The sequence below is a fragment of the Procambarus clarkii genome, chromosome 43 (genome assembly GCF_040958095.1).
Source record: "Procambarus clarkii isolate CNS0578487 chromosome 43, FALCON_Pclarkii_2.0, whole genome shotgun sequence".
NCBI lineage: Eukaryota > Metazoa > Arthropoda > Malacostraca > Decapoda > Cambaridae > Procambarus > Procambarus clarkii.
In genome coordinates, this window is record NC_091192.1 from 7,933,156 (window position 1) to 8,069,656 (window position 136,501).

At 40.9% G+C, this 136,501-nt stretch overlaps 1 protein-coding gene and 2 long non-coding RNA genes across 4 annotated transcripts; 2 read left to right on the top strand and 1 right to left on the bottom strand.

The window, feature by feature from the left end:
- Window positions 1–4,798: 4,798 nt before the first annotated feature.
- LOC123755747 (CD209 antigen-like protein E) lies at window positions 4,799–10,902 on the bottom strand. Its single transcript, XM_045738499.2, has 3 exons — window positions 10,682–10,902; window positions 9,702–9,899; window positions 4,799–5,322 (listed from the first exon to the last, which is right to left on the bottom strand). The coding sequence occupies exons 1-3, from the start codon at window positions 10,731–10,733 to the stop codon at window positions 5,075–5,077; spliced, it is 498 nt and encodes a 165-aa protein (XP_045594455.2). The 5' UTR covers window positions 10,734–10,902; the 3' UTR covers window positions 4,799–5,074.
- Window positions 10,903–46,533: 35,631 nt separating this feature from the next.
- Window positions 46,534–55,291, top strand: LOC123756008 (uncharacterized). The gene is made up of 2 exons (XR_011221965.1): window positions 46,534–46,895; window positions 54,026–55,291. It is a non-coding gene; the product is annotated as an uncharacterized lncRNA (long non-coding RNA).
- A 4,759-nt stretch (window positions 55,292–60,050) lies between these two features.
- Window positions 60,051–102,310, top strand: LOC123755752 (uncharacterized). 2 transcript variants are annotated; one of them, XR_011221964.1, is made up of 3 exons: window positions 60,051–60,570; window positions 67,674–67,868; window positions 82,505–85,490. It is a non-coding gene; the product is annotated as an uncharacterized lncRNA (long non-coding RNA). The 2 variants fall into 2 exon arrangements; XR_011221963.1 differs by lacking the exon at window positions 82,505–85,490 and adding an exon at window positions 99,822–102,310 and having other exon boundaries at window positions 60,054–60,570.
- Window positions 102,311–136,501: the final 34,191 nt, after the last annotated feature.

A 136,501-nucleotide genomic window follows, 5' to 3' on the forward strand; every position in this document is an offset into this window, starting at 1 on the left:
TGGAAAAGGCTTACGTCACCACCTGGCGATATCATATTCTGTCCCAACTTCATTCTTTTGGCCTTCGTGGTAATCTCCCTCTCTTTCTACAAAGCTTCCTCTCTCGTCGATCCTTTCGAGTGAGGCTTGATGCCACTCTCTCTGCCTCTTTTCAGCAATACGAGGATGTGCCCCAAGGTAGTGTTCTGAGCACTACTCTTTTCCTGGTTGCCCTCAACGGTCTTCTTTCCTGTCTTCCTTCTGGCGTCTTCTCTGCTCTCTATGTCGCTGATCTTACCATTTGCTGTCGGGGTGATGATTCACCTGTCCTTCAACGGTGGCTTCAACTTGCGATTGATGCTGTGTCGTCTTGGGCCACTGATCATGGCTTCAGGTTCTCTATGTCTACGACTTGTGCTATGACTTTTATTCGGAAGCATGTCGTTCTTCATCCCACGTTATCACTTTATGGCCATTCTCTTGTGTACAAGGATTCTGCTAAGCTTTTGGGGTTAATCTTTGACACTCGTTTGTCTTGGTCGCCCCATATCTCTTACCTCCGAGTTGAATGCTCTAAGGTCCTTACCCACCTTGAGGTTTTGTCCAATACTTCTTGGGGTGTAGATAGGCGCACTCTCCTCGCTTTACATTCCTCACTCGTCCTGTCTTAACTCAATTATGGTTGCCCTGCTTACTCGTCTGCTTCTCTTTCTACTCTTCGCCGTCTTGATGCTTTGCACCATACTGGGTTGCGGCTCAGCTCTGGTGCCTTTCGTTTGACTCCCGCCCTCAGCTTGTATGTTGACACTGGCTTCCGATCTCTCCAGGGCCGCCGTGCTTGCTACTGTCTTTGCTATCTTGCGCGGTCCATGCAACATCCTTCCTCATGCCTCTGTCTTGCTTTAACTTTTACCCCTCCTGTGATTCCTGTTCCACTTCACCCCCTCCCTCTTTCTGTCCGGTACTCTTGCTTACAGGATTCTCTTTTAGTTCGTATTTCTAATATTTCTTCTCGTATTGTTCCTTCCTTGCCCCCATGGAGAGTTCCCCTTCCGATGTTTTGTACATCCTTGACCCGCATCACTAAAGCTTTTACCCCTTCTACGGTTCTGAAACACCTTTTCCTTGAACACTTCTCTTCACACTCCCGCTCTGTTTCCATCTTCACCGATGGGTCTAAGTCTGCGGATGGTGCAGGCTACTAAGTTGGTTTTCTTGACCGCACTTATGTGTGTTGCCTACCTCCGGAGACTAGCATCTTCACAGCAGAACGTTATGCTATTCTCTATACTCTTCGTCTTCTGCTTTCTCATTGTCAATCTTCCTTTGTGGTTGTCGTTGACTCTCGTCGTGGCCTCAGGGCTCTCGGGTCCTTTAATCCGGTCCATCCAGTGGTCGTGGAGATTCAACATTGGCTGTTTCTTCTTATCAGTAAATTTAAGTCAGTTGAGTTTTGCTGGGTTCTCAGCCATATTGGTGTCACTTTAAATGAGCGTGCGGACGCTGCCGCTAGGGAAGCTGTCCGCTCTTGTTCCATCTCCTGTAAAGGTATTCCTTATTCCAACTTTTACCCAGTTATTCATTCCTCCAAACTTACCCGTTGGCAGGATTGTTGGTCTTCTGTTACTGGTAAAAAACTGCGTACTCTTAAGAGTAGTGTGTCCTCATGACCTTCCTTGTACTACCGTAACCGGCGATGGGAAGCGGCTCTGGCGAGGTTGCGTACTGGCCATACACGCTTAACTCACGGTCACTTAATTGAGCACCGCCCTGCTCTTTATTGTCCAAATTGCATTGTCCCTCTTATGGTCGTGCATATTCTTGTTGAATGTCCTGACTTCCAGGACGAGCATGTGTCTTGCTTTCCGACCGTCCCTCACGGTCACTTGTCCCTCGATAGAATTTTTGGTGAATCGGATACTTTTGATTTCGTTCGCCTTACGCATTTGTGTTCTCGTATTGGCATCCTTGGTGATATTTAGCGCCCTCTGATTATTCCGCACCTTTGATGGTGCTACATGGCCTTCCCGGTTTGGTGCCTTCTTCTGATAATTACTTACTTGCCTGAGGGCTCACAAATACTAGTGGCCTCGACGAGGATAGACGGCGGCTTATCTAAGGTCCCTCCATTTGCCCTGATGATCTTTTCTAGCGGTATTTTTAAAACCCTAGCTGGCAGAGTTTAGGATTTTTTTTTACAGCTTCGGCGGGTAGGCGGTTCCATATAATTATTATTTATATTTTAACACCTGTGGGCTCACTGATACTAATAACTTCGACGAGGACAGGAAGCCGGTGACTTGCCCCGAGGTTCCTCTATTGCCCTGATGATCTTTTAAGTTGTTTTTCTAAAGCCCAGCAGAGCTTTTTGGCATTTACGGCTTCGGCAAGTAAGAGATTCCATGGGTTTATAAAACCCTAGGGGGAACTTATTTCACACGGCCCCACCAGAAATACTATTACTGAGATAATAATGATTTTAATTTGTACTTGCAGAGTATTGGAGATATATAGAGTTTCGGAGATGCATGCAGCTTCTCCAATTAGACTATTGAAATGTGCTAAATTAAATCATCCTCTCAATAGTTATTATAAGTTCATTGGGGGGCCCCCACCACAATATCTATTACAATTGTGATAAAAAATATACAGTTTAATAAGGAATATGCACAGATTCCAGATATATATATTTAACTGTTCAGAATAAAACACAACACTATATTAATTTAATATAGCAATACAATTGCGAAGATATAAGATCGTAGGCTCTACCCCACACAAAATGACTAAGGCTACTAATGTGAACAGCATTTTTGCATTTTAAAAAAGTTTAACTATCCCAATATATTGACATTTTACAACGAAGATTGCCATTGTACGGTGCTATTCGTCGACATTAAAACACGTTTATACCCGAAAATATAAATATGATACGCTTGTAACTATAAAAATACCGCATTGCTATTTGTATTAAAGAAAACAAAAACTTTACTGACTGCAGTTTTAAATAACGACTGTTTATCGCAGTTAGCCCTATACATCCAGAATATATGCTCTCATATTGATCGTGTGTCATTATATTTCGTCGGGGTCATGGCTCTCCTTCCGGGCTCTAGCGATGAATTATCCTACACTTCGCAGGCGATGAGTCACAATAACGTGGCTGAAATATATTGACACACTAGAAAATGAAGGGACGATGACGTTTTGGTAACAGAATTATATGCCCTGAAGGAGGCAATAAACTATACAATTGAGAATAATTTACAGGATGTCATCATTCATACCGACTCTAAATCTTCGCTCCAGGCATTGTTATCCAGTCAGCATAGAGATAATATACAACTCCTCACAGAAATTCAACATATAGGAAAAGAAGCCCATAATCGAGGGCTGTCAATCACCCTAAATTGTACCAAGTCACATTGGCATAGATGGTAATGAAAAGGCAGACTCACTAGCAAAAACTGCCACTGCTCTACCTGTTGTACAGGTTCAAATACCTTCAAGTTTCTCACAGATAAAGGAGCAAATCAAGAAGAAAATATTCTCAACTATCAAAAGTCGCCACAGAGCCAAAGTATCGGAAGGAAGATCCACTGCGATATGGTGCGAACAAGCCACTGGTTACTCCTCTTTCAAGCCTGGCAAAAAGATATCCAGAGACATTGCAGTAGCCATACACAAACTCAGACTTGGTTACAAGTGCTGCTGGGAGGTAATGAACCCAATAGTTAAAGAGTGTCACTTCTGTGAAACTGAAGCGGAGGCGCCACTATTGCACTACTTACTGGAATGTGAAGCTACTGAAGCCCTGCGCATCAAACTCAATATTAATCCAACGACAGCAGCTGCATTAGATGCACATTCCACCGCAACTACAATGATTAGAAAAGCTGTTGAGGAATGGGACTCATTAGTGAGCATTCTGCATCTACATCCGCCACCAAGATAATGTTAATAAAACAAGATTAAAACCAGTGCAATAAAACAGAAGCGACAAATAAGCAGGGAAAAAGGAGGAATCCCCTCCTCCATTTTAAACTTAGACCCAAATATCACAGAAATAAGGTTATCGCGTATAACCAAACTCATCTACGGGCTCACCATAGCCCGTGCTACATGGACACCTCGTTCTGAGTAGCTAAATCTGAAACAACAGCAACAACGACGTTTCGGTCCGTCTTGGACCATTCTCAAGTCACAATTGACTTGAGAATGGTCCAGAACGGACCGAAACGTCTTCGTTCCTTCATTTTCTAGTGTGTGGATTGGTCAACATCCTACACTTCATTCTCATTTTTTTTAAATATGCGTGTATTATCCACCCAAACACACTTCCAACATACACACCCATTGAAACACAAATTTCACAATGCCAAACATGTTAGGCAAATCCCCAAATCACAACACCAATCCAACCAGTGCCCTAACCTAACATGACAAAAACTTTGTTCACTTTTTGGAACGCCATGTTGAACAGGATGTGGGGGGGGGGGGGGGATGACACAGCCTAACTGCTGCCAAAACAAATTCTGTGTCACCCTTTAGACTACTCTGCTCCACCACAAAGTTAGTCGCAGTAGACCCGCCATAACTACAATATGAGTCCCAAATCACGTGATTTACTACTAATAATAAATATTTTTATTAGGAAACGGGACAGGAATAGACGGCATTGAATTTTATTCAGGTTAAGTTCCCGATAGTACAAACTTGTTGCTTTGATAGAAGTACATTATACTGTGTAGTGTTCTTGTTCACTTGTGAGTGTTCAAGCGGGGTTGAGCAGGTGAGGCAGGACTGAAGAAATAGTTAATTGCATTGTAGTTAATGTTTATTAATAACCTCAACAATTATTAACTGAAATACTGGTAACACTTGACGCATTTATTATAAACTTTATCTTTTTATTTTTGACGTTTTGTTGTATATATGATTTTTAAAACTGCTCTCTTGATAGAATATAACATATAAGTTATCAAGTTAATAATCCTTGGGTACAAATTCTAGACTTTTTTTTATATATCTAACAGTTAAGATTTTACACTGAAATATATAGAGTTTAATGACTCAGCAGACACAATATCCAAGTCTATTCCAATGCTTGGACGCCCAGCTGGCACAGGAAGGGCCATATATCATAACAGACGTCGTTATATAATCGCGCTCGCAAGACGAATTCATCAACAGAAATCATGAAGACGCAGTTCTCATTATCGCCAGTTGTTGGGTATCCGACTCTCCAGTAATGACCCGTGAGGTCTACGGGGCGTCCATCCACCCACGCCCAGTAGTCCTGGAAGTTTAGTTTAGAGGCGCCCACCCAAAAAGGTGCCAGACCTGAGGGAGAGAAGGTGCCGAGGGAAGAACCGCTGTCATGGAGGCTGGTAGTGTGACAGTGTCTAAGTGTTAAGATTACTTCACTGCACATTTAAAATGTTTATATGAACAGAGCAAAAATTTGTAAAAGATGAAAATTAGACTCCAAATAAATCTTAAATAATTGAAAGAGAAATTTATCGGAGAAGCATAGTATACATTCAGCAATACAACTTTGGAATGGATAAATTAGTTATTACATTCAATCCTTGGATTAAGGGTTAGACACAGTAAGAGAATAAATTGTAGTGTGATAATTACAGAACCATATTTGCAGAAGACCTATTGACCCATATGAGGAAGCTCCTATTTATATCCACCCAAACACATTCATATATGTATGTCTAACGCACGCTTCAAATAGTGATTACTTCCTTACCAAGCAATTTTCTATAAATATCAATAATCGTGTTTCCAAACCAGTATTTACCCAGGTCGTTCCTAAATCTAAACTTATCCAATTTATAGTTTTTTAAGTGGTCAAAAGATTGGCAGATGCAGTTTAATGCTGATAAATGTAAAGTTCTGAGGCTAGGTAATGATGATAGAGTTACAAGATACGAGCTAAATGGTGTTGAGATTGCGAAGTCGGATTGCGAAAGGGATCTGGGAGTTATGATTAGTAAGAATTTAAAACAAAAGGATCAATGTATGAATGTTCGTAATAAGGCAAATAGGACACTGGGATTTATTAATTGAAGCGTTAGTAACAAGACACCTGGTGTGGTTCTTCAGCTATATCTTGCTCTGGTTACGCCCCATTTAGACTATGTAGTTCAGTTTTGGTCGCTGTACTATAGAATGGATATAAATTCACTTGAACGTGTCCAGCGTAGGATGACTAAGTTAATTCCCCAAATTAGAAATCTTACATATGAAGAAAGATTAACAAAGCTTAAATTGCATTCACTGGAAAGGCGAAGAGTTAGGGGTGACATGATAGAGGTTTACAAGTGGATGAATGGACATAACAAAGGGGATAATAATAGGGTATTAAAATTATCAACACAAGACAGAACACGAAACAATGGATATAAATTGGTTAAGTTTAGATTTAGGAAAGACTTGGGTAAATACTGGTTCGGTAACAGGGTTGTTGATTTGTGGAACGAATTTCCGTGTAACAGGGTGGAGGTGGGGTCCCTCGATTGTTTCAAGAGTGGGTTGGACATGTATATGAGTGGGATTGGGTGGTTATAGATAGGAGCTGCCTCGTATGGGCCAATATGCCTTCTGCAGTTACTTTTGTTCTTATACTTTAGTACTGTACACAGTCCAGGACTACACTCTCACCCTCAGTGAGACCGTATCGTACACTCTCAGTGTATATACGGTACACCTGCAAATGGGGTACACTCTCGGGGTACATATCCTTGCTGATTGGTCTTGGCATATCTTGCTGGGCTCCACCGCCCGCTACTAACGGCAGGTCAATACGCCAAAATGCTTTTTGTTTAAAAATAATGTCATTCTAACATATAAAACTAATGGTCGTGAAAGAAAACAAGGAAGATTCAGCCTGCATCTACCGAACTGTATGACAGAAAAACCTGTTCATGTAGGTGTTGTTGAATGTAATTCTTGCAAAAACAGGAACGCGTCGGTAAGTGGGAGTGGTCAGAATAATATAGGGTAGAAGCGTAGTGATCAGAGTGTGTGTCTTATTACCAACGCTTCTACAAATTAGTTCCCAGGAGCATATTTGCCTCATTCCGAACATTAATGCATTCATTTTTTGCCTTTAGATCCCTACTAATCACGACTTCAAATCTTTATTTCAATATTGATCCGCTGAGTAATATAGGGCCTTTCTAACCACTCCTCGGGATCTAAAACTACTGGAGGAGGATGTTGCCCTTCTAAATCAGGTTAGGTTAGTTTGGTTATATCTATAACTCTGCTTATTTTCTGGTTCACCTTGGCTAGGCCCATGGGCGGGGGCCCGCTCTAACTAGATGGTCTCCCAACGATTTATCTCTTTTCCATGCGATCATAGGTGGATCCTTAGGAAATTCTGGCCACGAGGGGTGTTCCTAGTAGGTTCCTTAACCAAGACCAGACTAACGACATCTTCTCCTTGAGTTGTTTTGCTAGGCCTGGAGAAAACAGGGTGGGAAGTATCCATCTCTTGTCCTCAGTCCTCGGCCTAAGTGGTTCCAGGAGTTGGGTCATTGTCTTCCCTTGCAGTTTGCCTGGACGGTGTGCAGAATCTCGTCTTGGTACCCCTTCTCCCTGAATACATCCCACAGATTTTTTTAGCTGGGGATCCAGGGTTTCTTCTGTGCTATTGTAATTCTGTGCTACGCTTATCCTCTTTAAGCGTAGGGCAAGCGAGTATGGTAGAGATTTCTTGAGTGTTCGAGGGTGACTCGAGTCAATCCTTAGGTAGGTATGTAAATTTGTTGGATTGTATTATGCTTTCGTCTGAAGGCCCCTACTGGTCCGATCTATGTAGACCGTAGTATCCAGAAAATTAATTATTGAGTCGTCGTGTTCTAACGCAAACTTCAGATTGGTGTGAACTGTATTCGCCTATGTGAAGAAAGCCTGCAGGATCTGGTCTCGTCCCTCCTTATCTCAAAGATTTCATCAATATATCTGTAGTAGATTAATGGAGCATCTGGTCTACGGGTTCTTAGTTTCTCGAAGGCAACATGCAGGAAGATTTCGGCAATGGCTACGTTATTGGACGCGCCAATTGCCGTACCTTTAATTTGTCTACACGCTCGGCCTTCAAAATGAAGGAGCGTGTCCCTCATGACATGAAGGATCGCTTTCTCAATCAAGATCCTCCTCTGTTATCATTACCAGAGCCAAAAACCTACATTTTTTCGCATTAAACTGCATCTCCCAAATCTTTTGTCCATATTAAAATCCTGTTTAGATCGTCCTGAAGCAGATTTTGATAATGGCTTGAAATTTACCGAAATAGAATAATAATAAATTTGAACTGAGTAATTAAAGTCGTGGAAGAAAAGAGCAAATGACACACTTTTGCAGAGATCGGCTCATGGTGCAAACTTTGATGTGAGATCATGTGAAATGATTACATTAACGGCCTTCATCTGAATCTAATCACGACTGGTAATAACTTGAAGCATCTCTTCCACTATAATTTTCTAGTCCCCGAGTGTACAACACTTGTTGCTTGAATGTCCTGTAATTCTAGGGCCGCCTGCACACACACACATATCAGTGTGAACGACAGATCATAGAGTATCAGATTCTGCAAATAAATGTGAAATCTGCAAAAGCGGAATTTTCGAATTTCTTTTGGAAGCTGATCAGTAACTCACAGTATTTAACTTAGAAGTAAAATAAGAAAAACACAATTTTTTCACATCTTGAAGATTTGCCCATTGTCACCCTGCACTACACCATATTAGCGACAACCATCTCCATTATCTTCCAATGCCACAGCCAACTACCACAACCACTCCCACCAACACTGCTGTCAACCACCACAACTACTCCCACCAACACTACAACCACTCCAACCAATACTACAACCACCCAACACAACCACTCCCACCAACACTACAGCTAACCACCGCAACCACTCCCACCAACAATAAAGCTGTAGCGAGTTAATCTTATACTCGCTCCATTATCTCATTATCTTAATAGCATAACTAATTAGCACTACAGAAGCTACAATCCTTTCCCCAATTACAGGTAATACTCTTCTCATCTTGTTGGAGGCAGCTGAGGTGTAGTCACCATATAAGCAAGCGATATGAGGAATAGAGGACAGTGCAATTTCCACAGTCAACAATGTAGCACTCGGTGTGTACAGTTCTAATCAACCCAAGACGCTACAACTTCGACACAGAGCAGGCAGCAGACTACGACCGCATCGAGCTACAACGCTCTCGCTCCCCGAGTTCAGACGCTAGCCATTCCCAATCGAGCCGCCACGCTCTCGCACATAGAGCTCCGCGACTCCGGCCTCACTCAGCTCTCTGCTCTGCTCCAAGCTCCGTCTGAACGTTTACGACAATGCCATCAACCGACTACTGTAATCAAGACTACTAAATAAATATGAAAACTCACTAAACAATGTGTATCTAATCTACCCAAACACGTAACATAAACGTACGTTACAAAGCCAACCACCACAACCACTCCCACCAACACTACAGCCAACCAACATCTCTCCCACCACCATCACCACAGCCAACTACCACCACCAGCCCCACAAACAACCACAACACAATAACTCCACAACAGCATTACTCCCACTAACACCATCCCAACACACACACGAACATTCCAATAAACCCATTATCAACACAATCACTACAAGCATTGTGCCACCGTAACAATAACAGTAGAACTACCGTTGGAGATGGCGTAGGATTCTATTTTCAGGAAGTCGTCGCAGTAGGTGTCCATGACGACCAAGTCGGCGTCTTCCTCCGGCAAGAGGTTTTTGCAGGTCGTTCGTGCCTCTTGCCACGTCATGAAGGTCTCACTGTAGTAGTAGCAGCCCTCCCCGATCATGAAGAAGGGCGCTGGGCAGGCGTCAGCACCTTCACCTGCACCCACAGTAATTAAACTGGATCCTAACTCAATAACTAAAATAATTCTTGCTTTCCGTGATACCTTGCCAACTTGATTTTACATTCATTATTATTATATTTATTGAGTAGTAAAGATTCAATTGCAGTTTAATGTTAAATTATGTCATTATGATTGTGTAGATGCATATTGCATTATACAATCATTGTATTCCATTTGTACCAGCGGTTGGTGGTCAGGGATGTGGCCAGCAGTTTTGGACAGGTCCAGTTCTTGCCCGTATGGTGAGAGCGGCAGCTGTGTCCCAGGCTAACCAACCATAGCAAGTTTTGTAGTTCATTGGCATTATTCTTTAGCATTTTTAACGTTAGATAGTTTTGACCCACATCCTTAGATTAATATGTTATTTTATTATCATAAGTAATGGCAGTGTTAGCCAAAGTGGGGAGATAGTAAATATTGTTAGGAAAATATGACGGGTTGGCTGGCATGTGAGGGAGGTTCCTGGTCGAGTTAAGTGTTTCCTGGAGACAGGAACAACTTAACCCAGCCAACCAGCTAACTCACCATATTTCTTAAACAATATTTACTATCTTGCCATTAATTATAATAAGGAAAAAACAGATTAATGTAAGGATGTGGCACAAAACCCTCTAACATTAAGCTGCACAGGGCACCAGAAGTGAAAGTAGTGTTTGATGAGGCCAGTAACCAGGATCACTGGCATGACATGGTGACATGTCATGCCTAGGCATGACCTCAAGAGGTTGTCAACATCCCTTTACTCTGACACTCTTACCAGCATCCATCTGTGTCAGGAGGCTGATGACCAGCAGCACTGTCACAAACATAGTGACCTCAGGTGATGGTGACCTCGAGTGGTGATGACCTCGGTTAGTAGAGGCGGCTGGACGTTGTTGCCTTGGACGAGGGTCTCGGCTCAGTGTTGTGGTCGTGTAAGACTGACAGGAAGGAAGCGCCGCCTGTCGACGTATCTGGGTCTCGTAAGAGTGGCTGGCTGTCCCTTAACTACACGAGAGAGCCAGTTTTATTGTTGTCTTGGAAGTGATCTTGCGTCACCCGCTGCTGCCTGGGAACTCTCCAGCTGGGGCTTCACACCCTTGCCAATTGCAGCTTCCCAAACTGTTGTTCGCTTCTCACAAGAAATAAAGGTTCTTCACATTAATTTATCTTATGTTCGGGAATATCACGAAAATCTTGCATCGCAATAGCTTTTATCAATTTTGTTTAATCCTTTTAAAGACTTCGTTACCAAACTATACCTTAGTACCTCGTGGTGCATTAACTTGATGCTTTAAAGTGAAATCTAACACTTATTACTAACTTATATTACTATTATTATAACATTCAAACAAATAACCAATCCAAACCTAAGACTTGAAACGGAAGTGGAGTATGCACTGACTGTGGGTGCAGATGAAGGTGCAGACGCCTGCCCAGCGCCCTTCTTCATGATCGGGGAGGGCTGCTACTACTACAGTGAGACCTTCATGACGTGGCAAGAGGCACGAACGACTTGCAAAAATCTCCTGCCGGAGGAAGACGCCGACCTGGTCGTCATGGACACCTACTACGACGACTTCCTGAAAATAAAATCCTACGTCATCTCCAACGGTAGTTCTACTGTTGTTGTTACAGTGGCACAATGCTTGTAGTGATTGTGTTGATAATGGGTTTATTGGAATGTCCATGTGTGTGTGTTGGGGTGGTGTTAGTGGGAGTAATGCTGTTATGGAGTTATTGTGTTGTGGTTGTTTGTGGTGCTGATGATGGTAGTTGGCTGTGGTGTTGGTGGGAGTGGTGGTAGGAGTAGTTTGCTGTGGTAGTGGGAGGGGTTGTGGTGGTTGGTTGTAGTGTTGGTGGGAGTGATTGTGGTGGTTGGCTGTAGTGTTGGTAGGAGTGGTTGTGGTAGAAGGTTGTAGTGTTGGTGGGAGTGGTTGTGGTGGTTGGCTGAAGTGTTGGTGGGAGTAGTTGTGGTGGTTGGCATTGGAAGATAATGGAGATGGTTGTCGCTAATATGGTGTAGTGCTGGGGTGACAATGGGCAAATCTTCAAGATGTGAAAAAATTGTCAGTTTTTCTTAGTTTACTTTTAAGTTAAATACTGTGAGTTACTGATCAGTTTCCAAAACAAATTAGAAATCTGCTTTTGCAGATTTCACATTTATTTGGAGAATCTGACACCCTAAAGAGGTTGAAAGGGTTTAAATCCAACATTAAACAAAGCCAAGAACCTGATGTAACTTTTCAGATCTATATCGCAACATAGTCTTCCCGCCTGGCTCCTCTGATCTTCCCGCCTGGCGCCTCTGATCTTCCCGCCTGGCTCCTCTGATCTTCCCGCCTGGCTCCTCTGATCTTCCCGCCTGGCGCCTCTGATCTTCCCGCCTGGCTCCTCTGATCTTCCCGCCTGGCTCCTCTGATCTTCCCCCCTGGCTCCTCTGATCTTCCCGCCTGGCTCCTCTGATCTTCCCTTGTGGCTCCTCTGATCTTCCCGCCTGGCGCCTCTGATCTTCCCTTGTGGCTCCTCTGATCTTCCCGCCTGGCTCCTCTGATCTTCCCTTGTGGCTCCTCTGATCTTCCCGCCTGGCTCCTCTGATCTTCCCGCCTGGCTCCTCTGATCTTCCGGCCTGGCTCCTCTGATCTTCCCGCCTGGCTCCTCTGATCTTCCCGCTTGGCTCCTCTGATCTTACCGCCTGGTTCCTCTGATCTTCCCGCTTGGCTCCTCTGATCTTCCCGCCTGGCTCCTCTGATCTTCCCGCTTGGCTCCTCTGATCTTCCCGCCTGGCTCCTCTGATCTTACCGCCTGGCTCCTCTGATGACAATTACTTGAACATTGAGCTCGTACAGTTCAGTTGTGGTCGCCACACTATAGAATGATCAAACATTCATTAGAACATGTACAGAGATGACTAAATTAATTCCAGGAAATTGAAACCTTCCTTATGATGAGAAATTAGAAAAACTTAACATATTTTGTATTAAGTGCTAAAATAATTCAACTATATAAATTGATGAAAAGGTATAACAAGGGAGATATTAATAAGGATTTAAATATGTCAACTCAAAATAGTACTGGAAATAATGGATATAAATTGGATAAGTTTAGATTTAGGAACGACCTGGGTAGATACTGGTTTGGAAACATGATTGTTGATTTTTGTAGCAAATTGCTTGGTAACGTAGTAATCACTGTTTGAAGCGAGCGTTAGACATACATATATATGAATGTGTGTGGGTGGATATAAATAGAAGCTTCCTCATATGGGTCAATAGGTCTTCTGCAAATATGGATTTGTAATTATCACACTGCAATTTACTCTGTTACTGTGTCTAATCCATAATCCAAGGATTGAATGTAATAACTAATTTATCCATTCCAAAGTTGTATTGCTGAATGTATACTATGCTTCTCCGATAATTTTCACTTTCAATTATTTAAGACTTATTTGGAGTCTAATTTTCATCTTTTTCAAAAATTTTGTTCTGTTCAGATAAACATTTTAAATGTGCAGTGAAGTATTCTAAACACTTAGACACTGTCACACTACCAGCCTCCATGACAGCGGTTCTTCCCTCGGCACCTTCTCTCCCTCAGGTCTGGCACCTTTTTGGGTGGGCGCCTCTAAACTAAACTTCCAGGACTACTGGGCGTGGGTGGATGGACGCCCCGTAGACCTCACGGGTCATTACTGGAAAGCCGGATACCCAACAACTGGCGATGATGAGAACTGCGTCTTCATGGTTTCTGTTGATGAATTCGTCTTGAGGGTGCGATTATATAACGACGTCTGTCATGATATGTGGCCCTTCCTGTGCCAGCTGGGCGTCCAAGCATTGGAATAGACTTGGATATTGTGTCTGCTGAGTCATTAAACTCTATATATTTCAGTACAAAATCTGAACTGTTAGATATATAAAAAAAAGTCTAGGATTTGTACCCAAGGACTATTAACTTGATAACTTATGTTATATTCTATCAAGAGAGCAGTTTTAAAAATCATATATACAACAAAAAACGTCACAAATAAAAAGATAAAGTTTATAATAAATGCGTAAAGTGTTACCAGTATTTCAGTTAATAATTGTTGAGGTTATTAATAAACATTAACTACAACGTAGTTAACTGTTTTTTCGGTCCTGCCTCACCTGCTCAGCCCCCGCTTGAACACTCACAAGTGAACAAGAACACTGCACAGTATAATGTTTCTTCATTTAAGCAACCAGTTCTGACTATCGTGAACACAACCTGAATATAATTCAATGTTGTCAATTCCTGTCCCGTTTCCTAATAAAATTATTAATTATTAGTAGTAAAGCACTTGGTCTGGGACTCCCATGGTAGTTATGGCGTATGTACTGGACTACCTTGGTGGTGAAGCAGAGTAGTCTCAAGGGCGACACAGAAAAAATTTGTTATGGGAGCCATTAGACTGTGTCATTCCTCCCCCCTCCCCCTCCATCCTGCTCAACATGGCATTCCAAAAAATGAACAAAGTTTTTGTCATGTTAGGTTAGGGCACTGGTTGGACTGGTGTTGTGGTTTGGAGATTTTTCTAACATATTGGAACATGTTTGGCATGGTTAAAATTCTGTTTTTTATGGGTGTGTATGTTGGATGTGTGTTTTGGTGGATAATACACGCATATTTTAATAAAACTGAGAATGAAGTGTAGGATAATTCATCGCTAGAGCCCGGAAGGAGAGCCATGACTCCGACGAAATATGACAAACGATCAATATGAGAGCAAATGTTCTGGATATTTTTTTTTTAATTTTGCCCCGAGGGGCGAATTTATTGGGCAGCGCCACTCATCTTGTGAGTGGACACACCACCATAGCAGCATGTATAACACTCCCCAATAGGAAGAAAACCCGCTGGGTTGTTCATCCTGTCACTTGAACCCAGACACAGCTGGGACTTGCTTAACTGTCTCAAGTGAACAGCTCCTCAAACAAGATTAATATTTGTCAACCCTTAAAAGCTTACGTTATCTTGCGGTGCAAAATGGGGAAATCTTTTAAGAACAGTATCAATATTTGACAAAGTGTTTTCCTAACTCAATGTGGGGTTTATTATTCTACACGTATATCTGATGTCTCTCAGGTGTTCACATTCACGTAGATAGTAGTCAAGGCGGTGACCATCACTCTCACTACAGATTCTGCAACTTCGCTGATCAACTGTTGTTTCCATTCCATATCTCCATGGATATTTGTATCAATGATGGATTCTCACTATTACTAATTCTCTCCCTCGTCCTCCTCCTCCTCTTCGGCCATAATGATTGGGATTGCCAGCGGCAACCATGTTGTACCATCGTACAGATTCACTGGTTTGTGCTTCTATTCTCCTTTCCTCAGTTACCTTGTCACGGTGATGTTGCCTGACAATACCTCTAATTTGTAGTAGAGTCTTGGGTATGAAGTATTCAATATGGTCTCCTTCAGCGCCTTCAGCAGCCAGCACATCTGCTCGTTCATTCCCACATATTCCAACATGGGAGGGGATCCACAGAAACTTGATGACTTCCCTGATTGGTAAGTACTCTCACAGCTCTCTTAATTTCAGCGACTATTGCAAGATTTTCTGCCCGATTTTTACTTATGCTTTGCAGTGCTGCCTTTGAATCGGTGCAAATCACTGCACCATTGGTGTTCCGTTCAAGAAAGCTTAACGCCATAACAATGGCATTTAGCTCTGCTTGCGTTGAAGAGGCAAAGTTCTCAGTACGCGCTTTTTCTTCATTTCTGCATTGGAAAGTATTATCCTTGATTACCGTGTATGCTGCATCAGCCCTTCCATTGACAAGATTAGATGACCCGTCAGTGTAGATTTGATCTAGTTCATCTCCGGCTTCTTTATAAATTTCCTCGAGATACTTGTGCCTCATTTCTTGTGGTAACATGTTGAATTTTTTCATTGCTATTTCATTGATGATAATCTTGCATGAGTCATCCTCCAAGGGAAGTAACCTCTCTACAGGCAGGAGCTCACGAGCTTGCTCAAGCAGGTGTAGCTCTTCGAGGTAGCAGACTGATCTGTGATGCCATTTTTTGCTTCTCCTGTTTCCCCCTGAAAGTAGCACAGAGCTCAGTTTTTTCTTAGCAATATCATTGTAATGGGGATCTCTGGCTATCCTAATTGCAAGCTTAGCATTCAGTTCCTTAATTCTCTTTTAACACTGGGGAGGGACAACTCCTCTCGTAGATTAGACGTTTCGGCAGTTCTTGGAACTCCAAGAATGATTGTTATGGCTTCATTTTGAATGCTTTCAAGCCTTTTCATATCGCTTTGGGAGAAGGTGCACAGAACTGGTGCGGCATAGTCTATGACGGAGCGCACATAGGCTGTGTACATCATTTTAAGCACGGCAATAGAGGCTCCATGTCCATTCCAGGTCATAGCTTTCAGTGCCCTGAGTCGACTTTTGCATGTTCCTATGAGTTGATTGAGCTCCTCTTTCTTCCCCTTGTTAGAGCCGACAGTGACGCCAAGGTACAGATAGTGGACAACCCATTCAAGTGTTACACCATTAATTTGCAGTTCTTCATTTGCTCTCCGCTTGTGATGGGAGTATGCCTTCGTCTTGTTTGTGGAGAGAGTGAAACCGAGCTCAATACATTTCCTTCCAAGGAGTTCAATGGACTGTTCAATTTTTCCCGAGGTGGGAGCTTATATTACGACATCATCTGCATATCCCACTTGTTGTGTTCCTTCTGGAAAATCAATATTTGCAATGGCGTTCATAAGTACATTGAATAGTGTAGGGCTTAAGACTCCGCCTTAGGGGGTTCCCGAGTTCCATATTCATTGTTCTGGAGACTGCTTCATTGAAGCAAACCTTGGCTTTCCTGTCTGTGAACCCATTTCATGAGTCTCCCCTTGATACCCATGCATGCAAGCTCGTCCAGGATCGCAATCCCTTGTGCTTTGTCGAATGCTCCTTTAATGTTGTCAGGAGACATATTTTTCTCTGCTCTCTCGTGCACTGAATGAAGTACGAAATTGCATAGTGCACCAGTGATGTGCATCGTGATTCAACTTTCTGAACATAACTTTTCCACAATCGTGTTGGGTGTCGTTGGACAGCCCGTGGCATTTGCTAGCCATTGATGTCATTCTGATCGCTGTATCAGGTCTGTGAAGGAAATTACAGGAGGGAGTTGATTTCAGGGAAATTTTTTGTACAAGTCAAGTGTAGAGAGGGAGGTATGGGGGGTTAACGGCTGTAGACCACCACCCCCTATCACGTGTACACCTCGTGAGAGAGGGGGGTAGCGTCGTGAGGCAGGTGCGCCATTGGCCAAGGCTCCTGGGCCTCAGGAATGCTGAACTGTGACTGGTCAGGACGCTGAGGGGTGCTGCATGGGATACCCCGGAGCCGTTTGGCGGGAAAAAATTATTCTTACCTAGAACGTTGCTATGGGAGGACGTACTTTCCCGTGCTAGGCCAGGCATCGGAAAATACCACCTGCAACGTTACTAAAGTCACGCCTATCATCTTGCTATCTTTCCGTGTGCCGTCCGTAAGAATCCGGTAGATCGGAAAGGTGCATGCACCGAACCAGTGTGAACTTTTGTCATCTAAGCCGCGTGATTTGTGAGACGCCATCTCAGAGCAACTGGACTGAGTGAGGCTGTTAATTATCGGCCTAGGTTAGTGACATCCGCCGTTTATCGTATCTGTGCTTGAAGGTACTGCAGTGAGACGTGCTAGAGAAGGTTTCAGTGTTATTAGAGAAACCTTAAAACTCCTAATTCCGAGGAATTAGAAAGGAACAGTGAAGGACTCCGTCTCGTGTAACACCGTGTACCGTCGTATCCTGGGGTACCGTGTCAAGTGGATGGGTGTGGTACCGCATCCTCGCTGTGTGATCTGTTGTGCATGCACCCTGGTCTGCCTATGTTGGCGTGTTCACACCACCTGGTCTCTGTGTGTGGAGCTAACCCCATGGTCTAGGACCCTGTGCTCCAACTGACCACGTGTAGGAAGTGAGGACGCCTACGTCATCATCCAGCAGTGGGAGTGTGGGTGACGTGTATGTGAGTGAGTGTGTGGCGGGCCCGCGAGATTGATGTAAGTACACTGTTTCCATTTTGGGTAATAAAGCTCTGAAGCTGGTTTCGCCCTCAGTGCTCCGTCTGTCCTCTGTCCCAAGTCGACCACCTAGTGAGGTGAATGGGAATTGGAGACGTGTGAGTTTACCCTGTTTGCCGTCACCAAGTTGAGGTTGAGCCCAACTGTGAGTTTGACGTGTGTGAGGACACCTAGAGACACATTCAGTGGTGGAGTAAAGTGAGTTTACTTGTTTCCATTTGCTCTATGTGTCGTGTATGTAATTTGCTGTAATTTGATTCCCCTTTTTCAGCAGTGAAAGTGGTAACAGGGAGGTTTCCCTTGGTTATAAATAATTTCCATTATTATATTGGCCAGCGCTTATTTTACTGATGTGTTGTGGTAAAGTGTGAATTATTGGTAGATAATTTACAGGGGAAGTCATTTACAAGTTTTGCCGTGAGTGGCAAGGATGTACTGTGATGTACTGTGTTGTACCGTGTGTAAACCGTAGACAAGTTTGTCCTTGGTGGAATGCGTTGTGTACTGTGAAGGATTCCGTGAGAATTAAAGTCATTTAACGTCACCGGGGGTCACAATTGACTTAACGAGGTCACTTGTTTCGTTGAACATTGTTGTGATTAACGTAGAGACGTGTAAAGGCAACAGTCACAGTGAAGTTCACGCAGTGGAGGAATTGTCAAGTGAAGACTAACGTAGTGTTAACGATTTAACGAGCTGTCGTTAATTGATTGATTAACGTAAGAGGTTGACCGGTCTGTTATGATCGGAGTCAATTGCGCTGTAATTAAGCTGCTGTAATTCGTTGGACTGATCAGATCTGTATGCGGACAGAGGGATTAAACACTCGTAGCTAATTAAGGAGAATTAGTAACCGCCTCTTAGTGAATTTACCAGGTGTTTATGTTTACTCGGAGTGTGTTGTAACCTTGTGTGTGGTACAGTAGTCTACCCTCGTTAAGGTAATCTTGTCGTAAGACCGGAAGTGAACTGTCAGTTGAGAGACAGTAGGCTATATCAATACTCGTCTGAATTAATAGGCTGTTGTATTCAGTAATTAATTGAGAATTACTCACCGAATGCTTGACTTTCATGTTGATGTAATTGATTGATTTATGAGTTATTGCTGCCATATAAGTGTCATTGAGACACGTGTGTGTTAACGTAATTGTTTAAATTCCATTAGAGTAACTTTTGTTGTTGATTGTCCTGAGAGACAAGTGTTAACGTAAGATTTTATTTTATAAGGGGTTATCATTCCTGGATTAACCGCCTTGTTACTTGGTACCTCGTTGAGAGCAGTGAGCGCCAGTCAAGTTTTGTGATTATAGTATTTGTTCACCGTGAAGCCGTGACAATATTGATTGCAAGCTTGCGTCACCAGTGGGCACCACTTTGTTCAGTTTTTTTTTTATTTTTACATGCAAGCATGCAAGGTAAAGACAATAAATACAATAACATATCACAAAAAACAAAAACAAATATAGAAGCCACCGGCCAGAAGGACCGACAGCACAGGACAATAATTAGCAAAAATGGAGGAACACATGAGAAACACAGCATACATCAAGACAAATTATAAAACAATAACAATAACAAACAAGTAAATAATGTAAGCAAATAAACAAAAATTAGGAACAATATAAAACAAAACAAACAAGCACCGGCCGGAAGGACCGACAACAAAACACACCATAATGTATAAAATGCAACATAACACAAGACAATGCACACACAAACAAATCATAAATAAAAACAAAAGCAAAAAAGAAAAAGAAAACACAATACAACATGATAATACATGCTAATACATGAAGAGAATACACACTCTGCAAAATACCGGCCCCTCCACAAACAAAAGGAGAGGCACGGGCACAGAAGACAGTAGGACAAACAAAACGCCAGAGGGGCACACAACACTACAAATAGCAAAAAAAAAAAAAAGGGGGAATCAGCAGACATACTTGCCTGGGAACAAGACCCGCGGGAATCGCACATTGAACGCCTCCCAACGTAACCACCCCCAAGGGTCTCGTTCACCCACCAGGGACGCCATGTCATCCGGAACCCTAGCAACAAACACCCGTAAGCAGGGGACCCAAATGGTATCACTTCTGACGCGAGTAACTGCCACAATCCCCCACATCATGGGAACACCCTCACCATGAAATTCCCCCAGCTCGTCATTCAGCAGTAACTCAGCAATCGCCGACCAGTGACCCGGCGGCATCACCGACGCCGGCAACACGTCCCTCAGGTCCCCAACACATACCCTCACAGGAGGGGGCCGGACATAGGACACCACCACCGGGGCACCAGCGGCCACGGGCACACCACCAGACGACTGCAGGGAACCAGGGCGGCGCGCATCCTGTAATTTCACAACCAGGCCATGCCCAGCACCAGCAACCACACCATCCCTGGGAGCAGGAGCCACCACCTCCCACTGCGGAAAGTCCCCAGGCAGAGAAGGAACGGAAGGCACCCCCGAGACCCGGGCACCAGCATCAGCAGGCACATGAACCTCTGCCACCACCAACCGTGGAGACAGTGACACATCCGATTCCACATGGTCAACTCCCAAGGACCCACAGTCACCGAATTCCCCAACATCAGCCCAGGCAGACGACGAACACCTGGAACGCTTGGGCTCAAGCTGGAGATCGTCAGAGCCGGAAGCGGACCCAGAAACACAGGTCCCACCAGTCGGACGAACCGACGCCCGACGCAAAACGGCAGCAGCCTCTACCACAGGGGGAACCGGCCCACACACACAGCAGGAGGCTCCGCAGCCACCCCAGCATCCAGCACATCCGGGACCCGAGGCGAGAACACAGGGCCAGGCGCAGCAGCCGAAGACGAGGGAGAAGACGGCGGCACGTCACAACGATCACCAGGAAGGCCTTCAGGAGCAGCGGAGACAGCGACAGGAGCACATAGACCATCCGATGGCACTGCAAGACCCGGAGGAGAGTCTGCAACAACCGGAGGAACGTCCGGCGATGTATAGGGAGCCGCATCCGCTAACTGAATGCTCACCTCCTCATCCCCAGAGACCTCCTCCAGAGGGAGCGGCGGGAAATCCTCTTCCCGGAACAAGTTGACCAGAGCAACCGGATCCGCAGTGCATCCGGCAGCCTGATGCCCCAACATACCACACCAGAAACAAGTACGGGGTTGCCAGGCATAATACACCCGCACGTAGTACCCTAAAAGTCGGACAGAGGATGGAATGTCCAACCTCAGGCGCATCCCGAGGGTATGAATGTTCGTCTTCACTCCCGCATATTTTCCAGAAGACAGCTTGTGCATCCTCACACTGACGACGGAGCCAAATCTCTGGAAGAAACGCCGGAGAAGGGACTCAGGGAATTCCATGGGGGCCCCATGGATGCTCACATACGTCACGGCACCTCCACGACCGGGACATGTAGCATGTCACACATGACCTGCTCAACGAGAGGATACCCTGCACGGCAGGTAAACTCCAATCCCACGGAATTTACTCTCGACAGTGGGAAGATGGCCGCTCATTGCAAAAGCGCCACATCAACACCAGTCAGGGACAGCAGGGAGGGTAGAGACACCCACACCCCTTGCTGGCGAAAACGGCAACCTCCCCAAACTGCCGGAGCGGTCAGACGACACGTCCTCACCCTACGGCAGCTCAGGATGGACTCTAACTGAATGTTTGACTTTCAAGTTGATGTAATTGATTGATTTACGAGTTATTGCTGCCATATAAGTTTCATTGAGACACGTGTGTACCCGCCAAACACACACCGAAACTACGACGTTGCTACAACGTTCCAACAAGTTTTAACGCCTCCTAACCAGTTATAGCAACCAATATAGCAAGTTGTAACAACGTTCTAATACGTCATAAACACGTTAAGCCAAGATGTAACAACTATATTACAAGTTGTAACAAGCAGAAAATAGAGACAGTTTCGGTTTGTGTTTCCAGGGTATTAACGTAATTGTTTAAATTCCATTAGAGTAACTTTTGTTGTTGATTGTCCTGAGAGACAAGTGTTAACGTGAGATTTTATTTTATAAGGGGTAATCATTCTTGGATTAACCGCATTGTTACTTGATACCTCGTTGAGAGCAGCGAGCACCAGTCAAGTTTTGTGATTATAGTATTTGTTCACCGTGAAGCCGTAACAATATTGATTGCAAGCTTGCGTCACCAGTGGGCACCACTTTGTTCAGTTAGTGTCATTAGTCAGTCAGCGACGACGGGATAAGGATACCGTGGGTCCATCAGGTTGTTGATTAGCTGTTCTTGAATGTGCCACTGGAGTGACAGTAAAGTAACGTAAATTCTCTGTTGTAGTAGTTTTAGTTTATTTTGTGAATAAATTGTTTGTTATAGAAAACGGTCGTTTACGTCAAACCTTCCAATATTACTGCCCCACATTTCATGTTCTGCAACGCTTTGCCTGCTTATGTTCATATCAAGTCTGTATCTAAAGCTTGAGTCCATTGCACAGCACCACACTTCTATAAATAAGAAGTGAGAATCCGTCGGCTGTGAGAGAGTGTCTCTCAAGATTCTCCCACAGCTGACTTGAATGGCTCATTGCAGTGCACAATGCACCGATCTTGTGCACAAGGTCCTATTTCTGTTAACCCTGGATAGTGACCTGGCATGTTGGGTATCTCCAGAATGCCCACTTAACCAGGAACACTTTTATAATACGGAGGCCGCCGTATGTCCAGGCAGGAAGTAGATACAGGGAGTTAAGCATACTTGCCACCAAAGGGTCAGTGAGTACATTGGCTGGTGCCCGCGTGAGAGACAGTAGAGTAGAGGGGACATGCCAACGAGGCGACCGTCTGACCTCTGGGGTCAACCGGCGTGATGGTGAATAACAGCTGTGACGTGTTCATGACGTCACTCCTGCTACTGCTCATCCAACGAGCTAATATGATTGGTTCCTGCCCATTTGCTGCAATGCTATTGATCAAATTGTAATCCCCTTGTGTGTGCCTCCACAAGATGCCCTGAGCTTCAGGCAAAACTATTCACATGAGGGAGATGAAACCCAGAGAACGGGTTCTGTTCTGTCTACCGGCCAATAGACTGAACACCGTCTATTCCTCACCGTCAAGTTAACTCAGTGTCTCTATGATATACCACACACTCACCCAGAATCACGAGTGAGAATATATTGTTCAGAAGCCTAAAGTGACAAATCTCCAGAGCGAAACAGACTGGTATCAGGTAACCCCCGGTGACAAAGATCGTTGTGAGTGACTTAGAGTGAACTAAGGCAGTGTCGCCGCCTAAGTAATCTGTGTGTGACTTTACCACAGTGTACCTGTACCACAGTGTACAGTGTAGTGCATGGTACCATATAAACTGCAGCCGCCAGCCGCCGCCGCCCTCACTGTACCACATGACTTCACCACCCCTACTCATCGCCAGTGCCAGTGTGTGTGCGTGTGTCTGTTTGTTAAGCATACAGCACCCCCTACTGCAAGTACCCTCCGTGTCTACGAGCGAAACTAGCTGTCAGGGCCACCTACGAGTGCTTGTATAAATGTGCCTGAGTGAGTGAGTGAGTAAGGAAAGGTACCTTATCTGTAAGTACATGATCTTGTCATTGTTTTATTGTGTCTGTGTTGATCTGAGGAATCAACCACAGTTCTCACCTTCTCATACCTGTCACAGGTTATAAGTGAATCGACGGTGAATGCGTGTTTATCTGTGTGGTATCACGACATTACACTCGTCTGTGAATGTGAGTGTCACATACACCACACATTTAGTTATTGTGCGTGATTATTATTGTGCATGTTATTGCCTGCCCCATTGACAGTGCCATTGTGTTTACTGCATATCATCATTACCGAGTATCTGGTTGGAACTCTTGTGATCCCTTTGCATACCGGCAGTTAGGTTGCCGTGTTAATGATTGGCTGTCAACTGTGTTAACTTAGGTGTTTCTCCACGAGTGGATACGAGTCGTTTACTCAGACGTCAAGAGTCTCGCTAATATAACCATAGCTTTGCTGACGCCAATCTAAAGTAAATCAAGCACCCTGTGTATTAGTGGTTAAGTTAGTAAATAAACTACTGTTAAGCTTTATGCGGTGTTTCCGTTGAACCACTTCTGAATACTGCCAACATTACTCAAGCCTTCAGCTCTAAGTGTCTTCAACACCGAGTTGCCTATAAGTCACTAAACTATAAATGTGATGAGGACCCTAGGAGTCCCTTAAAGTGTTAAATCATTGAGGAGATTCCAACGATCAACGTGGAGCAGGACCAGGTGAGACTAGTCTGAGAAGAGACCCTCAAGGACTCTAACTCGACCTTGCTCCCAGGCCCTGTACGGTTGCTCTCGTATTTTCTATTCTGCAAATTCCGACAGCTTCGTGAAGCGTCTGCCACATGTACATTGGCGATGTACGCATTGCAGTCGTGAAAGCAAAAAAGAATACCCCCACATCGGCTACCCTTTATTAGTTTGTCAACTAGGAGGAGCCAGGGACCTAAGTGACAGGTTTTACCCGTGTGGTTTCACCTGGCGATTTGCTCCCGCGGTCCTATGATCTTAGGCTTTAAGATTAAATATCTGCCACTGGCAGCTCTTGCTGTTTAAGGTCTGCCTCTCTTGCGAGGTAGTTACGATTAACGTAACATTAATAGGAATTAATTCTTTTGATAATTGTCAAAGAAAAAAAATCTCACAAATGTCAACAAATACAGAGTACCTAGCCGTGTCATTAGCCAAGTAATTAACTATACAATTTGCTGTACTTCGTCCTTTAACAAATCCATTTACCCTCTCCCCTAGCCTGCCTATTTTGTGCAAAAGTCGGTTTAGGATGATCCTTTCAAGCATCTTGCAAGTGTATGACACGAGACTGATAGGTCTGTAATTACCAGGGTCATTGGGCTTCGGTATGGGAACAATTATTGCGCGTTTCCATTGTGTGGGCAGCACTCCACTTAGGAATGACTTGTTAAACAGGTGGAGTAGTGGATTCTCAGACACTTCACACAGTGCACTGAGTATGTCATAGGTGACGCCATCTTCACCAGGTGCAGAACTTTTACCCTTTTTCATAGAGCCCCTTACTTCCTGGGCTGTGATTGGTTCCCCATATTCGTCATCACTAGACAGTGCTTTTGTTATCCTAATTCTTCTGTCATCATGTCGCAGGAGCTGTTCCCTGCTGATTTCTGCAGGGAACCCTTACTTCCTGGGCTGTGATTGGTTCCCCATATTCGTCATCACTAGACAGTGCTCTTGTTATCCTAATTCTTCTGTCATCATGTCGCAGGAGCTGTTCCCTGCTGATTTCTACAGGGAGGGAGGAGGAGGATGCTGTATCACTCCACTTGTGAATTAGTTCTTCAGCCTTACCCTGGGGGTCTTTGTGAGCCGCAGGCCGGGTTCTGCCCTCCTTAGCTATCTGTATTTTTGCCCACACTTGTCTTGCAGATGTTTCCCATCCAATAGAGCTAGTGAACTCAAGCCATTGTCTTTCCCGCTCTATAATCTCTTCCCTGGCTACTTGACACACAGTTTTAAACAACTCTTGGTTATTTTCAGTGGGATGTCTCCGGTACTCTTTACTCATGTCACTTACATTTGCGTTAAGCATCTTTATGTAAGCGTTCTCATACCATTTTATTTTCTTCCTCTGAGGGTTACTTCGCCCAGGCGTACGGCGCGGAACTCTGAGACAGCTCTCAATTTGGTGATTAAGGTCATCAACAAATGTATTAATGTCTTCTGGGATTTGATATTCCGTGAACCAGTCACTCATCCTGTTTATGAAGTGCGGCCTCATATCTGGTCCGAGTGATAACCTTTTTCTTTTATTTGTCTCTTTCCTTCTCTTGCTTATGTCGACGGTGGTAATTAGTGCCCAATGGTCACTACATAACTGTGCACATAACTGTGCACAGTGTGTACTGGCATCCGTGTCCTGTGCATTCAGCAGGAGATCATAGTCTAATCTTCCTCCTCTGAGGCGAGTTGGCTGTTCATCACCCAGGACTCTAAGGTTTTCACTTCCCTTGACATAGAGTCACAGTTTCCGTCCATTGACATTGGGCTGATGACAGTTGGCACCAAAGTGTGGGTGTCTGGCATTAAGGTCACCAACCAGCAGGGTAGGTTCTTCATTAACAAATTCAGGCAGTGTGTCAAGGTCAAGTTTACTCTGTGGCACATATAGGTTGATTATATGTAGGGCATTATTGTTTAAGTAAAGGGTTACTCCCAGTGATTCAAACTCATCCCCCATGTGCAGGTCTTTAATAATCTGTGTGGGAATGTTATTATTTACAGAAGTGATGAGACCCCGTTTTCTTTCCCCAGAGGGCAGGGAGAACTTGCGATAACCGCTGAATCTTGGGTTAAAGTCATCACCTACCATCGTCTCCTGTAACACTATGACGTCAGTTTGGTGTTCACGGACGTACTGTATGATGTCATTAATTCTACTGCGAACTCAATTGCAGTATAGTGAGATGTTGTTCATTGTGATTATCCATTTTGAGGTTGTTTGTCGTCAGCTGCACGTGTGTAATTATTATGTTCACATGTGTTATCGTGTATTCCATGGTGTTTTGTGTTACTGTGTTGTGATGGAAAAAAGAAGTGTAGGTGTTCGGCAGTCCTCCTAATGGCTGGTGTCAATGCCAAACACATTTAAAAAAAAAAAAGTTGACTGCGTGGCTGTTGCCTCCTGTAGTAAAGTAAGGGAAAACACGCAAAACAAATCGTATGAACAATGAAACTTTAATTAACTTGAAAACAAATATGAACAAAGACAATCCTTTGGCTATGTACAGTGCAAACAAACACGATTATAAAGTCAAAAAATAACATAAAATAAAACAGTGGTTACGTTACTCTACAATGAATAAAGACAAAAAATGAATTAACAGGTGCTGAGAATATTTGCTGGCTGAACACATCCACTATTACACAGAGCGTATATTAGATAGATGTGTCAGCTTTGAGAGCACAGAATATTTTAAATCCAATGGTTTGTGCACACTCAGTCATCGGCTATTTAGATGGCGCTGCAGACGACGATCCACCAAAAGGACGAATGCTGGCTGAAAGTGGTGGTTTGGTGATCGACGAAGGTGGCGGGGAAGGGGGTGGAGAGCGAGTGCGTATATACGTGGAGATACGTATGTGCCTGGCAGAAACGTATTTTACTCAATATGTACTACACTTGCTTGAAATATCTAGATGTTGTAGATGTACTGAAGTAACATGACGATAGGAAAGAGCAGGCCAAATCTCTCTTGAAGGAGATTATCATAACAGTGTGTACTGGTGTTACTGTGTGTACTGGTGTTACTGTGTACACTGGTGTTACTGTGTGTACTGGTGATACTGTGTGTACTGGTGTTACTGTGGGCACTGGTGTTACTGTGTGTACTGGTGTTACTGTGTACACTGGTGTTACTGTGTGTACTGGTGATACTATGTGTACTGGTGTTACTGTGGGCACTGGTGTTACTGTGTGTACTGATGTTACTGTGTGTACTAGTGTTACTGTGTGCACTGGTGTTACTGTGTGCACTGGAGTTACTGTGTGTACTGGTGTTACTGTGTGTACTGATGCTACTGTGTGTACTAGTGTTACTGTGTACATTTGTGTTACTGTGTTCACTGGTGTTACTGTGTGTACTGGTGTTACTGTGTACACTGGTGTTACTGTGTGTATTGGTGTTACTGTGTACACTGGTGTTACTGTGTGTATTGGTGTTACTGTGTACACTGGTGTTACTGTGTATACTGGTGTTACTGTGTGTACTGGTGTTACTGTGTGTACTGGTGTTACTGTGTGCACTGGTGTTACTATGTGCACTGTTGTTACTGTGTACATTTGTGTTACTGTGTGTACTGGTGTTACTGTGTGTACTGGTGTTACTGTTTACACTGGTGTTACTGTGTTTACTGGTGTTACTGTGTACACTGGTGTTACTGTGTGTATTGGTGTTACTGTGTACACTGGTGTTACTGTGTGTACTGGTGTTACTGTGTGCACTGGTGTTACTGTGTGCACTGGTGTTACTGTGTACATTTGTGTTACTGTGTGCACTGGTGTTACTGTGCACTGTTGTTACTGTGTACATTTGTGTTACTGCGTGTACTGGTGTTACTGTGTGTTCTGGTGTTACTGTGTACACTGGTGTTACTGTGTTTACTGGTGTTACTGTGTACACTGGTGTTACTGTGTGTATTGGTGTTACTGTGTACACTGGTGTTACTGTGTGTACTGGTGTTACTGTGTGCACTGGTGTTACTGTGTACATTTGTGTTACTGTGTGCACTGGTGTTACTGTGTACACTGGTGTTACTGTGTGTACTGGTGTTACTGTGTACACTGGTTTTACTGTGTATACTGGTGTTATTGACCTGCAGGAACATGACAAAGTTGACGCCCTTGCTAAGGCTGCAGTAAATAAAGACAGTATTGAACGGAAATCTTGAGTTATCAAATAGGTTCCTTAAAAGTGTCATTAGACGAGAACTCCTGGATGAATTTGAAGAAAGCAGAACAGTGCAAACTGGAACTAGCAGGTCCACTGTTTATCACAATGAAATGTATGAAGTAAAACAAGTGTATAGAGCAAGTAACTAAGTCAATAGACTAACAGACGTTGTCACAGCTCGTATAAGACTTGGCTATAAGTATCTCTGGCAGTTCGGCTTGTAGAGGGATCTAGATGAAGTAAAGTGTAAAGTGTGTGGACAAAGACAGGGACACACTCTCGAACACTATATCTTGGATTGTAGTAAAATTGAGCCATTTAGAGATAAATCTAAGCTCACGCTGTGTGATATGGCAACCTATCTTATTACCAAGGATAAAATACCTGAAATCCTTGCACTGTATCCATATTTCGCTTCCAGTAGATAAACGACATATGAGATAAGAAATAAGTAGTGTATTGTGAAGACTAATAATAAACAGCAGCTCCCCCAATAAATCTGTAATATATCAATTGCTCAAACAATTCTGTGTTAGCGATAAGACCTACCATCATTGTATAATAACATAATAACTTACTGTAAATATATAGCTCTTGAAAAAGAACATTCTCTGTAACTATAAGGTGCGACATTGTAACTATAAGGTGTGAAGGATAGATGAAATTGTTTATGTAATAATCTAAGATGAGGTCCGATAAAGGCCTTTTGTGCCCTCTGTAATGCTGTTTGCGCTACCACTCACAGGATGGGTATGGGGTGCACAATAAAATAGCTGCCTCCAGCTGCAACAATCAAAATCAAATCTAGATATCGGACCTCTGAACCCAGCACCCCGTCCAATGTTTCATTAATTTCCAGACAATTTGTAGCATCACGATCTCGTATCGCAGACAATTCTACGATCGGCATTAATTTTCAGGACGTCAGTGGAGCCACCATAAAGCAAAATGACTTTACTCCTCCTACCCCCCCTCAGGTGTTTTAAACTCGGGACTAATTCTCATATTTCCAAAAACTTCCATGGGCATCTTATCTTTTATTGTTTCAGGTTGTACATTAAAGGCGAGTAGAGTGCCCCCATTAACAAATGCATCATAGTTTTTTTTTATTATTATTATTTTCTACACAGACGTGGCCACACATTTACAATGCTAACCAGCATATATACATTTTCTTCTGTCCTCCATGGACTGGGTTAGAGATGTGTTAAGCATATAGTTCAGGGGTTTATTGAACAATCAACCACAGAAGGTGATTCGGTGCTTTTAAAATGCTAAGCTAACCTCCATACCTAAATACATAGATACACAGATTTACGTATGCCCTGCATAAAGTGTTCGATGTGTCTTTTACATAGTGTCATTAATGTGCATTTACAAAGGTGAAATGTAATTCTGATCAGCTTCCATATATACTTCATACACATACATATACATACACACACACACACATATACGTACATATACATATATACATACATATATATACACACACACACATGTATTCACATACATTTGTCTCATTTACTCTGACAGGGTGAGATAGCTGATAGAGAAACTAGTGTGCAATTAAGCACTTAATCACTGAAGGTGATGAAGGTGCTTTTACAAGCTCAGGTTATATAGTTACATCACATACATACATTGTATAATTGATACATTACATGGTTAATCTTGGGTACAAGTCCAATATATCATCAAGTGTTCCAGTACTCATATAGTAATTACACAGTTCAGCATACCTTAGCCCAGGAGGGCGAAAGTCAGTCAATATGGGACATTCTACAATATAATGCATCATAGGTGGTGTAAGGGCGTTGTCGAACCCTCAAGCTTGAAGAGTCGTGTATTATAATTTTACACAGTTGTGTGGGAATTCACAAGCGATATTAAACACATTAGTACTATTCAGAGTGATAAATACACTGGTCAACTGACAGTTCTCAAAATAGAGCAGATTCCAGGCGTATCCTCCCGACATTGCTTCCGTATAAATAAATAAATAATAAATAAATATGTTTATTCAGGTAAGGTACATACATACAAGTGATGTTACATTAATGGATCAATATATAGATAGAGCCAGTACATACAATGCCTAAAGCCACTATTACGCAATGCGTTTCGGGCAGGAAGAACATTAATATCAAGAACTTAACACTAATTGAGCATAAAGAATAAAATGTGTTTGAGAACAAATACAAATATAGATAAAAAAAAAAAAGGGGGAACATGACTGAAAAGCAGCACAAATACAATAGGTTGACAAACAGTGTTCATTAAAAAAAAAAATAACAGACATGGGTTGACAATAGAGGGGTAAGGTAGGTTACAGGGAATTTATTAGGTAGTGTTTAGTTTTTAACTTAAACTGGTTGAGAGAGGTACAGTCTTTAACATGGTTGGGAAGGTCATTCCACATTCTGGGCCCCTTGATTTGTAGAGCATTTCTAGTTTGATTAAGTCGTACTCTAGGAATATCAAAACTGTATTTATTTCTGGTGTAGTGCTCATGGGTTCTGTTACAACCTTCTATGAAGCTTTTGAGATCAGGATTGGCATTATAGTTTAGTGTTTTATATATGTATAATACACATGAGAGAATGTGCAGTGACTTAATGTCTAACATATTCAGAGATTTGAGTAGGGGTACCGAGTGATGTCTGGGGCCAGAGTTGGATATTGTCCTAATAGCAGCTTTGTGTTGAGTAATTAGAGGACGTAAGTGATTTTGGGTAGTAGAGCCCCAAGCACAAATACCATAGTTGAGATATGGATAGATAAGGGAGTAATAGAGAGTCACCAGGGCAGGGCGTGGTACATAATATCTGATCTTAGAAAGAATGCCCACAGTTTTTGAAACCTTTTTTGATATATTTAGAATGTGTCCCTGGAAATTCAGCTTCTGGTCAATGAGAATGCCAAGGAATTTGCCATCTAATTTGTTACAAATTTGGGTATTGTTTATTTTGAGATTTATTTGATTAGAGGATTTATTGCCAAACAGAATATAGAAAGTTTTGTCAATGTTGAGGGTGAGTTTGTTGGCAGTTAGCCAAAGATGGACTTTATTTAGCTCAGTATTTACTGTGGCATTTAGAGCAAGGGGGTCAGGACTGGAGTAAATGAAGGTTGTGTCGTCAGCAAATAGAATTGGTTTGAGGTGTTGGGAGGCTTTTGGAAGGTCATTAATGTAGATGAGAAAGAGGAGAGGGCCAAGTATGCTGCCCTGAGGAACACCAATGTTGATGGGTAGGGTGGGAGAAATTGTATTATTCACAGAAACATATTACCACGATGTATCCACGATGACCATATATAATCGCTCAGGGATCACAGTTCCCTAGGACTGATTCATTGGTAATTGACCGCTGGCCAGCGCCTAGTTTATAAGTCTTTAGGAGAGTTTTATCGAAAGTATATGTTGTCGGGGAGTTATTTTGTATCAATGCCTTATTTCTGGCTATTAAACCAGCAGGATAGTGAGTTATGCGATCTAACCCATAACCTCACCATCTTAATATGATATTTAAAGTTAGCATTATCCTTCTCACTATGAATAATCAATTTATCAGGGTTCAGTTCAAGGCGAATTAGCACGTCCACATTATATATAACGTATTCGCTAATTATTGTAACATCCGACAAAAATTTAAAGCAGGTGTGTATCCCTGTTGTTTTCATATTAGAGATTCGCTGTATCTGTTCCGCTGTCGCCCCCGCAAAATAACCTTTCACATATATACTAGGGTGTATCTAGTAGCTTTATACTAGCCATCAAGGAAATGCGCCAATTTCTTATAAACTTTGTCTGCGCATCCGGAAATAGTAGTTAGCAGCTTTATATTACTCCAGTATGAGAATAGAGAGTTAGTTTCGACTACAGTCTCGTTGAAATAAAATACAATAAATTTGAATAAAGTCTGTGACAGTAAATTAATAATTGTCACTTTTTTTGGCGTCCCCAAATCGCCGTTTTGCCATATTCTTCTGTTAAACCTAGCGATAGTTCTAAAGCCTAGATAATAATAATAATAATAATAATAATAATAATAATAATAATAATAATAATAATAATAATAATAATAATAATAATAATAATAATAACAGAGAAATATTTCATCACCAACATAATAACATAAGATAACACACCCAATTATAAGTAGTGAAGTTGAGGACTAGAACCACGCACGCCATCTGCCCAGGTGGCTCTCTTGAAAGCCAGCTGAGCAGGTGGCGCGCAGGTGTCTAGTCACAAAGGGTTTGGGGGGATTTTCCCAGAAGTTTGGCGTGTGTCGGACGCGTGTGAGCGTCCGGTGTTTGGGTATGCGGTCAGGAAAGATGGGAGGTCATGTTGTTGGGGGTGTAGGAGAGTATGTTGGCTATGTGGTAGAGTAAGAAATACAAGGATATGAGTGGAATATGTGGAAAGAGTAGTTAAATAAGTATGTGTGTTTGCCGTAGACTTAATCCTGTGTGTAGATAATAGTTTTTGATGATAGTAAGTAAGCTATGTAGAGGCTAAGTGTAGGTGTGGTAGGTGTAAGTTAGGGCCATTTGTGGTTTGTGGTTTTTGACGGGCATTATTCTTTTCTTCGAGAGAGCAGAGTCCAGGAGATGAGAGCTACAGCAGGAGAGATGTGGTCTATTTACCCTTAATCGATTTTTCATGTCTATTTTCTTCGAGTTATGCAGCTGTGTTTGGTGATGATCCATGAGGGTAATAGGTCGGCCATACATGGTAGGAATTGTGGAGGAGGAGGAGGATGAGAAAGAGAGAGCAGTCACTCTTAAGTTGTGAATGAGATGAGGCAACAGTTGGTGGAGAAGGTCTGTTTTATGTAACATTGCATGGGAGTGTATAGGTGACAGACCTGGATGGATGTGAACCATTATCCACTTACCCTTAAGCGTTTTTCAAAGTCCGCAGAGGTGTGTGTGTGTGTGTACTGCCCACTGGTCAGAGGGTAACTGAAGAGCATTTCCAAGTAGCTGGTTATATCTTCCCCTCCCAGAGGGTACGCAATGACTGCCATTACTTCCTCAGACACGGGCGGAAGTGGCCGGGTATCCATTACCCACTGCGTTTCGTTAAGGAAAGGGAGATGTAGCTACGGTCAGCGACTCCATCTGTTCCACTTACCACCCCCATCTCTCTCTCTCTCTCCCTTAGGTGAGCAATGTTCCCCACATACAAAGTAAACATATATAAGACAACGCGGAAAAACATAGTTTTGATACTATTATTAAATTGACTTGTTTATTATCCTCGAGTTCAACACTCACACTCTCTCTCTCCCCCTTAGGTGAGCAATGATCCCCACATACAAAGTAAACATATATAAGACAATGCGGAAAAACATAGTTTTGTGACTATTATTAAATTGACTTGTTCATTATCCTCGAGTTAAACACTCACACTCTCTCTCTCTCTCTCTCCCTTAGGTGAGCAATGTTCCCCACATACAAAGTAAACATATATAAGACAATGCGGAAAAACATAGTTTTGAGACTATTATTAAATTGACTTGTTCATTATCCTCGAGTTCAACACTCACTCTCTCTCTCTCTCTCTCTCTCCCTTAGGTGAGCAATGTTCTCCACATACAAAGTAAACATATATAAGACAATGCGGAAAAACATAGTTTTGAGACTATTATTAAATTGACTTGTTCATTATCCTCGAGTTCAACACACTCTCTTTCTCTCTAAGACATACATTATCCAATGTAAAGAGACCGGATGAGACAATAGTGAAATAGCTCTGGGTTATGTCTGTTTTCAGTTCTTATAACATTTAAAAATGTATGCGTGGTTACTCATTCCGTCTCGTTAGGGTCTGACCTTGTGTCTTTCCATAGCGCGAGTTTTCACTCACCATCAGCCATTAGTGATCGTTCGATCCAGCAGAAAAAAAAACAGAGACTGCTGACTGTGTGACAGTTTTAGCCCTCTGTAACACATTGTAACGTAACGCAAATCAACTTTCTACAGACCAAAATAACATTTTTAAATGAAAGTATGACTTAGCCCATCTCCTTTACATCTCATACCATATGAATAGCACATCTCCATTACATCTCTTACCATATAAATATTAGTGTCTACCAGTTTTAGCCTCTGTAACACATTGTAATGTAACGTGGAAAATCAACTTTGTCTGATGACCAAATAACATTTTTAAATCAAAGTATGACTTAGTCCATCTCCATTACATCTCATACCATATAAATATTACGGTATGCAAGTTTTAGACCTCTGTAACACATTGTAACGTAACGCAAATCAACTTTTTGCAGTCCAAAATGTCATTTTGAAATGAAAAGTGAGGCTTAGTCCATCTCCATTACATCTCTTACCATATAAATATTGGTGTCTACCAGTTTTAACCCCTGTAACACATTGTAACGTAACGTGGAAATCAACTTTGTCTGATGACCAAATAACATTATTGAAAATGTCAACCATGTTTTAGCCATTACATCCAAACACAAAGAAAAATATTACCGCTTTTTCTTTGAGAAACTTATATGTGATGATCATATCTCCAGAGTCCACACAATAAGCCACACATCACCCATCTTCTGTTTTCAAATCGCAGCTCGCATCTAATTTAATGTTATTTTTTTTTTTGCAGAAACTATGTTTTGAGAATATGCTCAATGTCAGCAACTACTATTCGTATCATCAAACTCCTTTCAGTCATCAAACAAGCAGAGGTGTCGCATAAACCACTAAAGATTTGATGTATGCAAGGTACATCATTTTGACAATTCTGTCTCCGACCCGCCTTAGCGAGATGACTGTGCGCAACTGTACCCTAGCACTCTTAATAATTTTATTCAAGCACTGTTAACATAGCATAATGTAAGATTTTTTTTCACATTTCATATCGCGTGTGTAGATTTTGTTTTAACAAAAAGTGAAACACGAGAGCATGAACTAATAGGGTTGAGATAGGAGGAAAGGCTTTGTGGAAGATAAAAGAGCCGAGGAGACATGTTCCCTACCTACATTACTATTATTTCTTGCAGACCTGCAGACCTGTCCAGAAAAGCAGTCAGTCAGTCACTCAGTCAAACATTTTTAAAGTTAAAAGTTTTTCATCTTAAGAAACAGGGACTACTAGTCTTCATTTTTTTCTTCTATCAAATCAAATAGACACGAGGGCCACTACCAATTGTTGTTGTCTGTCTGTCTGTCTGTCTATCGCTTGACTAGGTTAAGGACCGCAATATCCCACACTATACATGCTACGGGCTCTCACTAGTCAATAAACACAATTTTATATCATTTCTCTACTAAATAGCACTCCGAATCATCTTTGCACATTTTAATTTTACATTGTCACGTGCACAGCCGTCAAAGGGGAATCTCACTACTGCATGGATGTCGTGTGTGTGTGTGTGTGTGTGTGTGTGTGTGTGTGTGTGTGTGTGTGTGTGTGTGTGTGTGTGAGTGTGTGTGTGTGTGTGTGTGTGTGTGTGTGTGTGTGTGTGTGTGAGTGTGTGTGTGTGTGTGTGTGTGTGTGTGTGTGTGTGTGTGTGTGTGTGTGTGTGTGTGTGTGTGTGTTAAATAAAAGGGCCTTACATAGCTTATCATTTTCTTTGAGAAACTTATAAGTAGTGATCATATCTCCCGAGTCCACACAAATAACCCACTTCCATATTGAGAAAGAGAGAGAAGGCAAACATAGCTTGCAGCTAGTCAAAACTTAACATAACAGATATGATTTCACAGAGTTTTTAACCTTTGCCAGTTTTTCAATGTTTTCTCTTCACTTGTGCTAAGTGAGTCAGACAAAATGTGACATTTCATTACTAGCCAGGCAATACGCTATTAGCTAGATAGTCAAAACATATAACAAGTATTATTTCACAGGAATTTTTTCTAGCAAATATGCTTCCTTTAAGCAGTTCAACACATCAAACACCAACAGTCCACGAAATTCCCTTTAGTCAATAATCATCCTTTACAGTATTTCTTGACTAAAATAGCACTCCAAAACATAAGTGGTCATTTTTATTTTCACTGACGCACTATAGTCAATAATTTGTTTCGCAGAGTGGCAAGTTATGCCTAGTGACGAGATTTCACGGTGAGCATAGTTTAAGAGAGTTCACACTGTATTAATTATGGTCAGGGATATGTTATGTTATGTTTATGAAGATCATTACTTCTTATTTTTAACATTTTTCTTGCCCCCAGCTTTTCAGTTTTCTCATATTCTTTTCAAATAAAGTTTGCTTACTGTTTTCCAGTAGATTGACTTCACATTACATATATTAATCAATTTACAAATTCAGTTCAGTTTCTTTTCAATATCACAGCTTTGTTGTCCACCTGCCAGTATCTAGTTCAAGACCTCTTATTATCAATGTCATTAATACTGCTATCATCAACCATGTATTGGATGTCTCAGACATTCAGTTAACAACTTAGTAAGTGTTTAATGAACGTGAGAATCACTTCATGTGCGCTCATTTTAGTTTAGTTTAAAGTTTTCCATCTTGAATTAATACTACTATCACCAACTATGTATTGGATAGCTCAGGCATTCAGTTAACAACTCAGTAAGTGAAAATCACTTCATGTGAGCTCATTTTTAGTTTAGGATAAGGTTTTTCCATCGTGAAATACTATTATCATTAACCAGGTATTGGGTGGCTCTACCATTCAGTTTACAACTCAGTAACTGTTTACTGAACATTGTTATCCCTCCATGCGACCTCATTTTTTAGTTTAAAGTTTCTCCATCATAAAAAATAAAATATTACAATCACCAACCATGTATTGGGTGGCTCAACCATTCAGTTTACAACTCAGTAACTGTTTACTGAACATAGATATCCCTCCATGCGACCTCATTTTTTAGTTTAAAGTTTCTCCATCGTAAAAAATAAAATATTATTATCACCAACCATGTATTGGGTGGCTCAACCATTCAGTTTACAACTCAGTAACAGTTTACTGAACATAGATATCTCTCCATGTGACCTCATTTTTTAGTTTAAAGTTTCTCCATCGTAAATAAAAAATAAAATATTACTATCACAAACCTTGTATTGGCCGGCTCCGGCATTCAGTTTACAACTCAGTAAGTGTTTACTGAATGCAAAATCGCTACATGTGTGGTCATTTAGTTTAAAGTTTCTCAATCTTAAAATATTACTATCATCATCAACCATGCATTGGCTGGCTTAGTCTTTCAGTTTACAACTCAGTGAGTGTTAACTGAACGTGGAAATTATCACATGTGTGAGCATTTAGTTTAGTTTTAAGTTTCACAATCTTAAATTAAATACTATCATCAACCCCGTATTGGGCTGTCGGGCATTCAGTTATCCACTCGGTAAGTGTTTACTGAACGTCGAAATCATTTCCTGTGTGCCCATTTTTTACTTGAACCCGTCTCCACTCCAAACCGGACCTGCGGTCCGAGTCGGGACCCTAGGTCCTGACTGGTTTGGAGTGGAGACGGGTTCAAGTAAAAAATGGGCACACAAGAAATGATTTCGACGTTCAGTAAACACTTACCGAGTGGATAACTGAATGCCCGACATCCCAATACGGGGTTGATGATAGTATTTAATTTAAGATTGTGAAACTTAAAACTAAACTAAATGCTCACACATGTGATAATTTCCACGTTCAGTTAACACTCACTGAGTTGTAAACTGAAAGACTAAGCCAGCCAATGCATGGTTGATGATGATAGTAATATTTTAAGATTGAGAAACTTTAAACTAAATGACCACCCATGTAGCGATTTTGCATTCAGTAAACACTTACTGAGTTGTAAACTGAATGCCGGAGCCGGCCAATACAAGGTTTGTGATAGTAATATTTTATTTTTTATTTACGATGGAGAAACTTTAAACTAAAAAATGAGGTCACATGGAGGGATATCTATGTTCAGTAAACTGTTACTGAGTTGTAAACTGAATGGTTGAGCCACCCAATACATGGTTGGTGATAGTAATATTTTATTTTTTACGATGGAGAAACTTTAAACTAAAAAATGAGGTCGCATGGAGGGATAACAATGTTCAGTAAACAGTTACTGAGTTGTAAACTGAATGGTAGAGCCACCCAATACCTGGTTAATGATAATAGTATTTCACGATAGAAAAACCTTATCCTAAACTAAAAATGAGCTCACATGAAGTGATTTTCACTTACTGAGTTGTTAACTGAATGCCTGAGCTATCCAATACATAGTTGGTGATAGTAGTATTAATTCAAGATGGAAAACTTTAAACTAAACTAAAATGAGCGCACATGAAGTGATTCTCACGTTCATTAAACACTTACTAAGTTGTTAACTGAATGTCTGAGACATCCAATACATGGTTGATGATAGCAGTATTAATGACATTGATAATAAGAGGTCTTGAACTAGATACTGGCAGGGGGACAACAAAGCTGTGATATTTAAAAGAAACTGAACTGAATTTGTAAATTGATTAATATATGTAATGTGAAGCCAATCTACTGGAAAACAGTAAGCAAACTTTATTTTAAAAGAATATGAGAAGACTGAAAACTGGGGGCAAGAAAAATGTTAAAAATAAGAAGTAATGATCTTCATAAACATAACATAACATATCCCTGACCATAATTATTACAGTGTGAACTCTCTTAAACTATGCTCACCGTGAAATCTCGTCACTAGGCATAACTTGCCACTCTGCGAAACAAATTATTGACTATAGTGCGACAGTGAGAATAAAAATGACCACTTATGTTTTGGAGTGCTATTTTAGTCAAGAAATACTGTAAAGGATGATTATTGACTAAAGGGAATTTCGCGGACTGTTGGTGTTTGATGTGTTGAACTGCTTAAAGGAAGCATATTTGCTAGAAAAAATTCCTGTGAAATAATGTTTGTTATATGTTTTGACTATCTAGCTAATAGCGTATTGCCTGGCTAGTAATGAAATGTCACATTTTGTCTGACTCACTTAGCACAAGTGAAGAGAAAACATTGAAAAACTGGCAAAGGTTAAAAACTCTGTGAAATCATATGTGTTATGTTAAGTTTTGACTAGCTGCAAGCTATGTTTGCCTTCTCTCTCTTTCTCAATATGGAAGTAGGTTGGAGTGGGTTATTTGTGTGGACTCGGGAGATATGATCACTACTTATAAGTTTCTCAAAGAAAATGATAAGCTATGTAAGGGCCTTTTATTTAACACACACACACACACACACACACACACACACACACACACACACACACACACACACACACACACACACACACACACACACACACACACACACACACTCACACACACACACACACACACACACACACACACACACACACACACACACACACACGACATCCATGCAGTAGTGAGATTCCCCTTTGACGGCTGTGCACGTGACAATGTAAAATTAAAATGTGCAAAGATGATTCGGAGTGCTATTTAGTAGAGAAATGATATAAAATTGTGTTTATTGACTAGTGAGAGCCCGTAGCATGTATAGTGTGGGATATTGCAGTCCTTAACCTAGTCAAGCGATAGACAGACAGACAGACAGACAACAACAATTGGTAGTGGCCCTCGTGTCTATTTGATTTGATAGAAGAAAAAATGAAGACTAGTAGTCCCTGTTTCTTAAGATGAAAAACTTTTAACTATAAAAATGTTTGACTGAGTGACTGACTGACTGCTTTTCTGGACAGGTCTGCAGGTCTGCAAGAAATAATAGTAATGTAGGTAGGGAACATGTCTCCTCGGCTCTTTTATCTTCCACAAAGCCTTTCCTCCTATCTCAACCCTATTAGTTCATGCTCTCGTGTTTCACTTTTTTGTTAAAACTGAATCTACACACGCGATATGAAATGTGGAAAAAAATCTTACATTATGCTATGTTAACAGTGCTTCAATAAAATTATTAAGAGTGCTAGGGTACAGTTGCGCACAGTCATCTCGCTAAGGCGGGTCGGAGACAGAATTGTCAAAATGATGTACCTTGCATTCATCAAATCTTTAGTGGTTTATGCGACACCTCTGCTTGTTTGATGACTGAAAGGAGTTTGATGATACGAATTGTAATTGCTGACATTGAGCATATTCTCAAAACATAGTTTCTGGAAAAAAAAATAACATTAAATTAGATTCGAGCTGTGATTTGAAAACAGAAGATGGGTGATGTGTGGCTTATTGTGTGGACTCTGGAGATATGATCATCACATATAAGTTTCTCAAAGAAAAAGCGGTAATATTTTTCTTTGTGTTTGGATGTAATGGCTAAACATGGTTGACATTTTCAATAATGTTATTTGGTCATCAGACAAAGTTGATTTCCACGTTACATTACAATGTGTTACAGAGGCTAAAACTGGTAGACACCAATATTTATATGGTAAGAGATGTAATGGAGATGGGCTATTCATATGGTATGAGATGTAAAGGAGATGGGCTAAGTCATACTTTCATTTAAAAATGTTATTTTGGTCTGTAGAAAGTTGATTTGCGTTACGTTACAATGTGTTACAGAGGGCTAAAACTGTCACACAGTCAGCAGTCTCTGTTTTATTTTTCTGCTGGATCGAACGATCACTAATGGCTGATGGTGAGTGAAAACTCGCGCTATGGAAAGACACAGGGTCAGACCCTAACGAGACGGAATGAGTAACCACGCATACATTTTCAAATGTTATAAGAACTGAAAACAGACATAACCCAGAGCTATTTCACTATCGTCTCATCCGGTCTGTTTAAATTGGATAATGTATATCTTAGAGAGAAAGAGAGTGTGTGTTGAATTCGAGGATAATGAACAAGTCAATTTAATAATAGTCTCAAAACTATGTTTTTCCGCATTGTCTTATATATGTTTACTTTGTATGTGGGGAACATTGCTCACCTAAGGGAGAGAGAGAGAGAGAGAGTGTGAGTGTTGAACTCGAGGATAATGAACAAGTCAATTTAATAATAGTATCAAAACTATGTTTTTCCGCATTGTCTTATATATGTTTACTTTGTATGTGGGGATCATTGCTCACCTAAGGGGGGGGGAGAGAGAGAGAGAGAGAGAGTGTGAGTGTTGAACTCGAGGATAATGAACAAGTCAATTTAATAATAGTATCAAAACTATGTTTTTCCGCATTGTCTTATATATGTTTACTTTGTATGTGGGGAACATTGCTCACCTAAGGGAGAGAGAGAGAGAGATGGGGGTGGTAAGTGGAACAGATGGAATCGCTGACCGTAGCTACATCTCCCTTTCCTTAACGAAACGCAGTGGGTAATGGATACCCGGCCACTTCCACCCGTGTCTGAGGAAGTAATGGCAGTCATTGCGTACCCTCTGGGAGGGGAAGATATAACCAGCTACTTGGAAATGCTCTTCAGTTACCCTCTGACCAGTGGGCAGTACACACACACACACACCTCTGCGGACTTTGAAAAACGCTTAAGGGTAAGTGGATAATGGTTCACATCCATCCAGGTCTGTCACCTATACACTCCCATGCAATGTTACATAAAACAGACCTTCTCCACCAACTGTTGCCTCATCTCATTCACAACTTAAGAGTGACTGCTCTCTCTTTCTCATCCTCCTCCTCCTCCACAATTCCTACCATGTATGGCCGAACTATTACCCTCATGGATCATCACCAAACACAGCTGCATAACTCGAAGAAAATAGACATGAAAAAACGATTAAGGGTAAATAGACCACATCCCTCCTGCTGTAGCTCTCATCTCCTGGACTCTGCTCTCTCGAAGAAAAGAATAATGCCCGTCAAAAACCACAAACCACAAATGGCCCTAAGCACTCTCACGCCGAGGGGAAGCTCCACTAACCCCAAACAACATATCCGCCTATGTTGGGACCCCTCACACCTACACTTAGCCTCTACATAGCTTACTTACTATCATCAAAAACTATTATCTACACACAGGATTAAGTCTACGGCAAACACACATACATATTTAACTACTCTTTCCACATATTCCACTCATATCCTTGTATTTCTTACTCTACCACATAGCCAACATACTCTCCTACACCCCCAACAACATGACCTCCCATCTTTTCTGACCGCATACCCAAACACCGGACGCTCACACGCGTCCGACACACGCCAAACTTCCGGGAAAATCCCCCCAAACCCTTTGTGACTAGACACCTGCGTGCCACCTGCTCAGCTGGCTCTCAAGAGAGCCACCTGGGCAGATGGCGTGCGCGGTTCTAGTCCTCAACTTCACTACTATTATATTGTGTATTCAAGTGTTTACATAAACGACATAAATATCACGGGCTCACCATAGCCCGTGCTACTTGGAACTTTGTTCCAGGTAGCGAATCTTTAACAACAACAATAGACATAAATACTAATAATTATTATAATAATAATAAATAATAATAAGTACAAGTCTATTATATATGGTTTATTATATAAATATTTTACAATGAGTTTTCTTCAATGTTCTGTTTTCCCACAAATATAGAAAGCACTTATTCCTATTACAAATAATTCATACAGTGTTATTCAGTAAGAACGCCTCCTTTTCAACACATTGAATGTCAGCGGTACTTCTTACCTCTTGAACATCACCAGACGTCACTAAGAATCAAAAGACGTCACCAAACATCACCAGCTGTCACCAAGCATCACCAGACGTCAGCGAGCATCATCATACATCACGAAGCATCACCAGACGTCATCAATAATCACCAGACGTCACCAAACATCACCAGACGTCACCGAACGTCACCAAACATCACCAGACGCCAATAAGCATCGCCAGACGTCACCAAGCATTATAAGACGTCGCCAAATATCACCAGACGTCACCAAACATCACCAGACGTCATCAATAATCACAAGACGTAGCCAAGCATCACCAGACGTCACCAAACATCACCAGACGTCATCAACAAGCACCACCAGACGTAACCAAACATCACTAGACGTAACCAAATATCACTAGACGCCAACAAGCATCACCAGACGTCACCAAGAATCACTAAACGTCACCAAGCATCAACAGACGTCACCAGATATCACCAGACGTCACCAAACATCACAAGACGTAACCAAACATCACCAGACATTACCAAGCATCACCAGAAGTCACCAAGCATCAACAGACATCACCAGATATCACCAGACGTCACCAAGCATTACCAGACGTCGCCAAGCATCACCAGACGTCACCAAGCATCACCAGACGTCAACGAGCATCATCATACGTCACGAACCTTCACCAAACGTCATCAATAATCACCAGACCTATCCAAACATCACCAGACGTCACCAAACGTCATCAAGCATCAACAGACGTCATAAATAATCAACAGACGTAGCCAAGCATCACCAGACGTCACCAAACATCACCAGACGTCACCAAACATCACCAGACGTCACCAAACATCACCAGGCGTCACCAAACGTCATCAGGCATTACCAGACGTCACCAAACATCACCAGACGTCACCAAATATAACTAGACGTCACCAAATATAATTAGACGTCACCAAGCATCACCAGACGTCACCAAACCTCACCAGACGTCACCAAGCATCACCAAATGTCATCAAGCATCACCAGACGTCATCAATAATCACCAGACGTCACCAAGCATCACCAGACGTCACCAAACATCACCAGACGCCACCAAATATCTCCAGACGTCAAGAATCATCAAACGTCATCAAGCATTACCAGACGTCACCAAACATCACCAGACGTCGCCAAGCATCGCCAGACGTCACCAAACATCACCAGACGTCATCAATAATCACCAGACGTAGCCAAGCATCACCAGACTTCACCAAACATCACTAGACCCCAACAAGCATTGCCAGACGTCATCAATAATCACCAGCCGTAGCCAAGCATCCCCAGACGTCACCAAGCATCACCAGACGTTATCAAGAATCACCAAACTTCACCAAGCATCACCAGACGTTACCAGACATCACGAACCATCACTAGACGTCCCCAAGTATCACCAGACGTCACCAAGCATCACCAGACGTTACCAAGTATCATCAGACGTTTCACATATTCAGGACATATCTTCAGATCCCTGTGAGACCAACCTATAGTTTCTCACAAGCCCTTCACAACAGTTACGAGCTTTAATAGGTTCAGATTTTCTTCTTGTTTTTTTATCATTCGTCCATTGAACACAACAACCAGTGTTTATTGTATGTTGGAGGGTGTTGCCCAGATGTGGGTAATTGAGGCACCCCGAAGTGCGTGATGGCCATTTGGCGGACCATCCTGACTCCCCATGGAGGAACAGGCTGATACAACTTTGTTTCGCCTAATCTAATTGGTTCAGCTACTACACAGAGAACAGTTTCTTAACTGAGACACAGTTTGGTCTGGGAAGCCACTGGTCCAGCCAACATGCTGTCAACGTCTACGACTCAGTTGACAGCATCCACGTTTATATAACCAACACTTTTGGCACATGAGACGTAAACAAAGTCGCTGACAGTCTCTTGTACGATGGACTTATCTACTGCATGAGGCTGATCATAAAACTTCCAGTTTAATAGAAGGTTTACGCCATTCTTCAAAGGAAAATACACCAACACAAGCATTTCACAAGGCTCCTGCTTATTCCCAGTGCTGATCAACATCTTTGTTGTTCACTATATTCCCCCTTGGAAAGATGTGCAGGTCACTTTGCATTATACCCCCATCAGCGTAAAACAAATGTATAACACTGAAACTATGAGATGTATAACATTAGAAGCTATTAGCAGTCATCTTCAAAATCTCAAACCGACTGAATCCTACGCTTTTACTGATGGTTCTGTGCAGTTAGTCACTGGTAGAACAGGTTGTGCATATGCAGCATGTAAAGGGAATGAAATGATCATGTCTAGTACACAGAGATTGAACAACTGGGCAAGCACGACACAGTCTGAGCTATTGGGTATTTATCTAGCCACTGAGTACCTTAAGCTCAATGGTGGTGGAGTGATATTCTGTGACTCTAAAAGTGCTCTGCAGTCCTTAAATAACCCATCACAATATATGTCGGAAATAGCTTGTAATATTAAATGGAATGTAATTTTTGCCAATGATAATAACTATTGTATAAAATTTGTGTGGATCCCATCCTATGTTGGAGTTGAAAAACATGACTTTGTAGATCGATTGGCCTATGAGGCTTGCAGGAAAGAAAACACTGATTATGACTAGACTATCTAATGCAATTATTAGAAACGTACAAATTAAAGAAATTAATTCAGATTTAGAAGAACTAAGAAATGCCCAGACACCTGAAAGCTGCAGTATTAAAAGCTATGACAAGTTTTGTAATAATAGGTATTTGTAAGGTCATCACACAGTAACCGGACCAAACAAAGAGTGAGGAAGAACTGCAACAAAGAGTGAGGAAGCACATCCAATAATTCTGACGTTCCAAGATAATAAATCTTGTCGAGCGACTCCCTGGACGGTCCTGAGGAATAGGTCTTCTTCTGCACTTAATCACAAGAGTAAGCAATGCTGGAGGCTGGTTATGTCCAGCAGGTTCACGAGGTCCTGCTGGTCTTCAACACTGCCATTCCACATATTGTCACCTCCATTGTCATAACACCAGCAGCCTCCCGCACCGCTGGAACGGCCTACTAAACAACTAACCCAACACCAAACGCCCCGGTAACACCACCAAAACCAGAATGTACTAGACGCTAAACTTGAACTCCTCCCACATCCGGCTCACATCACCCCCTACACCTCCCTCTCCGTACCTATTCCCTTTGGTAATAAACGTAAATATTCTCCGGCCGCCTGCTTGCTCCCACGTTGGGCTGGAAGACCTTAGCGACCCTTGCAGGCACCGGTTAGTACATTCTTGTTGTCATCTGTTCCCTCTCATCAACAGATAACTTTATCTACCAGGAAAATCTCAACATACTGCGCCGCATGCTCAGACTCTGCCAGAAGGTGTATCACCACCAGTAATTGTAATCTTCATGAATAGAAATCTTCAGCTGCCGCCTTCCCATGTGGATGACGTAAGGTCACGCCAGTAGAAAAGGCGGACGCTTCCTCGTTCCGTTATAAGGCGACCAGGTATTTGGTGATGACGGTGAGACGACGGCAGACTTCACCAGCAGACCTGGTTAAGAGACTCGTTACACCACTACCACACCACTGTCACCACCACCTGAGACCTGCACCACCCGAGGTTACTATCGCCGGAGATCACCACCAGCTAAGGTTACAACCACCTGAGGTCACCACTACCGAGGTCACCACCAGCTGAGGTCACCACTACCCGAGGTCACCACCATCCGAGGTCACCACCAGCTGAGGTCACCACCACCTGAGGTCACCACTACCCGAGGTCACCACCATCCGAGGTCACCACCAGCTGAGGTCACCATGTTCGTGCCAGTTCTGCTGGTCACCAACCTCTTGACGCAGGTGGAGGCCGGTGAGTGGTATTAGATATATTAAATAGTAGACAGCACAATTATAAACATATTTACACTTGGCATGAGAACGGAACAGTAAATTTGTAAGTAAATTGGTGTAACGTTGGGAATTGTAGTAGCGTTCCAGACGCTTGGACGGCGTTCCAGACAACTGGACGGCGTTCCAGACACCTGGACGGTGTTCTAGACACCCGGACGGTGTTCCAGACACCTGGACGGTGTTCTACACACCCGGACGGTGTTCTAGACACCCGGACGGTGTTCTAGACACCCGGACGGTGTTCCAGACACCCGGACGGTGTTCCAGACACCCGGACGGTGTTCTAGACACCCGGACGGTGTTCTAGACACCCGGACGGTGTTCCAGACACCCGGACGGTGTTCTAGACACCCGGACGGCGTTCCAGACACCCGGACGGCGTTCCAGACACCCGGACGGCGTTCCAGACACCCGGACGGCGTTCCAGACACCCGGACGGCGTTCCAGACACCCGGACGGCGTTCCAGACACCCGGACGGCGTTCCAGACACCCGGACGGCGTTCCAGACACCCGGACGGCGTTCCAGACACCCGGACGGCGTTCCAGACACCCGGACGGCGTTCCAGACACCCGGACGGCGTTCCAGACACCCGGACGGCGTTCCAGACACCCGGACGGCGTTCCAGACACCCGGACGGCGTTCCAGACACCCGGACGGCGTTCCAGACACCCGGACGGCGTTCCAGACACCCGGACGGCGTTCCAGACACCCGGACGGCGTTCCAGACACCCGGACGGCGTTCCAGACACCCGGACGGCGTTCCAGACACCCGGACGGCGTTCCAGACACCCGGACGGCGTTCCAGACACCCGGACGGCGTTCCAGACACCCGGACGGCGTTCCAGACACCCGGACGGCGTTCCAGACACCCGGACGGCGTTCCAGACACCCGGACGGCGTTCCAGACACCCGGACGGCGTTCCAGACACCCGGACGGCGTTCCAGTCACCCGGGCGGCGTTCCAGTCACCCGGGCGGTGTTCCAGACACCCGGACGGTGTTCCAGACACCCGGACGGTGTTCCAGACACCCGGACGGTGTTCTAGACACCCGGACAGTGTTCCAGTCACCCGGGCGGTGTTCCAGACACCTGGACGGTGTTCCAGACACCCCGGACGGTGTTCCAATCTCCCGGACGGTGTTCCAGACACCCGGACGGAATTCCAGACCCCTGGACGGAGTTCCAGACACCTGGACGGAGTTCCAGATAAGTGGACGGTGTTTCAGATACCTGGACGGTGCTCCAGACATCTTAACGGTGTTCCAGACACCTGGACGGTGTTCCAGACACCTGGGCGGTGTTCCAGACACCTGGGCGGTGTTCCAGACACCTGGGCGGTGTTCCAGACACCTGGGCGGTGTTCCAGACCCCTGGGCGGTGTTCCAGACACTTGGGCGGTGTTCCAGACACCCGGACGGTGTTCTAGACACCCGGACGGTGTTCTAGAAACCCGGACAGTGTTCCGGTCACCCGGGCGGTGTTCCAGACACCTGGACGGTGTTCCAGACACCCGGACGGTGTTCCAATCTCCCGGACGGTGTTCCAGACACCCGGACGGAATTCCAGACCCCTGGACGGAGTTCCAGACACCTGGACGGAGTTCCAGATAAGTGGACGGTGTTTCAGATACCTGGACGGTGCTCCAGACATTTTAACGGTGTTCCAGACACCTGGACGGTGTTCCAGACATCTTAACGGTGTTCCAGACACCTGGACGTTGTTCCAGACACCTGGACGTTGTTCCAGACACCTGGACGGTGTTCCAGACACCTGGGCGGTGTTCCAGACACCTGGGCGGTGTTCCAGACACCTGGGCGGTGTTCCAGACACCTGGGCGGTGTTCCAGACACCCGGGCGGTGTTCTAGACACCCGGACGGTGTTCCAGACACCCGGACGGTGTTCCAGACACCCGGACGGTGTTCTAGACACCCGGACGGTGTTCTAGACACCCGGACGGTGTTCCAGACACCCGGACGGTGTTCTAGACACCCGGACGGCGTTCCAGACACCCGGACGGCGTTCCAGACACCCGGACGGCGTTCCAGACACCCGGACGGCGTTCCAGACACCCGGACGGCGTTCCAGACACCCGGACGGCGTTCCAGACACCCGGACGGCGTTCCAGACACCCGGACGGCGTTCCAGACACCCGGACGGCGTTCCAGACACCCGGACGGCGTTCCAGACACCCGGACGGCGTTCCAGACACCCGGACGGCGTTCCAGACACCCGGACGGCGTTCCAGACACCCGGACGGCGTTCCAGACACCCGGACGGCGTTCCAGACACCCGGACGGCGTTCCAGACACCCGGACGGCGTTCCAGACACCCGGACGGCGTTCCAGACACCCGGACGGCGTTCCAGACACCCGGACGGCGTTCCAGACACCCGGACGGCGTTCCAGACACCCGGACGGCGTTCCAGACACCCGGACGGCGTTCCAGACACCCGGACGGCGTTCCAGACACCCGGACGGCGTTCCAGACACCCGGACGGCGTTCCAGACACCCGGACGGCGTTCCAGACACCCGGACGGCGTTCCAGACACCCGGACGGCGTTCCAGTCACCCGGGCGGCGTTCCAGTCACCCGGGCGGTGTTCCAGACACCCGGACGGTGTTCCAGACACCCGGACGGTGTTCCAGACACCCGGACGGTGTTCTAGACACCCGGACAGTGTTCCAGTCACCCGGGCGGTGTTCCAGACACCTGGACGGTGTTCCAGACACCCCGGACGGTGTTCCAATCTCCCGGACGGTGTTCCAGACACCCGGACGGAATTCCAGACCCCTGGACGGAGTTCCAGACACCTGGACGGAGTTCCAGATAAGTGGACGGTGTTTCAGATACCTGGACGGTGCTCCAGACATCTTAACGGTGTTCCAGACACCTGGACGGTGTTCCAGACACCTGGGCGGTGTTCCAGACACCTGGGCGGTGTTCCAGACACCTGGGCGGTGTTCCAGACACCTGGGCGGTGTTCCAGACCCCTGGGCGGTGTTCCAGACACTTGGGCGGTGTTCCAGACACCCGGACGGTGTTCTAGACACCCGGACGGTGTTCTAGAAACCCGGACAGTGTTCCGGTCACCCGGGCGGTGTTCCAGACACCTGGACGGTGTTCCAGACACCCGGACGGTGTTCCAATCTCCCGGACGGTGTTCCAGACACCCGGACGGAATTCCAGACCCCTGGACGGAGTTCCAGACACCTGGACGGAGTTCCAGATAAGTGGACGGTGTTTCAGATACCTGGACGGTGCTCCAGACATTTTAACGGTGTTCCAGACACCTGGACGGTGTTCCAGACATCTTAACGGTGTTCCAGACACCTGGACGTTGTTCCAGACACCTGGACGTTGTTCCAGACACCTGGACGGTGTTCCAGACACCTGGGCGGTGTTCCAGACACCTGGGCGGTGTTCCAGACACCTGGGCGGTGTTCCAGACACCTGGGCGGTGTTCCAGACACCCGGGCGGTGTTCCAGACACCCGGGCGGTGTTCCAGACACCCGGACGGTGTTCCAGTCACCTGGACGGTGTTCCAGTCACCTGGACGGTGTTCCAGACACCTGGATGGTGTTCCGTACGCCTGGACAGTCTTACTATGAGATAAAAACAATGGTAGGCTTCATCCGACTCCATATAAATTAAAGACAATCTCAAAGTATGTTAAGCAAGCTAAAAAGTATATATGACAGATAATAAAATATTCAAATAATACAATAATGGTTTACCAGTGTATAACAAGGAATACCTTAATATTGTTTGCTAATAAAATATAGGAATAGCGAGAACAGAACTTGGGTGGCAGATGTGGGGGAATATACCAGGATTATTGATGAAGAGGAGAATTTCACAGGAACGAAAATGTGGTTACTAGAACCATGAGTTTAAAATTAAATTATATTGAAATTTATAATGAAGTACAACACAAAAGCTCTTAGCTGTATGCAAGGTTCCTATACTGGATTGTAAGTCCACTTCTCGGTGACCTTGATAGTGGAAATGAGCTGCAGCAGGTAGAGTCCTTAAGGCTTATCTGACTCATAAATTGCAGAACACAATTTACCTTCGGGTACACCCACACATTTGACTCGTAAATGTAAACAAGGATATGATAAAACAGCTCTAGGACTGCAAGCACTGGTAAGGTTCATGTCTGGGATATGAACTATTCATTCTCTAGCCTAGTCCTAGAAACATCTGAGCTGTTGCATACATGGAATAATTATACAAGGTATATGTAAATTTGCATACAAAAATTATTATATGCAATAAAATAAACAAACTTGATAAATTAAGATAATGGCAGTTAAATGTATGATATATTATAGTAAAGAATTATATACACATTATGTAAATATTCAGCTATATAAGCTCAGTTACTGCATGAGTAGGTCAGAACTTACTCATAATGAGGCGTTGCCTCGCTGCCTAACGACTCGCAATTTATATGGATGTATTAGTGTTATAAAGCATGCTAATTGGCCAATCTACGCTCTAAAACAATTAATAACTTATCCTGAATTGAAAGCCAGAGCCTATCTGACAGTAGCCAGATGATGTCCCTCTTGCTGAAACCAGAGACCAGGTATTTTAATGATGAAATGACAGGTTGATGATGTTGATTTGATGTCACAGTTTGGGTGTAAATGATTCTAGTTGCATGCTCAGATATGAAGTGCACGTTGATGCGTCTCACTTGGTAGATGAGGCAGTGGTGGGCTCTCTAGATCACTAGCCGGTGGACCTCCACACTCTTGTTTTTGGATACATGTACCAGGAATTCCTTCCTTTTTACAGTTCAGACACTCTCCCAGTATTTAGGGAGAGTGTCTAGGCTATCACTGAAGGCTATCACTGAAGATTATGATAGGTTTGTGTGTAATTATCTTGCTGAAAAAAAAGAGTCTCCAGCCCCACACACGAGATGGCAATCACCCCGCAATTTCCTACCTCTGCCCCCGCAGACAGGAAATCATCAAGGCCCAGGTTGAAGCGAAAAGAAACAACTCGTCTACCTCCTCGACCCCAAGCGTTCAACTCACCACCTTAGCTCTCACTAGTCGACCAGAAGACTTTCCGGTCCTACCAACATGTAGCTCCTCCCAGCAGGCGACACAGCCTTCTCATTGGGAACCCAAGGTCCCCAAGGTCCCACAGTCTCCTTCACAGCCACCTGCATCACGTGCAGGCATTATCCCTGGTCTTCTTAAACTAGCGGAAAGGCTTGCAAGACCAGACAACCAGCGCTTTGTCAGTGAACTAAACGCATTACACATAGACAATGGCCTGGCCCCCATCATAGCCACTAGCGTAAATCTCACTGCCTCGTCTACCACTCCGGAGACTACCACCAGGACGACCAAGTCGTCAACTTCAACACCGATTCCAGAACCGCCCATGACCCGGGCGACACAAACAGAGGTAATTCCTTCTCCAGCTCCCAACACTCCTACCACCACTATCTCAGCAGCCGCGCTAGCAGACGTGCTGTCTACAAACGATAACAGTACCACCAGCGCTCCTGAAATAGCTACAACCACCAATCAACGACACCTAAGCCTACCTAAGGCTGCGAGGCGAAAGACAAAAACGCCCACTACGGAGGTTACAGACTCCTCAGACGAGGAAATCATAGTAGGAGCTCCACAGCCGAATCACAAATACGACACGGTTCATGACTTCCTCATGGAGGCCACGTCACCAAACTCTAACGACAGCACTGCTCAGCCAAAGCCGCAAGCAAAGAAAAAACGGAAAACCTAGAGGTCTACACTAACCCAACCAGCTCCATAACTGGTATAGCCAGCCCTCCTGGCTGAAAACCATCATGAAGACCCCCCATCCATCGCCACATCTCTAGTATCAGCCACTGATACAGATAATGGCTCCAAAAAGCCTCCACTTACGGGCTCACCATAGCCCGTGCTACTGGAACTTATTGTTCTGAGTAGCGAATCTTAAACAACAACAACATTAAGCTCTATTCAGTTAAAGTTGTGTGTATGTGTGTAAACTAAAGTCTTTGAAAATGTAATATGTTTTACGAAACGCGCTCAAGTGTCGCGTCAGACTAGAAATAAAAATGAATTTTGGAGAATTGATTTTTGAATTACCATCAACAGTGAAAAGAAACGTAAGAAAGATAGAGAAAATTCGTGTTAGAATTATTAATCTTACTTTTTCGGTCATATTATATATATATATATATATATATATATATATATATATATATATATATATATATATATATATATATATATATATATATATATATATAATATATATATATATATATATATATATATATATATATATAAATATATATATATATATATATATATATATAAATATATATATATATATATATATATATATATATATATATATATATATATATATATATATATATATATATATATATATATATATATATATATATATATATATATATATATATATTATTTTATTAAATATGACCGAAAAAGTAAGATTAATAATTCTAACACGAATTTTCTCAATCTTTCGTACATTATGCTTCACTGTTGGAGGTAAATCAAAAATCACTTCTCCAAAATTCATTTTTATTTCTAGTCTGACGCGACACGGGCGCGTTTCGTAAAACTTATTACATTTTCAAAGACTTCACAAATACACAACTGATTGTGTATTTGTGAAGTCTTTGAAAATGTAATAAGTTTTACGAAACGCGCCCGTGTCGCGTCAGACTAGAAATAAAAATGAATTTTGGAGAAGTGATTTTTGATTTACCTCCAACAGTGAAGCATAATGTACGAAAGATTGAGAAAATTCGTGTTAGAATTATTAATCTTACTTTTTCGGTCATATTTAATAAAATATGTCTACAGGAAAGACTGCTACCAAAATATACTAATATATATATTATTAAATATGACCGAAAAAGTAAGATTAATAATTCTAACACGAATTTTCTCAATCCTTCGTACATTTCTTTTCACTGTTGGAGGTAATTCAAAAATCAATTCTCCAAAATTCATGAACTTGAAATGAACTTGAAACCGGCCATATACTGCAGGTATGTTGACGACATTTTTACACAGGTACCTGATGTCAGACATCTGCAGGAGCTGAAGGAGGCATTTGAGCAGAGTTCCGTGCTGCGTTTCACTTACGAGATGGAAAAGGATGGGAAGCTGCCCTTTCTAGATGTAACAGTCATGGAAAAGAGTGGAGGTTTCCACACTGCAGTCTACACTAAGGAAACGAACATAGAAATGTGCCTAAATGCCAACAGCGACTGCCCAGACAGGTACAAGAGGAGTGTTGTTAACGCATATGTCGACCGTGCTCTCAGCCACAGCTCAGAATGGAAGCAAGTCGACGAAGAACTCTGTAGGGTAAGGCAGGTCCTAGTCAACAACGGCTTCTCCAATGGTTTCGTCGAAGACATCATAAGAAGGAAAGTGAAACGCCATGCAACCTCTGAAGAGACAACTAACACAACACCTATACCACATCATAAGAAGGAAAGTGAAACGCCATGCAACCTCTGAAGAGACAACTAACACAACACCTATAGCCCCTATTAGACTATTTTACAGGAACTTCTTTTCCACAGCTCATAAAACGGAGGAAAGGGTCCTGAAAGATATTGTTAATAGAAACATTATCCCTACAGACAAAAATCAGAGGATACAACTGACGATTTACTATAAAACCAGAAAAACGGCCAGCCTACTCATGAGAAACTCTCCAGACACAAAACAGAACGCTTTAAAAGAGACCAACGTCGTCTATGCCTTCAAATGCCCACTTGGAGACTGTAAGCTCAAAAAAACCCAGTATATAGGCAAGACAACAACATCTCTTTCTAGGCGTTTAACGATGCATAAGCAACAGGGCTCCATTAAGGAACATATAATCTCTTCCCACAACCAAACCATCGCCAGAGAAATCCTAGTAAACAACACAGAAATCATCGATAGATACAGCGATAGCAGACGGCTTGACGTTTGCGAGGCACTGCACATTAAGAAGTCAACACCAGCAATCAACAGCCAATTAATGCACAACTATATTCTACCCACCTCAAGACTCCGCTCCAATATAGAAGCATCAAGAAATATGGACCAATAGGCTTTCTACAATCACTTCCATTTCAATACCCATTGTTTCGTGTTCTATCTTGTGTTGATGAAATTAATACCCTATTAAATACCACCTCACTCAAATGTAGATATAAACAAATCGGAGATATGTAAGTTCTATTCAGTTGTGTATGTGTAAAGTCTTTGAAAATGTAATAAGTTTTACGAAACGCGCTCAAGTGTCGCGTCAGACTAGAAATAAAAATGAATTTTGGAGAATTGATTTTCGAATTACCTCCAACAGTGAAAAGAAATGTACGAAGGATTGAGAAAATTCGTGTTAGAATTATTAATCTTACTTTTTCGGTCATATTTGATAATTTATATCTACAGGAAAGACTGCTACCAATATATATATATATATATATATATATATATATATATATATATATATATATATATATATATATATATATATATATATATATATATATATATATGCATATTATATATTATTTATATATATATATATATATATATATATATATATATATATATATATATATATATATATATATATATATATATATATATATATATATATATATATATATATATATATATATATATATATATATATATGACAATGTCAGACCACGGAGGAAAATGAAACAGGAAATTTCCTTAAGTACTTTCGTATATTAAATACATCTTCAGAAGGTATGTTCTCTGAAGATGTATTTAATATACGAAAGTACTTAAGGAAATTTCCTGTTTCATTTTCCTCCGTGGTCTGACATTGTCACATTCTTAATCACGTGTTTATTTTCGTGATATACACACACACACACACACACACACACACACACACATATATATATATATATATATATATATATATATATATATATATATATATATATATATATATATATATATTTATATATATATATATGCATATTATATATTATATATATATATATAATATACATATATATATTTAAATATATATATATATATATATATATATATATATATATATATATATATATATATATATATATATATATATATATATATTCAGGCTTGTTCGCATATATATATATATATATATATATATATATATATATATATGTATATATATATATAAATATATAAATAATAGGGAAGGGAATACCACGTCTGGCTGGAAGAAGGGGGGACCCATAGCCTCGGAGGAAACCACACAGGCTTGTTCGCATATATATATATATATATATATATATGTATATATATATATAAATATATAAATAATAGGGAAGGGAAACCATTCAGGCTTGTTCGCATATATATATATATATATATATATATATATATATGTATATATATATATAAATATATAAATAATAGGGAAGGGAATACCACGTCTGGCTGGAAGAAGGGGGGACCCATAGCCTCGGAGGAAACCACACATAACGCATTGGAGGGAATGTAGGTCCCCCTCCAATACAGTTTCTGTGTGCTTTTCTCCTACCACCCCCTTCCTTTTTTTTTTTTTTTTTTTTTTTTTTTTTTTTTTTTTTTTTGGCTTTATTGTGTATATAAAGTTTACAAAACATACAAGACAAATGCCTAAAGGTTATGGATCTCTTGAAGCTCCTCCGCTTCCGGACAGGAACCGAGGACGCAGCAAGCATTTCCCCTCTGGATCGCCACACTGAGGCGATATATATATCGTATATATATATATATATATATATATATATATATATATATATATATATATATATATATATATATATATATATATATATGTATATATATATATATATATATATATATATATATATATATATATATATATATATATATATATATATATATATATATATATAAAGTTGTGAGGGATACCACCTCTGATGCAAATGTGGGGACTCATAGCCACGGAGAAGAAAATAAGGAGTATTCAGAGAAGACCTTGTGGATTCTCACTGATCACTAATATTTTCTGCCCCTACCACCCCCATTCTTTTGTATATACATGTATATTTGTATAATTTAAACTTTGTTACAAAACAGGAGTTGCATATAGGTACAAAGATGATTATCATAAGTTGTCGAGTTCCTCCAGCTCATCAGTTGGCGGGCAGGAACCCTGAATGCAGTGTGCATTTCCCCTCTCTATCGCCACGCTAAGACGCTGGAAAAGGAAGCTGGCAGCTCTATTGTCCCTTGTTGTTTCAATGAGCCTAGAGCCCAGTTCCTTCAAAAAACTGGTAGTACTTTTACCACAGGCGCCGAGTGTCTCAGAAGCAATGCGGACAAAATCCTACCTAATCTCGGCACCCAGCTGAAATTATAACCCATCTCAGAAATATTATCAATTCCTTTAGGGAAATAAATAACTCCGTTGTGTTCACATCAGTGAAACCTCGCCAATCGAGGAATAATAATTGTTGGAGAGTGAGTCCTGAGTATTATCAACGTGCAGCAAAATATATTCATTTTCGGCTGAGAAAAATAGTGAGGTTGGACGCCACCTACATTCACTGTACTGCCAGACCATATCGTGAGAACTTGGCTCCAGACGGAGTACACCTGTCACGGGAGTCTAGGTCACATGTGGTCGATAAATTAATTAATGCCATTAATCACCACTGGAGGTTGTGGCTAGCAAGCCAACATTTACTGTACATATTTAAATTTCTTATACATGTATTTCTTATAAGTGTATATTCAATATATATATCAAAACTACAAAATCCCCAAAACACAGCACTGAGATATATCAACCTTATTGCACATCATTTATTGTATTTTATGCAACCCAAAGGGGTAGGATTTTTAGACTGCAATTGTACTAAGGTGGAGCTGGTCGGCCGAGCGGACAGCACGCGGGACTTGTGATCCTGTGGTCCTGGATTCGATCCCAGGCGCCGGCGAGAAACAATGGGCAGAGTTTCTTTCACCCTATGCCCCTGTTACCTAGCAGTAAAATAGGTACCTGGGTGTTAGTCAGCTGTCACGGGCTGCTTCCTGGGGGTGGAGGCCTGGTCGAGGACCGGGCCGCGGGGACACTACAGCCCCGAAATCATCTCAAGATAACCTCAAGAAGAAGGTGTGTACAACTCTAGCCTAAACTATTTAGCTACTTTATTAGGTAGGATTGATAACAAAAATAAAAAAGGACGTCTGGTTAAGAACCGGACCGCGGGGACGCTAAGCCCCAAATCATCTCAAGATTACCACGTGTGAGCAAAGATATATTTGAAGTTGCCAGTGTTCGGACACTTGTAAGTTACCACAACATCGTCGGTTTTCAGATAAACATTCGATTGGTCAGTTCTGCAACTGACCCGGCAGCGATACTAGCTAAACTATACGATGAACCCGAACAAAATCCCCAATAACTTTACAAGAATAGTTTTCTGAATCATATAAAGGGTCTTCAAAAAGAGTTCCCCAAACCTTCGTAACACAACCATTGAAGAAGAAATACATGAAGCTTAGTGAATGTAGGTCTTGATCACTGAAGGTTGTGCACGGATCCTTGACTGCTGGATCCTGTTCACCCAGTGAGATGATGTTCTAGGATAACCTAACATGATAATGATAATGCTCAAGAGGAGCTGTGGGAAGACAGAGTTCCGGGTCTGCTAAAGTCACATATCATAGTTCCCTCTACCCTCCAGCTGTGTAAAAAAATAGGAAACACAAATTCCTAACCTAAAATCTATCTATCTAAAATCAGATATTATGTTCCAGACTCTGCTCTTCTCTCATTATACTACACGCTAATCTATCCCTAACTTACATACGGTATCTGTGCATGGGGTTCAACCGCTGCAAACTACCTCAAGCCCATCATCGCGCCTGACAGCTGAATGGACAGCGCTTCGGATTTGTAGTCCTGAAGTTCCGGGTTTGATCCCCGATGGAGGTGGAGACAAATGGGCAAAATGTTTCTTTCACCCCTGATGCCCCTGTTACCTAGCAGTAAATAGGTACCTGGGAGTTAGACAGCTTCTACGGGCTGCTTCCTGGGGTGTGTAACAAAAAGGAGGCCTGGTCGAGGACCGGGCCGCGGGGACGCTAAGCCCCGAAATCATCTCAAGATAACCTCAAGATAACCCAGCAAAAATCTGCTATCAGAACAAGAACAAATTCTGTTTTCAGACAACACTCAGCCCCCCTGTTTAAATCCCAAGACATGCTAAACTTAAACTCACTCCACACATTCTCTTTTGCCATTTACATGTACAAAACCTTGTTCCTAAATGCAAATCCTGATCTGAAATTCTTCCTTGACAGATGTAATAGAACTCGTAATCACCATACCAGAAATTAATATCTCCTTGATATCCCTAGTCAAACTAAATCTGTGTAAACACTCTATGCAAATAAAGGGATCTAGTCCATGAAACTCACTCCCTAAGGAATTAAAAAGCTGTCCAACCTATGCCTTATTCAAAAGTAAAACCAAAAAATACCTGATTTCATCCTAATAGTTTCCTAACTAGTGCTTCAAACTCGCACTGTATCTTGTACTACCCCACATTCCTCATATATGTGTGCCTAAGCCATCCAACTTCACCATTGTAATCACTGCTATCATCTTATATCGTAATTATGTTAAACGCAAATGTATCTAGAAATAATCCTCAAATTATGCTACAATGTATCTGTTGATAATCCTCAAATTTTACTATAATGTACCTATTAATTGTCTTCAAATTATCTTACAATGTACCGGTTAATATGCTTCTAATTATGCTACAAATTACCTACTGAAAATTATCTGTTAGAAAAAGGACTTGCTCAAAACGCTATGCGTGTTACTGCCTTTACAAGAATGTAAAAACATCAATGCTATGTTTTTTGATAAGCCCAGTGTACCTTCTTGTATATAAATAAATAAATAAATAAATGAATAAACCTAACTACCTGGGAACTACATTGTTAGATTTTGTAATGAAACTTCTTTTAATAAATTTAAACATGTTTAAAGCATCAAATCAATGGCAGCAAGAGTTGTAAGGAAGAGTTTGCAAACGAAGTCTTGGAAGTTAAAAAAAAATGAGAACCCAGTAACGATGCGAGAATTGTAATAATATTTTCCCACAAAACCAGATAAAATGAGGTGGACAATATATATTTCTTGTGAGACGTAAGCAACAGTCTGCGAAGTTGTAATCTGGAAGGTGAGAAACCCCAGCTGACGAATTACCAGGCAGCAGCGGGCGATACAATTGCCCAGGCAGCAACGGTGCTACAAGTTCCCAGGCAGCAGAGGGTAACGCAAGCTCACGACTGCAGCAAACAACAGAACAGGCTCTCACGTCCAGTCAAACAACGACCAGCCAATACCAGGAGACAAAGGTACCGCTACCAGAGTGTCCTACAGACCTCAACACTCCTGACACTACACCAGCGACACCTGTCAGACGTCACCTCCAACTGAGGCCTTCCTAGAGCGGCGACCACTGTCAGCGGAAACTTTCTGATGATACCACCGCCTGAGACTATCATGTTTGTGTCAGCACTGCTGGTCAGCAGCCTCCTGACACTGGTGGTTCCCGGTAAGTGTGTCACTGTAAGGTACAGCTGTTAGTGTCAGCAGCTTCCTGACACTGGTGGTTCCCGGTAAGTGTGTCACTGTAAGGTACAGTTGTTAGTGTCAGCAGCTTCCTGACACTGGTGGTTCCCAGTGTGTCACTGTAAGGTACAGTTGTTAGTGCCAGCAGCTTCCTGACACTGGTGGTTCCCGGTGAGTGTGTCACTGTAAGGTACAGTTGTTAGTGCCAGCAGCTTCCTGACACTGGTGGTTCCCAGTGTGTCACTGTAAGGTACAGTTGTTAGTGCCAGCAGCTTCCTGACACTGGTGGTTCCCAGTGTGTCACTGTAAGGTACAGTTGTTAGTGTCAGCAGCCTCCTGACAGTGGTGGTTCCCAGTGTGTCACTGTAAGGTACAGTTGTTAGTGTCAGCAGCCTCCTGACACTGGTGGTTCCCAGTGTGTCACTGTAAGGTACAGTTGTTAGTGCCAGCAGCTTCCTGACACTGGTGGTTCCCAGTGTGTCACTGTAAGGTACAGTTGTTAGTGTCAGCAGCTTCCTGACACTGGTGGTTCCCAGTGTGTCACTGTAAGGTACAGTTGTTAGTGTCAGCAGCCTCCTGACACTGGTGGTTCCCAGTGAGTGTGTCACTGTAAGGTACAGTTGTTAGTGCCAGCAGCTTCCTGACACTGGTGGTTCCCGGTGAGTGTGTCACTGTAAGGTACAGTTGTTAGTGCCAGCAGCTTTCTGACACTGGTGGTTCCCAGTGAGTGTGTCACTGTAAGGTACAGTTGTTAGTGCCAGCAGCTTCCTGACACTGGTGGTTCCCAGTGAGTGTGTCACTGTAAGGTACAGTGCACAACACTTGAAGTCGTCATGTATGTGACAGTGATGCTGATTGCATATGACAAACCAAATAAAATTTTCAGCCGTCAATGGTTGTACATTTATAACTTCCGTAGGTTAATTTTCTCAAAATTTTTGGTTGTTGGAAAATTTGGCTGTTTGGCTTAACTTTGGTTGATTTTTTTTCTATTCGGAAAAATACTTTCCCTAATCAAGCAGTAAAATATCAAGAAAAACGTATGAAATTATATTGTTCAGTAAATTAACGTGTATACATTTAAAAGTAGATTAGAAAAGTAATTCTCTTGTAATCCGCGCTGAATATACCACTATACAAGCTTTCCATAAACAAACAGCCTAGTTTGGATCTAAAGGCCTGTTTGAATGTAATATGTTGGATTCACTCCCGATTTAATGTATTGCCTAACGGAAGTGCCTCTGAACCTTCCCAAGCTGTGTCGGGACAGGGGCAGTCAGGGGCTCGACGTCGCCCCCTGACGTTGTAAGGGGTACGACGACATCAGGTAGCGGTGGTATTTTTGGTGGGGTCGCCTGGATGAGGTGCAGAGGTCGTTAATTTATGGCGTTTGTTGTTGCTGGGTCGGTGGCTGCTGCTGGAGGTGTGTGGTGGCTGGTGCAGGGGTCGGTGGTTGCTGCTGGAGGTGTGTGGTGGCTGGTGCAGGGGTCGGTGGTTGCTGCTGGAGGTGTGTGGTGGCTGCTGCTGGAGGTGTGTGGTGGCTGGTGCAGGGGTCGGTGGTTGCTGCTGGAGGTGTGTGGTGGCTGCTGCTGGAGGTGTGTGGTGGCTGGTGCAGGGGTCGGTGGTTGCTGCTGGAGGTGTGTGGTGGCTGCTGCTGGAGGTGTGTGGTGGCTGGTGCAGGGGTCGGTGGTTGCTGCTGGAGGTAATTACCTAAGTGTAGTTACAGGATGAGAGCTACGCTCGTGGTGTCCCGTCTTCCCAGCACTCTTTGTCATATAACGCTTTGAAACTACTGACGGTCTTGGCCTCCACCACCTTCTCACCTAACTTGTTCCAACCGTCTACCACTCTGTTTGCGAAAGTGAATTTTCTTATATTTCTTCGGCATCTGTGTTTAGCTAGTTTATATCTATGACCTCTTGTTCTTAAAGTTCCAGGTCTCAGGAAATCTTCCTTATCGATTTTATCAATTCCTGTTACTATTTTGTATGTAGTGATCATATCACCTCTTTTTCTTCTGTCTTCCAGTTTTGGCATATTTAATGCCTCTAACCTCTCTTCGTAGCTCTTGCCTTTCAGTTCTGGGAGCCACTTAGTAGCATGTCTTTGCACCTTTTCCAGTTTGTTGATGTGCTTCTTAAGATATGGGCACCACACAACCGCTGCATATTCTAGCGTTGGCCTAACAAAAGTCGTGAACAATTTCTTTAGTATATCGCCATCCATGTATTTAAAAGCAATTCTGAAGTTAGAAAGCGTGGGATAGGCTCCTCGCACAATATTCTTTATGTGGTCCTCAGGTGATAGTTTTCTATCTAGAACCACCCCTAGATCTCTTTCTTATCAGAATTCTTTAAAGATTTCTCACATAATATATAGGTTGTGTGAGGTCTATGTTCTCCTATTCCACATTCCATAACATGGCATTTATTAACATTAAATTCCATTTGCCAAGTGGTGCTCCATATACTTATTTTATACAGGTCATCTTGAAGAGCATGACAATCATCTAAGTTTCTTATCCTTCCTATTATCTTAGCATCATCAGCAAACATGTTCATATAATTCTGTATACCAACTGGTAGATCATTTATGTAGACAATAAACATCACTGGTGCAAGAACTGAATCCTGTGGTACTCCACTTGTGACATTTCTCCAGTCCGACACATTGAATCTGATCACTGCCCTCATTTTTCTATCAGTCAGAAAATTTTTCATCCATGTTAGAAGCTTACCTGTCACCCCTCCAATATTTTCCAGTTACCAGAACAACCTCTTATGTGGAACTCTGTCGAAAGCCTTTTTTAGGTCCAGATAGATGCAGTCAACCTAACCATCTTTCCTGTAATATCTCTGTTGCTCGATCATAGAAACTGAGTAAATTCGATACATAGGATCTTCCAGATCGAAAACCATACTGTCTGTCTGATATTATATCATTTCTCTCCAGGTGTTCTACCCATTTAGTTTTAATTATTTTTCCAATATTTTGACTATTACACTTGTCAATGATACCGGTCTATAATTAAGGGGGTCTTTCCTGCTTCCACTTTTGTAGATTGGAACTATGTTAGCCTTTTTCCACACATCAGCTACAACTCCTGTAAACAGGGATGCCTGAAAAATCAGTTGAAGAGGAATGCTGAGCTCAGGTGCACATTCTCTCAGAACCCATGGTGAAACTCCATCTGGACCAACTGCTTTGTTCTTATTTAGCTCCTTGAGCATTTTTTCCACTTCGTCTCTAGACACCTCTATGTGCTCTATGTTGTTCTCTGGAATTCTTATTGTATCTGGTTCCCTGAAGATTTCATTTTGTACAAACACACTTTGGAACTTTTCGTTTAATGTTTCACACGTTTCCTTTTCATTTTCCGTGAATCTATTTCCCATTTTCAACCTCTGAATATTATCTTTTACCTGCAATTTGTTGTTTATGAATTTATAGAATAGACCTGGTTCTGTTTTACATTTGTCTGCAATCCCTTTTTCAAAATTTCTTTCTGCCTCTCTCCTCACTGCCGTGTAGTTGTTTCTCGCATCTTTGTATCGCTGGTGTGTTTGGGGGTTTAGCCTCCAAACATACCAGCGATACGAAGATGCGAGTTGTGTGCAGCAACCGACCATACATAGATGCGGAGGTGTGTGGTGGCTGGTGCAGGGTCAGTGGCTGTTGCAGGGGTCGGTGGCTGTTGCAGGGGTCGGTGGCTGCTGCTGGAGGTGTGTGGTGGCTGGTACAGGGGTCGGTGGCTGCTGCTGGAGGTGTGTGGTGGCTGGTGCAGGGGTCGGTGGCTGCTGCTGGAGGTGTGTGGTGGCTGGTGCAGGGGTCGGTGGCTGCTGCTGGAGGTGTGTGGTGGCTGGTGCAGGGGTCGGTGGTTGCTGCTAGAGGTGTGTGGTGGCTGGTGCAGGGGTCGGTGGCTGCTGCTGGAGGTGTGTGGTGGCTGGTGCAGGGGTCGGTAATGATGCTTGTATAATTATTGGGCAGGAATGCCGTTGCTGCTGCTGCTGATGCTGCTGTTGTTGGAAGTGGGTTGGGTAGCACTGTGGATATCTGTTGAGGCTGTAGAAAGTCAATTGGTACTGTCATCTTGGCCAGCCCATTTGCTGCCAGCAGCCTGTTGAGGGTGGAAACGTATCTGGTGTTGTCGGAGCCTGTCAGTTTCTCGGCAAAGTGAATAAGAACGGGAGTGCTGGAGACCGAGGCTGCTGATTGGTTGGGTGATAAGGGGTAGGGCGGAGCAGTTGTCGCCTGTGTGCTGGGTCCCCATGGAAGGAGGGGGGCTGGGCTAGTGCGGACGTCGGTGTAGCAGTTAAAGCTGGTAGCGCTGGGAATGCAGTGGTCTGTATGTTGAACCTCATGACCTGTATGAACGTCGTAGTACCATCGGAGGTTATTCTGGTGGCTGATTACTTCTGAATTTCCTATTGTCTGGTTGTGCAGTCCAGGAAGACGGCGGTGTGTGATCGTCCACAGATGATGCACAGCTGCCACATCCTTCTTCCCCCCACTCCGTTCTTTAGAAACTCTTTGGACATAGAAGCAAACCACATCTGGGTGAGCAACTGACAAGACTTGTAGTTGTGCCCTTATGAACAGACTGCAATTTCCTTCGGTCAAGTCGCAATTTCGGGTGAAATGGTCATATTTGTAGCACTTATAGCACTGTCGTCGCTCGAGGTGACGTTCTTGCTTGATGGTATCTGGAGTGATTGAGATGTCAAGGCATCTAAACCCGTTTTCCGCAGCTTGGGTTACTGCTGCAGTTGCAGTGAATGTCACCTTCAGGGGTCAGGCGTAGGTTCTTGATGAACTTCGTTTTAACCGCTGTCAGGGTCGGGTTCTGGTCGTTGATGCTCTTTAGATTGACGATGGTATCCTGGATAGAGATGAAGATGCTGGTACGCTTGACGAAAATGTTTCTATCCGCCAGAAAGCGTCAGAAAGGGATGAGAATCAGATCCATGTTTCAAGGGGCTTCCTGGTGTTCAGGGGCAAATAGGTGCTTCAGAGCCTTCTCGCTTGTGTAGAGAAGTTCGACGCCGAGTTGGAACTGAACCTTGATCCAGTGACTCATGGTAGTGTGAGTACACAGGTACCACGGGTGAGTGTTGAGGACACAGGTAAACTCATCCGCTATCCCGTCAATGGGACGCAGTAGTGATGGAAGACATATGCCTCTGCCTATCTAGTGATGTATGCCTTATATATCGGTCACTAATCTTCCTAAGATTAACCTTTTAGTTAGACAAAGTTAGTTTAACTGCTGAAAGACAATTGTTATTCATGTCGATGAGAGTCTAAAGTACATTTTTAAAAATAATAATTGTGTCAGTAGTTTGAGGCGTTCATAACTGGTCTATGACGCTGCCATATTTCCATGATTCATCTTGGAAAATTGGGTGAGTCAAGCCCTGAGCATTTGGCCTACAACCTTGGGTTGGTAAACGAAAAAAAGCAGATATTTTCTTATAGATATAGATTATGACATTCAATGCAATATATTGCGTTGAATGTCATAATTTAACTTTTTTAGGCAAAAAACATTGTGTATGGGAGCACGAAAGGATGAGTTGTGCTTTGTCAGTTTCTTGAGGTTTAGTCATTATATTACGGAAATTATAAATAAGAAATTATAATTATTCTTATGCTCACATTCATGAGAATAAGAAATAGTGGTGTTGAGAAACGCTCAGATTAGAACTGATTTAATTTTGTAGATGACATATCGCCTGTAAGAACTTTGCCCATAAAAATGTCTCATCTCATATTGTTGTAAGCACATTGTGCTTAAAAAAGCACAATGTGCTTACACAGTGTCACTTTCACACAGGACACTTAATATCTCTGCAGTGTTTTTCAAATCCCGGAGAGTCCACTTTCTTCAAGTTCACTATCTACGTCGTTCACATTCAATGGTCATCACCGGCGAATTCACCTTTTTCAACATGGGCCAGTCCACACACTGTATCGTCACGATGTCCAAATACCCGACATCTGTTCTCCAGAAACACACTGGCAGAGAGAGGGCTTCAGCAACATGCTGACAAGGGTAACAATACGTCCAGGAGTCACCATTAACACACTGGCATAAGTTTACATGCTAGCAGCACTTCTCAGCAGACGGCCAATACTGTCGTCTTGTCCAAATCCCGGGTATGTCGGTCTCACAATACTATATAAGTACAACAGCCAAAACACTTCTTACTACTGACGGTAGCCACTTGTTCTCGCAGGAAACAAGTCAGGAGTTCTGGACTGCCCAGGGTGAACTGATTTCCATAGTGCAATAGATCCCCCACGTCACCTCTGTGGACATAATAGTCATTAGCCAGACAGAAAGTGCACAAGGAGAACATGGGATGGCAGCCTTTCACCGGGAAGAGAAAATATGATTAAATGTACACTTTAGATGACGTTGGTATCGTTACTCCACTCACCAGAAGTCGTCATCACCTCACCTCCTAACTGAGGTTTGAAACAGGCAGCTGCTGTTTTTTTCACAGACGCCACACATTTCACAGACGCCACACCTCCGCCAACAGATGGCATTGTCTGCATCTCACCAAATACCACTGTGCTTTTCGCACGTGGACCACCAACACGACAGTCGTAGCCAATTATATTATTTTTATAAGAGAGAGAGAGAGATTGAGGGAGGAGGGAAGACAGACATATAGACGTCGGGCAATACTGGGTATACCCTCCCACAAATATTTCCTGTTTGAATTGCATAGTTATATTATATTATGACCATGTATATATTGTATAACTTTTTAAATCCAAGAACATTCTATTTGGGAGCATGAAAGTATGATCTATGTTTTATTTGGTCCATAAGTTTTAGTCATTATATTACAGAAATTAAAAGTATGTTTTCACTTTCATCAGCATAATATATAGTGATGTTGAAAAACGCTTATATCAGAGTTGACTGTATTTGTAAATATCGTAATGTCTGCAGGAGCTTTGACTGTAAATTTAATATATAGTCTCATCTTGGTGTCTAAGTGGATTTTTTTTTAAATGAAGTAGATTTTATTGTCAAGCCTACTTCACAACCATCTTATCCTGGTGTGAGTGTAGGTGGAGCCTCGTGCCCTACACCCTTCTTCATGATCCGGGAGGGCTGTTACTACTACATGGCACCCAGCGACTTCAGGTGGGAGGATGCGCGGACGTTCTGCAGGAGCCTCCTGCCAGAGGAAAACTCCGACCTGGCCGTCATGGACTACTACTGCGATGACTTTATGCATATAGCCAACTACGCTGCGATCAGTGGTAATGTTCATAGTGCTGTTATGGTGGAACACTGTTTATATTGATTGTGGTGGTAAGGTGTTGATTAGTAGAATTCGAAAATGCACACATTGCATATTCCCAAGCACATGCCTTAAACCACTGAACAAAAACAACAAACAAAAATTTCTACAACAAAAATAATGTGACTTGGAATTCAACTGAATCCTCTAAGGTTCTTGAAACATTAGTTGTCTGCTAGATGCCTCAGAAACTCTAGAGGATTCAGTTGAATCTTAGGTTACATTACTTATGTAGCATATTGTGGTTCAGTGGTTTAATGTGTGTGCTTGGGAGTACCAAGTGTGTAGGTTCAAATCCTTCTCTTGACTTCTACTGATTTTCTCATAAGAATCAGTGATGGTTAAAAGTTGATAGATCTATGTTGCTTTTATTTGACTTATTGGTAATGATTTTGTTAATCACATTCATGTAAAAATTCAAACATTCTGCTTCATGCGACTTCTACATTTGTTCACAGAATCTGAGACTAAAGGTTGTCATGAGGTAGCTGTGTTGGAGTGCCTCAAATCTTGAGCACTTGAACAGCAAGTGCTGATTAATTAAGGGAACAAGGCAGTTATCGTTATCTTGAGATGATTTCGGGGCCTTTTAGTGTCCCTGCGGCCCGGTCCTCGACCAGGCCTCCACCCCCAGGAAGCAGCCTGTGACAGCTGACTAACACCCAGGTACCTATTTTACTGCTAGGTAACAGGGGCATAGGGTGAAAGAAACTCTGCCCATTGTTTCTCGCCGGCGCCTGGGATCGAACCCAGGACCACAGGATCACAAGTCCAGCGTGCTGTCCGCTCGGCCGACCAGCTCCCTGTTGAGCGTAGAAAGACTCTACCAAAATGTCACAGTGTCAGGGTAGTTGACTATTATAATGCACTAGGAAGTGATGTGGTGGAGGCTGACTCCATACACAGTTTCAAGTGTAGATATGATAGAGCCCAGTAGGCTCAGGAACCTGTACATCAGTTGATTGACGGTTGAGAGGCGGGACCAAAGAGCCAGAGCTCAACCCCCGCAAGCACAACTAGGTAAGTACACACACACAAATATGTGTGTGTGGGGGGAGGGGGAGGCAGATCTGCTGCTTCCACGACACATCTGCCTCACTCAACACATTCTCTCCTTCAGAGCTGTAAGATTTTTGGGTGGGCGTGACTAATTATACTATATACTTAAGGTAGGAATATATTTTCACATATAAACCTAACATTCCCTAATTCAACCCTATACTATAATTTCGAGGTATGGGGGGGGGGGGGTCTAAACCCTCTGGTTATGGGTTAGGATAAGGAAAATTGGGTAAATGGTAATTAAATAGTTTTGGTGAGTTATATCCCTTTCTAACTAAGGTTAGGTTAAAGATGGTTAAATAAAGTGATGTAGAGAAAATTCCCATTATTATCATATTTTCTATTAACCTCCCTCCCAAGGAAATAGAGGTTAGGTTGAGGATGGTTGTATTGATGTGAAAAAAATGCTGCGAATATGATGCAATATTGAACCAAGATCCATGTATCAGAGGTTAGGTCCAGGGTGGTTGGGTTGATGCATAAACAACACTTTCTTCCCATAAATACAATAAATTTGAAGTTAGATAAAGGGAGGTTAGGTCCAGGGCGGTTGGGTTGATACATAAACAACACGTTATCCCATATTTACGATAAATTTGAAGTTAGATAAAGGGAGGTTAGGTCCAAGACGATTGGGTTGATACATAAACAACACGTTCCTCCCATATTTACGATAAATTTGAAGTTAGATAAAGGGAGGTTAGGTCCAGGACGGTTGGGTTGATGTGTAAAAACAAAAACACCTACCCAACAATATAGCTACAATATTGAACACAATTCCAAGTTTTAAAGGAGAGGGGTTGTTAGGTCCGTATCCAAAACAACACTTTTCTATGAATATGGTTTCAATGTTCAACAAAGAACCAAGTAGGCTAGGCACAATGCGGATAGGTTCATATCCAAAACTTCACTTTTCAAAGAAAATAGATAAAATATTCAACAAAGCTCCAAGACTCTTGCAGGTTAGGCACGGGCATTTAGGTTCATATCCTAAAAAAAAAACATCACTTCTCTGAGTATATGTCGTATCAGAGGATAGGGCCAGGTTAGATGGAATGGGTGAAAATGTGGGTAAAATGGGCTTTGGCTGTGCTATGATACACAACATTTAGGCATATTTGGTGGGAATTGTCTCCAATTTGGTGGTGATAGCTTAAATTTCCCCAACTTAAATTAAATCTGCTAGGTCTGGGTTAGGTAAGGCTATGTAGGGTAGGTTGGAATATGTGAAAACTTGGGTAAAATGGTCTTTGGCTGTACTATGTAACAAAACATTTTGGGTATATTTGGTAGAAATTGTGTAGGGTAGGGTAAGATGGAATAGGTGAAAACTTGGGTGAAATTAACTTTGGCTATGCTAAGATACAAAACATTGGGGTAAATTCGGTGGAAATTGGCTTAAATTAGGTTGAATTTAAGTTGGAAAGGCATAAATTTCGCCAATTTTAATAAAATCTAACTTTGGATATGCCAGGTGAGGCTGGGTAGGGTTGTATAGAGAAGGTTGGGATAGGTGAAAACTCAGCTAAAATGAGCTTTGGACGTGCTATGTTACAAAACATTTTTGGGATATTTGGTGGAAATTGTCTTAAATTAAGTTAAATTTATGTGGTATAACTTAATTTTCGCCGACTTTAACCAAATCTAGGTTTGGATATGCTAGGATAGGTTAGGTAAGGTTGGAGTGCGGTATGATGGAATAGGAAATAATGTAGGTAAAAATGGGCTTTGGCGATTCTATGATACACAACATTTGGATATATTTGGTGGGAATTGTCTTAAATTAGGTCGAATTCAGGTGGCATAGCTTAAATTTCGCCAACTTTAACCAAATCCAGGTTTGGATATGCTAGGTTAGGTTAGGTGAGGTTGTGTAGGGTAGGATCCCAGCAAACAATTTAAGGTTGCCACAACATATCTGGAAAGTATTTGAAAGGATTGGAAACGTTTGTTTTATCGTATCAGATACGAATTTGTGTGTGGACTTAAATAGGTTTCCAAAACTTATAACCAAAACCTACGTATCTAACACTAATTTGAGATGTTGTGGCAACTTTAGAATCCTAACATGAATCATTCATAATCCATTCATATACCAATATGAATCTCTTATGAAAGGTTTGAGCCTATAATCTGAACCCTTTTCACATCTTTGTGTTTAAAGTTAAATTTCTTGAAATTAAATTATATTATTTCATATTATATTATTATTTTTATTTTATTTTATATTATATTATTATTTTCAATTTAAATATTAAAACCAATTTAAGGGTAAAAAAATCTAATAATTTACATTTCTTTTATTATTTACTAACAATTATAATTATTTACTAACGGAGAGAGGGGAGGCTGTATGGCGGACAGTGGCGGCGGTGGCGGATAGTGGCGGCGGTGGCGGACAGTGGCGGCGGTGGCGGACAGTGGCGGCGGTGGCGGTGGTGGCGGATAGTGGAGGCGGGCGGACAGTGGCGGCTGTGGCGGACAGTGGCGGCGGTGGCGGACAGTGGCGGCGGTGGCGGACAGTGGCGGCGGGCGGACAGTGGTGGCGGTGGCGGACAGTGGTGGCGGTGGCGGACAGTGGTGGCAGTGGCGGACAGTGGCAGCGGCCGGGCGGACAGTGGTGGCGGGCGGACAGTGGCGGCGGTGGCAGACAGTGGCGGTGGTGGCGGACAGTGGCGGCGGTGGCGGACAGTGGCAGCGGCCGGGCAGACAGTGGTGGCAGTGGCGGGCGGACAGTGGCGGCGGTGGCGGACACTGGCGGCTGTGTCTGGCGGTGGCGGACAGTGGCGGCGGGCAGTAGTGGTGGGTGGTGGTGGGCGGCGGCGGCTGTGATGGGTGTTGGCGGCTGTGGTGGGTGGTGGCGATCGGCGGTGGTGGGTGGTGGTGGCTGGCGGTGGCGACTGTGGCAACGGGCGGTGGCGGTTGATGGCGGGCGGTGGTGGTGGCTGGTGTTGGTGGTGGCAGCTGGTGGCGGGCGGTGGCGATGGCGGCTGGTGGTGGCGGGTGGTGGCGGCTGGTGGTGGCAGCTGATGGTGGCAGCTGATGGTGGCTGGTGGTGGCGGCGATGGCGGCTGGTGGTGGTGGTGGGTGGTGGTGGCGGTGGTGGTGGCGGTGGTGGCGGCTGGTGGTGGTGGTGGCGGCTGGTGGCGGTGATGGCGGCTGGTGATGGCGGCTGGTGATGGTAGTGGCGGTGGTGGCGGGCGGTGGTGGCGGCTGGTGGCGGCGGTGGTGGGTGGTGGTGGCGGCTGTGGTGGGTGGTGGTGGCAGCGGTGGTGGGTGGTGGCGGTGGTGATGGGTGGTGGTGGTGGTGGTGGTGGTGATGGGTGGTGGTGGTGGGTGGTGGTGGCGGTGGCTGTGGTGGTGGCTGGTGGTGGCGGGTGGCGGCTGGTGGGTGGTGGGTGGTGGTGGCGGCGGCTGTGGTGGTGGCGGGTGGCGGCTGGTGGCGGCTGGTGGTGGCGGCGGTGGTGGGTGATGGCGGTGGTGGTGGTGGTGGCAGTGGTGGGTGGTGGCGGTGGCGGCGGTGATGGGTGGTGGTGGTGGATGGTGGTGGGTGGTGGTGGTGGGTGGTGGTGGCTGGTGGCGGCTGGTGGTGGTGGGTGGTGGCGGTGGCGGGTGGCGGTGGTGGGTGGAGGTGGCGGCTGGTGGCGGTGGTGGCGGGTGGCGGCGGGTGGCGGCTGGTGGCGGCCAGCTGGGACACACCCTTCACCACTGAAGGTCTGAGCACAACTAACCATATGTCTCTCTCACCACCAGCCCAGTGTTGCTAGCTCGCGCTCTCAAAATGTTTCCTTCAAAGATTGTATATTATCTTTGAACAACAAGTTTGATTATCAAGGATATAATGCATATATTATTGTCACATTAATACTGTGCAATATCTTATTACATTCCTGCTAAATAATTATAAGTTGAAACAGGACAAAAAATCAAACATATATATAAAAACCAACATTAGAGATCACGAGGCCTAGGCCTATCTGTGACCACACATCCTGCCTCCCTGGCCAGTTACCCCTCTTACACCTCACACTCTTAACTCACTCTCACTCTTACTCTCAATCACTCTTACGCACTATTACTCACTCTTACTCTCAGTCATGCTTACTCACTCTTACCCACTCTTACTCTCATACTCACTCTTACTCACTCTCATACTCTTACTCTCACTCTTACTCTCAGTCACTCTTACTCTGTCACTCTTACTCTCAGTCACCCTTACCCATTCATACTCACTCTCTCACTCTTACTCTCATTCACTCTCAATTACTCTTACTCTCACTCTTACTCCCAATCACTCTTACTCTCACTCTTACTCCCAATCACTCTTACTCTCAATCACTCTTACTCTCATTCTTACTCTCACTCTAACTCTCAATCACTCTTACTCTAACTCTCAATCACTCTTACTCTAACTCTCAATCACTCTTACTCTCACTCTAACTCTCAATCACTCTTACTCTCACTCTAACTCTCAATCACTCTTACTCTCATTCTCAATCACTCTTACTCTCACTCTAACTCTCAATCACTCTTACTCTCATACTCACTCTTACTCTTACTTTTACTTACTCTCACTCTTACTCACCCTTACACACTCTCTGGCACTCTCACTCACCTTCAGTCACTCTTACTCTTACTCTCAGTCACTCTTACTCACTCTAGTTAATAAGAACACGCCAATATAAGACAACAAAACGTTTTCAGATTCTTTCACACCACTTTCCAGCAACTTTTATAATTTATATAAATTATCTTAGGGAATAATACATAAATTATATATTTAAACATGATATTAGTGTTTAGTGGAATGCATAAGAGTCAAATTGCGTTAAAAAGAGTGATTTTTAGAAAATTTGGAAAACTACTTTTTTCTGATCATATTATAACTAAATGGATTTTGAACGTTTCACTGAGCCAATAAATATCATTCACAATTTATTAATGAATTTTACAAAAAACACCATAAATTTTATATTTAAACATGTAAAAACTATTTGTAATACATTAGGAACAAAATAGTTGTAGAAAAACAATTTATTATAAAACCTTTGTGTTTGGATTTTTTGATTAAAAGTTTCTCAAAGGCTCTCCTGCACCATTCTCAATGCAAATCATTCCCACACCTATGGGAAGAGATAGACGAACGTTTTCTAGATGATTTGTGTTTGCTGGGATGGAAATAGGAGAAAAAGTTGGTAAAAAAAAATGCGTTTTGACAGTACTATGATACACAACATTGGGTATATTTGGTGGAAATTCTCTTAAATTTGGTCAAATTTAGGTGGGAATAACTTAAATTTTGTCAACTTTAACCAAATCTAGGTGTGGATATGCTAGGTTAGGTAAGGTTGCGTAGGGTAGGATGGAATAGGAGAAAATGTAGGTAAAAATGGGCTTTGGCGATGCTATGATACACAACATTTTGGTATATTTTGGTATATTTATGAGATGAGGATCATGTGGTTGGTGACGGGTGGTGAACCATCACATAAGCCATGAGATAACCAGTCACATCACCCATCAGTCAAACAATAATGTCGATCAGCCATGAGTTAACCAGTCACGTTAGCCACGTGTCCACGATTCACGTCAGTCATGAATCATCCAATCAAGACAACCATGAGTCATCGGTTACGTCAGCCATGAGTCAACCAGTTACGTCACCCATGAGTCAATTAACTAATCACGACAGCCGTGAGTCAAGCATTTACGTCAGCCAAGTGTAAAGTAGTCACATCAGGTATGATTCAACCAGCCACGTCAACCATGAGTTAAGTAGCCACGTCAACCATGTGTCAACCAATCTCGTCACCCATCAGTTAACCAGTCACGTTATCCATGAGTCAATCACGTTACCCATAAGTCAACCAGTCACGTCATAAATCATCCAGTCATGAGAGATATGGGAGCTTAGGAGCTCAATCCGTAAGGAAGTCCTGCCTTACTTCTTGTAATAAAACTCTTCAATATTTAGTCATCCACTCAAATCTGTATTATCAACAAATATTAAAATATTTCTTCTTATCCAATAATGCTTTATTTTATAATGCACTATGTCATATATGCAGCATACCTTACTTAACTATACTGTAAGTAGGTTACTGTATTTAGTCTAGTAAGTACTGTATGTAGTCCAGTAGGTTACTGTATGTTGTATGTAGTCTAGTAGGTTACTGTATGTAGTTTATTAGGTTACTGTATGTAGTCTAGTAGGTTACTGTATGTAGTCTAGTAGGTTACTGTATATAGTCTAGTAGGTTATTGTATGTAGTCTAGTACAAGCATGAGTCCAATAGAAAAAGGAAAAGCGGGACCAAACCGCCAGGCTTCCACCACTAGAGTGAAAACCTGTCCACATAGGCCGCTGGCTCCTCCTAGTTAAACAGGACGTTAAAACCAATAAAGGGTAACCGACGGGTTCTCACAATCAAATATTTATATTTTATGTGGCGCTATGAATTGGAATTCGAATTCCCAAGAACAGCCGTCATTAAAAAAAAACATTGCAACAATCGTATAAAGCAGAACATGGGTGGAAAAGAATGGCTGAAGGGTTGACATCAAAGACCGTTTTCTATAACAAGATATAATTTATGAACAACAAGAGACTAAACTACTACAACATCGAGTTTACGTTATGTTAATGTCTATCCAGTGGCACTATAACAACAGCTAAATAGCAACGACTCTGGTCCATTGCTGTGCGGCTGCATACTGAACTAACCTGAACACAGGTGTGCCCACTGACGACGCAATATTGCAAACAAATAATTCACAAGCCTAATTTACACCACAGTGAGTGATTCGTTGTGTTATTGTCTATCCAGTGGCACTTGCAACACAGCTATTCAACAGCCCCTCGAGAAATGACAGCAGTTTCCATCTTGCTGACACTTCAGGCTGACTAAATGAACTAACTGAACAATGATGTCCACTGATGACTAGCTTGCAATCAATATTGACACGGTTTCACGGTGACCAGATACTATAATCACAATCTTCCGGGTCCTCCAACCTTACAGGCGAGATACCCACGTAACTAGGCGGGTAGTCCAACAGTGACCCCCCCCCCTTATCACAACCTAATGTGAACACTCTTTGCAACTCCCTGCAAGAAGTTGTACTATAAACAGTAAACAAAGCCAGGCAAGGTGGGATTCTGAGACACTTCTCCAGTAATCCCCAAGTTACTTTACTCTCGTCACCAGACGATAAACAAAAAAAATTGCCTTAATCAATTACAAAATTGATTATGTGATTAATTACGTTAATTAACTGTCCACAGCAGTCAGCAACAAAGTACTCTACGTTAATCACAAACACTTGCCTCTCTTATAACACCAGTCATCTTGTTAACAATAACTCAGTCTCTTACATTACATCACACTTGACTCCTTTCAAGTATTCAGTGAGTAATTCCTAATTAATGTCAAACGAACAAGTAATTAAATCCCAATCGAGTTACGTTAACTAAGCCTACCACTAATTTGGTAGCTTCTCAACAGTCTGTGTCAAAATTTACTTTAATGAGTGTTAATTATCCTAATTAACCCTGAGCAATTAATTAACTGTCACCAGGAACGATAATTAATTATACATAAATACGTCTCACTCCGCACTGCCTAAGCAGGTCTCATCAAACACTGTGAATTCACGGACGAGGAGTTGATTACTCCAGTAATTTACACGAGTGCATCTTAATCCACTGTCATCAAACTAGATATGATTAATATAACGAGTTATGCTAGCTCTATGACCTCGCTTTACCGAGTCATCAAAACCTCTGACGTTAATTACTCCACTAATTAACATGAGCCACTAATTGCTATACCCCAGAAAGGTAATTAGTGTCGAGCAAATTACGTTAACACAAATACTGACAGATTCTGACAGTTCCTCCCCACTATGTGAATTCATGATGAAATGCTAATTACATAGTTAGCTAGAGTGGTCAATTAGTTGTCACACGGACAATTAATTGTACCGGAAACGTATCTCAATAAGCTCAGCACTGCTTCCCTTAACAGCTCTCTCACTCATCAAGTAATGTGCAACCCCTTATAAAGTTAATTCCCCTTAATTAACTCACTGAATCCTTAAGTCCTCAACACAACTTAGAGAACACAAAGTAACCCCAGGTTACATAGGTCACACTTACAGTGGCATAACAACAATAAATTGCACAGCCCACATACCACATACGGTTGCAACTTCTGCAACACGGTAATTACTGTACCCTCACAGTAATGACACACGGTTTGGCAATACAAAAGTATTCCTACATTACTGCCCCCTCTAATCTTGCAACAGTTGCAAGGGACTACTGAGCGCAATCACTACTCCAGCAAACAATTTACGTTAACACAAGGCACCGTCGCTATGCTGACAGCTGGCACTAATTCTCATAATTAGGCAGATTAACCAATCAATTGCTTGTTCTCATTAAGTACTGTGAATTCCCCTGAATAATCAAAGGGACCTCCTTAAATCCTCAACACAGCTCTTAGGGCAGTAATATAACGTATACCTGATAACAACACTCCCCCAAACCCACAACATAATGATGCCGTCAGCATACCCCACATGCTAATGACATCATTAGGCAATCAATCAGCAATCACATTTACTGACTCACCACACAACACCGTAATCAATATACATGCAAATGGTATTCACTAATGAATGATTCATAAATCATTCATAATCATGCAGTCAAGTATAGACCCAGAACTTAACCTCTTATCCACTATCTATGACAATAATCACTTTAATGATCTAAATTGCAGATATTTTGCAGCACATGATGTAAACAATGTATTAACTCATAATCACAATATCTCTGTAATCAATTTGAACGTTAGATCCCTAGGTAAACACTTCGATGATGTTAGTGCCTTGATTGAAACTATTGGCAACAAATTCTCTTTTATTATACTTACTGAAACATGGTTGAAAGAGGATACTACTCAACTCTTTAACATGCCTAACTACTCAGCAATTCACAACTGTCGTCAACTTCAGAGAGGTGGTGGCACTGCTCTTTACTACCACCATGAACTAACATGCTTAAAAGAAATTAGAACTAGAGACTGCTATGGGGAGTATATCTTCGCCAGCTTCAGAGTCAAGGGTGCCGAGTCTGTCCTGTCTGTGGGTGCAGTCTATAGAATTCCCAACACTGATGTGTCTGTATTCAACTCAAACCTTAGAAATCTAATACTTGATAACAGACTGAACAAAAACCACCTAATTATCGCAGGGGACTTTAATATTGACCTCTGCGAGCCAGAACACCCTACTGCTGTTAGCTTCCTCAACTGTATGAATTCCTGCCTCCTCATACCCTTAATCACTAGACCTACTAGAATCACTGATAGCACTGCCACGACTCTAGATCACATCTGGACCAACATAACCTCTCCGCTTACTTCAGGTATAATCACCGATAGCACTACAGACCACTACCCCACATTTCTCTTAACTAACATTAGCAAACCACCTCTAGAAACAAGGGAGTTAAGCTTTAGGCTGCACAATGAAACTGCTATAAACAATTTTATAACTGCTGCTGATAATGTCAACTGGGAGTCCGAGTTAGGTAACATAGGGGACATCAACCTAGCAGTGCAATCTTTTCTACAAACAACTCTTAGCCTTTATAACACCCACTGTCCTAGGCTTACAAAACAAGTCACAAGCAAAAGGCTTAACAATCCTTGGCTTACAAAGGGAATACTGAAATCCATTAACAAAAAACACGACCTTGAGAAGAAGTATAGGTTAGGAATTGTCTCCAAAGAATTCTCAAAGAATTACTCATTATTGCTATCTAAGATAATTAGACGAGCCAAAACTAAATACTACGAAGATAAATTTACTCAAATAAAGAGCAACATTAAACAAACTTGGAGCACAATTTCACAAATATTGGGATCAAAGAAATCTTTAAATAACAAACCGACTCTCCTGTCTAATAACGATGGTCAGCTTTCAGCCTCTGATTCTGCTATTGAGTTCAATAGGTTCTTCTCTTCCATTGGTTCATCCCTTGCAAATGATATTCCATCTTCCAGTACTGACATTAAGGACTATCTTACAGGTAACTATCCACAGTCTCTGTACCTAAAGCCTATTAACTCCACTGACGTCAATGAGATAATCCTTTCCCTTAAAACCAAGTCTGGTGCCCTTGAGGAGATACCAACTTTAATTTACAAAAAAGCCTCCAGATCTTTAGCCCCTGCTATTGCTTTGCTCTTCAACAAGTCACTTGAACTCCAAACCTTTCCAGATATTCTAAAAAAAGCGAGAGTAACGCCTGTCCACAAATGTGGTGACCCCACAGATGTTAACAACTACAGACCTATATCAATCCTGCCAAACTTGTCAAAAATTTTTGAAAAACTTATATACAAGCAGCTTTACTCATATCTAGCCAAACTCAATATACTTAGCCCTTGCCAATATGGCTTCAGACCCAAAAAAAGCACTAACGATGCACTTATTAGTATGCTTAACTCGATTCATACAGCTCTTGATAAAAAGGAGTTCCCTGTTGGGTTATTTGTGGACCTGCGTAAAGCTTTTGATACTGTCAACCACCATAACCTTCTTCTTAAATTACATCATTATGGAGTCAGAGGACACTCCCTACAATACCTCGAGTCCTACCTTACTGACAGGCTCCAATATGTTTCTGTGAATAATACAATTTCTCCCACCCTACCCATCAACATTGGTGTTCCTCAGGGCAGCATACTTGGCCCTCTCCTCTTTCTCATCTACATTAATGACCTTCCAAATGCCTCCCAACACCTCAAACCAATTCTATTTGCTGACAACACAACCTTCATTTACTCCAGTCCTGACCCTCTTGCTCTAAATGCCACAGTAAATACTGAGCTAAATAAAGTCCATCTTTGGCTAACTGCCAACAAACTCACCCTTAACATTGACAAAACCTTCTATATTCTGTTTGGCAATAAATCCTCTAGTCTTATAAATCTGAAAATAAACAATACCCAAATTTGTAACAAATTAGATGGCAAATTCCTTGGCATTCGCATTGACCACAAGCTGAATTTCCAGGGACACATTCTAAATATATCAAAAAAAGTTTAAAAAACTGTGGGCATTCTTTCTAAGATCAGATATTATGTACCACGCCCTGCCCTGGTGACTCTCTATTACTCCCTTATCTATCCTTATCTCAACTATGGTATTTGTGCTTGGGGTTCTACTACCCAAAATCACTTACGTCCTCTAATTACCCAACACAAAGCCGCTATTAGAACAATATCCAACTCTGGCCCCAGACATCACTCGGTACCCCTACTCAAATCTCTTAATATGTTAGATATTAAGTCACTGCACATTCTCTCATGTGTATTATACATATATAAAACGCTAAACTATAATGCCAATCCTGATCTTAAAAGCTTCATAGAAGGTTGTAACAGAACCCATGAGCACCACACCAGAAATAAATACAGTTTTGATATTCCTAGAGTACGTCTTAATCAAACTAGAAATGCTCTGCAAATCAAGGGGCCCAGAATGTGGAATGACCTTCCCAACCATGTTAAAGACTGTACCTCTCTCAACCAGTTTAAGATAAAAACTAAACACTACCTAATAAATTCCCTGTAATCTACCTCACTCCTCTATTGTCAACCCATGTCTGTTATTTTCTTTTTTTTTTTTTTTTTTTAATCAACACTGTTTGTCAACCTATTGTATTTGTGCTGCTTTTTCAGTCATGTTCCCCCTTTTTTTTATCTTTATTTGTATTTGTTCTCAACACCTTTTATTCTTTATGCTCAATTAGTATTAAGTTTTAGATATTAATGTTTTTCTTGCCCGAAACGCATTGCGTAATAGTGGCTTTAGGCATTGTATGTACTAGCTCTATCTATATATCAATCCATTAATGTAACATCACTTGTATGTATATACCTTACCTGAATAAACATCTGAAACATCTGAATCTGAATAAATCAAATAGCTTACCCATCATGCATCACAACCACATAAAATTTTCCTTAATTATACAGACCTCAGGGTGTCCACTGACAACCCTACTACACTGGCCTGCCTACCTCTGCAATGATAATTAACATGCGGCAACATGGCATTAATCTTGACTGAACGATATAAAAGAATCGACAGAACAATGATGACTTACATGGTAAATTTCTACACTGGTCGGCTTACATACTCAAATCAGTTTACACACAAAATATATCTATGTACATATACATGTGTGGTTCTGTGTATAACATACACCTTCAGTTACACCACAGACAGTCACCTGACCGTCAGTACAGACAGCTGTCTCTCAGCTGCTTCCCTCGCCTGGCAGGCGCTATGGGACAACACAGCTGTTACCGGAATTAACAACAGCCCTGAGATACTGTAACAATTTTAATGTTTACTCACGATTTCCACTCTCATTACATTCATTTCCCCGGTCACTACCTCACTTGCTGAAGAACACCTAGCTCGCTCCCACGTGCATCGACTAGGTGTGGCCCCTAGGGTGTGACCAGGGCATGTGGCCAAGCGTGGCCCAAGGGGGTGACCAAGACATGTGGCCACCGCGTGGCCCTGAGGGGTGGCCACGGAGTAGCGCGGAGCATTACAGCGTCCCCACCCAGGATGAGCTGGCACGCGGGGGTGGCAAGGGTGGCCCACAAGCAGGTGGCCAGGGTGTGGTCATCACGTGGCCCCACGGTGTCTGGCCACGGAGCGAAGTGGAAAGTCCACTTATGGATGTCAACTAACATATTAACACTAAACATAGAAAAGACCTACTACATCTTATTTGGAAGCAAATCATCAAATGCAATTCAGCTACAGATAGACAACATTAACCCTTTAACTGCGCGGCCTATAAATATGACTCCCCCCACCCCCCAGAGTGCAGGAAATAAATTATCTTGAAAAAATTCTTTTGTTTTTTAAAGTGTCAAAAACTCTTCCCTCAGTATGTGTATGTAAAAAAAATTTTGAACTTGTACTTCTTTGGCTGCTATGGGGTCCGTAAGTTGGCGCGTGACGTGACGTCATCATTCCCTGTGTGGTAAGCTTCCGGGGCCGGTGGGGCGGGGCGCGCGCGTTGCCGCGAATATATTTTTGTTCATTTTTTGCGCACAGTTCCAAATACATTTTATTTGTTTTTACGTGCTAATCCTATGTATAATGAACACGTACACGATATTATGGCAGTAAAACATCCGTACTGTCCGAGGACACTGTGTTACGTGCATGACACTTGTGTACACATATGTTGCACATATTTACCATGTTTCATGCTAATTTATGTATATATACAATCTATTTACACACTATACACTGTCACACACTATATACATTCACCATCAACACATTCAGAACACCACGAGAGTGAGCAGCCAGCCCTCCCTCACTCCAACATCTTACTCGCCAACATTCCTCCTCCCACCATACTGTTATTGTTTTTATTACACGATTTACACATGTTATATATACCTATCTACATGTTTTATTTACCAGAACTATGCAAGTAAGCCGGTATTGTGTCCAAACAGTACAGTGGCCACCATACACTGCATGAGAAATCACACAGCAGACAGTAGACGACGCCAAGATTACGACGTCACCTCCCTCACCAAAATAGTTCCTCTCAACATACTCCTGATGCTGTTATTACACTATACACACTTACTGTATGTACCCATGTACATGTGTGTTCCCCATAGCGAACCACGATTAAGCTAGTATGGTGAGCAAAACAAGAGTGGCTGCCACACAATGAGGCTACCTCAATTCTCTCCATCCCTCCCTCACCAAAATTCCTCCTTCCACAATACTACGCACATCGCTAATTAAAAACCACAATCCTGGTCACTAATTTCTGTAAATGAATAATTGACAACAAGTTTATTTTGAAAAGGAACCTAAGAAGTCGTTTGAAGATTCCTAGATGGACGAAATAATGCTGTGGTGCTGTGATTAGCGCTGTGAACATCGTGAACTGCATTGAATCACTGATATTTCAACACTGCACCCAGTCATTATCACACTCAGGCCCTTCTGTAATACTATCATGGCTAAATAATACAGGTTATATATATATTTTGACATTATTAGGCGATGCTGTGGTCACATGTTGAACAGCAGAGCTGTGCGCTCATGTTGCTAGCGCCAGCCTTGGTTGCTCACTCACTACTGAGGCTCCCACACCCGGCAATGTGGACCATGATTTTTTTTAAAGACGGCGTCTGTTTACAAGAACCCTGAGGAAGCTGATGTGTACCCCATGTAGCCGCGGGAGTTTTGAATGGAACGTGAAAAATATAAACACCCGGAGGTGCGTTGCACACCTGAACCCTGGGCCTGCAGGTGCATTGCACAGTTAAAGGGTTAACATCAGTAATAAAAATGATGGAAAGTTTCTTGGCCTATTCCTAGACAAGAGACTCAACTTCAGCACCCATATTCAACACATAACTAAGAAAGTCTCTAAAACAGTTGGAATACTCTCCAAAATAAGATATTATGTTCCTACCTCTACTCTCCTCTCACTATATTATGCACTAATCTATCCCTATCTTAATTATGGTATCTGTGCATGGGGGTCTACCACTGCAAACCTCCTTAAGCCCATCATCACCCAGCAAAAATCTGCTATCAGAATAATAGCAAACTCTGCTTTCAGACAACACTCAGCTCCCTTGTTTAAATCCCTTAACTTGCTAAATATTAGCTCCCTCTACACATTCTCTTCTGTCAACTACATTTCCAAAACCCTGTTCTTAAATGCAAACCATGCTCTGAAACTCTCTCTGGACAGATGTAATAGGATCCATTATCACCACACCAGAAATAAATATCTCTTTGATATCCCCAGGGTCAAACTTAATCTGCGTAAACACTCTATGCAAATTAAGGGACCTAGTCTATGGAACTCTCTCCCTAGTGAATTGAAAAGCTTTAAACTTTTGTCTCATTTAAAAACAAAAACAAAAAGTACCTAGTTTCATCTTCGTAGTTTCCTACACTGAGATTTAAATTTGCTTTGCATCTAGTGTTACCCAATCTCCCAATCTTTATGTACTTAACCCAAACAACTTTATCATTGTGTTCATTGCTGTCTTTTATGTGCTGGCCATATGCTGTATTGTGCCTGCTAAGTTTTGTTAAACTACCATTCAAGCTGTCATTGCAATCATTCTGAGCTACCTATGTGCTTTAATATACCTACAATTTTTCTTTCATCTTATTTTTTTTCATGCTATGTAACTGTTATCATTTTTATAAATTTTGCAAGTATTTACCTACTTATAAATTTCTTAGATTAAGGACCTGCCCGAAATCTGTGCGTACTAGTGGCTTTACAATAATGTTATTACTATGCTATGTATCCTCACAATCCCAATGTACCTTCTTGTATATATATACATATATAAATAAATAAATAAATAAATAAATAACCAATCAAGCTGTCAATGTAATCAATCAGAGCTTTAATATACCAATGTGCTTTAATATACTTACTAATCTCTCTCATCTCATTTTATTTTCTTGCAATGTATCTGTTATCATTTTATTAATTCTGCTAGAACTTACCTACTTAAAATTATCTGTTAGATTAAGGACCTGCCCAAAACGCTGCGCGTACTAGTGGCTTTACAAGATTGTAAATACTATGCTATGTATTCTCACAAACCCAATGTACCTTCTTGTATATAAATAAATAAATAAATAAAAAAATAAATAAATAAAGAGTGTGATTCAAGTAGTTATGTACTCTTCAACAACGAGCAAGGAGTTTGTTTACCCATGTCTTCAACTTCTTCATGAACATCGATTGAACGGTTATGATACCTCTATCCAATGGGTCCCAGCGCATTGTGGGACCCATAATGAACTAGTAGATCAACTAGTCAAAGCGATGCACAACAAGCCTCACATTAACTGTCATCCAATTCCCCATGTTGCACGTAAAGGAGCCTTCAAAAATACCATCGCCCAAGATTTTGCAGAGAAATGGAAAACGTCATGCTCACCTTTGTACTATGGGTCCATTAAAAAGAAATGGGAAACTTGGAAACATGTCAGATATAAAAGCAGAGAAATTGATATAACGATGACCAGATTAAGGCTGGGACACACCAAACTGGCAGCACACAGCTCTAAGTACAGAACAGACATCAACGAACTCTGCATCCACTGTCGGGTGCCTGAAACAATCGAACACTATCTCCTTCATTGCTTCCGACATCATAGTGCCAGAGTAAAATTCAAACAAGTACTTATCTCACTTAAAATACCCTTTACCATTGGGCATATATTAGGAGGCGATGACCACTTTTTACAGAAAAAATACCAAATAGTCAAAGCACTGGTTAAATATCTCCAGTCGACCAACAAATTGGGTTACACCTGACCCGCGCCACATTTATACCTGGCGCCACCAACAGCTAAACACAGAAAACAACAGCCTCGTCGCAGCACCATGGATCAGCTGACGCCATAAACACAACATACCAGGACTCCTGGTTCAACCTGGAAGCCGAGCGGACGTCTGGACACCTCCTCCGCCTGGGAGCCGCCTGGTCACGTCTTGTTTTCGCGTTTTGGCTTTGCTACTGCCGTTTGGCATCCCTTTTCAGCGGTCCGATTGTATGACGCCTGGCCAACATATCGCCTTGGGTCACAGGATTGTTGATAGATTTTTTTTTTACGTGTTCTAGCTGGTTCTCCCGGCGGGGTGACGGTGTTTGGGGGCCGGCTTGGCCGAGAGGTACCGGGGGTTGGTGGGCTCCTGGTGTGCCCTCTGTCGTGGTGGGCGGCTGGCTTCTGCTCTTCTGGGGGACACTGGATGACTTTTTGCATTTTAGTTGGGGGCAGAGTTTTGGTTTTGCTACCTGGTGTTCTCTGTGTGGAGCGGGGCCGGTGCCTGTCACCCTGAGGGACTCCTGGGTCTCCCCAATCATCTGCCCGTCTGTGCGTTTATATGCCGTATGGCATATTAGTTTCTAGTGATTGGCGTCACTCGTTTTGCGATTTAGCTTGGCGTTCCACCTTTCTAGGCTTTGCGATTCACCCTTAACGGGTACGCCGGGCGCATTCGGTCCCACGATCGTCGTCGCCCCTAAATCAACAACAACAACATACCGCCCTACGGTGCGGCAAGTCTCCCTCTAACATACACCTCTGTTTTAGTCGCCGCTCCTCTGTCTACAGCACAACGTAACAAGCACTTTTGAAACTCCGATCATCCTCAACATAAACGTGTCTACCAACATCTGTACTGGTGCAGTCATCGGCAGGACAAACCCTTCATGCAAACTGCACCTACTATCAAGAAGAAGAAGAAATGCAGATAACATGCTAGTCTTAACACCACTGTAATAATTTCACAGAAAGTTTTGGTCAGAGATATTATATAAAGTAATGGAAAACTTATTGTATAACAAGATACATGACAAGATACGACTTTGGTAAAAGTTCTTTCTTTACAATAATAATTATTAAATGTAACGTTTGTCCCGTACAACAAATGTTGCATGGGATCTCGCATATCCTTGTAGTCCCCTTTTCTCCTATTGTAGGCAACTATGTGTAACCTAGTATTCAACCTAGTAGTATAGTGTCTACTATCGGTAGCCTAATTGATTGATGAAGATTCAGCCACCCAAAAGGTGGCACGGGCATGAATAGCCCATAAGTGGTGGCCCTTTTGAGCCATTACCAGTATCAAGAGCTGATACTGGAGATCTGTGGAGGTGCGACTGCACCCTGCGTGACGGGAGATGTCCCCCGTGATAGGTAGCCTATAGTAGTATATACTATATATAGCCTATAGTAGCATATACTATATATAGCCTACTACTATTTTATTGTTTAACACCATCCAGGTGTGTGCTGGATAATGAGAGTTCAACAACAGGTACTGTTAATTGTCACTTTACCCCTGAGTACTGGAAAATTTCCAGTATTCTCTCTAAGCCATAAGTCAATATGGTTATAGTTATGACCCTTTCAGTACCGTTAATCTCTGATCTCAGCTTTCTTACCGGCGTCCACCAGCGTCAGGAGGCTGGAGAGCAGCAGAACTGGTGCAAACATTGTGACCTCAGCTGGTGGTGGTGGTGGTGGTGGTGGTGGTGGTGACCTCAGGGGATGGTGACGTCAGGGTAGTGGTGTACGGTGCTGTGTTCTGCTAGAGGAGCCAGCAGTTGTGTCTTCGTGTTCAAGAGGCACCTGGTTGTCCTCTAACGGTGTGATGGAGGCGCTTCTCTCATATCGTGGGCATGCACCCACAGTATGAGAACTCACCAGCTGAAGCCTCCTACTGATGCTGATTGCAAATTTCCCGACTGATACTGATTTTCCGGCAAAGATGGCGAGTTTGCACCTCGTTTAGTGTCGTCTTGATGGATCTGTGTGAAGAAAATCTTGATTTCTAACAGCGTATCTGACCTCCTGGTTCGTAGTTAGATATCCCCAGTAAAAAAAAGATATAATTATTATAAAATCTGATAATACAAGACAGACGGTAATATTGTAAAAAATATATTACAGTTTAAACCGTCGTACATTTGTCAGTGACCTGTTCTCTCACGATGTGGATGATTTTTATCTTACTTTATTTACTTAAATACTTGCATGAAAAATTATAATGATAGGGATGATGATGGCAAAGAGTTTCAAACCCAAATGCTTTATCAATAGTTGATTTTCAAACACAAGCTCTGACTCACAAACAAGAATTGGAATAGTACCTTGCAATATGTATATCAAGGATGCTAATCTCATTAAATGCAAATGCACCAGATTTAAAAAAGGGGAATCGACCGAGCTCTTTCATCCACTTCATATAAGCATTGACAAAATCAAAATGAGGGAATAACTGCAGAATATATAGAGGAGGAGGGCATGAAACACAGTTATATATATATATATATATATATATATATATATATATATATATATATATATATATATATATATATATATATATATATATATATATATATATATATATATATGCGAACAAGCCTGAATGGTCCCCAGGACAATATGCAACTGAAAACTCACACCCCAGAAGTGACTCGAACCCATACTCCCAGGAGCAACACAACTGGTATGTACAAGACGCCTTAATCCACTTGACCATCACGACCGGACATAATGAGGTGATAGCCGAGGCTATTTGAACCACCCCACCGCCGGCACTCGGATAGTAATCTTGGGCATAGCATTTTACCAAATCGCCTCATTCTTTGGGGCACACGTGAGGAACACAAATGCGAACAAGCCTGAATGGTCCCCAGGACAATATGCAACTGAAAACTCACACCCCAGAAGTGACTCGAGCCCATACTCCCAGGAGCAACGCAACTGGTTTTACAACTCAATTACCCGGCCCACTGACCGTTAATTACGACAGACAATACTCTAATTCTTATCTGGCTGATGGCTAGGCTCCTTGAGACTACCGCAACGGCTTCCATGAAAGTAAATTAACCCAAACGTATTCTAGGTTACTCAAATTGTCAAAGAACAAATTCTCTTAAAGCAATGGGTGTTCCCTTGGTTACGTTATATTAATTGCCTCGCAATCACCTCACTGAATACTGGACATCGATGTCCTACCAAATAAACAGGAGAATATAAAACCCAAGTACTCATCTACAGCCGAGTTCACCCACGACAATGACAAATCACACTAACAAATCACAGTGATTTACGTTACAATCCAGTTGCAATGATAATACTGCAGAACCTAGTAATATAACATACAGGACATGAACCCTCTAGAACACTGCCCCACAATGACTTTACTGAACTGCAATCACATACGGTGATGCTCAACACTAGCAACAATCACCATAAATTACAACCCCTTTGCAATAACACACACAGCAAGTACTCAAATTTCCAAGTATTAGAATACTGCACAACACTTACTTACTGTTGCAAATGACCCCAGTGCTCTAATTACCCCTTAGAACATAGGTCCACACATTGCAATCACCACAGTAAATAACACAATAACACTGGGCACCGTGACACTACGATCATATATATATAATTACTGCTGACACATGTAGCCTACAGCTATCAAACGTTATTGGAAACACTAAGAAGATCTTGCACTCCTTAAATCACATGGGTGAGTGATTTATCGATCCCACAGGCCGATAAACACTCTCGAGAATTACGTTACTCGACAGAGCGACGGCTGTCACTGCAGACATCCTCGTCACTCACCAGATTCTACCAAAATTACGTTAATACTGCAACCACAATACATATATATATAAATCACAATTGTCACGGCCCTGGGAACAATACAAGAAATTACCACACTGTGATACTGTTACGACCCTGGGTTCCTCAGTGGAAACCAGAGGTCAAAATTGAGCTAATAAACTGCCTTTTAGTATTGAAAACGCATCACGAGGTGCACTTGTTTGTATCTTCCCTGCCAGACGTAAGACTATTCTTGTTTTTTAAAGAGTATTTAAGACTGAGCTTGGGGTTGATTATTAAATAATAACATAGGCACCAACTACGTTTACTAATACTTTCTAATCATTTGTAAAGTAAACCTGAGTAAACTTGGTATAGGGCCGCGGTACGATTAGTTGAGCAGTCTGCCGGCAGCGAGCCAGCAGGGGGGAAGGAGACTGAGACTCGATCTTTTTCTGAGCTGGCGTTGGGTGGATAGGATCCTCCTACCCTTCCTCCTCGTTTCCTTATTTCTGTGTCTTGTTCAAGCTAAGTATACACTGTGTACATTATTCAATTTCTGGCATACACGTGTTCTATGTGTAGAGTAGTATACTTTGTGTGTAGTAGGTGTTTTTAGAGTTATAATACTAGTTATTCTATAGGGGGTCCCAGTGGAACCACGTGGTCTCCCTACCCTAAGCTGACTCTAGCTTCAAGTGTTTCCCTAGTAGAACTTTACCCTAGCTTGTGTTCAGTGTAAAACCTTGTATCCTGTCTATGTAGACCAAGGCTTTTAATGTAAGATAGTGTGGTAAAGTAATTATTATTATTGTTATTGGTGTGAGTGTATATGGGGGGTTGTTAAGGGGTTAATAAATAAGTAAGTAGTAACGGAATATCCCTTCTTCCTGTGTGGGAGTGCTATGATCAACCTCTAGTCGGACATGGTCTAGTAGCAAGTTATTATTACTGTGGATAGTTTATTTTGGGGGCCAGACCTTTTAGATCTCCCATTTTGATAACTCTTAATGCTTACTACTGCCCCTACATCCAGATAATACTAGGCCCCATAGTACAGACACTCATTTATTTAACAAGTGGGGGCCTGTCCGGGAAGAACTTTATAATTGTATAAAATTTGATTCTTGAGTGCCAAAACTAAAATTTTTTGTTTTCCGCAGAACGGTTGTGTGTTAGCCTAGGGTCCAGCTCAGCTAGCAAAAGAATATTCTTACACTGACTGGACACCCAGCTGGATCCCTTCACGATTGAGGTAAGTGTGGCCTTGTGTTAGGGGCCATGCAAATTTTTGTTTTTTTTTCAATTTTAATTTTTAATTTTTTCTTTGGATAGGAGTTAAATTAATTAGTGATGGAGGCTAAAATGCAGGAACTGGCAGGGAATCCTTCAGTGGTAGAGATAATGAAACTTACCAAGTCTAATTTAGTATTGTTAGGCAAGGAATTTGGCCTAGAATTAAATGACGTGGATAAAAAGTGGACTTTGGTGAATGAAATATTACAACATTGTATAGATCAAGAACTATTAGCAAGTGATTCACCTTTATGCCAGCCTAGCCAAGCGGAAAGTGCAGCTCATAGGGACAGAGAGTTAGCTCTAGAGTTAGCAAGAATAAAATTAGAGGAGCAAAGACTCAAAACCAAGGAGGGAGAATTAGAGCAAATACCACTGGATCTCCACCTGCCGGGGATTCAAACCCCAGGCATTATGAGAAAAAGCATAACTTGCCTGAATTTTCAGAGTCAGACCCTGAAAGGTTTTTCAACCATTTTCAGAGATTGGCCATGTCCATGACCTGGCCAAAGGAAGAGTGGGTGAAAATCCTACAGGGAAGACTTAGGGGTAAGGCCCAAGATATTTTTATAAATATGCCTGATGAAGAGTGTTTTGAATATGATAAAGTCAGGGAACGAATTTTGCAGGCATATGAAATTACTCCTGAAGCTCACCGCCAAGCGTATCGCAACCTTAGGCCTACTCACAACCAACCAGTCACTGAATTTGCTAATGATCAAATTAGATTGTTTGATAAATGGATTCGCTCAGCTAAAGCCGAAACATACAAGGCACTTAAGAATATTATGTTAATAGAACAGTTTATAGATAGTATGCCAGATATTGTAGCACAGTATATTAGCGGAAGGGAAGAGGTAAATTCTAAAATAGGGGATTTGGCCAAGATGGCAGAAAACTACCAGTTGGCAGGCAAAAGGCCCAATAAAAATAATTATATCCCACAGAGTAGCAAAACTTATACCCACAGCCAGTCCAGACCAGCTCATTCTAACCCTTTAACTAATGCACCTTCTGTTTCAGACATAACTAACCCTGTTAAAGTGTCTAGCCCCACGGTACCTAAGGGCGAACCGAAGGGTAATTCTGTTAGTAATGTCTCTTCTCCCCGACGTTTTTGTGGTCACTGTTGTGACAATAATCTCCTTCAAGAGATTGAGCCTGCTCTTCCCTTCATAATTACGTCTTCACAATTATATAAAAAGACTATGGAAGAAATGTCCAACAACGACAACAACACCAGCACCAGCAAGGCTTGCCAGGGTGAGCAGAAACGTATGCATCCAGCCACCTGTTCGAACTCCAACCACCAAACTACCCGTTGATCGCTACGGCTCCGCTGATTGGTCGCCGGTCTGGCTGCACCTGCACTCGCCCCCAATACTACCTGATGTCTGGGGTCGCCCCAACATCAGTCCTCAGAATGTTCCGTGCTTTCGTAGCCAGCACTCCTCCCAGCTAGACGTTAGCGTGTACTGAGAGAGGTGGTGGCTTTAAGCCAATATTCCAGCACCTCCCACTTACCTTTGTGTTGCACTTCTTGTTATTTTGCCTTAACGTAACTTTCATTGTGTCATTTAAGTATTCTTATTATTTTGATAGATTGATTTTATTATAAGAATTTGTTTGTGCATTATTTTCATGTTTTGATTTATTTAACGTAATTAAAATTTCATTGTTAAAGTTTTACTTGTGTTTTGTGTGTCTTCTCCTTACCTTACCACAGACGAAGTTCCAGTTTTTCTATTTTTTTTTATAACTATGTGACGAGGCCATACCCCTAGCCTTAAACAGCCGAACACCAACGCGTTACCGTCACAAGTTATATGGGGGCCTGTCCTAGGAGCCTCACTCAGGTACTGGTGCCAAGTGGTAATTTATGGTAAGCGTATTTAACTCTGTTAACGTAGCTTTACTATTTTTCATTCAATTTCATTTTTTATAAGGTGCGGTGTATTGTGCATTACGAGAGTAACATATAGTGAAGGTGAGACAACTTTGGATTACGTGGTGACTGTAGGCCGCAGTCATACTCTTAATTGGTCATCTCTCCCTCCTTGTTATTACTCGTATTTACCATCTATGTCCCTTGAATATTTCTCATTCTGACAGATCATCATATTGGTACCCTGGTACTTTGGTCTGCCCCGGGTCAAGAGTACCCAATCTTCTGCAATCTGACTGTAGGAGGACAAAGAGGGCCATAGTTCCTCTAGCTCGAACTTTAGTTGCTGAATTGGGACCTCAGCAGCAGTTCTCGTCACCAGTTGACACCTCGCACCCCTACACGTCAGTCAGAGATGATGATACATACAACGGTAGGGAATTAGCTTATTTTTTCAGAGCACAAAAGTTCGCTAATTCTGTAAGTATCATATTAAATTCAGTAGGAAAAACTTGCTTTATGTCCTATAGAGACTTGGCAAGGTATGCCTACATTCTTGGACTACCAATTTTACTTTTGAAGCATTTAACTGTTTCATTTGTTTTCGAAACTTTGTTTCATTTGTTAGTAGGATTTTCTTGCCCTTATTCTCTTACATGAGTACCGGGTACAAGATTTCCTGCGCCCTTGATTTAATTTAATCATTTAATATCTTTCACTTAACGTTAATTGTTAAAGATCACACAGGATAGGTACCAGTTGCCACGTTGTCCTGTTTCTGACATTTCATTATTGAACATTCGTGTACCTTTATTTGCTAATTTCACCATGTTTCGTCTCCAAACTTTCCGTGCAAATCCAGCAGGTGAAATAGGGACTTTAAGTCGTGCCAAGAGGACTGAATTACAAACTCTTGCACATGAGTATCAACTAGAAGTTCCCTACCAAGCCAACAAAAATGACCTACACAACCTGTTGCTGGATTACTATTTAGAGCAAGGTAAGATAGACTCTGAAACTCATGAAACTTACTATATTGCAGAGAAAACTGACTTGGCAACGATGAAACTTAAACTAGAGCTGGCTAAGATTGAACGTGAGCAGCAAAGAGAAGCAGCTGCCATACGAAGGGAAGAACACGAACGTGAAGCTGCCTTGAGGAGAGACGAACAAGAACGTGAAGCTGCCTTGAGGAGAGAAGAACACGAACGTGGACTCGCCCTCCACGAACGCGAGGTCGCATTACTCCGTGAACGTGAACGAGTACAGCTTGAAACACTCCAGGAGCGGGAACGCTTACAGCTTGAAACCAAACAACGCGAGTTGGAAATACAACGCGAACATGACAAGCAACAAGCAACTCTGGCTCTAGAGTGTCGTCAACGTGAAATCGCCTTGGAAACTTCACACTTCACTCAACGCCAACAAGCTACTGCCAATCTTCCCGTCAGTTTTAATATATCACATGCAAGTAAGTTAATGCCATCCTTTGTAGAAGCAGAAGTTGATGTGTTCTTTACCACCTTTGAAACCCTTGCTAATCAACTCAGTTGGCCTGTCGACCAATGGGCCACACTTCTCAGAGTCCATCTTACAGGTAGAGCTGCAGTCACACTCAGTACTTTGGCGTCTGAGAATGACTACTACACTCTGAAACAAGCAGTGTTAGACGCCTACCTACTTTCCACCGAAAGTTATAGAAGGAAATTCCGTGACCACCTGAAGGCAAGTACCACTACCTTCCTCGAGTTTGCTAACACGAAACGGAGGTATTTCATGAAATGGCTGGAAGCAGCACATGTCTCTACTTTTACAGAACTCGTGAACCTGATGCTTGTTGAAGAATTCTTGAGACGTGTGCCGCCTCCTGTCCGCCTCTACTTAGCAGATAAAGAAGAAACCGACTACCTGAAGTGTGCTAAGTCGGCTGACACTTACAGCCTCATCCACCGGCTGACACCTGAACCATCCTCCAGTAAGAAGTCGTGGTACAGTTACGAGAAGGTGAGCCCCGATCAAGCTGGTTCACAACTGTACTGCAAGTATTGTAGACTCTATGGACATACCATAGACAAGTGTGGTAAGTCTCAATACAAGGGAACCACTGACCAACAACGACCCAAACCAACTCCTCCTAAGTCCGGTAAGCCTGTGATGAATGTTGGTGTTGATGTTAATGATCTTTCTCTTTTCAGTAACCACCTGTATACTGGAACTGTCTCTGCCAACGGTTCAAATCCGGAGGGACGTTTCAAATTGAAGATCTTGAGGGACACAGCGGCTCTACAATCAATCATCTTGAAGTCGGCTGTGCCCAACATAGTCTACACCGGGGAAACAGTCTTCATCACTGACCTCACTGCTACCACTCCATACCCTCTCGCCAGAGTCCACCTGGATTGTCCCTACGTGAACGGGGAAGTCCAAGTCGCCGTCAGGGAAAAGCCTTTTCCCATGCCTGGAGTGCAACTTCTCCTAGGCAACGACTTGGCAGAAGACCTGCAACCAACCAACCTGATCGTCATGGACAAACCCCAGGTGTGTAACTCTGTACCAAGTAACCCTATTCTTGAGTATGTTCCAGCAGAGGTTCAAGAGAGTGATGATGTTTCTCCTCCGGTTCTCGTGACCACCCGTGCACAAGCCGCACGTCCACAGCCAGCTGACTCTACTGCTACCGCTGTCCCTCAAGACCCTCAGAAACTACCCCCGCATCTGACCAAGTTGGAGTTCCGTAAGTTGCAGAGGGAAGATCTTACTTTAACACCATTGTTTTTCCAGGCTGAGACTCAACCCGACAGTATTCCTGGGTTCTTCCTAGAGAACGACTTGCTCTACCGCAGATATAGACCCAGTAAACTGAAGGAGGAGGACGATTGGGCCAACACCGAACAACTTGTGATTCCCACCAGCCTGCGGCCCACTATTCTACACCTGGCCCACGGAGCATTCTCCCACTACGGCTTCAACAAGACTTACCATGGGATTCGTCAAGACTACTACTGGCCAGGTATGGTAAACAACGTCAAACAGTACGTAAAACAGTGTCATACATGTCAGATGGCAGGCAAACCGAACGTCTCCATTCCCAGAGCACCACTGATTCCCATACAGGTGCCTGCGGAACCTTTCCACAGACTCATAATAGACTGTGTTGGTCCTTTACCTCGGACCAGTTCAGGTAACGCCTACATCCTAACCATCCTGTGTCCTACCACCAGATTTCCCATAGCAGTTCCAGTGAAGAACATCACGGCTGCTACGGTTATCAAACATCTACTGAAGATCTTCACTCAATACGGATTTCCCAGGGAGATTCAAAGTGACTGTGGCACCAACTTCACCAGTGATCTCTTCAAAAGGACACTGGAGGAGTTCAACATCAAACAGGTATTGTCCAGCCCCTATCATCCTGCTTCACAGGGTTCTCTTGAACGTAGTCATCAGACCATCAAAGCACTCTTGAAAAAGTTTTGTAGTGAAACCTCAAAGGATTGGGATAAGCAGATTGACCTAATAATGTGTATTTTCAGAAGTCTCCCCAATGAGTCCCTAGGAGTATCTCCTTATGAGATGCTCTACGGCCGTAAGTGCCGTACTCCCCTTAAGGCTTTCAAAGACTCTCTCAGAGATGCCACCTTCAGTGAGCATCAGAATGTGCCCCAGTTTCTTCAAAACCTTCAGCACATTCTAGAGAAAGTCCACCGCTTTGCCCATGATAATCTATTGAAAGCCCAGGTGAGAATGAAGACTCATTACGACCAGACCAGCAAAGTAAGAAAATTCAAGCCGGGAGACTTCGTCCTTGCTTATTTCCCTATCCCAGGTTCACCTTTACAAAACAGATTTTCAGGACCCTACTGCGTCAAAGAGTGCAGGAATAATAATAATTATGTGATAGAGACTCCAGATAGGCGGCGGAAGACCCAGCTGTGCCACGTCAACCTCCTGAAGCAATATAATGGTACTCCTCCCACTGTCTTGATTAATTGTTCCACATTCACAGAACCCTACATCCACAGTGAGACCTTCCCAGCTTCTCCTCCCGAAAGCACTGACAAGGAGTCAGCGCTTTCTAATTCCGAAATCCTTAATGATCTTCCCAAATGCTTTCAGGATAATAATCGTGCTCCTATGCCCTCTTCTAATTCCACTCTCACCTCGTCAGATAAGCCCTTCATCCTCCATGTCGACGCCAATGGTACCGACGTGGGTGGTGTCGTGATGCAGCAACGAGGCGAGAAGAATACACCTGTCAGCAACTACTGCTACAAGGATCTACGGAACAATTGGCAAGGAGCTACTCTTCCTCATCCTGAAGCTTCAGCACTTCACTCCACACCTGAAAAGTGCTCGGTCCACCATCAATACGGACCACACCACCCTACACCTCCTGCAGCACGCCCACTTCTCATCTCAACGTCTTCTACTATGGGCTTGCTACCTGCAGAAATTCAACCTGGAGACACGCTATACCAAGAGTCTGACAACATCTTAGCCCATGATCTCTCCAGAGTTTATGAAGTAGAAGCGACTCCATCCATTACTCCACCACATAACGACGTACTTCTTCCAGAACCGCAGGCTTCGGGGGAGAGTTGTGACAATAATCTCCTTCAAGAGATTGAGCCTGCTCTTCCCTTCATAATTACGTCTTCACAATTATATAAAAAGACTATGGAAGAAATGTCCAACAACGACAACAACACCAGCACCAGCAAGGCTTGCCAGGGTGAGCAGAAACGTATGCATCCAGCCACCTGTTCGAACTCCAACCACCAAACTACCCGTTGATCGCTACGGCTCCGCTGATTGGTCGCCGGTCTGGCTGCACCTGCACTCGCCCCCAATACTACCTGATGTCTGGGGTCGCCCCAACATCAGTCCTCAGAATGTTCCGTGCTTTCGTAGCCAGCACTCCTCCCAGCTAGACGTTAGCGTGTACTGAGAGAGGTGGTGGCTTTAAGCCAATATTCCAGCACCTCCCACTTACCTTTGTGTTGCACTTCTTGTTATTTTGCCTTAACGTAACTTTCATTGTGTCATTTAAGTATTCTTATTATTTTGATTCATTGATTTTATTATAAGAATTTGTTTGTGCATTATTTTCATGTTTTGATTTATTTAACGTAATTAAAATTTCATTGTTAAAGTTTTACTTGTGTTTTGTGTGTCTTCTCCTTACCTTACCACAGACGAAGTTCCAGTTTTTCTATTTTTTTTTATAACTATGTGACGAGGCCATACCCCTAGCCTTAAACAGCCGAACACCAACGCGTTACCGTCACACTGTAAATGTCCAAACCACACTATTAGCTGTTGTTGGCAACTGTACCCGGAAAAAAGACCCAATGCTCTAGTTGTGACACAGGGCTTGAGGCCTTTGGAAGGGTTAGGGAGTAAGACATCCAACCCACAGTGGTTGGACTTGCTTACCCCATTCTTATCGAAAGGGAGACTACTTTTGTCTGAGGGTTCTTCCTGGAAGGATGTGGTGATCTTCCGAGACATCGGTGCCATCCAGACTTTAATTTTAGAGAGTGCGTTGCAAGGTGCCAACACTCTCGACACTGGAGAGGTGGTACTGGTCGAGGGTGTCACTAGTGATACTCGAGCAGTACCCCTACATAAGGTTACCCTGGAATGTGATTTCCACAAGGGTGTTTGTACAGTTGGAGTCACTTCATACCTACCTTTCCCTAATGTTGATGTAATAGTTGGTAATGATTTAGCAGGGAATAAGGTAGGGGACTCCAGACTGCCTATTATGTTGTCTACCCCTAAGGTTTGCCTGGATCCACCCGCTGCAGAGGATAATGTTGTGTACCCTGCGTGCGCATGGACCAGGTCTATGGGACTTAAATGTAAGGGCAGCCCTGTGCTTGCCAAGGTGGTAAATCCCGAGGACACGAGGAACTTTCCGAGTGGTGAAAACCAAGTGGACTTCGCGGACACATTCATGGCCCGACTCGATGACGTGGCCGAGGACATTGTGGAGAGCCTGCCACCGTCATCTACCGAGAGTAGTGGGGAGGTGGAGGAGAACACTGTTGAGCCTCGGCCAATGGCATCTGACCAAGGCCTAGATGCCTCCTTGAGTGAGTTACAGAAAGCTGACCTCACTCTTGCAGATTGTCATGAGACAGCCGTCTCTATGGAGGAAATTGTAGACACAGCAACTGGGTACTATTACAATGATCGGATTTTGATGAGAAAATGGAGACCACAGAGTGCTCCCTTGTCAAATGAGTGGGAAGTAGTCCACCAGGTTATGTTGCCGACCTGCTATAGAGAAAGAGTTTTGGCAGCTGCTCATGATGATCCTATGGGGGGACATCAAGGTATTAATATTACGTATCACAAAATTTTAAAGTATTTTTTCTGGCCCAAGCTGAAAAGCGATGTGGCAAAATTTTGTAATGCATGTATTGTTTGTCAACTTGTTGGGAAACCAAACCAGACTCCACCTAAAGCTCCTCTAAGGCCTATTGTCGTGCCAGAGGAACCATTTTCTCATGTGGTAATGGACTGTGTTGGTCCATTACCTAGAACTAAGTCTGGTAATATTTACCTAATCACGATGATGTGTATCACTACTCGTTACCCAGAGGCTTTTGCTGTAAGGAACATCCGAGCAAAGACTGTTGTTGCTCGTATGTTGCAATTTTTTTCCACTTTTGGACTGCCTCGGGTCGTGCAAACTGACAATGGTACTAACTTTAAGTCTGATACTTTTGAACAATTTTGTAAGGACCATGGAATAACTCATAAGGTTTCCAGCCCATACCATCCACAGAGTCAGGGGGTAATTGAACGTTTCCATCTAACTCTGAAGCAGATGTTGAAGACATTGTGCGAGAGTTCCCACACCTTCTGGGATGAGAATTTACTGTATGTTTTGTTTGTGGCTAGAGAGGGATTACAAAGTTCACTGGGTTGTTCTCCTTTTGAGTTAGTCTTTGGCCATAAAGTTCGTGGACTCTTGCAAATGTTACAGGAGAATCTGTTAGGGAACGTAACGTTAACCGAAGGTTCGGCTTTCTTTGCGCAACACCACCAGAGACTCAAGGCGGCGGCACTAAAGTATCTTGGGAAGGCCCAAGAAAAGATGATAGAACGAAACGATGCTAAAGCTAAATGGCGGGTATTTCAGCCTGGCGACCCTGTCCTGGTATTAAAGCCTCCACTAGGGAACACTATGTCCCACAAGTACGAAGGCCCCTACATTGTGACAGAAAAGACTGGGGACCTCACGTACAAAGTGAGGCACTCTGACAAGCGTAACCAGGTAATGCTCGTACATGTAAATCGGCTGAAGAAGTTCCAGGGCCCCAGGCCCATTGCACTAACCAATGTTTCCATTTCCAGTGAGGGAGGGGATGATTGTTCTGGGGACCCAACTAATCTCATTCTCAATATTTCTAGTTCTGTGAATGCTGTGGAGGAGGGACCGTCCCATTTGCAGATGGCCTAACGTGAAGAGGTGCAGTCGTTGGTTGATGAATTCTCCAGTCTGTTCGGGGAGGTCCCAACCCAGACTGATGCCATTTGCCATGATGTCAAGTTGACGGACTACACTCCCATTCGCCTTCAACCCTATCGGATGAGTCCAGAAAAGAAGGCCATCGTACAGAAGGAGGTCGACTTTTTGCTCCAGCACGGCCTCATCCGGCCGAGCCAGGGCTCTTGGTGCTCGCCCTGCCTTTTGGTCCCCAAACCAGACGGCTCCTGGCGATTATGCACCGACTATCGGCAGCTCAACAAGGTGACCATTGTGGATGCCTACCCGCTGCCCCTCCTCGAGGACTGCATCGACGAGCTGGGAAACGCCAAGTACATCTCGAAATTCGACCTCTCGAGGGGGTATTATCAAATCCCGCTCACTGAACCTGCTAAACAACTAACTACGTTCGTGACACCTGAGGGTGTTTTTGAGTATCAAGTGTTTCCGTTCGGCTTGCGTAATGCCCCTGCCACGTTCCAGAGGCTAATGAACTCTTTGCTCGCTAATGTGCCAAATTGTTGGGCGTATTTAGATGATATCGTGCTCTTTGACAGTAATTGGGCTGACCACATAGCTAGGTTACGCCAGTTGCAGGCTCACGTCTGGTTTGCGCAACGCGCCTCCGGGTATTTGTATTTTTCACGTTCCATTCAAAACTCCCGCGGCTACATGGGGTTCACATCAGCTTCCTCAGGGCTCTTGTAAACAGACGCCATCTTTAAAAAAAATCGTGGTTCACATTCCCGGGTGTGGGAGCCTCAGTAGTGTGTGAGCAACCAAGGCTGTCGCTCGCAGCATGAGCGCACAGCACTGCTGTTCAGCATGTGACCACAGCATCGCCTAATAATGTCAAAATATATATATAACTTGTATTATTTAGCTATGATAGTGTTATATTAGAGCCTGAGTGTGATAATGACTGAGTACAATGTTCAAATATCAGTGATTCAATGCTGTTCACGATGTTCACAGCGCTAGCCACAGCACCACAGCATTATTTTGTTCATCTAGGAATCTTCAAATGATTTCTTAGGTTCCTTTTCAAAATAAACGTGTGGTCAATTATTCCTTTACAGGAATTAGTGACCAGGATTGTGATAATAGCAGGATTGTGGTTATAATTAGCGTTGTGCGTAGTATTGTGGAAGGAGGAATTTTGATGAGGGAGGGAGGGCGAGAATTGAGGTAGCCTCATTGTGTGTGTGTGACTGCCACTCTTGTTTTGCTCACCATACTAGCTTAGTGGTTCGTTATGGGCAACACATATGTACATGGGTATATATAGTGTGTGTATATAGTGTACTGCGGATCGCGCAAAAGGGAAAGCAACAAAGAGCAAGGAAGCGCAGGCCCCTCAGAGAGTAAAGGAAGTACCTAAGCAAACCTTAGTTGTGGGAGATTCCCAGATAAGGTATTTGGATAGAACGTTTTGTGCTAGAGATAGGGGGAACAGGTTAAGGGTTTGCTATCCCGGAGCTGGCATTGGTGATATTATAAACAACATGAATAATATTATGGCTGGAAATAGGAACAATGCCATTATTTGCATTAGCGTGGGAGGAAATGATGTTGGTCGAGTTAAGAGTGAGGAACTGATTCAGAGGTATAAAACAGCCATAGAATTAGTTAGGAGCAAGGGAGGAATCCCGATCATATGAGGCATTCTTCCAAAAAAGGGAGTGGGAAATGAATGGATATCGAGGGCACTTGGTGTCAGTTGCCGGCTGGAAAGATATTGCAAATCAAATGCAATATCTTTCATAGACAACTGGGAACAATTCTATGGAAGAAATGAAATGTATGCTCATGATGGGGTGCATCTATCGAGAGCTGGGGTTGTTGCTGTTGCGAACTCGTTGGAAGAAGTGGTTAGAGGTGTTTACTTGGGTTTAAACTGTTAGTAGATAGAGGTATTGGAATTGATTTGGAGGAAGGAGGTAATAAAAGTATGTGTTTGTGGGAGAAAGGAATTGGCAAAATGATCAGGGAAAGAGAAGGGCCTCAAAATAACAATTCACTTAGGGTATATTACACTAACAGTAGAAGTCTAAGAAATGAAATTAACGAATTAAATGCTCTTGTCTGCACAGAAAAAATAGATATTATTGCACTTACCAAAATTTGACAAAAAAAAAATTCTTAGGGTATTAAAATCAGCTTTTCGAAAATCTGGCACTTTAACAGAATTTTCTCCTACAGGTCTATTCCATTCTATGCTAAATCTGATTACTTTGTGATCACTGTTCCCTAGCTCATTCCCTATTTCGATGTCATTAATTTGTGTTTCCCTGTTAGTTAACACTAAATCTAAAATATTATTTTCCCGCGTTGGTTCCTTAATGTGCTGCGTAAGAAAGCAATCGTCAATTAATTCTAGAAAATCTTCTGCTACACTATTCCCTGTTTTGTTCACCCAGTTTATTCCACTAAAATTAAAATCACCCATGACATAAATACTGTTAGATCTAGATGCTCTAGATATTTCATCCCATAGATGCTTTGCTTCCATTCTGTCTAAATTTGGTGGCCTATATATAACTCCTATTATAATATTATTTGCTTTTTCGTTTAATTCTATCCAAATAGTTTCTGTGTTTGGCTCAGTTTTGATTTCCTCTTTGAGACTACATTTCAAATTGTCCCTAACATATATGGCTACTCCCCCTCCTCGTCTAATATATCTATCTGTGTGAAATAGTTTAAATCCATTTATCTGATATTCAGCTAATAGTTCTCTATTTTCTACATTCATCCACGTTTCGGTAAGTGCAATAATATCTATTTTTTCTGTGCAGACAAGAGCATTTAATTCATAGCTCGTTATCTAGCTCGTATCTTGTAACTCTATCATCACTACCTAACCTCAGAACTTTACATTTATCAGCATTAAACTGCATTTGCCAATCATTTGACCATTTCAAAACCCTATCTAGATCAACTTGAAGTGATAGTGAGTCCTCCTCCGAATTAATTTCCCTACCGATTTTCGTATCATCGGCAAATTTGCAAATGTTGCTACTCAAACCTGAATCTAAATCATTTATATATATTATAAACAACAGAGGTCCCAGGACAGAGCCCTGAGGTACTCCACTAACAACATTATCCCACTCTGACTTAACTCCATTTATACTAACTCTCTGTTTCCTTTGGAATAGCCATGCCCTAATCCAAGTTAATATAGCACCCCCAATACCATGAGCTTCTATTTTTTTAATTAGTCTTTCATGTGGCACTGTATCAAAAGCTTTGCTAAAGTCAAGGTACACAACATCACAATCCTTACCACTATCAACTGCCTCAACTATGCTGGAATAAAAAGTTAGCAAATATGTTAAACATGAACGGCCATTTGTAAAACCATGTTGCGACTCATTTATTAATTTATGTTTTTCAAGATGGAGACAAATTGTATTTGCAATTATTGATTCAAGTAACTTTCCCACAATAGACGTTAGGCTAATTGGCCGATAGTTTGACGCAAGTGATCTATCTCCTTTCTTAAAAATTGGTACCACATTAGCTACCTTCCATGACTCTGGCACTCTGCCTGACTATATTGATTTATTAAATATGGTAAACAGTGGCTTGGAAAGCTCCTCTTTGCATTTTTTAAGCACCCTGGCAAACACTTCATCCGGCCCTGGGGATTTGTTTGGTTTTAGTTTTTCTACTTGTTTAATTACATCCTCCCTGGTAACTGCTAAACTAGTCAACCTGTCCTCATCCCCACCCACATAGACTTGTTCGGCTGAAGGCATATTGTTAAGTTCTTCTTTAGTAAATACAGATATAAAATATTTGTTAAAAATAATACTCATCTCCTTGTCATTATCCGTTATTAGACCTGTCTCAGATTTTAATGGACCTATCCTTTCCCTAGTCTTAGTTCGATATAACTGAAAAAACCCTTTAGAATTTGATTTTGCTTGCTCTGCTATGCGAACTTCATAGTTTCTTTTTGCTTTCCAAATCTCTTTTTTAACATTTCTAACCAGTTGTATGAATTCCTGTTCTAACCTGACTTCCCCATTCTTAATCCTTTTGTACCAAACTCTCTTTTTACCTATAAGTTTCTTTAAATTATTTGTTATCCACTTTGGTTCATTAGTATTCGATCTATTCAATTTGTATGGTATACTGCGTTCCTGTGCTTTGTTTAGAATATTCTTATATAAGTTATATATTAAATCCACATCGAAATCCCCTTTTACGTCACCTGTCGCTGGGTTCATGTCTCGCTCTAAGATCGGCCCACACCCCAAACCCAAGACTTTCCAATCTATTTGACCAAAAAAATTCTTAGGCTATTAAAATCAGCTTTTCGAAAATCTGGCACTTTAACAGAATTTTCTCCTACAGGTCTATTACATTCTATGCTAAATCTGATTACTTTGTGATCACTGTTCCCTAGCTCATTCCCTATTTCGATGTCATTAATTTGTGTTTCCCTGTTAGTTAACACTAAATCTAAAATATTATTTCCCCGCGTTGGTTCCTTAATGTGCTGCGTAAGAAAGCAATCGTCAATTAATTCTAGAAAATCTTCTGCTTCACTATTCACTGTTTTGTTCACCCAGTTTATTCCACTAAAATTAAAGTCACCCATGACATAAATACTGTTAGATCTAGATGCTCTAGATATTTCATCCCATAGATGCTTTGCTTCCATTCTGTCTAAATTTGGTGGCCTATATATAACTCCTATTATAATATTATTTGCTTTTTCGTTTAATTCTATCCAAATAGTTTCTGTGTGTGGCTCAGTTTTGATTCCCTCTTTGAGACTACATTTCAAATTGTCCCTAACATATATGGCTACTCCCCCTCCTCGTCTAATATATCTATCTGTGTGAAATAGTTTAAATCCATTTATCTGATATTCAGCTAATAGTTCTCTATTTTCTACATTCATCCACGTTTCGGTAAGTGCAATAATATCTATTTTTTCTGAGCAGACAAGAGCATTTAATTCATAGCTCGTTATCTAGCTCGTATCTTGTAACTCTATCATCACTACCTATCCTCAGAACTTTACATTTATCAGCATTAAACTGCATTTGCCAATCATTTGACCATTTCAAAACCCTATCTAGATCAACTTGAAGTGATAGTGAGTCCTCCTCCGAATTAATTTCCCTACCGATTTTCGTATCATCGGCAAATTTGCAAATGTTGCTACTCAAACCTGAATCTAAATCATTTATATATATTATAAACAACAGAGGTCCCAGGACAGAGCCCTGAGGTACTCCACTAACAACATTATCCCACTCTGACTTAACTCCATTTATGCTAACTCTCTGTTTCCTTTGGAATAGCCATGCCCTAATCCAAGTTAATATAGTACCCCCAATACCATGAGCTTCTATTTTGTTAATTAGTCTTTCATGTGGCACTGTATCAAAAGCTTTGCTAAAGTCAAGGTACACAACATCACAATCCTTACCACTATCAACTGCCTCAACTATGCTGGAATAAAAAGTTAGCAAATATGTTAAACATGAACGGCCATTTGTAAAACCATGTTGCCACTCTTTTATTAATTTATGTTTTTCAAGATGGAGACGAATTGCATTTGCAATTATTGATTCAAGTAACTTTCCCACAATAGACGTTAGGCTAATTGGCCGATAGTTTGACGCAAGTGATCTATCTCCTTTCTTAAAAATTGGTACCACATTAGCTACCTTCCATGACTCTGGCACTCTGCCTGACTCTATTGATTTATTAAATATGGTAAACAGTGGCTCGGAAAGCTCCTCTTTGCATTCTTTAAGCACCCTGGCAAACACTTCATCCGGCCCTGGGGATTTGTTTGGTTTTAGTTTTTCTACTTGTTTAATTACATCCACCCTGGTAACTGCTAAACTAGTCAACCTGTCCTCATCCCCACTCACATAGGCTTGTTCCGCTGAAGGCATATTGTTAAGTTCTTCTTTAGTTAATACAGATATAAAATATTTGTTAAAAATAATACTTATCTCCTTGTCATTATCCGTTATTTGACCTGTCTCAGATTTTAATGGACCTATCCTTTCCCTAGTCTTAGTTCGATATAACTGAAAAAAACCCTTTAGGATTTGATTTTGCTTGCTCTGCTATGCGAACTTCATAGTTTCTTTTTGCTTTCCTAATCTCTTTTTTAACATTTCTAACCAGTTGTATGAATTCCTGTTCTAACCTGACTTCCCCATTCTTAATCCTTTTGTACCAAGCTCTCTTTTTACCTATAAGTTTCTTTAAATTATTTGTTATCCACTTTGGTTCATTAGTATTCGATCTATTCAATTTGTATGGTATACTACGTTCCTGTGCTTTGTTTAGAATATTCTTATATAAGTTATATATTAAATCCACATCGAAATCCCCTTTTACGTCACCTGTCGCTGGGTTCATGTCTCGCTCTAAGACCAGCCCACACCCCATACCCAAGACTTTCCAATCTATTTGACCCAAAAAATTTCTTAGGCTATTAAAATCAGCTTTTCGAAAATCTGGCACTTTAACAGAATTTTCTCCTACAGGTCTATTCCATTCTATGCTAAATCTGATTACTTTGTGATCACTGTTCCCTAGCTCATTCCCTATTTCGATGTCATTAATTTGTGTTTCCCTATTAGTTAACACTAAATCTAAAATATTATTTTCCCACGTTGGTTCCTTAATGTGTTGCGTAAGAAAGCAATCGTTAATTAATTCTAGAAAATCTTCTGCTTCACTATTCCCTGTTTTGTTCACCCAGTTTATTCCACTAAAATTAAAGTCACCCATGACATAAATACTGTTAGATCTAGATGCTCTAGATATTTCATCCCATAGATGCTTTGCTTCCATTCTGTCTAAATTTGGTGGCCTATATATAACTCCTATTACAATATTATTTGCTTTTTCGTTTAATTCAATCCAAATAGTTTCTGTGTGTGGCTCAGTTTTGATTCCCTCTTTGAGACTACATTTCAAATTGTCCCTAACATATATGGCTACTCCCCCTCCTCGTCTAATATATCTATCTGTGTGAAATAGTTTAAATTCATTCATCTGATATTCAGCTAATAGTTCTCTATTTTCTACATTCATCCACGTTTCGGTAAGTGCAATAATATCTATTTTTTCTGTGCAGACAAGAGCATTTAATTCATAGCTCGTTATCTAGCTCGTATCTTGTAACTCTATCATCACTACCTAACTTCAGAACTTTACATTTATCAGCATTAAACTGCATTTGCCAATCATTTGACCATTTCAAAACTCTATCTAGATCAACTTGAAGTGATAGTGAGTCCTCCTCCTAATTAATTTCCCTACCGATTTTCGTATCATCGGCAAATTTGCAAATGTTGCTACTCAAACCTGAATCTAAATCATTTATATATATTATAAACAACAGAGGTCCCAGGACAGAGCCCTGAGGTACTCCACTAACAACATTATCCCACTCTGACTTAACTCCATTTATACTAACTCTCTGTTTCCTTTGGAATAGCCATGCCCTAATCCAAGTTAATATAGCACCCCCAATACCATGAGCTTCTATTTTTTTAATTAGTCTTTCATGTGGCACTGTATCAAAAGCTTTGCTAAAGTCAAGGTACACAACATCATAATCCTTACCACTATCAACTGCCTCAACTATGCTGGAATAAAAAGTTAGCAAATATGTTAAACTTGAACGGCCATTTGTAAAACCATGTTGCGACTCATTTATTAATTTATGTTTTTCAAGATGGAGACGAATTGTATTTGCAATTATTGATTCAAGTAACTTTCCCACAATAGACGTTAGGCTAATTGGCCGATAGTTTGACGCAAGTGATCTATCTCCTTTCTTAAAAATTGGTACCACATTAGCTACCTTCCATGACTCTGGCACTCTGCCTGACTCTATTGATTTATTAAATATGGTAAACAGTGGCTCGGAAAGCTCCTCTTTGCATTCTTTAAGCACCCTGGCAAACACTTCATCCGGCCCTGGGGATTTGTTTGGTTTTAGTTTTTCTACTTGTTTAATTGCATCCTCCCTGGTAACTGCTAAACTAGTCAACCTCTCCTCATCCCCACCCACATAGACTTGTTCGGCTGAAGGCATATTGTTAAGTTCTTCTTTAGTAAATACAGATATAAAATATTTGTTAAAAATAATACTCATTTCCTTGTCATTATCCGTTATTTGACCTGTCTCAGATTTTAATGGACCTATCCTTTCCCTAGTCTTAGTTCGATATAACTGAAAAAACCCTTTAGGATTTGATTTTGCTTGCTCTGCTATGCGAACTTCATAGTTTCTTTTTGCTTTCCTAATCTCTTTTTTTAACATTTCTAACCAGTTGTATGAATTCATGTTCTAACCTGACTTCCCCATTCTTAATCCTTTTGTATCAAGCTCTCTTTTTACCTATAAGTTTCTTTAAATTATTTGTTATCCACATTGGTTCATTAGTATTCGATCTATTCAATTTGTATGGTATACTACGTTCCTGTGCTTTGTTTAGAATATTCTTATATAAGTTATATATTAAATCCACATCGAAATCCCCTTTTACGTCACCTGTCGCTGGGTTCATGTCTCGCTCTAAGACCGGCCCACACCCCATACCCAAGACTTTCCAATCTATTTGACCCAAAAAATTTCTTAGGCTATTAAAATCAGCTTTTCGAAAATCTGGCACTTTAACAGAATTTTCTCCTACAGGTCTATTTCAATCTATGCTAAATCTGATTACTTTGTGATCACTGTTCCCTAGCTCATTCCCTATTTCGATGTCATTAATTTGTGTTTCCCTATTAGTTAACACTAAATCTAAAATATTATTTTCCCACGTTGGTTCCTTAATGTGTTGCGTAAGAAAGCAATCGTCAATTAATTCTAGAAAATCTTCTGCTTCACTATTCCCTGTTTTGTTCACCCAGTTTATTCCACTAAAATTAAAGTCACCCATGACATAAATACTGTTAGATCTAGATGCTCTAGATATTTCATCCCATAGATGCTTTGCTTCCATTCTGTCTAAATTTGGTGGCCTATATATAACTCCTATTATAATATTATTTGCTTTTTCGTTTAATTCTATCCAAATAGTTTCTGTGTGTGGCTCAGTTTTGATTCCCTCTTTGAGACTACATTTCAAATTGTCCCTAACATATATAGCTACTCCCCCTCCTCGTCTAATATATCTATCTGTGTGAAATAGTTTAAATCCATTTATCTGATATTCAGCTAATAGTTCTCTATTTTCTACATTCATCCACGTTTCGGTAAGTGCAATAATATCTATTTTTTTCTGTGCAGACAAGAGCATTTAATTCATAGCTCGTTATCTAGCTCGTATCTTGTAACTCTATCATCACTACCTAACCTCAGAACTTTACATTTATCAGCATTAAACTGCATTTGCCAATCATTTGACCATTTCAAAACCCTATCTAGATCAACTTGAAGTGATAGTGAGTCCTCCTCCGAATTAATTTCCCTACCGATTTTCGTATCATCGGCAAATTTGCAAATGTTGCTACTCAAACCTGAATCTAAATCATTTATATATATTATAAACAACAGAGGTCCCAGGACAGTGCCCTGAGGTACTCCACTAACAACATTATCCCACTCTGACTTAACTCCATTTATGCTAACTCTCTGTTTCCTTTGGAATAGCCATGCCCTAATCCAAGTTATTATAGCACCCCCAATACCATGAGCTTCTATTTTGTTAATTAGTCTTTCATGTGGCACTGTATCAAAAGCTTTGCTAAAGTCAAGGTACACAACATCACAATCCTTACCACAATCAACTGCCTCAACTATGCTGGAATAAAAAGTTAGCAAATATGTTAAACATGAACGGCCATTTGTAAAACCATGTTGCGACTCATTTATTAATTTATGTTTTTCAAGATGGAGACGAATTGTATTTGCAATTATTGATTCAAGTAACTTTCCCACAATAGACGTTAGGCTAATTGGCCGATAGTTTGACACAAGTGATCTATCTCCTTTCTTAAAAATTGGTACCACATTAGCTACCTTCCATGACTCTGGCACTCTGCCTGACTCTATTGATTTATTAAATATGGTAAACAGTGGCTCGGAGAGCTCCTCTTTGCATTCTTTAAGCACCCTGGCAAACACTTCATCCGGCCCTGGGGATTTGTTTGGTTTTAGTTTTTCTACTTGTTTAATTACATCCACCCTGGTAACTGCTAAACTAGTCAACCTGTCCTCATCCCCACCCACATAGGCTTGTTCCGCTGAAGGCATATTGTTAAGTTCTTCTTTAGTTAATACATATATAAAATATTTGTTAAAAATAATACTTATCTCCTTGTCATTATCCGTTATTTGACCTGTCTCAGATTTTAATGGACCTATCCTTTCCCTAGTCTTAGTTCGATATAACTGAAAAAACCCTTTAGGATTTGATTTTGCTTGCTCTGCTATGCGAACTTCATACTTTCTTTTTGCTTTCCTAATCTCTTTTTTAACATTTCTAACCAGTTGTATGAATTCCTGTTCTAACCTGACTTCCCCATTCTTAATCCTTTTGTACCAAGCTCTCTTTTTACCTATAAGTTTCAATAAATTATTTGTTATCCACTTTGGTTCATTAGTATTCGATCTATTCAATTTGTATGGTATACTACGTTCCTGTGCTTTGTTTAGAATATTCTTATATAAGTTATATATTAAATCCACATCGAAATCCCCTTTTACGTCACCTGTCGCTGGGTTCATGTCTCGCTCTAAGACCAGCCCACACCCCATACCCAAGACTTTCCAATCTATTTGACCCAAAAAATTTCTTAGGCTATTAAAATCAGTTTTTCGAAAATCTGGCACTTTAACAGAATTTTCTCCTACAGGTCTATTCCATTCTATGCTAAATCTGATTACTTTGTGATCACTGTTCCCTAGCTCATTCCCTATTTCGATGTCATTAATTTGTGTTTCCCTGTTAACACTAAATCTAAAATATTATTTTCCCGCGTTGGTTCCTTAATGTGTTGCGTAAGAAAGCAATCGTCAATTAATTCTAGAAAATCTTCTGCTTCACTATTCCCTGTTTTGTTCACCCAGTTTATTCCACTAAAATTAAAGTCACCCATGACATAAATACTGTTAGATCTAGATGCTCTAGATATTTCATCCCATAGATGCTTTGCTTCCATTCTGTTTAAATTTGGTGGCCTATATATAACTCCTATTATAATATTATTTGCTTTTTCGTTTAATTCTATCCAAATAGTTTCTGTGTGTGGCTCAGTTTTGATTCCCTCTTTGAGACTACATTTCAAATTGTCCCTAACATATATAGCTACTCCCCCTCCTCGTCTAATAGATCTATCTGTGTGAAATAGTTTAAATCCATTTATCTGATATTCAGCTAATAGTTCTCTATTTTCTACATTCATCCACGTTTCGGTAAGTGCAATAATATCTATTTTTTCTGTGCAGACAAGAGCATTTAATTCATAGCTCGTTATCTAGCTCGTATCTTGTAACTCTATCATCACTACCTAACTTCAGAACTTTACATTTATCAGCATTAAACTGCATTTGCCAATCATTTGACCATTTCAAAACTCTATCTAGATCAACTTGAAGTGATAGTGAGTCCTCCGAATTAATTTCCCTACCGATTTTCGTATCATCGGCAAATTTGCAAATGTTGCTACTCAAACCTGAATCTAAATCATTTATATATATTATAAACAACAGAGGTCCCAGGACAGAGCCCTGAGGTACTCCACTAACAACATTATCCCACTCTGACTTAACTCCATTTATGCTAACTCTCTATTTCCTTTGGAATAGCCATGCCCTAATCCAAGTTAATATAGCACCCCCAATACCATGAGCTTCTATTTTGTTAATTAGTCTTTCATGTGGCACTGTATCAAAAGCTTTGCTAAAGTCAAGGTACACAACATCACAATCCTTACCACTATCAACTGCCTCAACTATGCTGGAATAAAAAGTTAGCAAATATGTTAAACATGAACGGCCATTTGTAAAACCATGTTGCGACTCATTTATTAATTTATGTTTTTCAAGATGGAGACAAATTGTATTTGCAATTATTGATTCAAGTAACTTTCCCACAATAGACGTTAGGCTAATTGGCCGATAGTTTGACGCAAGTGATCTATCTCCTTTCTTAAAAATTGGTACCACATTAGCTACCTTCCATGACTCTGGCACTCTGCCTGACTCTATTGATTTATTAAATATGGTAAACAGTGGCTCGGAAAGCTCCTCTTTGCATTCTTTAAGCACCCTGGCAAACACTTCATCCGGCCCTGGGGATTTGTTTGGTTTTAGTTTTTCTACTTGTTTAATTACATCCACCCTGGTAACTGCTAAACTAGTCAACCTGTCCTCATCCCCACCCACATAGGCTTGTTCCGCTGAAGGCATATTGTTAAGTTCTTCTTTAGTTAATACAGATATAAAATATTTGTTAAAAATAATACTTATCTCCTTGTCATTATCCGATATTTGACCTGTCTCAGATTTTAATGGACCTATCCTTTCCCTAGTCTTAGTTCGATATAACTGAAAAAAACCCTTTAGGATTTGATTTTGCTTGCTCTGCTATGCGAACTTCATAGTTTCTTTTTGCTTTCCTAATCTCTTTTTTTTAACATTTCTAACCAGTTGTATGAATTCATGTTCTAACCTGACTTCCCCATTCTTAATCCTTTTGTACCAAGCTCTCTTTTTACCTATAAGTTTCTTTAAATTATTTGTTATCCACATTGGTTCATTAGTATTCGATCTATTCAATTTGTATGGTATACTACGTTCCTGTGCTTTGTTTAGAATATTCTTATATAAGTTATATATTAAATCCACATCGAAATCCCCTTTTACGTCACCTGTCGCTGGGTTCATGTCTCGCTCTAAGACCGGCCCACACCCCATACCCAAGACTTTCCAATCTATTTGACCCAAAAAATTTCTTAGGCTATTAAAATCAGCTTTTCGAAAATCTGGCACTTTAACAGAATTTTCTCCTACAGGTCTATTCCATTCTATGCTAAATCTGATTACTTTGTGATCACTGTTCCCTAGCTCATTCCCTATTTCGATGTCATTAATTTGTGTTTCCCTATTAGTTAACACTAAATCTAAAATATTATTTTCCCACGTTGGTTCCTTAATGTGTTGCGTAAGAAAGCAATCGTCAATTAATTCTAGAAAATCTTCTGCTTCACTATTCCCTGTTTTGTTCACCCAGTTTATTCCACTAAAATTAAAGTCACCCATGACATAAATACTGTTAGATCTAGATGCTCTAGATATTTCATCCCATAGATGCTTTGCTTCCATTCTGTCTAAATTTGGTGGCCTATATATAACTCCTATTATAATATTATTTGCTTTTTCGTTTAATTCTATCCAAATAGTTTCTGTGTGTGGCTCAGTTTTGATTCCCTCTTTGAGACTACATTTCAAATTGTCCCTAACATATATAGCTACTCCCCCTCCTCGTCTAATAGATCTATCTGTGTGAAATAGTTTAAATCCATTTATCTGATATTCAGCTAATAGTTTTCTATTTTCTACATTCATCCACGTTTCGGTAAGTGCAATAATATCTATTTTTTCTGTGCAGACAAGAGCATTTAATTCATAGCTCGTTATCTAGCTCGTATCTTGTAACTCTATCATCACTACCTAACCTCAGAACTTTACATTTATCAGCATTAAACTGCATTTGCCAATCATTTGACCATTTCAAAACCCTATCTAGATCAACTTGAAGTGATAGTGAGTCCTCCTCCGAATTAATTTCCCTACCGATTTTCGTATCATCGGCAAATTTGCAAATGTTGCTACTCAAACCTGAATTTAAATCATTTATATATATTATAAACAACAGAGGTCCCAGGACAGAGCCCTGAGGTACTCCACTAACAACATTATCCCACTCTGACTTAACTCCATTTATGCTAACTCTCTGTTTCCTTTGGAATAGCCATGCCCTAATCCAAGTTAATATAGCACCCCCAATACCATGAGCTTCTATTTTGTTAATTAGTCTTTCATGTGGCACTGTATCAAAAGCTTTGCTAAAGTCAAGGTACACAACATCACAATCCTTACCACTATCAACTGCCTCAACTATGCTGGAATAAAAAGTTAGCAAATATGTTAAACATGAACGGCCATTTGTAAAACCATGTTGCGACTCATTTATTAATTTATGTTTTTCAAGATGGAGACGAATTGTATTTGCAATTATTGATTCAAGTAACTTTCCCACAATAGACGTTAGGCTAATTGGCCGATAGTTTGACGCAAGTGATCTATCTCCTTTCTTAAAAATTGGTACCACATTAGCTACCTTCCATGACTCTGGCACTCTGCCTGACTCTATTGATTTATTAAATATGGTAAACAGTGGCTCGGAAAGCTCCTCTTTGCATTCTTTAAGCACCCTGGCAAACACTTCATCCGGCCCTGGGGATTTGTTTGGTTTTAGTTTTTCTACTTGTTTAATTACATCCACCCTGGTAACTGCTAAACTAGTCAACCTGTCCTCATCCCCACCCACATAGGCTTGTTCCGCTGAAGGCATATTGTTAAGTTCTTCTTTAGTTAATACATATATAAAATATTTGTTAAAAATAATACTTATCTCCTTGTCATTATCCGTTATTTGACCTGTCTCAGATTTTAATGGACCTATCCTTTCCCTAGTCTTAGTTCGATATAACTGAAAAAACCCTTTAGGATTTGATTTTGCTTGCTCTGCTATGCGAACTTCATAGTTTCTTTTTGCTTTCCTAATCTCTTTTTTAACATTTCTAACCAGTTGTATGAATTCCTGTTCTAACCTGACTTCCCCATTCTTAATCCTTTTGTACCAAGCTCTCTTTTTACCTATAAGTTTCAATAAATTATTTGTTATCCACTTTGGTTCATTAGTATTCGATCTATTCAATTTGTATGGTATACTACGTTCCTGTGCTTTGTTTAGAATATTCTTATATAAGTTATATATTAAATCCACATCGAAATCCCCTTTTACGTCACCTGTCGCTGGGTTCATGTCTCGCTCTAAGACCAGCCCACACCCCATACCCAAGACTTTCCAATCTATTTGACCCAAAAAATTTCTTAGGCTATTCAAATCAGTTTTTCGAAAATCTGGCACTTTAACAGAATTTTCTCCTACAGGTCTATTCCATTCAATGCTAAATCTGATTACTTTGTGATCACTGTTCCCTAGCTCATTCCCTATTTCGATGTCATTAATTTGTGTTTCCCTGTTAACACTAAATCTAAAATATTATTTTCCCGCGTTGGTTCCTTAATGTGTTGCGTAAGAAAGCAATCGTCAATTAATTCTAGAAAATCTTCTGCTTCACTATTCCCTGTTTTGTTCACCCAGTTTATTCCACTAAAATTAAAGTCACCCATGACATAAATACTGTTAGATCTAGATGCTCTAGATATTTCATCCCATAGATGCTTTGCTTCCATTCTGTCTAAATTTGGTGGCCTATATATAACTCCTATTATAATATTATTTGCTTTTTCGTTTAATTCTATCCAAATAGTTTCTGTGTGTGGCTCAGTTTTGATTCCCTCTTTGAGACTACATTTCAAATTGTCCCTAACATATATAGCTACTCCCCCTCCTCGTCTAATAGATCTATCTGTGTGAAATAGTTTAAATCCATTTATCTGATATTCAGCTAATAGTTCTCTATTTTCTACATTCATCCACGTTTCGGTAAGTGCAATAATATCTATTTTTTCTGTACAGACAAGAGCATTTAATTCATAGCTCGTTATCTAGCGCGTATCTTGTAACTCTATCATCACTACCTAACTTCAGAACTTTACATTTATCAGCATTAAACTGCATTTGCCAATCATTTGACCATTTCAAAACTCTATCTAGATCAACTTGAAGTGATAGTGAGTCCTCCGAATTAATTTCCCTACCGATTTTCGTATCATCGGCAAATTTGCAAATGTTGCTACTCAAACCTGAATCTAAATCATTTATATATATTATAAACAACAGAGGTCCCAGGACAGAGCCCTGAGGTACTCCACTAACAACATTATCCCACTCTGACTTAACTCCATTTATGCTAACTCTCTATTTCCTTTGGAATAGCCATGCCCTAATCCAAGTTAATATAGCACCCCCAATACCATGAGCTTCTATTTTGTTAATTAGTCTTTCATGTGGCACTGTATCAAAAGCTTTGCTAAAGTCAAGGTACACAACATCACAATCCTTACCACTATCAACTGCCTCAACTATGCTGGAATAAAAAGTTAGCAAATATGTTAAACATGAACGGCCATTTGTAAAACCATGTTGCGACTCATTTATTAATTTATGTTTTTCAAGATGGAGACAAATTGTATTTGCAATTATTGATTCAAGTAACTTTCCCACAATAGACGTTAGGCTAATTGGCCGATAGTTTGACGCAAGTGATCTATCTCCTTTCTTAAAAATTGGTACCACATTAGCTACCTTCCATGACTCTGGCACTCTGCCTGACTCTATTGATTTATTAAATATGGTAAACAGTGGCTCGGAAAGCTCCTCTTTGCATTCTTTAAGCACCCTGGCAAACACTTCATCCGGCCCTGGGGATTTGTTTGGTTTTAGTTTTTCTACTTGTTTAATTACATCCACCCTGGTAACTGCTAAACTAGTCAACCTGTCCTCATCCCCACCCACATAGGCTTGTTCCGCTGAAGGCATATTGTTAAGTTCTTCTTTAGTTAATACAGATATAAAATATTTGTTAAAAATAATACTTATCTCCTTGTCATTATCCGTTATTTGACCTGTCTCAGATTTTAATGGACCTATCCTTTCCCTAGTCTTAGTTCGATATAACTGAAAAAAACCCTTTAGGATTTGATTTTGCTTGCTCTGCTATGCGAACTTCATAGTTTCTTTTTGCTTTCCTAATCTCTTTTTTTAACATTTCTAACCAGTTGTATGAATTCATGTTCTAACCTGACTTCCCCATTCTTAATCCTTTTGTACCAAGCTCTCTTTTTACCTATAAGTTTCTTTAAATTATTTGTTATCCACATTGGTTCATTAGTATTCGATCTATTCAATTTGTATGGTATACTACGTTCCTGTGCTTTGTTTAGAATATTCTTATATAAGTTATATATTAAATCCACATCGAAATCCCCTTTTACGTCACCTGTCGCTGGGTTCATGTCTCGCTCTAAGACCGGCCCACACCCCATACCCAAGACTTTCCAATCTATTTGACCCAAAAAATTTCTTAGGCTATTAAAATCAGCTTTTCGAAAATCTGGCACTTTAACAGAATTTTCTCCTACAGGTCTATTCCATTCTATGCTAAATCTGATTACTTTGTGATCACTGTTCCCTAGCTCATTCCCTATTTCGATGTCATTAATTTGTGTTTCCCTATTAGTTAACACTAAATCTAAAATATTATTTTCCCACGTTGGTTCCTTAATGTGTTGCGTAAGAAAGCAATCGTCAATTAATTCTAGAAAATCTTCTGCTTCACTATTCCCTGTTTTGTTCACCCAGTTTATTCCACTAAAATTAAAGTCACCCATGACATAAATACTGTTAGATCTAGATGCTCTAGATATTTCATCCCATAGATGCTTTGCTTCCATTCTGTCTAAATTTGGTGGCCTATATATAACTCCTATTATAATATTATTTGCTTTTTCGTTTAATTCTATCCAAATAGTTTCTGTGTGTGGCTCAGTTTTGATTCCCTCTTTGAGACTACATTTCAAATTGTCCCTAACATATATAGCTACTCCCCCTCCTCGTCTAATAGATCTATCTGTGTGAAATAGTTTAAATCCATTTATCTGATATTCAGCTAATAGTTTTCTATTTTCTACATTCATCCACGTTTCGGTAAGTGCAATAATATCTATTTTTTCTGTGCAGACAAGAGCATTTAATTCATAGCTCGTTATCTAGCTCGTATCTTGTAACTCTATCATCACTACCTAACCTCAGAACTTTACATTTATCAGCATTAAACTGCATTTGCCAATCATTTGACCATTTCAAAACCCTATCTAGATCAACTTGAAGTGATAGTGAGTCCTCCTCCGAATTAATTTCCCTACCGATTTTCGTATCATCGGCAAATTTGCAAATGTTGCTACTCAAACCTGAATTTAAATCATTTATATATATTATAAACAACAGAGGTCCCAGGACAGAGCCCTGAGGTACTCCACTAACAACATTATCCCACTCTGACTTAACTCCATTTATGCTAACTCTCTGTTTCCTTTGGAATAGCCATGCCCTAATCCAAGTTAATATAGCACCCCCAATACCATGAGCTTCTATTTTGTTAATTAGTCTTTCATGTGGCACTGTATCAAAAGCTTTGCTAAAGTCAAGGTACACAACATCACAATCCTTACCACTATCAACTGCCTCAACTATGCTGGAATAAAAAGTTAGCAAATATGTTAAACATGAACGGCCATTTGTAAAACCATGTTGCGACTCATTTATTAATTTATGTTTTTCAAGATGGAGACGAATTGTATTTGCAATTATTGATTCAAGTAACTTTCCCACAATAGACGTTAGGCTAATTGGCCGATAGTTTGACGCAAGTGATCTATCTCCTTTCTTAAAAATTGGTACCACATTAGCTACCTTCCATGACTCTGGCACTCTGCCTGACTCTATTGATTTATTAAATATGGTAAACAGTGGCTCGGAAAGCTCCTCTTTGCATTCTTTAAGCACCCTGGCAAACACTTCATCCGGCCCTGGGGATTTGTTTGGTTTTAGTTTTTCTACTTGTTTAATTACATCCACCCTGGTAACTGCTAAACTAGTCAACCTGTCCTCATCCCCACCCACATAGGCTTGTTCCGCTGAAGGCATATTGTTAAGTTCTTCTTTAGTTAATACATATATAAAATATTTGTTAAAAATAATACTTATCTCCTTGTCATTATCCGTTATTTGACCTGTCTCAGATTTTAATGGACCTATCCTTTCCCTAGTCTTAGTTCGATATAACTGAAAAAACCCTTTAGGATTTGATTTTGCTTGCTCTGCTATGCGAACTTCATAGTTTCTTTTTGCTTTCCTAATCTCTTTTTTAACATTTCTAACCAGTTGTATGAATTCCTGTTCTAACCTGACTTCCCCATTCTTAATCCTTTTGTACCAAGCTCTCTTTTTACCTATAAGTTTCAATAAATTATTTGTTATCCACTTTGGTTCATTAGTATTCGATCTATTCAATTTGTATGGTATACTACGTTCCTGTGCTTTGTTTAGAATATTCTTATATAAGTTATATATTAAATCCACATCGAAATCCCCTTTTACGTCACCTGTCGCTGGGTTCATGTCTCGCTCTAAGACCAGCCCACACCCCATACCCAAGACTTTCCAATCTATTTGACCCAAAAAATTTCTTAGGCTATTCAAATCAGTTTTTCGAAAATCTGGCACTTTAACAGAATTTTCTCCTACAGGTCTATTCCATTCAATGCTAAATCTGATTACTTTGTGATCACTGTTCCCTAGCTCATTCCCTATTTCGATGTCATTAATTTGTGTTTCCCTGTTAACACTAAATCTAAAATATTATTTTCCCGCGTTGGTTCCTTAATGTGTTGCGTAAGAAAGCAATCGTCAATTAATTCTAGAAAATCTTCTGCTTCACTATTCCCTGTTTTGTTCACCCAGTTTATTCCACTAAAATTAAAGTCACCCATGACATAAATACTGTTAGATCTAGATGCTCTAGATATTTCATCCCATAGATGCTTTGCTTCCATTCTGTCTAAATTTGGTGGCCTATATATAACTCCTATTATAATATTATTTGCTTTTTCGTTTAATTCTATCCAAATAGTTTCTGTGTGTGGCTCAGTTTTGATTCCCTCTTTGAGACTACATTTCAAATTGTCCCTAACATATATAGCTACTCCCCCTCCTCGTCTAATAGATCTATCTGTGTGAAATAGTTTAAATCCATTTATCTGATATTCAGCTAATAGTTCTCTATTTTCTACATTCATCCACGTTTCGGTAAGTGCAATAATATCTATTTTTTCTGTGCAGACAAGAGCATTTAATTCATAGCTCGTTATCTAGCGCGTATCTTGTAACTCTATCATCACTACCTAACTTCAGAACTTTACATTTATCAGCATTAAACTGCATTTGCCAATCATTTGACCATTTCAAAACTCTATCTAGATCAACTTGAAGTGATAGTGAGTCCTCCGAATTAATTTCCCTACCGATTTTCGTATCATCGGCAAATTTGCAAATGTTGCTACTCAAACCTGAATCTAAATCATTTATATATATTATAAACAACAGAGGTCCCAGGACAGAGCCCTGAGGTACTCCACTAACAACATTATCCCACTCTGACTTAACTCCATTTATGCTAACTCTCTATTTCCTTTGGAATAGCCATGCCCTAATCCAAGTTAATATAGCACCCCCAATACCATGAGCTTCTATTTTGTTAATTAGTCTTTCATGTGGCACTGTATCAAAAGCTTTGCTAAAGTCAAGGTACACAACATCACAATCCTTACCACTATCAACTGCCTCAACTATGCTGGAATAAAAAGTTAGCAAATATGTTAAACATGAACGGCCATTTGTAAAACCATGTTGCGACTCATTTATTAATTTATGTTTTTCAAGATGGAGACAAATTGTATTTGCAATTATTGATTCAAGTAACTTTCCCACAATAGACGTTAGGCTAATTGGCCGATAGTTTGACGCAAGTGATCTATCTCCTTTCTTAAAAATTGGTACCACATTAGCTACCTTCCATGACTCTGGCACTCTGCCTGACTCTATTGATTTATTAAATATGGTAAACAGTGGCTCGGAAAGCTCCTCTTTGCATTCTTTAAGCACCCTGGCAAACACTTCATCCGGCCCTGGGGATTTGTTTGGTTTTAGTTTTTCTACTTGTTTAATTACATCCACCCTGGTAACTGCTAAACTAGTCAACCTGTCCTCATCCCCACCCACATAGGCTTGTTCCGCTGAAGGCATATTGTTAAGTTCTTCTTTAGTTAATACAGATATAAAATATTTGTTAAAAATAATACTTATCTCCTTGTCATTATCCGTTATTTGACCTGTCTCAGATTTTAATGGACCTATCCTTTCCCTAGTCTTAGTTCGATATAACTGAAAAAAACCTTTAGGATTTCATTTTGCTTGCTCTGCTATGCGAACTTCATAGTTTCTTTTTGCTTTCCTAATCTCTTTTTTAACATTTCTAACCAGTTGTATGAATTCCTGTTCTAACCTGACTTCCCCATTCTTAATCCTTTTGTACCAAGCTCTCTTTTTACCTATAAGTTTCAATAAATTATTTGTTATCCACTTTGGTTCATTAGTATTCGATCTATTCAATTTGTATGGTATACTACGTTCCTGTGCTTTGTTTAGAATATTCTTATATAAGTTATATATTAAATCCACATCGAAATCCCCTTTTACGTCACCTGTCGCTGGGTTCATGTCTCGCTCTAAGACAAGCCCACACCCCATACCCAAGACTTTCCAATCTATTTGACCCAAAAAATTTCTTAGGCTATTAAAATCAGTTTTTCGAAAATCTGGCACTTTAACAGAATTTTCTCCTACAGGTCTATTCCATTCTATGCTAAATCTGATTACTTTGTGATCACTGTTCCCTAGCTCATTCCCTATTTCGATGTCATTAATTTGTGTTTCCCTGTTAACACTAAATCTAAAATATTATTTTCCCGCGTTGGTTCCTTAATGTGTTGCGTAAGAAAGCAATCGTCAATTAATTCTAGAAAATCTTCTGCTTCACTATTCCCTGTTTTGTTCACCCAGTTTATTCCACTAAAATTAAAGTCACCCATGACATAAATACTGTTAGATCTAGATGTTCTAGATATTTCATCCCATAGATGCTTTGCTTCCATTCTGTTTAAATTTGGTGGCCTATATATAACTCCTATTATAATATTATTTGCTTTTTCGTTTAATTCTATCCATATAGTTTCTGTGTGTGGCTCAGTTTTGATTCCCTCTTTGAGACTACATTTCAAATTGTCCCTAACATATATAGCTACTCCCCCTCCTCGTCTAATAGATCTATCTGTGTGAAATAGTTTAAATCCATTTATCTGATATTCAGCTAATAGTTCTCTATTTTCTACATTCATCCACGTTTCGGTAAGTGCAATAATATCTATTTTTTCTGTGCAGACAAGAGCATTTAATTCATAGCTCGTTATCTAGCTCGTATCTTGTAACTCTATCATCACTACCTAACTTCAGAACTTTACATTTATCAGCATTAAACTGCATTTGCCAATCATTTGACCATTTCAAAACTCTATCTAGATCAACTTGAAGTGATAGTGAGTCCTCCGAATTAATTTCCCTACCGATTTTCGTATCATCGGCAAATTTGCAAATGTTGCTACTCAAACCTGAATCTAAATCATTTATATATATTATAAACAACAGAGGTCCCAGGACAGAGCCCTGAGGTACTCCACTAACAACATTATCCCACTCTGACTTAACTCCATTTATACTAACTCTCTGTTTCCTTTGGAATAGCCATGCCCTAATCCAAGTTAATATAGCACCCCCAATACCATGAGCTTCTATTTTTTTAATTAGTCTTTCATGTGGCACTGTATCAAAAGCTTTGCTAAAGTCAAGGTACACAACATCACAATCCTTACCACTATCAACTGCCTCAACTATGCTGGAATAAAAAGTTAGCAAATATGTTAAACATGAACGGCCATTTGTAAAACCATGTTGCGACTCATTTATTAATTTATGTTTTTCAAGATGGAGACGAATTGTATTTGCAATTATTGATTCAAGTAACTTTCCCACAATAGACGTTAGGCTAATTGGCCGATAGTTTGACGCAAGTGATCTATCTCCTTTCTTAAAAATTGGTACCACATTAGCTACCTTCCATGACTCTGGCACTCTGCCTGACTCTATTATTTATTAAATATGGTAAACAGTGGCTCGGAAAGCTCCTCTTTGCATTCTTTAAGCACCCTGGCAAACACTTCATCCGGCCCTGGGGATTTGTTTGGTTTTAGTTTTTCTACTTGTTTAATTACATCCACCCTGGTAACTGCTAAACTAGTCAATCTGTCCTCATCCCCACCCACATAGACTTGTTCGGCTGAAGGCATATTGTTAAGTTCTTCTTTAGTAAATACAGATATAAAATATTTGTTAAAAATAATACTCATCTCCTTGTCATTATCCGTTATTTGACCTGTCTCAGATTTTAATGGACCTATCCTTTCCCTAGTCTTAGTTCGATATAACTGAAAAAAACCCTTTAGGATTTGATTTTGCTTGCTCTGCTATGCGAACTTCATAGTTTCTTTTTGCTTTCCTAATCTCTTTTTTAACATTTCTAACCAGTTGTATGAATTCCTGTTCTAACCTGACTTCCCCATTCTTAATCCTTTTGTACCAAGCTCTCTTTTTACCTATAAGTTTCAATAAATTATTTGTTATCCACTTTGGTTCATTAGTATTCGATCTATTCAATTTGTATGGTATACTACGTTCCTGTGCTTTGTTTAGAATATTCTTATATAAGTTATATATTAAATCCACATCGAAATCCCCTTTTACGTGGCCTGTCGCTGGGTTCATGTCTCGCTCTAAGACCGGCCCACACCCCATACCCAAGACTTTCCAATCTATTTGACCCAAAAAATTTCTTAGGCTATTAAAATCAGCTTTTCGAAAATCTGGCACTTTAACAGAATTTTCTCCTACAGGTCTATTCCATTCTATGCTAAATCTGATTACTTTGTGATCACTGTTCCCTAGCTCATTACCTATTTCGATGTCATTAATTTGTGTTTCTCTGTTAGTTAACACTAAATCTAAAATATTATTTTCCCGCGTTGGTTCCTTAATGTGTTGCGTAAGAAAGCAATCGTCAATTAATTCTAGAAAATCGTCTGCTTCACTATTCCCTGTTTTGTTCACCCAGTTTATTCCACTAAAATTAAAGTCACCCATGACATAAATACTGTTAGATCTAGATGCTCTAGATATTTCATCCCATAGATGCTTTGCTTCCATTCTGTCTAAATTTGGTGGCCTATATATAACTCCTATTATAATATTATTTGCTTTTTCGTTTAATTCTATCCAAATAGTTTCTGTGTGTGGCTCAGTTTTGATTCCCTCTTTGAGACTACATTTCAAATTGTCCCTAACATATATGGCTACTCCCCCTCCTCGTCTAATAGATCTATCTGTGTGAAATAGTTTAAATCCATTTATCTGATATTCAGCTAATAGTTCTCTATTTTCTACATTCATCCACGTTTCGGTAAGTGCAATAATATCTATTTTTTCTGTGCAGACAAGAGCATTTAATTCATAGCTCGTTATCTAGCTCGTATCTTGTAACTCTATCATCACTACCTAACCTCAGAACTTTACATTTATCAGCATTAAACTGCATTTGCCAATCATTTGACCATTTCAAAACCCTATCTAGATCAACTTGAAGTGATAGTGAGTCCTCCTCCGAATTAATTTCCCTACCGATTTTCGTATCATCGGCAAATTTGCAAATGTTGCTACTCAAACCTGAATCTAAATCATTTATATATATTATAAACAACAGAGGTCCCAGGACAGAGCCCTGAGGTACTCCACTAACAACATTATCCCACTCTGACTTAACTCCATTTATGCTAACTCTCTGTTTCCTTTGGAATAGCCATGCCCTAATCCAAGTTAATATAGCACCCCCAATACCATGAGCTTCTATTTTGTTAATTAGTCTTTCATGTGGCACTGTATCAAAAGCTTTGCTAAAGTCAAGGTACACAACATCACAATCCTTACCACTATCAACTGCCTCAACTATGCTGGAATAAAAAGTTAGCAAATATGTTAAACATGAACGGCCATTTGTAAAACCATGTTGCGACTCATTTATTAATTTATGTTTTTCAAGATGGAGACGAATTGTATTTGCAATTATTGATTCAAGTAACTTTCCCACAATAGACGTTAGGCTAATTGGCCGATAGTTTGACGCAAGTGATCTATCTCCTTTCTTAAAAATTGGTACCACATTAGCTACCTTCCATGACTCTGGCACTCTGCCTGACTCTATTGATTTATTAAATATGGTAAACAGTGGCTCGGAAAGCTCCTCTTTGCATTCTTTAAGCACCCTGGCAAACACTTCATCCGGCCCTGGGGATTTGTTTGGTTTTAGTTTTTCTACTTGTTTAATTGCATCCACCCTGGTAACTGCTAAACTAGTCAACCTGTCCTCATCCCCACCCACATAGGCTTGTTCCGCTGAAGGCATATTGTTAAGTTCTTCTTTAGTTATTACATATATAAAATATTTGTTAAAAATAATACTTATCTCCTTGTCATTATCCGTTATTTGACCTGTCTCAGATTTTAATGGACCTATCCTTTCCCTAGTCTTAGTTCGATATAACTGAAAAAACCCTTTAGGATTTGATTTTGCTTGCTCTGCTATGCGAACTTCATAGTTTCTTTTTGCTTTCCTAATCTCTTTTTTAACATTTCTAACCAGTTGTATGAATTCCTGTTCTAACCTGACTTCCCCATTCTTAATCCTTTTGTACCAAGCTCTCTTTTTACCTATAAGTTTCAATAAATTATTTGTTATCCACTTTGGTTCATTAGTATTCGATCTATTCAATTTGTATGGTATACTACGTTCCTGTGCTTTGTTTAGAATATTCTTATATAAGTTATATATTAAATCCACATCGAAATCCCCTTTTACGTGACCTGTCGCTGGGTTCATGTCTCGCTCTAAGACCGGCCCACACCCCATACCCAAGACTTTCCAATCTATTTGACCCAAAAAATTTCTTAGGCTATTAAAATCAGCTTTTCGAAAATCTGGCACTTTAACAGAATTTTCTCCTACAGGTCTATTCCATTCTATGCTAAATCTGATTACTTTGTGATCACTGTTCCCTAGCTCATTCCCTATTTCGATGTCATTAATTTGTGTTTCTCTGTTAGTTAACACTAAATCTAAAATATTATTTTCCCGCGTTGGTTCCTTAATGTGTTGCGTAAGAAAGCAATCGTCAATTAATTCTAGAAAATCTTCTGCTTCACTATTCCCTGTTTTGTTCACCCAGTTTATTCCACTAAAATTAAAGTCACCCATGACATAAATACTGTTAGATCTAGATGCTCTAGATATTTCATCCCATAGATGCTTTGCTTCCATTCTGTCTAAATTTGGTGGCCTATATATAACTCCTATTATAATATTATTTGCTTTTTCGTTTAATTCTATCCAAATAGTTTCTGTGTGTGGCTCAGTTTTGATTCCCTCTTTGAGAATACATTTCAAATTGTCCCTAACATATATGGCTACTCCCCCTCCTCGTCTAATAGATCTATCTGTGTGAAATAGTTTAAATCCATTTATCTGATATTCAGCTAATAGGTCTCTATTTTCTACATTCATCCACGTTTCGGTAAGTGCAATAATATCTATTTTTTCTGTGCAGACAAGAGCATTTAATTCATAGCTCGTTATCTAGCTCGTATCTTGTAACTCTATCATCACTACCTAACTTCAGAACTTTACATTTATCAGCATTAAACTGCATTTGCCAATCATTTGACCATTTCAAAACCCTATCTAGATCAACTTGAAGTGATAGTGAGTCCTCCTCCGAATTAATTTCCCTACCGATTTTCGTATCATCGGCAAATTTGCAAATGTTGCTACTCAAACCTGAATCTAAATCATTTATATATATTATAAACAACAGAGGTCCCAGGACAGAGCCCTGAGGTACTCCACTAACAACATTATCCCACTCTGACTTAACTCCATTTATGCTAACTCTCTGTTTCCTTTGGAATAGCCATGCCCTAATCCAAGTTAATATAGCACCCCCAATACCATGAGCTTCTATTTTGTTAATTAGTCTTTCATGTGGCACTGTATCAAAACCTTTGCTAAAGTCAAGGTACACAACATCACAATCCTTACCACTATCAACTGCCTCAACTATGCTGGAATAAAAAGTTAGCAAATATGTTAAACATGAACGGCCATTTGTAAAACCATGTTGCGACTCATTTATTAATTTATGTTTTTCAAGATGGAGACGAATTGTATTTGCAATTATTGATTCAAGTAACTTTCCCACAATAGACGTTAGGCTAATTGGCCGATAGTTTGACGCAAGTGATCTATCTCCTTTCTTAAAAATTGGTACCACATTAGCTACCTTCCATGACTCTGGCACTCTGCCTGACTCTATTGATTTATTAAATATGGTAAACAGTGGCTCGGAAAGCTCCTCTTTGCATTCTTTAAGCACCCTGGCAAACACTTCATCCGGCCCTGGGGATTTGTTTAGTTTTAGTTTTTCTACTTGTTTAATTACATCCACCCTGGTAACTGCTAAACTAGTCAACCTGTCCTCATCCCCACCCACATAGGCTTGTTACGCTGAAGGCATATTGTTAAGTTCTTCTTTAGTTAATACATATATAAAATATTTGTTAAAAATAATACTTATCTCCTTGTCATTATCCGTTATTTGACCTGTCTCAGATTTTAATGGACCTATCCTTTCCCTAGTCTTAGTTCGATATAACTGAAAAAACCCTTTAGGATTTGATTTTGCTTGCTCTGCTATGCGAACTTCATAGTTTCTTTTTGCTTTCCTAATCTCTTTTTTAACATTTCTAACCAGTTGTATGAATTCCTGTTCTAACCTGACTTCCCCATTCTTAATCCTTTTGTACCAAGCTCTCTTTTTACCTATAAGTTTCAATAAATTATTTGTTATCCACTTTGGTTCATTAGTATTTGATCTATTCAATTTGTATGGTATACTACGTTCCTGTGCTTTGTTTAGAATATTCTTATATAAGTTATATATTAAATCCACATCGAAATCCCCTTTTACGTCACCTGTTGCTGGGTTCATGTCTCGCTCTAAGACCAGCCCACACCCCATACCCAAGACTTTCCAATCTATTTGACCCAAAAAATTTCTTAGGCTATTAAAATCAGTTTTTCGAAAATCTGGCACTTTAACAGAATTTTCTCCTACAGGTCTATTCCATTCTATGCTAAATCTGATTACTTTGTGATCACTGTTCCCTAGCTCATTCCCTATTTCGATGTCATTAATTTGTGTTTCCCTGTTAACACTAAATCTAAAATATTATTTTCCCGCGTTGGTTCCTTAATGTGTTACGTAAGAAAGCAATCGTCAATTAATTCTAGAAAATCTTCTGCTTCACTATTCCCTGTTTTGTTCACCCAGTTTATTCCACTAAAATTAAAGTCACCCATGACATAAATACTGTTAGATCTAGATGCTCTAGATATTTCATCCCATAGATGCTTTGCTTCCATTCTGTTTAAATTTGGTGGCCTATATATAACTCCTATTATAATATTATTTGCTTTTTCGTTTAATTCTATCCAAATAGTTTCTGTGTGTGGCTCAGTTTTGATTCCCTCTTTGAGACTACATTTCAAATTGTCCCTAACATATATAGCTACTCCCCCTCCTCGTCTAATAGATCTATCTGTGTGAAATAGTTTAAATCCATTTATCTGATATTCAGCTAATAGTTCTCTATTTTCTACATTCATCCACGTTTCGGTAAGTGCAATAATATCTATTTTTTCTGTGCAGACAAGAGCATTTAATTCATAGCTCGTTATCTAGCTCGTATCTTGTAACTCTATCATCACTACCTAACTTCAGAACTTTACATTTATCAGCATTAAACTGCATTTGCCAATCATTTGACCATTTCAAAACTCTATCTAGATCAACTTGAAGTGATAGTGAGTCCTCTGAATTAATTTCCCTACCGATTTTCGTATCATCGGCAAATTTGCAAATGTTGCTACTCAAACCTGAATCTAAATCATTTATATATATTATAAACAACAGAGGTCCCAGGACAGAGCCCTGAGGTACTCCACTAACAACATTATCCCACTCTGACTTAACTCCATTTATACTAACTCTCTGTTTCCTTTGGAATAGCCATGCCCTAATCCAAGTTAATATAGCACCCCCAATACCATGAGCTTCTATTTTTTTAATTAGTCTTTCATGTGGCACTGTATCAAAAGCTTTGCTAAAGTCAAGGTACACAACATCACAATCCATACCACTATCAACTGCCTCAACTATGCTGGAATAAAAAGTTAGCAAATATGTTAAACATGAACGGCCATTTGTAAAACCATGTTGCGACTCATTTATTAATTTATGTTTTTCAAGATGGAGACGAATTGTATTTGCAATTATTGATTCAAGTAACTTTCCCACAATAGACGTTAGGCTAATTGGCCGATAGTTTGACGCAAGTGATCTATCTCCTTTCTTAAAAATTGGTACCACATTAGCTACCTTCCATGACTCTGGCACTCTGCCTGACTCTATTATTTATTAAATATGGTAAACAGTGGCTCGGAAAGCTCCTCTTTGCATTTTTTAAGCACCCTGGCAAACACTTCATCCGGCCCTGGGGATTTGTTTGGTTTTAGTTTTTCTACTTGTTTAATTACATCCACCCTGGTAACTGCTAAACTAGTCAATCTGTCCTCATCCCCACCCACATAGACTTGTTCGGCTGAAGGCATATTGTTAAGTTCTTCTTTAGTAAATACAGATATAAAATATTTGTTAAAAATAATACTCATCTCCTTGTCATTATCCGTTATTTGACCTGTCTCAGATTTTAATGGACCTATCCTTTCCCTAGTCTTAGTTCGATATAACTGAAAAAAAACCTTTAGGATTTGATTTTGCTTGCTCTGCTATGCGAACTTCATAGTTTCTTTTTGCTTTCCTAATCTCTTTTTTAACATTTCTAACCAGTTGTATGAATTCCTGTTCTAACCTGACTTCCCCATTCTTAATCCTTTTGTACCAAGCTCTCTTTTTACCTATAAGTTTCAATAAATTATTTGTTATCCACTTTGGTTCATTAGTATTCGATCTATTCAATTTGTATGGTATACTACGTTCCTGTGCTTTGTTTAGAATATTCTTATATAAGTTATATATTAAATCCACATCGAAATCCCCTTTTACGTGACCTGTCGCTGGGTTCATGTCTCGCTCTAAGACCGGCCCACACCCCATACCCAAGACTTTCCGATCTATTTGACCCAAAAAATTTCTTAGGCTATTAAAATCAGCTTTTCGAAAATCTGGCACTTTAACAGAATTTTCTCCTACAGGTCTATTCCATTCTATGCTAAATCTGATTACTTTGTGATCACTGTTCCCTAGCTCATTCCCTATTTCGATGTCATTAATTTGTGTTTCTCTGTTAGTTAACACTAAATCTAAAATATTATTTTCCCGCGTTGGTTCCTTAATGTGTTGCGTAAGAAAGCAATCGTCAATTAATTCTAGAAAATCTTCTGCTTCACTATTCCCTGTTTTGTTCACCCAGTTTATTCCACTAAAATTAAAGTCACCCATGACATAAATACTGTTAGATCTAGATGCTCTAGATATTTCATCCCATAGATGCTTTGCTTCCATTCTGTCTAAATTTGGTGGCCTATATATAACTCCTATTATAATATTATTTGCTTTTTCGTTTAATTCTATCCAAATAGTTTCTGTGTGTGGCTCAGTTTTGATTCCCTCTTTGAAACTACATTTCAAATTGTCCCTAACATATATGGCTACTCCCCCTCCTCGTCTAATAGATCTATCTGTGTGAAATAGTTTAAATCCATTTATCTGATATTCAGCTAATAGTTCTCTATTTTCTACATTCATCCACGTTTCGGTAAGTGCAATAATATCTATTTTTTCTGTGCAGACAAGAGCATTTAATTCATAGCTCGTTATCTAGCTCGTATCTTGTAACTCTATCATCACTACCTAACTTCAGAACTTTACATTTATCAGCATTAAACTGCATTTGCCAATCATTTGACCATTTCAAAACCCTATCTAGATCAACTTGAAGTGATAGTGAGTCCTCCTCCGAATTAATTTCCCTACCGATTTTCGTATCATCGGCAAATTTGCAAATGTTGCTACTCAAACCTGAATCTAAATCATTTATATATATTATAAACAACAGAGGTCCCAGGACAGAGCCCTGAGGTACTCCACTAACAACATTATCCCACTCTGACTTAACTCCATTTATGCTAACTCTCTGTTTCCTTTGGAATAGCCATGCCCTAATCCAAGTTAATATAGCACCCCCAATACCATGAGCTTCTATTTTGTTAATTAGTCTTTCATGTGGCACTGTATCAAAAGCTTTGCTAAAGTCAAGGTACACAACATCACAATCCTTACCACTATCAACTGCCTCAACTATGCTGGAATAAAAAGTTAGCAAATATGTTAAACATGAACGGCCATTTGTAAAACCATGTTGCGACTCATTTATTAATTTATGTTTTTCAAGATGGAGACGAATTGTATTTGCAATTATTGATTCAAGTAACTTTCCCACAATAGACGTTAGGCTAATTGGCCGATAGTTTGACGCAAGTGATCTATCTCCTTTCTTAAAAATTGGTACCACATTAGCTACCTTCCATGACTCTGGCACTCTGCCTGACTCTATTGATTTATTAAATATGGTAAACAGTGGCTCGGAAAGCTCCTCTTTGCATTCTTTAAGCACCCTGGCAAACACTTCATCCGGCCCTGGGGATTTGTTTAGTTTTAGTTTTTCTACTTGTTTAATTACATCCACCCTGGTAACTGCTAAACTAGTCAACCTGTCCTCATCCCCACCCACATAGGCTTGTTCCGCTGAAGGCATATTGTTAAGTTCTTCTTTAGTTAATACATATATAAAATATTTGTTAAAAATAATACTTATCTCCTTGTCATTATCCGTTATTTGACCTGTCTCAGATTTTAATGGACCTATCCTTTCCCTAGTCTTAGTTCGATATAACTGAAAAAACCCTTTAGGATTTGATTTTGCTTGCTCTGCTATGCGAACTTCATACTTTCTTTTGCTTTCCTAATCTCTTTTTTAACATTTCTAACCAGTTGTATGAATTCCTGTTCTAACCTGACTTCCCCATTCTTAATCCTTTTGTACCAAGCTCTCTTTTTACCTATAAGTTTCAATAAATTATTTGTTATCCACTTTGGTTCATTAGTATTCGATCTATTCAATTTGTATGGTATACTACGTTCCTGTGCTTTGTTTAGAATATTCTTATATAAGTTATATATTAAATCCACATCGAAATCCCCTTTTACGTCACCTGTCGCTGGGTTCATGTCTCGCTCTAAGACCGGCCCACACCCCATACCCAAGACTTTCCAATCTATTTGACCCAAAAAATTTCTTAGGCTATTAAAATCAGTTTTTCGAAAATCTGGCACTTTAACATAATTTTCTCCTACAGGTCTATTCCATTCTATGCTAAATCTGATTACTTTGTGATCACTGTTCCCTAGCTCATTCCCTATTTCGATGTCATTAATTTGTGTTTCCCTGTTAACACTAAATCTAAAATATTATTTTCCCGCGTTGGTTCCTTAATGTGTTGCGTAAGAAAGCAATCGTCAATTAATTCTAGAAAATCTTCTGCTTCACTATTCCCTGTTTTGTTCACCCAGTTTATTCCACTAAAATTAAAGTCACCCATGACATAAATACTGTTAGATCTAGATGCTCTAGATATTTCATCCCATAGATGCTTTGCTTCCATTCTGTTTAAATTTGGTGGCCTATATATAACTCCTATTATAATATTATTTGCTTTTTCGTTTAATTCTATCCAAATAGTTTCTGTGTGTGGCTCAGTTTTGATTCCCTCTTTGAGACTACATTTCAAATTGTCCCTAACATATATAGCTACTCCCCCTCCTCGTCTAATAGATCTATCTGTGTGAAATAGTTTAAATCCATTTATCTGATATTCAGCTAATAGTTCTCTATTTTCTACATTCATCCACGTTTCGGTAAGTGCAATAATATCTATTTTTTCTGTGCAGACAAGAGCATTTAATTCATAGCTCGTTATCTAGCTCGTATCTTGTAACTCTATCATCACTACCTAACTTCAGAACTTTACATTTATCAGCATTAAACTGCATTTGCCAATCATTTGACCATTTCAAAACTCTATCTAGATCAACTTGAAGTGATAGTGAGTCCTCCGAATTAATTTCCCTACCGATTTTCGTATCATCGGCAAATTTGCAAATGTTGCTACTCAAACCTGAATCTAAATCATTTATATATATTATAAACAACAGAGGTCCCAGGACAGAGCCCTGAGGTACTCCACTAACAACATTATCCCACTCTGACTTAACTCCATTTATAGTAACTCTCTGTTTCCTTTGGAATAGCCATGCCCTAATCCAAGTTAATATAGCACCCCCAATACCATGAGCTTCTATTTTTTTAATTAGTCTTTCATGTGGCACTGTATCAAAAGCTTTGCTAAAGTCAAGGTACACAACATCACAATCCTTACCACTATCAACTGCCTCAACTATGCTGGAATAAAAAGTTAGCAAATATGTTAAACATGAACGGCCATTTGTAAAACCATGTTGCGACTCATTTATTAATTTATGTTTTTCAAGATGGAGACGAATTGTATTTGCAATTATTGATTCAAGTAACTTTCCCACAATAGACGTTAGGCTAATTGGCCGATAGTTTGACGCAAGTGATCTATCTCCTTTCTTAAAAATTGGTACCACATTAGCTACCTTCCATGACTCTGGCACTCTGCCTGACTCTATTATTTATTAAATATGGTAAACAGTGGCTCGGAAAGCTCCTCTTTGCATTCTTTAAGCACCCTGGCAAACATTTCATCCGGCCCTGGGGATTTGTTTGGTTTTAGTTTTTCTACTTGTTTAATTACATCCACCCTGGTAACTGCTAAACTAGTCAACCTGTCCTCATCCTCACCCACATAGACTTGTTCGGCTGAAGGCATATTGTTAAGTTCTTCTTTAGTAAATACAGATATAAAATATTTGTTAAAAATAATACTCATCTCCTTGTCATTATCCGTTATTTGACCTGTCTCAGATTTTAATGGACCTATCCTTTCCCTAGTCTTAGTTCGATATAACTGAAAAAACCCTTTAGGATTTGATTTTGCTTGCTCTGCTATGCGAACTTCATAGTTTCTTTTTGCTTTCCTAACCTCTTTTTTAACATTTCTAACCAGTTGTATGAATTCCTGTTCTAACCTGACTTCCCCATTCTTAATCCTTTTGTACCAAGCTCTCTTTTTACCTATAAGTTTCAATAAATTATTTGTTATCCACTTTGGTTCATTAGTATTCGATCTATTCAATTTGTATGGTATACTACGTTCCTGTGCTTTGTTTAGAATATTCTTATATAAGTTATATATTAAATCCACATCGAAATCCCCTTTTACGTCACCTGTCGCTGGGTTCATGTCTCGCTCTAAGACCGGCCCACACCCCATACCCAAGACTTTCCAATCTATTTGACCCAAAAAATTTCTTAGGCTATTAAAATCAGCTTTTCGAAAATCTGGCACTTTAACAGAATTTTCTCCTACAGGTCTATTCCATTCTATGCTAAATCTGATTACTTTGTGATCACTGTTCCCTAGCTCATTCCCTATTTCGATGTCATTAATTTGTGTTTCTCTGTTAGTTAACACTAAATCTAAAATATTATTTTCCCGCGTTGGTTCCTTAATGTGTTGCGTAAGAAAGCAATCGTCAATTAATTCTAGAAAATCTTCTGCTTCACTATTCCCTGTTTTGTTCACCCAGTTTATTCCACTAAAATTAAAGTCACCCATGACATAAATACTGTTAAATCTAGATGCTCTAGATATTTCATCCCATAGATGCTTTGCTTCCATTCTGTCTAAATTTGGTGGCCTATATATAACTCCTATTATAATATTATTTGCTTTTTCGTTTAATTCTATCCAAATAGTTTCTGTGTGTGGCTCAGTTTTGATTCCCTCTTTGAGACTACATTTCAAATTGTCCCTAACATATATGGCTACTCCCCCTCCTCGTCTAATAGATCTATCTGTGTGAAATAGTTTAAATCCATTTATCTGATATTCAGCTAATAGTTCTCTATTTTCTACATTCATCCACGTTTCGGTAAGTGCAATAATATCTATTTTTTCTGTGCAGACAAGAGCATTTAATTCATAGCTCGTTATCTAGCTCGTATCTTGTAACTCTATCATCACTACCTAACTTCAGAACTTTACATTTATCAGCATTAAACTGCATTTGCCAATCATTTGACCATTTCAAAACCCTATCTAGATCAACTTGAAGTGATAGTGAGTCCTCCTCCGAATTAATTTCCCTACCGATTTTCGTATCATCGGCAAATTTGCAAATGTTGCTACTCAAACCTGAATCTAAATCATTTATATATATTATAAACAACAGAGGTCCCAGGACAGAGCCCTGAGGTACTCCACTAACAACATTATCCCACTCTGACTTAACTCCATTTATGCTAACTCTCTGTTTCCTTTGGAATAGCCATGCCCTAATCCAAGTTAATATAGCACCCCCAATACCATGAGCTTCTATTTTGTTAATTAGTCTTTCATGTGGCACTGTATCAAAAGCTTTGCTAAAGTCAAGGTACACAACATCACAATCCTTACCACTATCAACTGCCTCAACTATGCTGGAATAAAAAGTTAGCAAATATGTTAAACATGAACGGCCATTTGTAAAACCATGTTGCGACTCATTTATTAATTTATGTTTTTCAAGATGGAGACGAATTGTATTTGCAATTATTGATTCAAGTAACTTTCCCACAATAGACGTTAGGCTAATTGGCCGATAGTTTGACGCAAGTGATCTATCTCCTTTCTTAAAAATTGGTACCACATTAGCTACCTTCCATGACTCTGGCACTCTGCCTGACTCTATTGATTTATTAAATATGGTAAACAGTGGCTCGGAAAGCTCCTCTTTGCATTCTTTAAGCACCCTGGCAAACACTTCATCCGGCCCTGGGGATTTGTTTAGTTTAGTTTTTCTACTTGTTTAATTACATCCACCCTGGTAACTGCTAAACTAGTCAACCTGTCCTCATCCCCACCCACATAGGCTTGTTCCGCTGAAGGCATATTGTTAAGTTCTTCTTTAGTTAATACATATATAAAATATTTGTTAAAAATAATACTTATCTCCTTGTCATTATCCGTTATTTGACCTGTCTCAGATTTTAATGGACCTATCCTTTCCTTAGTCTTAGTTCGATATAACTGAAAAAACCCTTTAGGATTTGATTTTGCTTGCTCTGCTATGCGAACTTCATACTTTCTTTTTGCTTTCCTAATCTCTTTTTAACATTTCTAACCAGTTGTATGAATTCCTGTTCTAACCTGACTTCCCCATTCTTAATCCTTTTGTACCAAGCTCTCTTTTTACCTATAAGTTTCAATAAATTATTTGTTATCCACTTTGGTTCATTAGTATTCGATCTATTCAATTTGTATGGTATACTACGTTCCTGTGGCTTTGTTTAGAATATTCTTATATAAG

Coding starts and splice junctions, on each gene's coding strand:
- LOC123755747 (XM_045738499.2), bottom strand. CDS start 10,733: ATGTTTGTGACAGTGCTGCTGGTCATCAGCCTCCTGACACAGATGGAT. Junction 9,900..10,681: donor CCTGACACAGATGGATGCTG/GTAAGAGTGTCA, acceptor CTGTGGGTGCAG/GTGAAGGTGCTGACGCCTGC. Junction 5,323..9,701: donor ATCCTACGCCATCTCCAACG/GTAGTTCTACTG, acceptor TCTCTCCCTCAG/GTCTGGCACCTTTTTGGGTG.